This window comes from Scomber scombrus, chromosome 8 (genome assembly GCF_963691925.1).
Source record: "Scomber scombrus chromosome 8, fScoSco1.1, whole genome shotgun sequence".
NCBI classification, from domain to species: Eukaryota; Metazoa; Chordata; class Actinopteri; order Scombriformes; family Scombridae; genus Scomber; species Scomber scombrus.
This window is the reverse complement of record NC_084977.1, coordinates 8,375,657-8,476,703: the sequence shown is the minus strand read 5'-3', so window position 1 is coordinate 8,476,703 and position 101,047 is coordinate 8,375,657. Positions and strand designations below refer to the sequence as shown.

General features: G+C 41.7%; 6 protein-coding genes across 9 annotated transcripts; 1 reads left to right on the top strand and 5 right to left on the bottom strand.

Annotated features, from left to right (window-relative positions):
• Positions 1 to 1,005: 1,005 nt before the first annotated feature.
• On the bottom strand, positions 1,006 to 30,515 carry sh3rf1 (SH3 domain containing ring finger 1). Of its 2 annotated transcripts, none has more exons than XM_062424305.1 (12): positions 30,447 to 30,515; positions 28,810 to 29,311; positions 12,215 to 12,490; positions 11,589 to 11,684; positions 9,967 to 10,272; positions 7,458 to 7,568; positions 5,562 to 5,689; positions 4,607 to 4,777; positions 3,737 to 4,020; positions 3,342 to 3,655; positions 2,756 to 3,102; positions 1,006 to 2,589 (listed from the first exon to the last, which is right to left on the bottom strand). In XM_062424305.1, exons 2-12 carry the CDS (start codon positions 29,188 to 29,190, stop codon positions 2,421 to 2,423), a joined length of 2,583 nt encoding a protein of 860 aa, XP_062280289.1. In that variant the 5' UTR covers positions 29,191 to 29,311; positions 30,447 to 30,515; the 3' UTR covers positions 1,006 to 2,420. The 2 variants fall into 2 exon arrangements, with proteins under 2 accessions (XP_062280289.1, XP_062280287.1); XM_062424303.1 differs by having other exon boundaries at positions 30,252 to 30,501.
• A 4,320-nt stretch (positions 30,516 to 34,835) lies between these two features.
• nek1 (NIMA-related kinase 1) lies at positions 34,836 to 51,173 on the bottom strand. Its single transcript, XM_062424785.1, has 36 exons — positions 51,112 to 51,173; positions 50,874 to 50,943; positions 50,579 to 50,727; positions 50,382 to 50,478; positions 50,157 to 50,254; positions 49,827 to 49,910; positions 49,650 to 49,717; positions 49,463 to 49,549; positions 48,830 to 48,884; positions 48,431 to 48,631; positions 48,264 to 48,336; positions 46,344 to 46,495; positions 46,081 to 46,146; positions 45,699 to 45,758; positions 45,569 to 45,616; positions 45,405 to 45,485; positions 45,040 to 45,245; positions 44,838 to 44,957; positions 44,631 to 44,733; positions 42,458 to 42,541; positions 42,296 to 42,373; positions 41,861 to 41,956; positions 41,532 to 41,744; positions 41,390 to 41,443; positions 41,060 to 41,300; positions 40,689 to 40,814; positions 40,410 to 40,586; positions 39,558 to 39,758; positions 39,366 to 39,471; positions 39,084 to 39,160; positions 38,777 to 38,994; positions 37,970 to 38,127; positions 37,341 to 37,717; positions 36,978 to 37,111; positions 36,741 to 36,873; positions 34,836 to 35,694 (listed from the first exon to the last, which is right to left on the bottom strand). The coding sequence occupies exons 3-36, from the start codon at positions 50,693 to 50,695 to the stop codon at positions 35,681 to 35,683; spliced, it is 4,203 nt and encodes a 1,400-aa protein (XP_062280769.1). The 5' UTR covers positions 50,696 to 50,727; positions 50,874 to 50,943; positions 51,112 to 51,173; the 3' UTR covers positions 34,836 to 35,680.
• Positions 40,409 to 61,280, top strand: fbxl5 (F-box and leucine-rich repeat protein 5). Of its 3 annotated transcripts, XM_062424787.1 has the most exons (11): positions 53,003 to 53,398; positions 54,077 to 54,292; positions 55,271 to 55,366; positions 55,533 to 55,728; positions 56,768 to 56,953; positions 57,078 to 57,203; positions 57,966 to 58,120; positions 58,206 to 58,288; positions 58,452 to 59,186; positions 59,571 to 59,719; positions 60,146 to 61,280. In XM_062424787.1, the coding sequence occupies exons 1-11, from the start codon at positions 53,315 to 53,317 to the stop codon at positions 60,220 to 60,222; spliced, it is 2,103 nt and encodes a 700-aa protein (XP_062280771.1). In that variant the 5' UTR covers positions 53,003 to 53,314; the 3' UTR covers positions 60,223 to 61,280. The 3 variants fall into 3 exon arrangements, with proteins under 3 accessions (XP_062280772.1, XP_062280770.1, XP_062280771.1); XM_062424788.1 differs by lacking the exons at positions 53,003 to 53,398; positions 60,146 to 61,280 and adding an exon at positions 40,409 to 40,547 and having other exon boundaries at positions 59,571 to 60,139; XM_062424786.1 differs by lacking the exon at positions 60,146 to 61,280 and having other exon boundaries at positions 53,001 to 53,398; positions 59,571 to 60,139.
• A 206-nt stretch (positions 61,281 to 61,486) lies between these two features.
• cc2d2a (coiled-coil and C2 domain containing 2A) lies at positions 61,487 to 75,960 on the bottom strand. The gene is made up of 38 exons (XM_062424218.1): positions 75,930 to 75,960; positions 75,819 to 75,879; positions 75,609 to 75,690; positions 75,065 to 75,145; positions 74,823 to 74,973; positions 73,849 to 73,937; positions 73,594 to 73,695; positions 73,407 to 73,487; positions 73,102 to 73,317; positions 72,808 to 72,964; positions 72,565 to 72,701; positions 72,342 to 72,473; positions 71,220 to 71,429; positions 70,966 to 71,072; positions 70,726 to 70,866; positions 69,964 to 70,120; positions 69,499 to 69,770; positions 69,067 to 69,244; positions 68,778 to 68,931; positions 68,439 to 68,586; positions 67,635 to 67,764; positions 67,344 to 67,547; positions 67,155 to 67,247; positions 66,977 to 67,068; positions 65,614 to 65,781; positions 65,430 to 65,487; positions 65,231 to 65,340; positions 64,800 to 64,896; positions 64,621 to 64,719; positions 64,342 to 64,518; positions 63,523 to 63,726; positions 63,309 to 63,398; positions 63,119 to 63,232; positions 62,862 to 62,996; positions 62,595 to 62,717; positions 62,451 to 62,509; positions 62,171 to 62,348; positions 61,487 to 62,006 (listed from the first exon to the last, which is right to left on the bottom strand). Exons 1-38 carry the CDS (start codon positions 75,958 to 75,960, stop codon positions 61,821 to 61,823), a joined length of 5,004 nt encoding a protein of 1,667 aa, XP_062280202.1. The 3' UTR covers positions 61,487 to 61,820.
• Positions 75,961 to 76,362: 402 nt separating this feature from the next.
• Positions 76,363 to 81,082, bottom strand: LOC133984909 (complement C1q tumor necrosis factor-related protein 7). Its single transcript, XM_062424420.1, has 3 exons — positions 80,909 to 81,082; positions 78,738 to 78,974; positions 76,363 to 77,248 (listed from the first exon to the last, which is right to left on the bottom strand). The coding sequence occupies exons 1-3, from the start codon at positions 80,928 to 80,930 to the stop codon at positions 76,620 to 76,622; spliced, it is 888 nt and encodes a 295-aa protein (XP_062280404.1). The 5' UTR covers positions 80,931 to 81,082; the 3' UTR covers positions 76,363 to 76,619.
• A 4,643-nt stretch (positions 81,083 to 85,725) lies between these two features.
• Positions 85,726 to 98,737, bottom strand: cpeb2 (cytoplasmic polyadenylation element binding protein 2). Its single transcript, XM_062423949.1, has 11 exons — positions 97,628 to 98,737; positions 95,758 to 96,027; positions 92,646 to 92,736; positions 89,735 to 89,785; positions 88,607 to 88,630; positions 87,752 to 87,925; positions 87,539 to 87,628; positions 87,210 to 87,328; positions 86,980 to 87,094; positions 86,527 to 86,708; positions 85,726 to 86,213 (listed from the first exon to the last, which is right to left on the bottom strand). Exons 1-11 carry the CDS (start codon positions 98,585 to 98,587, stop codon positions 85,986 to 85,988), a joined length of 2,304 nt encoding a protein of 767 aa, XP_062279933.1. The 5' UTR covers positions 98,588 to 98,737; the 3' UTR covers positions 85,726 to 85,985.
• Positions 98,738 to 101,047: the final 2,310 nt, after the last annotated feature.

The window sequence follows — 101,047 nt, the reverse complement described above, 5'->3', positions numbered from 1 at the left end:
CTGTTAAGTTAAAATCAAGCGAGCTTAAATCGCCATGTGTTCTGATACATGAAATTCAATTAACTACCGAAAGAAATGCTTCATGTTGTTGAGTCTGAAACTGTGCAGCATATGCATGAAGTCAGTATGATTAGAGTCGTTATGATAGTGCATATGTCATGATAAAGTGTGTGTGTTGTAGTAAGTTCGATGTGTTTATTAAAGGCTTACCAGTGAAATGAAAAGACACTCAAGAGGAATATTTTAGCTTAGAGCCTGAGGTTGGTGTGGTGATTGCCAAGACAACGATGCAACATCAGGTTAGTTCTACATAAGTACCAATTCAGAAAAAACAAACAAAAAAAAAGGCCCTAACAGTGATTTGTACCATAATTTTTTTCCAACACGCTCTTCAAATTTTCAAACAATCTACAACATATTCCAGCAGTCAGTTACACAGTGGTCCCCCTCAATTAACAACAAAACACAATATAGAAAAAACAACTTGAAACTCTGGGTCCAATTCAGTCAGTAAAGTCATTATCTGAGCCAAATATCAAATTTGGCACGATTTAGTGATTGAGTTAAGTGTTTAAATACCCCCCCTTCAGACATCATGAGACTTGTTTAAGATCAGATGTACAAGTCACATTACATTAACTGTTGTAGGGTCCACCGAGGCAGGAGGGGTCAGTCTAAAATGTTACCTTATACTACCTTTACTCTGTAGAATTTCATTTCTTTACCCAAGTGTATTTTTGCGAACACATAAGGAAAAGAGGAGCTGTGTATTGACATATTTGATTTGACTACTTTTCATTCTCATTGTAAAACTGCTGTCTTTTTTTATGTTCAACAAGCACCAAAACAACCCCCCGAATCCCCTCCAATCACAAAGACATCTTACAGTAATTCAAGTCAATACAACACTTTACATTAAAAACTTTTTATAGACGTAATGTACAACAAAAAAAACCCAACCACAAAAATAAGGAAAATCAAGGGGGTCAAAGTGATTGATTTCTATTTAAAGAAAAAAAAAACTTTTTGAGATATCACAGAATTACACCACACGCCTCTTCTCAGGGAGTGACATGATGATAAGTTACATTCTGTGTTTTAGCTAGCTGTGTTTTATTGCCACGAGTCACATTAGGAATGAGTTTTAATATATAGAAAAGTTGAGAACCTGTTTGAAAGGGTGACTGTGTCCTGTGTGCCTTACTGCGTTAAGTTTATATGACAGACTCTTTAAGAGCAGCAGGTCTCAGCCTCTGTGGAATTTGTAACAAATATAAATATACACTGAAAAAAGAACCTGTTGCAATGCCGATACTGAAATGTTATGTCGCTCTTGTGATGTAGAGCTACGTCTGGGATTGGCTGTTGCCGAGGAGGGGGGGTAGGAGAGCAGCTACTCTTGGTCAGTAAATACAAAGAAGGTAAAAAGTAAGCGATATTTGACTGCAATGTCTATTCTGGAGTGTGTTTTTTTTTCTTTTGCATATTAAAAAAAAAGAGAAGGCAGAACCAAACAATCGTGCAACACATCTATCGCCACTTCGTCTCTCGTCCATGGCTTTGCTAATCACATGCAAATATTTGTTCGCCGCGGGTAACGAGTCCTTCGCACTTCAACTTCAGCCACGCCGGGAGAAAACAATCCGGAGGCCTGTGAGCGACCCCGCAGGAATATTCAGCGATGTGCAACGTTCATATGTGCAATACGGCAGATCTCTCAGGTTTAAGGTAATGCTTTAGGAGCTGGGGGGGGGGGGTAAGTGTCCTTTTTTCCTACTATACAGCACAAGTGATGATGACACTGCTAATTTGTTCTGCTCTGCTGAATCTGATATACCTTCTCTTATCTGCTGACAGTTTGAAATGATGAAAAAAAAAAAGAGAAAAATCAGCAGTCTAAGGTAAAAAAGTATATTTGATGTGGTAGAATATGGCATAAGGCGTGTGCCAGCTTAACCCATTAATGTGCTGCACTACAAAAAAAAAAAAGGCCAATCTATGAAATAAGTTAAAATGTGTAACATATCTATATCAACAGTTCATACTGGTTGTTTTAGGACTAATCATCTTTGTGTCCGTATGTACAATAAAGTGAGGAACAGTACAAGGCACACATTTAACAGTTGAATTGTTACAAAGATATAAATAACCAACAAAAAAGGAAAAGTTCATGAGTCGTGTGCTCTCGTCTAACTCTGTCCACTGTGCTTTCACTGACATGTCCTGTTCTTCTCTCTCTCTCATGTGCCACTGTTCTTTTTTCAGTTACAAGAGCTGCAGCCGGCTCTGAGAAACGTCCATCTGTCCCCAGCAACCTTGCCATTTGTGCTGATGTGTTTGGTTTTTACGGTGGCTAGCAGCAGTCAGCTGGGTCATGGTGGTGGTGGTGGTGATCGCTGTGCTGTGTGTTCGTGTGTGTGTTAAATGCTGTCTACAAAGCTGCCGGGGAACAGTCCGGTCCTGCCGTTCCTCTGCAGTGTGCCTTTGAACCAGCCGTCTTCCCTCTTCCTGTGAACAAACACAATGTCGCCCTCCTTGAGTTCCAGCTCAGCCTCGCTCTGGGGAGGATATGATACCACCACCCTGTACCTGGGGAGCACAGCCAGAGACAAAGTCAGTGAGTGATACACGCTGCAACAATGACAGCTGATAAGTCAGAATGTGTGTAATATAGTGTTAAACTTTTTGTGTAAAAGGTAGATAAGCAAGACGATCACAAACAATGCTGTGGAACTGCCGATTTACATCAATGTACCTTTCACATATGATGGGCCGTGCGTCATGCTGCTGAGATAAAAGAGAGGAGCACGGCTGGCGAGGAGGAGGAGCGATAGGAGCGCATCCGTCAAGTGGAGTGCTCTTACGATGGGAGGAGTCTGAGGCCGAGGAGGATGAAGAGGCAGAGGCGACAGCGGTAGCAGGTTCGGGCTCCACGCAGCTAACAGAGCCAGAGGGAGGGGAGGTGTCGGGGCCCACAGCGCCTTGTAGCGCCTCTCCAGCAGCAGCAGCCTGTTCCGCCTCAAGGGTGGGAGAGGAGGGGGGTGAAGGACGAGACTTCTTCTTATTGGAGGACAGAAGCTTGAGAAGGCTTTTCTTTTCTCTCTGCAGCAACAAGACAGCAGAACTTTATGTTAGAGAACTGCGCCGACTTCTCAAGGCAACCACCGTGAGGCATTTCAATAGTCTAGCAAGCTGGTAAAATATGCAAGAATATACGGACAAATTCCCCACCGTGATAAAACATGCAAACGTGATTATACAACTGCAAAAGCAAAGGTTGAATGGAAACAAAATCTAATTGTATTCATGGAAGCTCTGATATTATTTTTGACATTTCCAACCTTGACGTCCAGTCTGCAGGCGAGTGCTGCGTTGGTAGAGACGGGATTCAGAGCAGAGCTGTTTCCAGCACCAAGAGGCACAGTGAGGACAGTTACAGGTCTCAAAGCGTCACCGTCCAGGGATGCTGCGCTGACATTGGGCGGGGTCAGGGATGCAGCGGCACAGCCCATTGCCACACCACCCCGGGTACAGCCTTGGGCGGGACAGGAGGGGGGCTGTGGGCACACTGCAAGGTGTGGGAGATAGGTCACTGGTGTGGCAGACTGGATGGGTGTCACTGCTGCTGTGGGCCGGTCCTGATTGTGACATGCAGCTGTAAAAGAAATAAAACAATATTAGACATTATAAACCCTTTTCATACATCTAGTTACTGCTGTCCTCTCAGTGAACTTACCTGTCCTGACTGCATTGCGAGCCTGGTTCACAGTCATCTGTGAGCTGACGTGCAGTGGGACTTTTGGCTGCTGGCCCGTAGCTGTTTGAGCTGCTGTGACCACAGCTGCAGGTTGGGAGCTGGCAGATATAGAGCCGGAGCACACTGCGAGGGGTTTGTTGAAGTCGGGCCCTGCAACAATGGCCCCGAGTGGAGCAGAAGAGGGGCTGATGATGGTGACCCCCCTGCCAGCCTGAGTGCACAGACTCAAGGGCACTTTGGCCTGCGTGCTTCCTGACACTGTCCTGAGGGCAGAGGATGTGAGGCGGGGTGAGACATAGCAGTGTTATGTAATAGGAAAACATTACAGCACCAGAACTCATTTTATAGCTAAAAAAAAAAAGTCTACAGTCATACTGGAGGGTCTGTGGGGTTGTACTCAAGCTAAATGCTAACATGCTTCCAATGATCATGCTAGCATCTTGATGTTTAGCAGGTATTATGTTTTGTATTGCACATGTTAGCATACAAACATTTGCTGTTTACAACTGCACATAGCTGAGACTGATGTGAATGTCAAGAGTTTGGCACCAACGTACAGGACAACATGAAAATTTGACCAGATGATCTCACTAGATGAAGTCAAGAGGTCCGGTTTATTACAATTCTTCCTCTGGGTACAGTGGATGTGTGTACCAAACCTCTCAGCAATCTATTCAAATGTCGTTGAGATATTTCAATAAATAACTAAAAAGGTCAACCTCATGGTGGCACTAGAGGAAAAGTCGGAGGATCATCAAAGTCTTTAGAAAACATTGTCTGGGAATCATGAAAACAACCAATCCTGTGAATGTGTGACTGAGCGTATGTTGACAATAATAAATGACTGACCTGCTGACTGGACTCATGTAGTTCCCAGGGAAGACTCCAATCTTGCCAGTGTGCATGGAGGTGCCCTTGAACCAGCCATCCTGACAGCGTTCCAGCACCAAAAACATCTCTCCCTTCCTCAGCTCCAACTCATCCTCCTTACGGGGAGTATATGGGAACATCGCCACATAGCTGGATCCACAACAAACAGTAAACAAAGATGAACCATTTCACAAACATGCAGATGCTCCCCCCCCCCCTTCATGAAAATAAAAGCAGTATTTGTTTTGACATTTTGTGCGGCGTGCCGTTTGTTCTGGATTTCTCCCGCTGCCTAGCTGTACATCTGTCATCGTCTCCTCTGAGACCCTCCAGCAGAGACTGTGCCCTCTGACCCAGAGAAAATCAGCACTGGGGGGACAAAACAATTTGCGGGGTCATCTCTCTACAGCAGAGGAAGAACAGGCCTGGAATGGCAGCCAAGAAGATAGAGGAGTCTCAGCTGGGATGTTTTCAGTCTGATTTTAATGTTGTAAGGAGGGGGGTGGGGGGAAGGGCACATAAATGCCTCAGAGTCTGACGTGCATGCACAAGCTGACACAGATGACGGTGGGGAGCGCAGGCATGGGTGGATCTAATTCTTATCAGGTGTGTGGTGTCTTGGAGGAGTAATGAGGGGTGAGGGGTGAAGGGGGGGGTCAAAAGTCAAGGGTGACAGAGAGGATCTCCAATGGGACCCAGGGGACTGTCAGCCACAGGTTTTAACCCCCTCACCTGTGCGCAAGCTCACACTTTGCAGACTCGCACTGACAGCTGAGGCAGGGGGGTGGGGGTCACAGACAGGCGAGGGCTTCCCCTCTGAACCGAGCATGTGCGTTTAAAGCCCTCGGCCATCTGTGCGCAAACCGCTTCTGACATTTCACTGCACATTTAAGAAGACTGCATATTTTTGTGTGGGACTGTTTTTATAACTCACACTGTGGGTCTTTGTCTCCCACTTTGGTCGCTTATGCTGGGGGAGGGTCTCTGTCCGGCGGCCAATGAATACGCTGCTCCGCAGACAGAGGACTGCGGGGGAGGAGGAGGGGGTGGTGGGAGAGCATCCTGTAAAAAAAAAAAAGGGAAAAAAAGAAAAAAGAAGTAAATCATATCAGTAGCTGGAAAGGATAAAAAAATCTAATTAGAAGTTTACAACAATTTCATCATTTACTTCCTCTCAGTATGGAGCAGAAAGACAACAACAAGTAATGTGAGCCTTAAAAAAAACAAACCCAAATAACAGAGTATATGTTGCGTAAGAGGAGAAACTGGTTTGTTTACGAGCAACAAAGAGGGAAAGAGAATGAGAGATCATCTGTCATCTGGGTTATTCCCTTCAGTTTCGTCGACACCAGGGAAGAGAGTCAGGGCTTGGCAGATACTACGGTCTTGTCCCCGACTTCCCCCCTCATAACTAAGAATCTCCTCTTCTGCTTGTTTGTTTGTTGCTAGGAGACCACATTGCTAGATGTTAAATCCATTGCAGTATTTAATTGGGACCATATGCTATGAAAAACATGTCTGTGAGACGCACTTCAGAAGAACCTTCAAAAAAACCATGAGTGGATTCATCTTGACTCACTTGTTTTTTTTTGCCTTGTGGAACGTCTGTAATGTCAAAAGCGACCCGAGCTTTTGACAGGAGGTTAATGATCCCAACATACATTTAAAAAAAAAAAAACATTTTCTTTGTATCTTTTGTGAGCTTCTAGGTTGTTTCCCCTGTTATTTCACAGTGCAGGATTACAAATAAGACACAAACCTGCTATGTCAACATAAAACTTTTTTTTTTAAATTATGAAGTCAACTCCTCCACCTATAAGTAAGACAAGTATTCCCAAGCTCGACATTGCCGGCATTGAGCAGCAGAGTAATAGCTTCCATGACACAACGGGGGAGGAGAGTGGCACTCAGACAGCCCCTGCGGTATGTGTATAGGCCTATGTGTACGTGTAAGTGTCGATGTGCGTTTCAGCCCGCCGCTGACGCTTGAGCTGAGATAATTAGGTTGCCTGCAGGCTAGAGAAATCATCTGTACAAAAACATCATGTAGAGTTCCCAAGTGAAGCGGAGAGCTCAACCTTTTGTGTACACATTCCTGCTCATTCAGAAACTCCACATGCCAGAGCATACACATAGACAGACAGGAAGTGTGCGTGCTGTTTTGTGTAGACTGAAGGGATTTCTTGACTTTTTTTTTTTGTGGTTGTATTTATTTCCCCCCCCCCCCTCAGCATTAACTGGGAACATATTAACAGGTACACTTCAAAGATTACAATGTAGTTTATTGAGTTTTTGTTAGTAAAATGTGGAACAATAAAGCTACTGTATCTCATTTGAAATAGAGGCCAAATAAACAGTTTAACAACTTCTTATCTAAACCGCTTGATGTGACCATGTTACTTGGTAAGCAGTTAATGTAACATCATTGAGTGCATTAGTTCATTCAAGCCTTTATTCACAGTTTTCATGCGTAGTATAAAGTAGTGTGCTTTTATATGATTTTAGCCGTGTTATTATGCAACAAAGTTTTGCATTGATCACATAAAAGTGTATTAAACGAATGCTAACAATACTACCAAGTAACACAATACATGAATGTGAAATCGGTCTCAACTGTTGAAAAACTTACTTTGGAAACACAATTGTATTGTCTTTGGATCGAGCCACAGTAACAAGCCACATGGTTTGAATTGGGCTGTGTAATCTGTTTAGTATTCCAGATAAAGCAACATACTAACTTGAATCCACTACTGAGACAAATCTTCATTGTTTATTTGTTGTTTTGACCAATGGGTTTGTGAGATTTAGACCTGTAGAAGATTCCACCTACCACAGGGATGGGCGTGTAGCTCGTCTCCGAGGGAAATGTGAAGACCGTTGCTGTAGTAACAGGACTACTCGGGGGAGGGGTCACGATTAGTCCAGTTGTGCAAATGTGTACCTGTCAACAAAAAGGGGAAATGTGGACTGTCAAATAAACGCTGATGAATCCAGTGTAGCGGACAAGCTCTACTCACACATGAACAATATGAAATGTGCTGAGGTAAACATCATTCATGATCATATGGGAAGTCTGACCTTTAGTATTTTAGAAAAACAACACACCACCGTTTCATTTTAAAAACAGTACTCCACTCTCCTGTGTGAAAATGACTCTGACTGAACAGTGACGCACACATGTGGCTTTGTATCTAGGTGACTTAGCCATGACCACAATGGTCACCTAACGATCTGATTGGCAAACTTAAAATCAGGTGACTGTATGGCAGCACATTTCATTGGGCAAGTAAAGAGAGGTGGCTTCCACGACCAGTCATCCACGTGAGTCATGGTGGTGTCCTGGTAACAAGGCTACACTGTTGGACACACTATATCTCCCTGTAGCCTGTGGTCTCTCTCCATGCATGACTGCTCCAGACAGGAGCCGCCTCTTAAGGTGAACTGTTCAGAAAGCAGACCGACCTCAGACTGTCTTTACTGCTGCCTTATCTATTGTTCAATGTGGTGAGCCAAAGGAAAGCAGAATGTAACAGTGTGCTCAAAGGTGACACTGTTAGTGACATGTCTGTATACACCTACGTTGTATACACTGTTATAAATAACAGTACAGGACAAGTATGTTGCAGGAAAAGAGAGAAATTATTTTCTTTATCATCTGCAGACCTTTTTCTTTTGTCTGACAATTCTTCCTCATCTTGTCTCGTACATTGATGGATGGGAGGCGTGTTCATTTCCAAGACAGACTACTCAGCCCCCTAGGCAACTGGGGCTTACCTTTGTTGTCTTTTTGTCTGAGTGTTGGAAGGAGAGAAGATGAGTAGAGGTGAAAGGAGGAGGGGGCAGAGAGAAAAGGAAAGAGCCTGTGCATGCAGTGCCTTGTATTGTGTTTTTATTAAACAGTGATCTGTAAGTCAAACATATTGTTGTCAGCAGGGAGGATCACTTTACAGGCGTGAATACAAGTTTCTTTTATTCTAAAAACGTATCCTGATAATGATTGGTGGGAAAAGATGAAGTCTGGAGTCATTAAAAACATGAATACACCTTCCGCATGCCAGGAGGTCTTTGATATAAATCATATCTACATGAAAATGTTTTTAAAAAGACAGAGGCTACTAAGGATCAACACACACACACACACACACACACACACACACACACACACACACACACACACACACACACACACACACACACACACACACACACACACACACACACACACACACACACACACACACACACACACACACACACACACACACACACACACACACAGTCTCCTACTCACAAAAGAAACACATTATCATGTAGACTGTAAGAGGAAACATTAATGATTTAACTTAATTTAACTTAGGGAGTTTTGGAGCATAGCCAGACAGCACAGAAGGTACCTTCAAGAGAAAAAAATGAACAAAAAATAAAATAATAATACAAAAGCAGAGTTAGCTACAAGCTGAACCGTCAAATTGTTGTCAAACCACTTGTTCCACTGTCTTTATACTCTTCAGACAAGTGAATAGCCAATTTAGTCGATTTTTAACAACATGCCAACCTGAAAAGATCACCTTCACCTGATTATGTGATTTCATACACATTTACGATTATCCTTTGGCCATTTTGAATTTACTCAGACAAAGACAAATGACACTTGTCCTGTCCATCTGTATGGACCTCTGACAGTCCTCTGACTGTCTAGCACCAAGTCAAGGTTTCAGTCTCCAGTGGCTGGCAACTATAAAGCAGCTGTGAGCTGCTGTCATGTCGGGGGTTGGTGTGGAAACCTTGAGGGCTAAGCTGGAGTCGTTTTTGCGGAGAGTGGAGTCACGCATCCATGATTTCAAACGCTTGGATGGAGCAATGGCCTGTTTGGTATAATGGGGAAAAGGGAAGTCGGCCTAATTGCTGACAGAAGGAGAGCGGAGCCTTTGAAGAGCAACAAACATCTTGTGAAAACAAAAAGGAGCTGAATCTGGACTTTGTGTTCTCCATGATTTGTGTGTTACATTGTTCTTTTTTCCAGTTATGCAATTAAACACCACTGAAAAGGATACTGACAAGTCATATGGTTGAGAGAGTCATCTCGTCCAGTATGCTGGATTAAAGAATGCCTCACTAAACGGTGAATGAGCATCATAGTGAGGCTATGTAATACATTTGAACATATGAATGTGGCCCAGTTGAAAGTGTGAAAAAGGACACATGTTTTAAATGCCGCTTATTGACGTGTTTTACGCTTTTATAAATTAACTTTCTGATTTTAGTCACCATATCTAGAGGTGACCTCGAATGCAGCAGGTGCTCTCCTTCATTTCCTCCCTTCCTGTGGAGTATCTTACCTGTGAAGGTGCGCTGCAGGAAAGCCCCCCACTGATCTCCCCAATTCTAGCAGCCGCTGTGGGGTTGCTGGAGCTGATGAGGACCGGGCCGCTAATCTCCATGGAGTGGCGCTGGGGAGGAGGAGCTAGCACGGGTTTGTGGGACATGGTGAGAGAGGTGAAGGAATGTCGCTTCTTGCTGTTCTTCTTCTCCCCTGCCCGCTGGGCACCATTGCTCTGGGGCCCTGAGGAGGCCCCCTCGCCAGAGTCTCCGCTGGAGTCTGACGGCTTGTCCAACTCTATAAGCTGACGAGCTGCCAAGTTGAACTAGGAGAGAGAGAGAAAAGGGGCAGGGGGGCAATGGAGAGAGTAGTAAAGGGTGAAATAACAGATAGAGGGGAAGGAGTGATGGAACTGAGAGTATTAAAGTGATGATGAAAACTGTCACTCTGCATCTTTATCTATCTGTATCTCATCTGTAGAGATGATGAGCAGCAGAGTGACCCATCAGGTCTTCACATGGGACACATTACTCTGAAGTAGGCTATGAGAGTGCAGGCTTTGTGACCCTTTCAGGCACCATCATGTGTGACTCTAAGTAAAAATCAAAGGAGGAACACTAAACAGATTTCAGTTAATCACAGGGTGCTCTCACTCGCTGTCACACATCGCCCCCAAGCAGCTCCCTCTACTTAGGACATAAAAGCTAAGCGTTTGACTCCAATCCAGAGGAGAGCCTGTGCAAGTTCATCCCTGACATGTCAGCACATTAAGACAGTCATACAGGATTAAAAACTAAATATCAGGTGAAAAACCTCATTACATTTAAGACCACCTTTAACAGCACTTGTATATTACTATATATAAATAACCAGAAAAGGCAACAAAGGCTCCTCAGACAAAGACAAAACTATGACCTAGGAAAACTTTTTATGAGCTGCTCTATATGTTTGTGATGGTTGCTGCATGTGTTTATGAAACCCGAACACGACTGCTTACCATGTAGTCAGAGAACAAAATGTTCTATTCTGCTACAGTGTTTCCTGCTGTGTAATATCACAACAAAGGATAGCCTTAGAAATATTCTGTTAATGTAAAACACTCTCTCGGTGTACAGAAATATGAATATTTATTGCTCCTGGATAGAATACATATAAGAAGGAATAAAGAACATGAGGTAAGAAAGCAATGCTTCTACCCCCTACTTTATCCAAGACTGAAAAACTATTCTGAGATTTTTCCATTGTTCTAACTAAGTTTTGCAACATGATATTGTTTCTGCTTGTTTATGATTTTTATAATAATGGAGTGCACAGTGCCACTCACAGCTTTTAAGTAAAAAAGAAAAAGAAAAGAAAGAAATAATCTTTAAAAGGACAGATTTACTTCATTCTGTCTGGATTATCCCATAAGCTTTTAAGTGATACCTGTGAAGCTCACAGAGGGAGACACTGTCTAAATCTTCAAAGACATGTTTAGTGCTTCAATGAAACATATAAGCATTTCAAAAAAGGAAGAGAAGTATTGTACACATTTTGCAAGATGTGTTCAAAGCATCTTGGCGCTCTGCTGATCTCCACGAGGCGTTCGATCCACTAATGATCTGCAACATTTTGAAAAGTGAATGTAGTTTGTTTTCTTACCTCGACGTATGAGATGGGAAAAATTCCGATTTTATCTCCCAGCATTCCCTCTGCCCAGTTTTCATCCACTCGACGGATCACAGTCAGGATATCGTCCTGAAATAAAGAGACAGAGAGCGGCGCTGCATGAGAGAAAACTTAATTAAGGATGCTGCTAACTCAGAGTGTTTCTCCTCCATGAGGAACAAACACTAAACCGAAATAATGAGGAAGGGACAATGTTTTATTAAAGAGAACATGCCCAAGAATTAAAAATACTGGCGTCTGAGGCATGGCCTTTCTGCATGGAAAACTATTTAGTAAGCTTGTTTCTCTTTTGGTCATGCAGCACATAAACATCTGATAACAGAGTACAAAAGCATCTAAGTGTGATCCAAACAGCTGGGCAGATAGACCCACTTCATAACTGTAGTTAAGCCCTGCCTCCCTCTGTATGGCGTTCACTCTGTCCAGACTAATTACAGTTGTTCATCAAGAGGCCTGGCTCAGAATCTAAACCCTTACATTTTAACACACGCATAACTTGAGAAAATGAACGCTTAGTAGACAGTGCGTCACTGTAATGAGGCGTATTTGTGTTTTACAGCAGTGACCGCGTGGCAGAGCTGTGGGTGTCGCAGTCTCACCTTAGAGAAGGGCAGGCAGTCCTTGTCTGCCTCCTTGTCTTTCAGCTCAAAGTCATAGAGGGCTTTGCACTGAGGTGGCGGTTGTGGCAGCGGCTTGATAACATGGACGAAGTTGGTGGGGAAGAAGCCATGGACTCCGCCCATCTCGCCGTGGTACCAGTTCTCGTCCACTTGTCGGCGCAGGATGATGATATCGCCCTTGCTGAACTTGAGGTCTCCTGGTTCCTTGCCGTCGTAGTTGTAGAGCGCCTTTGCACACGGGAGCTGGGGTATGCCCTGGAAAGAGATTGACAATTTGAGATGTGAGAAAGACGGATGACAACAAGAAAAGACTGTAATGATTCTAATTATAGCCAGCAATGATGCTGGATTCACAAAATTAAGTATACATAGCAATGCTTGAATGCTTTCTATGGTCTTGATTTTCTGGTGTAGAACAGAAACGAAAGAGTTACTAGCAGCTTTCAAAAAGGGCAACACAAAACATTATGCTTTCTCTTTGTGAAGTTAGTTTTAGTATATGGTGTCGAATTGGGACACAAACTTCGTTCAAAGCTGTGGGATTCATGAAAAATTAACCACTAATCGAAAGTGCACTTTTCAGAAAGGTACTACAGCAGAGAACAGGGATTGAAAATATGCAAGTGAAGGCCCAGAGAGGCACTGTAACAAGCTTGACAACAGTCCATTTAAACATTTTTTTAAATCCATCAAAATTCAAAACAGTGTTCACAGTGCGCCTCGTCACTCCTGAATTAACTCGAAAGCAGACACTGAGGGAATTTAGTTTGTTTTTTAACACATGAAAAACATAAATCAGTAGTGTATGTGTGTGTTTCTGTAGAGACAGTACGTGTCCTGACAGTGACTCAGTCTATGTGCTGTGCTCAAAGTTTAAGTATGATGAGCCCGGCTGGTTGTGACTAGCCGACTAACGCCTTCAGAAGGCCCAGGGCTCTGTCCCTTTATCTTGCAGAGGAAGGTTTTGTATCTCAGCCTGCTAACCCGGAGTCCTGAAAGGCCCATTCAGGGAATGACAATCCAGGGAAAGAGGAACAGGGAGCGGGGGAGTGTGTGTTTGTGTGTGTCTGTGTGTGTGTGTGTGCGTTTGGGGGGGGTTAGCAGGATAGAGAATCATCAATGTTCTCCATTCAGGGTGGGTGTCCATGAGGAAGGCTTCAGTTCAAACCAACCCCCTACCATTTATCCCACTTGCTGTTAGACATCCTCAGCAGTGATCAGAATCACAAGCACTACAAACTGACTGCGACTCGACAACTGCGGAGTCGACGAAGAATATAGACAGAGATAAGAAAAAAGTGCTGGGACTCATGCAGATACTGACGGGGTGAGAAAGTTAGCCAGAGAGAGATGGGTTAAAGCAGAGTTTGGAAATGGCTCTGCAGTCTTGTTAAAGGCTAATGAACCGTTTAAAGGCTCAGAGGAGAATAAAAGTACAGAATGAGCCGTGATGGTGAGCCAGGGTGACATTACCCTGCTGCAGAGAATCACAGCCTGAAGCACAGAGCCAATCAGTCTCTGGCTCGGCTGGTCCAGCCTGTGGGGAGAGAGCAGCAGGAGGAGGGGTACTGCAGCCCCCCCCCCCCCCCCCCCCCCCCCCCTCCCCTGCACACTGCACTGGAACTGGGCCTCCTTTCAGGGGGGAGAAAAAAAAAACGGGCTTTTGAGCCCACCCAGGCCTGGCAGGGAGTTTCGTGATGAAAATGCAAATGAAAAGTGGAAGCTCTGCCATTTTTGTTTCAAATGACAGAACAGGTTCACGCTACACAAAACCAATGGGATCTAATTACATGGTAAGTATGAAATGCTTGTCCCCTTGAAACTGTGGAGTTTGTAAGAGCTTGTTTGTACACAGAGGCCAAGACTTAAAAAAACCTTTAGCAATAGCACAGTGTCCAAAGTCAGCACTCTTACATAATAGCTCTTGCACATGGCAAAAGCGACTGCACTCATAAAAAGATGTTGGTAAATAAAGTCCAACATGTAACACTGTACTAGAACAATGTGTCCTTTCTGTTAACCAGATTGGCCAGGTGAGACTTACGGAAAAGTCCACATTTCCCTGCCGATTTCAACCGGATGAAAGAGGTGTTTCTCTGATGGGAGTTCAGTATTGGTCAACACAGAGCACGCTCACTCCAGGGGTAGTAGGTTTTGTTTCCACACTACTTCTCAGCTGGTTCTTGATCTCCCTTGTCCTGGCCTCATAAAAAGAGGGCTTGTCAGCAGAGTTACATTTCCATGTTTCACTCGACTTAACATGGTGAGAAGGAGAGAGACTGACTGTAGGGGCCTCTGAAAGTAAGAGGTGGAGTCGGTGTGCAAGACAGAGGAATACTGAGGGGGTGGGGGTTAATATCCGGTTTGCATCCATGGAGACAGTGCTGTTGTGTCTGCAGTGGACCCGCATAGAGCTACGCAATCACTCCTGCCCAAACGTCCCCTCTGGAAAACAGAAAACAGTTGGGACTGTGCTTCTAACAGGAACGAACAGAAGAGAGATGAACACTTGCCACCACAGAGATGCTATAAAAAACAGCCTCATCTCAGCACACAGTCACACATTCAGACATACACATCCTCCTTGCTTTTATTGCTTTTAACCCGTCCCCAGGGGGAGGAAGACTGCATCACGGTACGTCTCTGCATGAATCACTGGCAAAGAAATGTGGGAAGTTCCGTTTCGAAATTCGCGGCACAGAAACACCAGAAAGCCACAAGAGAAGACGTCAACATCCGACAAAGGAGGGGCGACTCAAGTTTTTTTCTCACTCCACCTCTCCAATTGTTCTCAACATCTGCGGTGAAAGTTTATGGAAGTAATTATACAGCAGCATAAGCCACTGTTGGGTTGCTGTATCAGACTTTTTTGCTACTCTAATGAGAATCTGCAGGCAACATCTAATGACTACTAGCTTCTTTCAAGATTTAAAGGTACATGATTACACACAGCTGCAACACTCCACTTAGACCCCATGTAACTAATAAGCAGTCTGTGGGGCACAAAACGCTTGTGGTTCTTTATTTTGAGGCCTGATTATAATTTTTTTTTTTTTTTACAATAAGCAAATTATATGAACAAAACAACATCAAAAAAACAAATTCTTAGACTGCACCTTTACTTCTTCTTCGCATAGTACCGATAACATTTAAAATCACAAAAATGCCAGAATACCAGTATCCAGCAGTCCAGCCTTCTCAAACTGGGGACTGTACCTTCACTATCAAATAACACACGTGATTTGGTTTATTTTGGTTCGCAGGCTGCTTGACACAGTGGTGAATATGCTGATCAGTGAAGTACAAAACCAGTTCAATGGGTTGTTTTCAGCATTTAATGTGCTATTACCTGTATTAGCGGCGCTAACAAACGGTTAATGAAGTGGGCTACACCAGGCAGCTAATTTCACATCCCTCTGTCACTACATTTAAGAGTTGTTAATAGTTGGAGGGACTATAAAGCTAATAGTTTTTTGTTTTTTTTAACTGAGCGTTGTGTCATTTTGCCTTGGGTATCAATTTTACAGTTTTATTTACCACTGCAGTGCTAAAATATGAATTTTTGTCCACCGATATCCTTCAGTGCTTTGTTGGAAATCAATATATAAACATAAGATCTGGAGTGAAACTTTTCATACTTGCGCTAGGAGAGAGGGCTAACAATGCTAACTTAGCCATGTGTGTGAAGAGACAGACGGACAAGCGGACAAAGACGGAGACAGAGAGGGAGAGAGAGACAGACACAGAGAGGAAAAGAAAAGATTAGGCTCAATGTGCAGAGCATCAGCTGGTGTGTGCAATTACTCCTGTATAGCAGATAATGCAATTAGACCTGTGTGCTAAGGGGATTTGGCTGTTAAAGTGTTCTCTTCCACAGCACTGGATTATAACTGAATTACCAAAGTGTTCTGCTCTACAGCACAGCCAAATGTCAACAACCAGTGAGCAGAACCGGCACAAAAAGCACAGCCCCTGCATGTATGTAGCTCCACGGAGGTAAGGCTAGGTCAGATGGGGATAATTAAGCTAACAGCTTGCCTTTAGACAGTAATGTTTGCGAGAGACGGTTTAACAGCAACGAATTAGGCGTCCTGTCAACAAAATCACACAACCATTATGAGCCTGAAATGCATCAAACATAAAATGAAAACAGCTTTTTTACACTTGTATAATACAGCTGTGATACCTCAAGGTTACATGTAACTTTTGCACCGTCAGCAGTTCAAGAGTTGTGTGCAACCACAGTAGACAGAAACCTTTACCCCCTACGTCTAAGTGCCAGACATGACTACACACCCATATGGACACCTCCAGGAGCTCTGCGGGTGGGGGGGTTGCAGAGTGAGGAGAGGGTACTGCTGCCAAAAGAGTATGTGCGAGGGCGGGTTTAGTCTATCAGGTTTGCACTTCTACAAACATTACAGGGCCAAGATGTGTCAGACGTTTCGACCAGAGGGAGCGTGAGCGGCATCTGCCACGCCGACCAGGTGGTCACAGGACATTTGTTGTTCATTACCGGGTCACTGTTTACTGAAGATCTTGCAACTAACACTGTGGAACAAAAAAAAAGAAAAGAAAAAAAAAAAAGTGACACATGGTGGGAAGTGAGGAATTCAGAGTGCAGGGGCCATCTTGCTTCCATTAGCACTGCATTAGTTTAAATTGATTCCTAATGGCTTTTTTAATGACCGCTGTACAGCTGTCTTCCACCCACTCCCCGCTCTGCCTAAAAACCTGAGGAGTTATTGGTGTTAAATGCGGGAACTGGGCTACAGACGAAAAGCAGCGATATCAAGCTTATCAAAATAAGTGTTTTTTTTTTTTGATGTAACCAAAACTAACCAAGCACACAACTGGGTGATTGATTAGGTGCACAAAGTCAGGGTGGTTGAGAGCAGAGGCTGAACCTGTGTAATTATTTGTATTGTTGGGAATGAGTTTATCTTGTTTAAAGGGTTTTTCCCATATATGATTGTGTTAAAAGTTACCTCTGTTTCAATGCACTGATAATGGGTATGTTATGTGAATGAGCTGAACTAACTGTTCTACTTGCTTGGATCTCAAATTTTGAAAGTGTCCTGTCCAAAAAACATAAACATGAGTATCACCAAGAGTACTATTGAATTAACATAAAGGAAATTATACTGTAAACATGCCTCTCTTTTAATCACTGGCATTCAAATCAAGCTGTCACACGGGGACTTTCAGACGAGCAGCTCGTCACACCAGAACCTCATGACAGTTTACTCATCTTGAGCTGTTGTCTTTCTCTCAGTTTAAGACAAAAGAAAAACTTTCATTCTCTGGTTTCTATGGAAACTCCTCACAGCAGCACTTTTGGGTCTATTTATGGGTCTCTTGACAGCACCGTGAATCTTATGAAAGAGTGTCATTCAGATTCGAGCCAGCGTCCAGTCCTGGGAGAGGGTGCAGAGATGGGGGCCCGGGGCAGTGGTGAATTGGCCCTCACCTCAAAGAAATAAATACACATTTTGTGAAGGACGCTTGTTCGCTTTCTTGCTCTGAGACAGACGAAAAGATCAACAGTGATCTCATGTCTGTGCGCTATATATAAGACTAAAGCTAGGAGCTAATTTTATTAGCATGAGTACGGAAACTGGGGAAAACAACTAACCAGGCACAGGTACAACATTTTTTTTATGTGCTCAAGCAAAGTCATTCTGCTCAAAAATCGAAAGTGTTAGATCCAACTGTGAGCGTTCAACATGTGCATTACATACCCAACTATTCCAGTAATCATCCTGTAGTAACCACAGTGAGAAATACTGTAAATCAATGAAATTATAATTATTGTATGGCAGATTTACAGGATTTGTGCATCAATGTGATAAATTACCGTAATTTGTCAGATACTAATTTCTTTGGATTAACACAACTGGCATTTCCATTTGGTTATTAAGTCAGGATTAACTTCTGCCTGACAAGCTTGCATGTGTTTTGTACACTCAGTGCACCAACGCTTCTTTGAATTTAATGAGAAGGCTACATTCTTAATTCAGTGCAATTGTTGGGCTGAACTCGGGATGCCGTAGCGAGGAAGTTTTCCCAGCAGACACGGGGGCAAGCCAGAAGACGTTGCTTAGAACAAGTCGTCGAGACACACGCCAAGAGCAGGCTGAGCAGGTAGAGAGCGGGAGAGTTACTGCCAAAAACAAGCACTGAGAACTGGGGAGACATGAGAGCAGATGCTCCCTAACAGTTAAGCCTGATATATACTTCTGCGTTACGTCGAAGCGTAGCTACGCAGAGCTCTCTGCGTCGAAGCGGACCCCTACGCTGTAGCCTGACGTGCACCTCCAAAAAATCCTAACTACGCGTCACGGCAATGCGGACCGCAAGGGTTGTGATTGGTCCGCTCAAAACGTCAGTTCCTCCGACAGTTGCTTTTTCCGGTCTTTCTTCCTGCAACACCGCCATTATTATTAATAATGAACAAAAGGTATGTGTTTTCTGTTATTAGCGCACATAACGCACATAGCACAATGCTACATGCTACTGTGACCAACAAAAAACAAAAAAACCATGCTACTGTGACCGGAAGATAAACAAGGATACGGATATGACTCCTCTGAAACCACACACACCCCCTAGCGGCATGGCGGTGAATTGCAGAGCAACGCGTTCCCTCGACGCAGGGACTATAAATGGCCAACGACGACGTTAGGGCACTGGCGTAGCTACTCCGTCGACGTAACGCAGAAGTATAAATCAGGCTTTACACGTGTTTACAACTGAGAGCAGGAGGGAGGACAAATCTACTGCCGCTGCGGACCGTCACAGAGCAGACACTTTCGGTTTAGAATTGTTGCATCCATCATCCGACTAAGATAATAAGCTTAATATTTTACAAAAGAAGAGTTTTTTATTTGATAAATAAATGAATGATACATTTATAAAATCGCAATCAAGAAACTTGGATTTGGAAAATTAACTAAATCTGTTTTATTTCCCTTATAAAAAAACAAATGCCCGACCATCGTGTTACACCAACTAGCAAACCTAGACTGAACACGGTCTGAATCTTTTGAAAATATAGTTTGTTTTTGAGTTTTACTTCTTTCAGAAGATTTCCATAAACAAAAGCAACGAGCAGAGATCCAAACCCATAAAATCTAAGCAATGTTCAGCCTCAGTGTTGTGGGAACCATTTATCTACTTGACTGCAGACAGAGGCAATAATCCATTCAAGCTTTCCGAGGGGCTTTACTGTATGACAACTGTGCTTGTTTGTTTCCCCTCACTACATATTAGCAAATGAGGTTCCACATTAGCCTATAGGCATCGAAAAACACCCAGAGGAGTCTGGAGGCCAGATGGAAGCCCAGCTCACATGTGAGGAGGACAGGAAGTTTCCGAAAGCCCACGAAACTCTCCTCCTGTTCCTCCTCATGTTCATGCGTTTCTAAGGTCACTGACAGCATCTCTCAGTTAGTCTAATACTTCTATACCGAGAGAGATAATGTCTTCTACTCTCCTGAGTGCCAGTTACTAAACCACTCACTGACCCCAGCAATTTACAGTTTTACTGCCAGTTCCTGACCTTGAGCCATAGCCTGGGGGGCTCATGGGAATCTGGGTGCTAGATTATGATCAAAGCCAGTCAAGGTACAGGGCCCATAAGGCTGCCATGTGCAAAACCGGGAAGTACATTGAGATTTCTGCCTGAAGAGATAGGTGGAGTTGGTGGTGGGGTCTATAAAAACATTCAACACATGGATATATAATCAAGACAATTCTGCGCCAACTGCACTAAGTAAGCTAGAGATTAGTCATCAGAAAGAAAGCATTTTAGCAGGAAGGGAGTATGGATTTATGGGAGAGCGTTTGCACACACTGTAGAGCTGTCACACATACGGTTTTCATGAAGCTCGGGTGTATGCGTAGGCTCTACTGTGAAAATGCAATTACACAAAACCCCCTCAAACATGAACTGGCACATGATCCCTTTGTGCAGCCCAATGTCCATGTGCTGGTTTCTTTACCTGTCTGGCCTCACATGATGGCGAAGGGTTGTTCTGGGTGGCCTGGGGGATCACCCAGTCTGCTTGAACAGAACTCTTTAACTCTGTGCCAGTTCATACACTGGACTTAACAATTGTTCTAACAGGAACCCACTTGCATTTCAGAGCGGACAGAGCGAGCAAGGAAGCAAGATACAAGCTAGAAAGAGCATGGCAAAGGAACAGTTTGAGATCAAAAGACTGGAAAGAAAATTAAGCAGGCTGAAGACGCATGAAATCCTGGACCTATATCATGGTTCTGTGACACGGACATTGGGTAAATAGCCCTGACTAATTTAGTAAAACAACAATTGGGGCAGGGACTGGGATACACAGCTGATGAGCCAATGACAACTATCATTTGATATACATTCCAAATAGTTTTTAAGCATCAAGAAAACAGTCCAATAAATGCTAAATGTATCAGCATGATAGAGGACATATATTTATTTGTAACACTTTTTTTGTACAACCAGTGAAAACAAGTGGGTAGACACCTCACTACTCAATAAAATATTTGGTAAGAAGTATTATGTCAGTCTGCACTCAGCTGGTAACTACCTTGGTTTGTCAGATATTTCATTTGCTGGATTAGCACTAAGACATGCTGCTCATAAGAAGTTAGCTTGTATCCAAGCTACAGAGGGATTGGCTCACAAATGTCACAGTATCTGTGTATTGAGTACCGGTCAATATGAGCTGAATACTAAGCATTTCCTCACATTACTCTCCACTGTGCTGGTGAAAGCGTGCAGTGTCTGTGGCCTTTTGTTCCTCTAAGTCATTCAGTGCGAGCCACCTGCTCTGCTTAGGCTGACTTCGATTTACGCACAGTGTTCGAAGTCGAGGGGAAATTTGACAAGGAATTGGACGAGACTCTGTAGGCTGGTGAACCTCAAACAAAGCCTCTTGTAGCCACTACTACTATGTTGTCTCCCAGTTATCTTTATTAAGTGTCTGACTGTTTCTCATATGCCTGCGTATCTCTCAATTGTCCAGTGTTGCGTGTCAGAACAGTGGGCAAGTGAAGATCATTTGCTTGCATTGGCTGGTATTTCTACGCCTCAACAGTGGAAAAACAAAGCCTGGATATTGACATAGTGCTGGCTAAGGGCCAAGGGACAAACACTACATCTGTTCTCAGATTCAAGAAGCTGCACAGTACTGACCATTTTTCACTTTCTTAAGAAAGTGTGAGTGTGTTTGTCCATTCCACCCTCGACTCAACCCAGATGTAACATGTAGCTGCTAGCTTTTCTTTAACTCCACTGAATGCTAAGTGAGGCATCGCATAGAGGAGTGAGAGCGTCAAGGAGAAAATCAGAGGAACTCACAGTGTGGGGCACTCACTAGATTCGTGTTCTTCTGCAAAAGATTACACTATTAAACTTCTCAGATTTTCTTTACATTACTACATGTAATGTAAAATAGGCTAAATTATATTTTCAGTGATGTGAATATAAAAGAAAATGATTATTTGAAAGGAATCTATTAATTTCATGTCTATTGTGGTGATGAGTCACAAGTCACCAGTGGTAACTGGTCATGACTAAGACCAGAGACATTTGACAAGCAGACGATTCAGCTGGCAAATACTCACATTACAAAAATCCCAGGTTGCTGTGGTTACTGTGCTCCTCAGCCCACAATAATACCATTAAGAACAGGAAAGAAAGGAGAAACAGATGCTGGTGCCTCTAAAACAAATCAGGATGTCCATTAACATAGGAACTAATGAGCCTCTCCCTGATATTATCAGCATGAGATTACACCTTCCTGTCAATAGAAATACAAGCTAGTTGGCTCAAACCTGCATTGACATTTCAAGATAGTTTTGTCATAGGTCTGTTTGTGTACTGGCTACCCACCTGTGTTTTTGTGGGTGTGCACTATGTAATGGGTCCTCCTGATCTAAGATCAGTCTGTGACTCATTAAAACAAACATTGCCCTGGCTTCCTTGGGCCAAAGTCGCAGAGGGCTTGCTGCGTGTTTGTGTAAAACAACTCAGCTCAAAGTACATTTAGCTCTAATCTGAACAGTTATGATGTGGATACAAGGTGATGTTATTCTCTAGTCAGTTCTTCTGGTGAGATGTGTGTGCAGAAAGCATATTATCACTGAAAGTCCCCCCTCAAGCCTGGGTCTTTGTCAGTCAACGTCAATAATTAATCAAACACTGTCAGCCAGAGAGACCCCACACATGAGGAGTAACTGAGAAACACAGGAGTTCTGCAGCCTGCTTTTCAAGATGTTGTGCCGCTTTCTTCCAAAATGAAATACTGATTATTTCTGATTATTCCCAAACTGTATTGGAAGAGACCCTTCTAGTATTGGAATGAAGACATATGTACATAAAGATATTTCGACTAAGAATCTTAGTCTCTACCCTCAACTAAAAACATACGCTTTAAGGAGCAGTGTATAGTTTTCAAGTCTCTACTGATAATGACTACTGTTTTGCCTGATGCTGAAAATATTATGGTGAATCACATGTGGCTGGACAGTAACAGTCATACTTTTCTTATTAGGGAACATATACAAAATAATCCAGTCACTTTGAAGGATGGAGTGCAGCACTTCATCCTCTGGACTTAGTACTAGATACCCCACTGCCTTCTCAAAGCTGGAACGAAGATGTCATTCAGGGGACAAATGCAGATTAACTGCACCTTTGGGCCTCAAAAGAAAAACAGGAAACTTTTCAACACGTAACAGAACAGCAAACACATGCAGCTTACACAAGAAAGTCCTGAAATCTGAAGAAAACTTTGAATATTTGATAGTTGGTTCTTTTCCTCGATCTCACAAGGAGGTCTGGGACCACACATCTCTCATGCAGCAGCAAAGGTGAGCCAGAGGTAGTCGCTGCTGCTTGAAGATGCATCAAGAGCCAGTAATAGCTTCGGGGTCAGAGGTCAAACAACTGAAAACGAGAACTCCCAGCAAATCACGATTCTGCCTTAGGGATGGGAACTAAACACTTAACATGCCAGCAGTCAAACGGCCCATGGATGACCAATCCTGGCCCACCAATCACAACACAGGGTGAGGGGTCAAACTGCTCTGTTAAGGCCAGGCAGGTATTAGGGGCACCTTGGGAATAGGGGAAGGACACAATAGGAGACATGTTGTCAAACAGCTGACTAAACAGTCATAAAAATAATTTCCACTGAAAATATTTGGGCAACTATTTGGTGTCAGAGCACAACACCCACACTAGGACGCTATTTGACGTAAAATTACTGGTATAAATTACATTATTATACGATTACATGAATGCCAAAGTGGGAAACGAATTGTTGATAAGTCAACAAAGCATTTTTCTCAAGGAACCTCGTCCAGTGGACCACACACGTTAAACGAGCGCTAAAAAAAGTATTTTGTTGGCCTCAACAGGTGTGATAGGACTGTGGTAAGGAAGGTCATGGCTGCTTCCCTTACTATTGTTATGCTGACAGACTTGGCAGGAGTTGAGACATGGACGGAAGAAGCAAGAGGAGAGGGGGTGTAGGCAAATATGGCATTTTTTTGGTTCGTGGACCACCCAGAGTGTTAAAACCCCTGGAAATGACAACAAACATTCACCCACCTTTGTTACCAAACCCTACACAATGAAGCTAAATGTAATCACCGGTTCAAGAAAGGGAGCTAGACAGTTCAAACTGTCCAAAAAATGATGGTCAGGTGGTCTGTACTTTGTATTAATATAAAAAGATGTCTTGCAACCAGATACAACCTCTGGAGTGTAGCTTTGGGGCTTTCAGGTGCAGAAGCATGTCACTGCATGAATGATTATCACAACCACAGGCTTCATTTATGCATATGACAGACACAGACCTCTAATATCCTTTCAAATCACCACATTTACCTGTGAGCCAAAGAACAGCATGTCTTACAGAAAAGAACAGACAGAAAATACACATAAATACATGTTGATGCTTAAAGGAGGTTTACTGAGGGTGAATGTGAGCTGGCAAGTGGGACGAGACAAGACAAGCCCGATGTTTTGAGGAAAAACAGTGACCTGCAACTTCTCATGGCATTCCTCGGGGACACACACACACACACTAACGTATAACATCCTCCTCTCCCTCTGTCTGGGGAAAAGAGGTTAAAAGGAGAGGGAACAAAACAAGTCAAGTCTTTTCTCTTTGTGTTTGGGCTAGAAAATCTTGAAAGACAAAAAAGACAAAGACGCAAACACACCCTTCACCAAGAGAGCAGTGTCACCCTACAATGAGGAGGCAACCATGGCTGCACCTTAAAAAAAATCACATGATTTAGTCCTTTGAGCTTCTCCTTGGGAATTATATAAACCCATACATGGAGGACAGTAATTTCCCACAGCATGACCCACCTCTTACTCATCCACTGTGAGTTTTCCAAAACATGGCTGGGATGGTAGAGATGTGAGAATTGCAAATAGGTGTTAAAGTGATGATCTATGTATGTTAGCAGCACAATACAGTGCCAACCCGTCCAGATACCCCTCCTCTTGCCCAATGCATGATAGGATAGGTGCTACTCAACCATAAGCCTGAATAGAATGAGCGGTATGGGAAATGGATATAGTGTGAAAATTCTGTCCATTTTTTTAAACACAATCTATGCTATGCACTTTAAATGTAATTTACAAATCTGGCACAAAAAAAACCCGCACTTGTCAACATGAAACAAACTTTAGGCGTATTACATAAGTGTGTGAAATACATAGTGGCAACCACAGACAGAGGCGCACAAGCTGCAGTAAATAACAAGTGTTTTGTTTCCTCAGAATGAGAGTCAGCAGTCAGCAGTAAGGGGAGAACGGGGAGCTGTGCCGACTCACTGTCTAATAAACTCTAATCTCATTAGACCTTTAACAGGCTCCAGCCTGGATTTAGACAGCAGGGAGGGAGGAGGTACATGGCAGAATTATGGGAGAAAAACACAGCCTGTGTCTGTGTCTCATAAGGGAAAATTACAGGTGGCTCCAAAATCCCTGACGAGCACTGTCCAGAAAGGTCGTGGCTACTTGTGGCCCTCCGTGGGAAATACAGAGGAGGCGAAAGAAAAGTGTGAGTGTGTTGAGAGAGCAGGAATGAATAGACCAAAGCCCTCTTTAAAAAAATTCCCAGTGGAAAGCAGTAAGTATGTGTTTGCCAGTATGTGGGCAGTGTGAGGGTGTAATAACGGGGTTCTGTCACACAGGCAGAGGTCAGCCAGCCGGCCAAGAGGAAAAGCTTTAACAACAATATGATGTCATCAAAGAGGGCCAGCGTGACTCATCGACCTCAGACGAGGGAGGCGCGCAGGAATTTTAATGAGATACCTCTACATAAGGAAACCATAAACAACATTCTTTTTGTGTGAAGAAATAAATCCACTACAAAGTGATAGGACGAAACACGCTGCGACTTTACTATAAAAATAACTGGGAACAAAAACAATTTTGTTCAAGACAAGTAGGATCAATCAGGAGCAAATAATAGCAAATTAAAAGGCCGTGTTTGGCTTCCTGTTTGCCAAGAATCAATTCAGAGGATTTGAAGATAATGAGAAATAATGACACAAGGAAGGCGCTATCACATGTAAGAGGCCTATAAAAAGAAAAAGAAAACTTTCCTTGTATAAAAAGCTCTCATTACCCAAGAAGAGACAATGACCTAATTATATCCCCAAGAGCTTAGCAGAGAATAGTTTCTCATTTCCCATTACCTAAACAGACACTAAGAGACAGAAAAACTTAAGCAGATACATACCAACACGTTTGCAATCAATAGGTAGTTAGCTGAAGTTATAATTGTAAATTAAGGCCTCATTACAAAATAATTATATTACATATTAAGGCACTGAATGTAATCTATAATCTAAACTGTGGCTAATGCACATCAACATTAAAAATGAACACTAAAGCTTTTATGAAGAAGGCAGAAACAATCACATAAGCAGCTGTATTTGAAGTCTGTGGGAGTACAGGCTCAACTCTCCAGAGGATGATAACTGAAGACATCCACGGAAATCTCTCTCTAATTCTTCTCCCCTCTCCCCTCGTTGGCTCCGACCCCTGACTACCATGACTCCGTGAACCCTGACCTTTGACTTCCAGACAACTCCAACGGCTTTACTCTCTCACGCAGAAATATCACTGATCTGTCTGCTCTCAATCTGTGTGAACAAAATACTGTGTTATATGAGTCAATAAGGGCGAGAGGACGAAGAAAAAAAAACATCTATGTAACAGAGCACCATGGAGGTGAGTCATCAACCTGACTGTGAAGGGCCAGACAACCGCAGCTCGACATTCAAGACGAGTCCTTTTCATTCTCTGCCATCAAAAGAAAATGCCAGGGCAGAGAGTCAAACAACTGCTGCAACCCCGGAGATGGTAAGAGGAGGGGCGTAAAGCTGACTGAGCAAGGTTACATTGCTAAACATTTGTCCCTTTTGGTCTTGACACCTTCACTTAACACTTATCAGCTTCTGTTACTGGTAGCCATACACACACACACACACACAATCTCTCTTGGCCACTCCATGTGTGTCGGTCACTCTGTAAGATCAGAGGGGGACCCGAGACAAAACCCTGTTGTGCATCTGTCAGGCAATCCCCACCGCACTCCCCTCCCAGCCATTCTCCTACCATATAAGAAGTGGAGGTGGAGCTTTGCTTGAACAGGAGGAGAGGGGGAGGAGGGGGGCACAGCACCAGAGGAACTAGTTCAAACCTTGGGATACTCCAAATATCGAAGTGGGGGACAGACAACGGCGACAATAAAGAAGTGGGAGTGAGGGTGTCACCCAGGGGCAATGAAGCGTTCGGTCCCCGTGGAGCGCCGGCCAGGGATCACGCTGGGCCATCAGCGAGAGCTTTGATCTCTGCCTTTTATGTTCTGAAAATGTTACACCTGCACGACCGTGTCTTTTCTTGTTCTCTGTCATTAGCGGGATGCCTTGGGGTGGCAGAAAAGACTCGAAAGACACCATTAGTTTCTAACACGACTTTCTACAAAAATAGTAGGAATACAAGGAAAAGAAGCCTTTGAATTATACAGACACACACACATGGCATGTTTGCCCCCACATACACTGTATGTGGGGGCAAACTACCTTGCCCATACTGAGGGATGATAATTGACTGTCAATCTCAAAAACATAAGAGAGATGAAACCCTGCGCTAGTTTCAAGTGTCTACCTCTTTATCTCCACCCAACAGGCTTTTTGGAATCAGGTGGGGTGGTGGTGGTGGTGGTGGTGGTGGTGGTGGTGGTGGTGGTGGTGGTGGTGGGGGGGGGGGGGGGGATTCCGTGATGCACAAACAGCTTTGGAAATGAGCACAAATCTTCTGAAGTGATACTATGGCAAATGAGGCGGGTCCACCGGTAGCGATTTACAGCGAGGTCTCTGATCTTCATACCTGCATGGCTCGGCAGATACATTATCAGCGCCTTGGTATTCCGATAATTTTGCGCAGGACCTTGACATCTTTTCATCTATCCTGTCCTCCCTTCGTGGAGACCAGAGCTGCTCAAAGATGGGGCCCACGGGTCTTCCACATTTTTCGCTCTCAGATTTTTTACCTGCAATAATCCTAAAGCTATCCTATCCACTGTGATGTTAAGAGATGACAGTTTTTTTTTTTAATGTAGCTTAACATATTTTGAATATTTTTTAGTGTATTAGAATGAAATATTTTAATTCCCTACCAATTAGTCTGGGCAGCTTGGAGAAAGTGGCACATTCACACGCAATTGTGATTTTGGGTTTTATGACTTATAAAGAGCAGCAGTTAGTGTGTATACAACAGGCTGGAGAAAACAGAGTTAACCCAGATATCAATAAGTGTCAAAGTCAACCAGTCATAAAACATAATGTGTCCAATAAGGTCTTCCAAAAAGGGGTCTGGGGATTGACTTTCCCACAGAGGAATGTAAATAAAAATTCCATGTAACCATAAAGGAACAAGAATACTGCTGTATCACTATCAACCTGTGTTCCCATGGGCTTATAGAAAGGGTACACTAAGGTGTTTTTTATATTCCATTGTTTTTAAAAGCTCATCTCTCTCTCTCTCTCTCTCTGTTGAATTATTCTGCTGAAACAATGATTCTACGAACACTTTCCAACTCCTTTCAGTACTGCAGATAATACAATCACCCTGCAGTCCCACTCTGCATTTCTAAAGTACGCTGACAAGCAGCACCGTGGCAGGGATCTCAAAGTGCAAGAAAGACTTTGGCATATGACAATGTCAGCAATTATGAAAGAACAGAGAAACCTCCTTACGGGAAAAGTCCAGCTGCACTCGGCACAGAGAGAGCAGAATTATTTGCTGGCTCTACTATTAACTGCTCTCATTCACTGCCATTAGCAATGTTGGGCAGTTAGTCAACTGGCTGGCTTTTGGATCACCATGATAACAGTTAATCCGCAGCAAAGATTAGAGAGCCAGTAATGCAACATGCTGCTTTTAATCCACACAGATTTTCACTGTTTTGTTTCAGCTTGACCAACAATGGGAAACACAGATTCATGCTCACTGATCCATGCTCAGTCACAGTGAGTATACTAACCCGGACAAGGGTGCTCTTGGCCTGAGCTCGCTGGGGTTGTGCTCCTGGTGTGCTCTGGTCCCTGGTACCACTGCTGTGCGCTCGGGCCACTGCTCCAGACGTACCATTTGTGCAGACTCCTGCTCCAGGACCAGCCCTTCGAGGCCTTTGCTTGATCCCATCCAGCAGGCGCACAAGGAGGATGTTGCTGGGGAGCTCATCCACAGCACACTCCACCAACGTCCGGCACTCAGGGCATCGCAGCTCTCCGCGAGAGCCTAGGATGCCTTGGAGGCATCGGCGGCAGAAGGTGTGCTGACAGGGAAGAACCTTCGCCGAGGCATCAAGCCGCTCCAGACAAACAGGGCACTCGAGCAAATCCAACAATACTGATTCCTCCATTCTCTGTGCGTTCTGCCTCTAATTCAGCAGAAAAAACATGATGCTGGTAAGGTGTTTTTTTAGGATGCAGGACCAGCGCTGTCACGTCACTCCCATGCCTCGGCTATGGCCATGGCATCAGCTAGAAAAGAGGGTCAAGACATGTAAATTACTCAACTGTGCACAAAGGAAATAGGTCATGGTATGCATGCAACAGACATCACATATGGCAGAAGCTTTGTACTGTTGCTTCATCTGTTGAGCAGGGGGAAATGTTACAGTTCAGCTGCCACATATATTTTATGTTATAACATAAATAGCTACTATTTAATACTGAAGCTGAGTGATAAGCTGCCAACACTGGTAAAACACCAAACTAATACCTTATTGTCTGCCATTGGAATAACGAACGAGAGATTAATGGCCAAGATAATCTGATTTAATCGACAGCCGATAACTACACTTGTAAACTGCTATCCTATCAGTATCCGTGGATCTCAACTTTTTGCAGGTTCAGCAGCGATAGAAAACATAAAAAGGCAAGCTACAGCAATGGAGCAGGAGTGAAAGACTGTGATTTGTCTTTCTAGAGCGAAAACACGCTGAGGGCTTTACAAAGAATGTACTCAAACTTGCTCTAATTTAAGAATGATTCAAATAAATCAGCCTGACTTAATATGTCTTCTGCTGACACCACAGGACTCCCCAATAGTACTCACTATGGTTGAAGCTTGTAACAGCGTAGCGTTACAGCAGAAAAAATGTCAATATTACGTAACACGGCATGAAAAACGTGTACTGTTACTTCTGTGACTTTTTATTACACTACTCGGCGCAGTCGTGTTTTCACGGACAAGCAACACATTTAAACTCCCAATGTGTAAAATAAAGTACATTTGCTAGCAGGGATCAGTCGAGCGGGTTATGTTACTTTTAACGCTGCCAGCTTTTAACCGACTAACATTCAGAAGTTTTTTTACAGCATCCAAACTTGACAAAAATGATTCTCATAACTCCCCAGACAGAAAGTATTCTATTTCAAACTTCAAAAGCCTTCTCCCACTAAATACAGTCCAGCTTACCTCTTCCAAAACAGGACTCCTCCTCTTGTTGCCCCGTATCTCCCAATTCTTGCCTCCTTGCTAACGTTACTAACTAGTTAGCGAGCTACCTAGAAATCTACTAAGCACTTCTCTGGAGTATTCAGCAGACAAATACAGTTGTTGTAACTGGGTAGACTTTCACTAAAAAGCGTATAACGTATGGTAAAAACATACCTATGTCAGAGGCTCAGGGAAACCTAACATGAAAAGGACACCGGCGAGGGAACGGGACTGCACCGGGCGCCATGCTAGTTATTCTGTTCTGCGGAACTGCTGCTGGAAACAAGCGGAGAGGGGGAGGGAGTGCGTGGGCTTCAAGGGCAGTCGGGAAAGGAGTTTTTACATAGTGCAAAAAGTACACATGAATCAACTAACAAATTACTCAAGCTGGACCTTCTGCAAATACATAGTTTAGGGACAATATTAATAACTGATACCATACAATATTAAATAAATAACACAACTGTTAAGCAGAGAAATCAAAACAATAAAATGTCGACTTGTCCAGGCACTGCATTGCAGGATTTTCGTCTGTCATTATATCATTATGGTGAAAACTTACTACTAGAAACAATTACACAATATAATTATGGTGATTTATTTATAATATTACCTGCATAAAAGTGCTTGAAAGCCAGACAGTATGCCTACTGATGACACATACGGTGGGATTTCCGAGGCGCACCTGAAGTCTGCGTCTAGTGTTGTCAAAAGGGCGTGAACTGAATCGTGTAATGATGTGTCAAAGAGCAGCATCTTTTCCCGGTTGGAGTGGAAAATAACTTGGTTTTTACTGGCTTATATAGCTATCCACATGGATGGTTTTGATTTAGGGCCAATTCTCATGGTACTCCAGTAAATGGCATCAACTCAAATTATCACCACAATATTGGATTTGTGTATACCTCAAGAAGGAGGCTCATCTGTTGTGTTGCGGTTTTCAAAAACCTCAGATACAATCAAGAGAGGTGCTGACGTATTTCGCATGGGCATAAAGTAAGTATCAATTAGCGGCCTACGTTTTTAAAAACACTTTAATCCTCATTTTGCAATATAAATCAGCTCAACAAGTACCGGGGAGAGAATAGGGACATCTGGTGGTGACGTTTTCCAGCATTTTCTAGTGAAAACAAACTGATTTAAGACACCACTCACTTTTTCTTCACCCACATTAGCCTGTACTGCAATTAGTTCAGGGCACTGTGTCTCAAACTAGTGCAAAAGTCAATGATGCAGTAGTTTGAGTCCTAGGCCTGCTTTAGAAGAGTTGAGGTAATGGTTATAAATTAGTGTTTTATAAATTTATAACCAGTCTTATCTGGTTCAGTGTGATTTGAAACTGTAAAAGTGTCCTATATAAATAAAAACTAAACCCTGCTTTGGATTATACTATTCTGTATCCATTATTAAGGCAAAAGTAAATGGGTGGATTTGTCACTGCCTGATATGAAAACGGATATAAAATGGCCCAGAGAGATAGAGAGAGAGAGATGGAGCACTTTCCCACACGCAATGCTGCTTATTGTGGAGAAAATAAACATTTGAAATAGACCTTAGAGTCTTTATAACCTTTGCAGCAGAGGCACAACTACAAAACTACTTGAGGGAGAGGAAAACGAATGACACAGCTAGACAATAAACATGTGATTTATTTTTATCTCCTCCGGAGGACACTGCATATTGAGCAAGAGGCAGAGATGAAGGAGAGGAAGAAAAGAGCAATAAAGAAAGAGATTTATATGGAGGTGGCGCTCTTCTGTCACATGTGATCCCATGGGGGCTGGCAGGAGCCCTCAGGTCATATTTCCACACTGTGAGGAGGCAGCACTCCGCCTCTCCACCTCTGCTGGAACAATGGCCCCTGCCCTCTTTTTCTGCTTGACCCCTATGTATTACTACACACTGACACTCTGTACACATGCAGTGTTGTTCTGTGGGAAAGACTTCAGCAGTTTTAATATTTAATGCTATTCAGAAAGGCACCAGGAATGATTTGTAGGCTTTGAAAGGCAATAATCTCTCAGAATGGCAGCACCTGAGGGCAAAAACAAGATCGCTGCACACAGGCACACACATACACACACACACGTACGCTCGTATATGATGGAGGTGACAGCTGTGTTACTGCCTATAAATGGGGACGAGGAAAGCAGGAGAGGACATGACAAGACATATGTCCCTATTTCCATGAAGGCATGAACCTTGACAGAAATATTACCCTCTCTTGTACAGTTCATTACTGTAAATAGACCTTAAAAAAGTGCATTTATAGCATTGTTCACAATAACAAATAGACAGTACTAAATCATTTTTTAAAAATGATTGCTTAATTGAAATTACACTAATGTTAAGATCAGGACGCTCACATCCAGTGATCCCCATTTGTAAGGCTTTCAAATTTACTAACTCAGCCTGAGGCAACCTGCTTTCAAATTAGATTAAGGACCCAAGTTGAATGTCAATGAATGCTGCCTGTTAATGGTTGAGTGTGCATATTTCTCTGTGGGGTGATTTTTCCTCTGAGAGCTAGGATCAGGCCAAACACACGCAGGCTTTATGGAAGAGAATTTAATTTATTTTCATCTCAAGTATGATGTCAACCAGAGAAACTGGGTGGAAAAAGTATGAGGCTGCAGCCTACAGGTCATATTCTGATCTGTCTTGATGTCCTCAAAGCTTAATTTTAGCGCAGTAGTCAAATTTAACAAAACTCATGCACAAAGCTTTGAATAGATCTGATGCATTCTATGTATGTAATTGAGCTTGCCTTTATTTACAGTATACTGCAACTTCAAAAACAAGTCTACCAGTCAGCCAAACTCAAAGGGAAAAAATTTGACGTTGTAATGAAACAGACATGAACAAAACCAACAATGGCGCCATACTGTGACTCCAAACTGAGCCTATAATGTTCTTTCCTCATTAAACACTTCAAAGAAATCCACATGCATTTAGTCAGAACTCCCTCATGCTCTTATCTCAGTATTTGTACAGACAGTTGCCTACATTCAAGTACTGCATATTCCTCTTAACAAGTGAAATGCAAATGCACAAGTGAGATAAAAACGATCACCCATGCATAATACAAGTCACATAGTAGGACATAAAACAGAATTACTAAATTAGAAATGAAACAACAAACAAACATAATGCCACCCTGCAATATAAATATTGAATGAATTGCTGTTGTGCACAGCAACCTTAAGTGCTGAGGCAGATCCGAAATGTGTGTTTGTTCATGGCAAAACAAATTAATTTACATGTAATTACCACCTAAATTTTTAATAAAAAAGTTAAACTTATTTTACATTGATTTACAATGTAATTTAATACATAAACCTGAAACATGCAAGTGCTTGCCCATGGGTCCCTTTAAATTAAATTAATGAGTACGCTCTAGACCTGCTCTATGTGAAAAGTGCTTTGAGATAACTTTTGTTGTGCTTTGGCGCTATATAAATAAAATTAATAAATAAGTCAATAAAAAAAAGTGAAGTGTGAAATTAACTTTGCATTTGCATATTCTATTTGGCTCACAATGTGCAACCTCAGCTTGAAAAGGCACGCCAGACCTTTACATTTGAATTAAATAATGGCGTGATTTTAGCCAAGATGACAAAAATACATTTGCATTCATTTCAATTTGGCAGATATACGCCATGGTTGGTGTCTGAAATCAGTCAGCGTCATCCATCAAAGCTAGTTGACAAGATTGAAATTGGTTGCTCTGAATGCAAAACCCCATTGAGATCTAAATATTACTGCACCCATTTCTGTTCTAACCTCCACGCTAATGTTTGCTCCCCATTACGTCCACTGCCAGTTGTAATATCTAACAAATGTAATTATAATGATTACAGTTTCTTATCATTACTTTACAATGAAAACTACAGACTACAGTGCTGACTACATCATAACTGATGCAACTGCAACTACAACTAACAAAAATGAGCTGAATACATTTGGTTAGTGCAGCAGGAGAAGTGAATGCGTAGGAGCGTGATGGTTATTTGGTCATACATTCCCACACATGTATACATGTATGGAAAATCAATTTCAAATTGACTGAATGACTTCAGTGGAGCGATTACAGCTCTGTACTAATGGAGAATAGAGGTAAATGATTACTGCAGCACTAAAGTCAGGGTTGCAATATTACATGATCAGATTTGTTTGTGCATTGTTAAGACGGGATACTTCAGTCAATTACTTGATCATGCTCAACACATCCACTTCTCCTGCTGCACTAAATCAGACATGGTGTTAGAACACTGGAGGATCTTGTTATATTATTCCTGTGGGATTGCGGCTACTAATAAATCTTGCTAGCTGACAGAAGTGCGAGTGGTCTATTGAAGGGCTGTGGATGAAAATAGTCTGTGGCAGCGCACTGTAGTGACCTGTGAAAAACAAGACTGAGTTTCTTTTAAACCTTTTGAATCACTTTTCATTATAAGCTTATAAGCTAATGCAAGGCAGCTATTTGTGAGTCTACAGCACATGGTAGTCAAGGTTGAAAGAAATGGGGAAAAAAAAACATGCTCAGGTTCTTTAAAAAAAAAAGAAGGTGTTTATTCATATAAAGATTTACAATATTCATTTTATTATCAAACATGACTTATTGTTAACTTATCTGTACCATTGCTTACATCATAATTGCAACTCTCTGCACTGAACATAAGCCTGACCTGGCCCACTGCATCCCACCCACCACTCTAAAGCCACAGTCTTGCTACAGTATCTTGGCAACGTAAAGCAGCCTCACAAAAATCTTCCCTTTGGATGAACTGAAACAGTAAGAAATGTGGAAAATGTTATAGATAATATTTCACTTCCTGTTTGGTGTAAAGAGTTGTAAGAAAAAGGAGGTTCGACCGGTTAGGAGTACTCGTGGTACATTTGCTTTTGGGGTGACCTGGTTTATCTACTGAAGCTGTGTTTGAGGGTGTGACAGTTAGAAAGAGAGCACCTGAGAGGACCAGATCTTTTCCCACTGAAAATCAAATGCCACTGTGGAGTCTTAAGTGAACCACAACAGGGTTTATATGCTATTAATTAGCGAGACAACACATGGGTTTCCAATCATTTACAGACACTGACATGAACGTTGAACAGAACCTTGAAGTTAAACTTTTTCTTCTTTTTTTTTTTATAATAGCAACACATACTAGGTAATGCACTTTTGAATGAACACCGGTATGGAAACAGTGTCAGGTGCTGATAGTCAAAGTATGGAAAGCAGCCTCAAGTGTACTAGCTATTCATCATGCAAGTGTGCCTGAAACACTGTTAGATGCATGGCTGCGACACTTCATGCATAGATCCTTCTGCCGATGATGTGCGTCATGGGAAGACATCAGATAGCTAGCAGATTGTCATAGCTGCCAGCAGCTCCACTGCACGAAACATTATTCATCATTATCTACGAGAAAAAGAGAGAGAGAATCATGTTGAGACTCATTTATTACTGCAATTACAGATGCAGAGGTCACTGTTTAGACCATGTATTCTTATAAACAGAGACAGATGACCTCAAAACATCAGCAATAAGCAAAATGTACAATGTTTAATCTCATTGTAGTTAAAGTGGACTGTCATTCCAAATCTCTACCTAAATTTGACCATTTCTAAACACATTACAACATAACTATTTTACCCTTATAACTATACTTTAGGTTTGATAAAACAGTGACAGCACTTATGTCTAAACGTAGATGGGATTAGTACTTGTAACCCAGCTTTTAATGGGAAAAGAGAGCATCAGAACTGACCTAAAACCCAAAATCAAAATTTTTTCAAAATTTGGTCTGTTTACACTGAAATTACACTAGATTTTGTTTACATGATGGATAATTTGTTTATGCCGCAAAAATATTTCAATATGTACCCCAGTGCTCTTGCTGTATGATAGAAGGCGAGATACATCTTTTACACATTTTGAGATATGTCCCCGAGGGAGATATTTGACATTTAAGTCCCGCAATCCTTCAACTGGGGACAACCCAATTCTTTCTGTAGCTGCTGTGGCCCTGGTCTGACAGAGCAAGACGAAACAGTCAGACAGTGTTAAGGGTTTATTTCACATCTACTTCGTTCACTACTTTCACTACTTGGTAAAGCCACAGTGACATGAGGAAAGAGGATAAGTTATCAGAGATCAGATTAAACACTCTTGCTCTTGCCCAGTTCTGTGCTGTGGGAAAATCGCTGAGGACAATTCGACACTGTTGCTAACGGGGACAACTCAACGCAGTTGCTGACCACGACAATTAAAAAGAGATGCACATATACTGTATGTTGGCGGTTTTCACAAGTGACCTCAAAACTAAGGAGGATGGAGTGTTAGGGGAAAAACTGAGTTAAATTAAACAAAAAAGGAGGGGTAAAATGGCTGTCATGGTGTGATTTGAGACACAACAGAAAGGAGATAAAAAAAGATAAAATTAACATCAGAGTACTGTCACTAACCTTCTTGGTATGCGCCATCTGCCATCACTAGATGAAGGATGTTTGGATAGAGATGCTGGTGCTCAGTTCCCAAAATGCTCAAGACCAAACTGGAGCCCAGGTCAATATTCTCATCTTCATCTTCATGTATAGCCTGAAACACCAACAAAAAGAGTTTTATCACTCTTATGCTCAAACACTTAATTGTGATGTTTCACGCACCACCTAAACACTCAGATAGGAAACAACATTTCACACCTTAATTTTATTGTAGGCCTCAATGAACTTCTCAAAGCCCATCTGCTGCTCCAGGTTGAAGCGAAGCTCTTCCAGGCGACTGAAGATGCTATCATGATGCTCGGCCTCTTCCACCTGTTCTTCTCCACTGCCATCTAAATTGCAGCAGGATTACAGCTCTCATAATATATACTGCTTTATTTGCATTTAGTGTTAGTTTGCAAAAGTAATGAAATGCACAAATCACCTGCCATGAAATATTAATCCAGCATGGTTTTTTTTTTAAAGCTCAAGGTGTTTGCAAGCTTTCTTCAAAATTGTGTTTCTCCATGCATTAAAATAAATCATATTAACCGCATTATAATCCTTTAAACGGCCTCTTACCTGAATGCCACTCTTCATTGAGCTGGCTGTTATTACTGTGGTTCTCTTCTCCCACACCATTGCTAAGCAACTCCCCCGCTTCCTCATCACCAGGACTCCCATTAGAGTATTCTTCATCCTCATCCTCATCCTCCTCCTCGCCCTCTTCCTCCTCTTCGTCTTCGTCCTCGTCGTCATCGTCCACAGCCATCTGATTGTTTTCCTGCTCGATCTCAGCTGCGATCCTGTTGAAAAGCTCTTGATCTTCGCCCTCTGGAGGGTTCCCATTAAAGTCTCCAGCTCCGACCTCTGGAGGGCTCCTCATTAAGTCGCCCTCTTCTTGCAGCAATCTCTCCATGGAGGCTCTGATGTCCCGGAGGTCTTCATCCTCATATGCACTAGGAAACAGGGCATATTCTTAGCACACACAGTATGACAGCAACTCTTTTGCAAAATCAAAGCCAGTGTTGTGTCACTGACAGGTTGACAGAATGAGGGTAAGGCAAAATATCAGTCTCTATTAAAGGTGTCTCTTAGGGCTGCGCAAATGAGTTCATGTTATTTATATTTTACCATGAAACCCTGCAATTACAAACACAGTAAACACACGACAGCCTATGAGATTTCATCTGTGAGTGTGTCTGTCTTACTCCTCGGCCTCTGACTGGTCGTCATCTTTAGCTCCCTCGTCCAGGTCTTCGATTTCCAGGTTGTTGTCCGGGGCGACGTTAGCCTCCGCAGTCACAGCAGAGTCCTGCTGAGAGCTGAAGATACGGCTGAGGTCTGGAAGAGAGCATGTCCGCAGCATCTGACAGTACAACGTAAACACAGTTATATGAATGTTAAAACGGGCGTAGGATGGAAAGTCTTGATTAGAATCACTGTTGAAACAAAACAGAAAATGATGTGACTTAGAATAATTGAGGATAAATTATATTATTATAATTAAACTGCCTCTGGTATTATGGCCCATAAGAAATGTGGGGAATCAGCGAGGAACAACCAAAAGCACCCACCACATTCACGGTCTACTTAGCTCTTTGTGAGTATATGAAAAATGTTGAGCTAGGTTCTGAATTTTCAATGTCCTTGATGAAGGTTATGAAAGATATAGGTTGATGGATGCTCTTTCTGTCCTATCAGACCCACTGCAGGTTGTGACTATGTGATTAATGGCTCTGGCTCCTTTCCAGACCTCCTCATTAATAAAGGAGACTGAAATCCTACCTAAAAATACCACACGAGCCTCTACATTACACCGGGCGCAAGAATAAGTGAGTTTCCTCGACCCCTGCACCAGCTGTTCCCCTGATAGCTGTATCATCTAATAATGTCATGAATCCCACATGGTCATGTGATCCTTTAAGTAATTATAGTTTAAAATAAGACCTTTCCTTATTATTCTATGTCACTTCCAGTCATAAATTCTAAGTTGTCTTTTATTCCTGTTCAGCCACCTTGGGATTGTTGGAGTCAAACATGCCCGTGGAGAGACCAATGAGGAAGTCGTTGTGGTGTTTGGAGCGCAGAGGTGAGACAGAGCGGGAACGAGAGGTCAGAGAGGAGGATGATTCATCCATGGAGGACTGGGCTGAGAGAATGGCAAGGGCAGCAGCACGTCGGTGGGCCGGGGAACACAACTTCATAAACAGGGGCTCTTCGCACTGTGCTACACCTGGGAGAGTGAGGGAAAAGCACATTTCACTAACAGAATAATCGCACTGAAAAATAAAGTGGCTTTGAGTAACTAAACATTATTCTCACCAGATGATTCTGTTGGTTTCTCTGAACTCTTCTCAACCTCCTTGGTGCCTGATGGTCTTGTGATGCCCCCTGGTGGTCTGTAAGTGACATAAACTTCAGCATTAAAGAAACTGTTGGAAAAAAAACATTTTATGCTTCAGTTGGAGCTGTGAAAAAAAGTTCTACCTCTTATCAAGTAGTAAGAGAATTTTTGAAAGAAACAGAATTAGTAACACCTTTTTTGTGAAAGGAAATTGTCTTTCTTAATATAAATGGCTCATAAATATGAATATGAATAGTCACACTGGCGGTTGGGCTTCCTTCTCCCATGCCTGCTGCACACCAGTTGGTGGACGGGAAGCCTGTTTAAGGTTGTCTTCCAAAACCACTGACTCCATGTCTGCTGGATCTGAAAGAATTGATACCATAGGTTGCATATTCTTGAAATGAGAAGCTAAAATATCTGATGGATATGAGGTTGAGAGACATACTAACCCTGAGTCTCCGTAAGGTTGGATGGCAGTGTCACTCTTTCCGCTGTACTGACCACTGACATTTGCTGAACTGAGGCCTCTGTCGTAACTGCACTCTCCTTCTGAACCTCTGGACTCTGAAACACGGCAGACGGCCTCGGCTTAGAGGGAAGTTCTTCAGGCGTCCTCACCACCTCCGCTGTCAGCGTCTGGTCAGGCTTATCTGGGGAAAAAACATGGGTTCCTCGGTAAGTGAATACACTGCTAGTACAATCATTCATGCATTCTCTAAAACAGCACACAAGAAGTACAAATTTAACCAATTAACGAAGGTAACAATTAACTCCATACATAAAGTACCAATTTCATTTTAAAAACACCAGCTCTGTTCTACTTCATACAACACTTGGCCATTTCAGCTTAGGAGACAAACAGTGTTTTCAAAAGTTACCACTTAGTCATACCTACTAAGATTAGCTGCTGGAAAGCAGCATATTTCACTGAAGAAATAGTGACAAACAATTTGACAGACACATCAAAACTTTATCAACAAAAATTCAATGATTCATTATGTATATTTCTTTATTTGTACTCGGTTGTGTACATGACCTTTTTGATTCTGTGAACTTTTGAGCATAATTGACTGTGTACTCTCTAATCCCAAACATTTCCCCTTCCTTTATGTGGTCGCCTAGAGTTTGCCTCGGACAAAAACACTCTCTTCCGCCAAAAGCAGAGAGGAGTGACAAACACAGTGCAACAAAACTCAAAGTCCAGGTTAAAAATAGCTGAATAATGCTTTGAGGTTTGAATTGTTTGTACTCTTGAGTACTGCTTGTACTTAGCCTCGGTGGATAGTAAAAACATGACTAACCAAGGCTGGAAAACTCCTCCTCACAGATGCTGACATTCTCCAGCTGCTGAGTGAGAGGCTGAACTTCTGCCTCCTGAAGTACTCTCAGCACCTGAGAGTCTGGATTGATTCCCCACGCCTTCCTCGGAGCTTCGACCGGTAGGATGCCCATCTGTATAACTTCACCAACTGTTTGCTCTGAGTCATTAGAGAGAGAAAGAGAGAAAATGGGGCCTAAATGAATCCACACCGGGCACATAAAACTATCACGTGTTCTCTCTCAGGGGGAAGGTAACTCACCAATAGTCCTGATGCATGTGTCCTCTAGAGTTTGTTGGGCCTCAGAGAGGACAAGAGGAACTCCTGCCTCCCACTTCTTCCTGTCTCCACCAGATGATGGCCTTTCTTCTGGAGACACTGAGATGGCTGGAGAGAGAATTTTAGAGAAAAAAGCTAAACAAAACATCATGCAAAACCTTTCATATAAGACTTTTTAAACAGAAGCACTAAAGTCTGACTGGCATTATATAAAAAGGTTAGCAAAAACACAAATTAAAAACACACTTTGGAGACCACTGTAGCAGCTAATAAACTTTGTCAGTGTACAGCAAAAAATATTGATATACTCATATACCCTATTAAATCTATCCTCACATAAGACATCGACTCACTAGTTATGGTCGCACAAGTTTCCTCTAGTGTTTGCTGTGCCACAGGAAGTACAGGCAGTTCTGCTGCATCCCACTTCTTCCGGTCTCCGTTGGAAGAAGGTCGTTTATCTTTGTCAGACTGGGTCTGCTGGGGAGCAAGACTTGGTTCTGCAGTGGGTGGAGGTGACTCCTCCGCCTCCTCCACTGGGCTCTGGGCTTTTAGGTTCTGGTTAAGTCTGCGCAGAATCTGCTTTTTCTCACACTGACACACAAAGAGCATTAAGTAGTGTTATCTTCTTAATATTGAATCGGGGAAGATTGCTTGATTTAATGATAAACTCATAAACTGACCTGGATGCCGACAGCAGTCTCTGGCTCTGGTAGGTTCTCTTTTAGTGAAGAAATCTGTCAAATGCAAATTGAAAACAGCGATATAGGTAAGGGATACATTCTCAAATGGCACTGTGATATAGGATGTGACATGTATACTGACTGCTCCAACATTCTTCAGGGCAGCAGTCATGGATATAGCAGGGGTGGAGGGTTCGGATGCAGGCAGGGCCGGAGCTTTGGCAGCTGGGTCTGGCTTAGCGGGACTGGGCTGTGGAAGAGGACTGTCAGAGGTAGTTGATACTGCTACTGCTGCTGCCGCCGCCACAGCTATGTTTCCTGCTGCTATGCCAACCTTCACCCCTCGAGCTACAAGCTTTCACAATGCACAATACGCAAGATTAGACTATACTTCAACTAATGCACCAGTAAGGACAAGTGATTGTATTGATTAAGGAGTTTTAGGGAGAAACACAGGATGAAAATGCTTACATGATCCTCCCAAGCTCTCTTTTCTCTGTCGTGTGCTTCTCTCCTCTTCTTCTCCAGCTGCTCTTTCAGTACAGCAGCACGCGCATTTGCTTGGGCCTGACAGGTGCATTAATACACACAAAACAAAGAAGAATGAGTATTTTGCTTACAAAAAGGTGACCCTCTCTGTAATGTAATCTAATTTCTGGCCATTTTTATTCCTGTCTCACACAAAATTCACACTTTGCCTGCAGTCAAAGCAGCGGTTTTATTTTCTCTACAGTGGTTGCCAGATAATTGTAGGATTGATTGCAGCATTGCACAGCTCACTTTGAGGACTTTAATCCCGACAAAACAACCAAGAATACATGTCACCTCTTCTCATTTTTATCTTTGTACCAGTGTTTGGAGTAATGTTAGTATTCCAAACGTGTTTCTTAAAAGAGGTAGACTCACTTTTAAAGCCTCTATCTTCTTTCTCCTGAGCTCCGCCTCCTCGCTGGACTCCTGGCTGTCAGAACCATCGCTGTCATACTGAAACAGACACCGACAATAGCCAGGAGATGAAAACACTTTCATGCAGGCTGCGCTCAGATTCTAAGAGTTTGAAGGCAGTACCTTCTCTCCTCTGAGTCGGGCTTTGATCTGCTGACGCTCATTGAAGTTCTGCAAGCGAATCTGCCTCAGTCTTGCCAAGTACTCCTGAGAACAAATACAGAAATGTTAAAAAGACAGTATGATGAACACGCCTGCACACAGAGAAGAGTACAGCTTTGATATTTGCGACCTAAATTATACAAAAATATTAGCATACAAAAAAAGGTATTACATAAAAAAGGCAATATTTTACTTAGGACACATAATGATGTTAGCACCTGTACATGATAAAATCAGCCATTCAGCCAGAATAAAAATAACACATTAACACATAAAGTATAAATGTATGTATTCCATTCAAAGCACAAAAAAAGCTTTATTACACAACTCAAAAATAGGATGGTATGGTTATTCAAAATGGGACAAAATACACTGTAAACAATAAAAAAATACTATGGGATTTATTGTTGTGAATATTAACGGCCGTTACTGGGAGGGCAAATAAATGGTGGAACAGCTCACATTGGACAGTGGGACACCAAACATTGTGCAAGGAGTGGGTTTCGAGCTGCTGGGTTGAATTATGGGGAGTGCGTCACGGGGAGCTCTGTGCAGACAAATGAAGTAAGACGATGCCAAGCCGAGACGTGCTATGAGTGGGGTGGAGTGTGAGGCTGGGTGTTCAGGGCCTGGGCTCCTACCTCCTCCTCTTTGTTGGCTTTGTTGGGTCTCCTGCACCGAATCGTACCAGTCCGGCTTCCATAGATTGCTGTCAAGTTTTGCCGAGTACCCTGTTTACCGTTCAATTTAAGGACACTTTAGAAGGACGCCACCCCCGTACATCTAACTGCCACAACAGTCACGAGGTGTGGCCAGGAGATATTTAAAGCTTCACTGATCAGCATGTTTTATTACTTGACATTAAATAAACCACTTTTTAATATTAACACTGAATCAAATAACCACATGTAAGAAAAATAGGCCACTCATAGTGACAAACCTACAGAGCGTTATGACCCAAGTCTGCAGCACTGTGGAGCTTTTTAACCTAGTTTAGGATAGTTTTAGACACAACTGTATGTTCCTTTTTTCCAATCTTATCAATGCTGTTTCCAGAAGGCAGTTTTTTTTTTTAACAAACCACATGATAAACCTGCTGAGGACCATACAAAAAAGTTAGCAACTTGCTAGTGAAGAAAGTGAACTATCTACTGTAGCAAGCTGAAAACAGTTTATTAGTTTCCAGATGTGTTTTCTTCTGGTTCCTCAGGCTGTGTATGTTAGCTTTCTTCCTCACCCTCACCCTCCCTTGTGTGTGTGTGTGTGTGTGTGTGTGTGTGTGTGGCTTCTTGTCTCTCCTTCATCTGTGTGTATGTGAAAGATGGGGGCGAGTTTCCTTGTGTGTATGTGTGGTCTGTCCTCTTTCCAGGTCACGTGGCTCAATTCTTAGATGCCCAATGTCCTCCAAATTAGATTATTCATATACCGTATGTTATCAGTCCATCTATAATTTCATCTATGTCTTCCTGTTTGTTAATGCTGTATTTGTGTGCTTCCTTGGTTTGTTCTGTACACACAACAGGGATCCATCCTCGGTTGCTGTTCCTGATTTTTTTCTTTTCCCTCGTCAAAAGGTTTTTTAGGGAATTTATCATTAAAAAACAGGCTTTAACAATAGAGGATGTGATATTGCTATACAGGTTGTAAAGCCCCCTGAGGTAAAAATGTTGATATTGGACTATATAATTAAATTTGACATGTTTGATAACATATTAGGTATGACAACATTTTAAGCTGATAGTATATTAAGGCTTTGTCTGTTAGCTTTTTCTGGAGTGTTGTAGCACCCTAGAGTCCAGATTTTACACTATTTTTACCAAAATGAGGACAAAAAACTAAAATAACAGTGCCTTGATATGCTATGAACTGGTTTCTGGTAGATTTGACAGTAAGAGTAGTCCTTTCATAACACACAGGGCCATTAGATTCAGTTTTAATGTTAGAAATGGAGCTTTAAGAATTATAATATTTGAAAGAGATATATCAGTGTCACTTTTCATCTCTGTTCATACAAAACCATACCCAGTCTGCAAGGTGTCAAGATTGCTACAATGGAAAAAAAGGTTCACTGTTTCTCAACAGGGTCAACTCAACAATCTAACCTTAGAAATCCAGTGTAAGTCTCACTACGTACCAGCTGTCCCTCAGCACGCACTTTGTTGAGCATGGCTTCTCTCTTACGCTGTAAAAACTCCTCGACTTGAAAGGCCCGTCCACCACCCATGTGACTACGCTGCCTAAAAAAAACACATAATATGGTAATGAATACTCAGATCAAGGATGTGGAGTTTCAAATCCAGATGTGTCGTTTTACTGATTAAAGTGAGGCTGCCTGACTGACCTACTGATGTGGGCTTGTTTGGAAACGTGCTGCAGCCTCTGTAGCTCTCTCTTCATTGCATCAGAGTTCAGGACCCGGGAAGGGCCGTTAGGCAGCACTGGGCCAGCAGCAGCGGGTACACTTGTTGCGCAGAGGAAACAGCATTAAAACAATTATTTCAATACACAGAAAATAGCCAGACAAAGAAGAAATCCAAGCTTACCGCATGTGACTGTCTCCTCCTGCTGAGGGTCCCTCCCTGCTGACATCTTTAGAGTGTGGTTTAGAGATTTGGTCAAGAGCAGCATGGTAGTGTTCATATGGGCTTTTGCTTGGGACAAGGGCTGGGGAGAGACCCTGAATGGAGCTTGTGACAGGACAAGGGCCAGCACCTGCACCTGCACCCCTCTTTCCACCACCTACAAAACACTGAATTTGGAGGGCAAATATTTGTTGTGAGCCAGAAGGAGGAGCTGAAGGAGGAACTGTCTTGTTCTAACAATGCAAATCATAAAATGTGGAAATACTGTAAAATGGCATGAGAAATGCTTTTTAATCACAAAAAAAAAGGAAATTGGCGTTCAGTACCTTCCTCTCTGGGCTACTACCTCCACTAGAGCTCAAGACATGCTTCCAGCCTTGCTCTCTGGCTTGGTTTATTCGATTAATCTGGGAAGAAGAGGTTCATAATTCAGTTGAGTCTTAGATGATGTGTAGTGCGAATAATCGCTATGTGCAGATTTACCACCCACCTTTTCTTTTTCATATCTCTTCATTTGCTCTGCTTTCAACAGGATAACCTAAAAAGGAGATACAGAAAACCAAAGAAAGTATGAAAAAAATCATCCCAAACCTTACAGAGGTATTTAACAATGTGCTCACCTGCTCTTTCAGTTTCCTTTCTTTCTCAATCAGCTCCATCCTTTTCTTTCTGATGCCATCCTGCAGCATAAGGGAAAAAAGCATCTCAATTAAAGAAAGAGCCATCTGAATAAAAACCCGCTCTGAGGCAAGAGGCAGGAGGACTGCTCTGTCATGGTGCAGGTAGGCCACGAAGGAAAAGGCTGGTTAAAAAGAGAAAGCTAAGAAAAAGAAAAAAAAAAAACAGGCAGAACAATCCAAATGGCCCAGGATTGGAAGGCGGGTGACGATAGAATCAAAAATGAGCGGGAGGAAAAATAAAATTTTTTAGTAAAATGGGAAGAGAAAAAAGGTAGGAAGATCTAATAGTAAAGACAAGTCATGTCGGGGATCTCAGCTGTACCTCTTTTTTTTTCCACTCTTCCTCCACTTGACTCACTCTTCTCTGGGGGGCTGCTGGGAGAGGGGCCTGAGCAACATATGACACTGGGGTTCAGAGGTTGCCAACAAATTATGGTGTAAAAGCACACACACGTGAACACACACACACACACGCACACACACACACAGATGGAAGAGGCCTATGACAGACAAGACATACCAGACGAGGAGCTCTGTGACACCCTGAGTGAAAAATAGATGACTCAACAACAGCCTACTACTAACCGGTTTATGTTTGATGGCTGGTTTCCTCTCTGAGGGCTTTTTGGCTGCATCTGACACCTTCCTCCCAGTTAAAGGCACTCCATATTTGGTGGCTGGTTTTGTTATCTTCTGGGCAGGGGCGAGTGGTATGGAACCAGGGGCAGGACGCTTGGCTAGTCACACAAGGGGGAAAGAGAAAAAGAATGTGTTGTAATTTATTCATTTCTCCCTCATCGTCCACCTCCTGATCTAACCACGGAGGTTAGGGGTGTGTGGGTGGAGGCCAGCAGCAGTCATCTACAGCTCCAAATCTCTCTACAGCTTAATAAATATGTCATGTTTGTTATGCAGCAGCCACTTTAACAAAAATCCAATCAAATATTGATGATTTTGACCTGATTTTGTAACTGTACTCCGGCCATATAGTCTGATTCATTCGGAAAGACATTATGTTACATAAGTTAACTGTCATCCATGTTTATGATTTTAAAAATTCTGATTTGGTGACTCCTCGTGGTAGTATATAAAAAGACACCTCACTTTTAGATATATATAAAAAATACATCAAATAAGGGGTGATCATAAACATTGTTCACTAAATCACATTTAATAAATTACTAGTAAGTAACATTTTTATAGTTTTACATCATATATATTTTATTAAAAAAATTTAAAATGGAATATTCTGTTCCACTTAGGGCTGAAAAATAATCGCAACCGACATTTAGAAACTCTAATCGACTTAATCTTGCTCATGTCAATTAATCGTGGTGTTCACTGTTGCCATGACAGTAAAGGTTGCATATCTTTAAGGAATTTGAAAACTTGTCTCCAGTGATCATTTAACCCAAACCATGATCTTTTCATAGTTCTAAATAAGTAAACTAGACATTAACCACAGCTTCACACCTTAAAACATCATTATTTTCACTCCCTAAAGATACTCATGTGCAAAAATATCACAAAATATCGTGTGAGGGCAACAGTGTAAAATACAAAACAAAAGAAACTGTGAAAATACATAATTGTTCATCAAAGGGTGGAGATAATCGTTCATTAATCGTAATCAAGGTTAAAAGTTCAATTAATCGTGATTTTGATTTTTGCCATAATCGCCCAGCCCTAGTTCCACTCATTGTTACTTTTAGAAGCAACCCAATTAGTTGGGTGGTGACCAAAATTTTCCAAAGTAAGTAAAAGATCAAATTATAGCAAAGCAGATAGGAGGAGGAGGAGGAGGAGGAGGAATGCACAAAATGTTGTTTCAGTCTCTGAACCACATGGGTACAGTCCAACATATCATCAAGCAATAAAAGAAGCGTTATACAAGATATTGTCAAATCAGGCCGTACCTCTGATCTGTGCACACTAGGCAACAAAAACAACATGAATAATATTTTACTGGCTGCAACAAGAGAAAGAGTGCACGAGTCACATTTTCTGTTCCAGTGCTTCAATTCACTTTCCATGTATGTAATGCAAATATAAAAATCTGTCTATCAATGCTAGATTTGCAAAATCACACGGGAATCCTCATAGTACACTGATTGTGAGCTCAGTAATAAAGTTAACGTCTAAAACTACCAACAGTGGTTCATTTTGAAACAACATCAGTGATCATTTCTTTGCCTCTAAGCCTTACGATAAAATTATAATGATACATCATCAAATAAATTGAATCAACTGCACAGTAAAAACAACCAATTTGATGCAAAGTTCTTTATCAAAATATTCAGAAATTGAATTTGCTAATGTTTCAACATGCTTGCATTTTTCTGTGTCATCTTTTAAGGGGGGGTTAATATGAATTTTAATTGCCAATATGTAAGAAAAATCCCAAATAATCACATTAGAAAAAAAACTAACTCAAAAACACACACGTTATTACACATTAAATGTTAAAAGTCACCTACACATATTTCAAATTCAGACTTTGCTTACCTGGTGAACCCTGCACCACACCCACTTTAGGCTGCTTGTGAATAAAAGCATGGCGAAATTCCTGAGCAATGATCTGCAATGAGTAGAGAATAAATGTTTTATAAATGAACACAGTCTGCTTGATGTAAATTCAGACTGTGACTAAGAAAACTAACTGTGCTCTCCACCTGTGGCGAGAGGAACCTCTGTATCCTACAGGAAAGGAAGGATTTTTCCAGTACGCTGCTGACTGAGGGTCTCTCTCTGGGATTGCGCTTAAACAGCTGTGCCAGGAGAAAACGCAGGTCTTGGGAGTAGTGAACAGACACTGGAGGGTATGAGCCACGGATGATCTTCAGAACTAGGTTCTTCATATTGCCAGCCTCAAACTGAGAGGAAACACATTAAGAACACGGTTACAACCACTGCAGAAAAAATGAGGAGGGAAGGTGACCCATAATTGTTTGAAAGCCACTAGCTATACAAGGAAAACATCTAAATCAATATGCGAGAAAGCATTGCAATGCTGTGTAAGATACATTAAATGTTCATGAATTAGTAAAGACTTCAACACACAGAATACTTACTGCATGCTTAAGAGTGCACATTTCATAAAGGACACAGCCTAAGGCCCAAATATCACTGCAGAGGGAGGGAAAGTAGGGAAAGTCAGAGGAGAAAGCATACAAATACATAGGCTGGGATCAGTTCAGAGGGTAGGTTTACATTTATTCAATACAAGTATCAACAGTCACTTACAAGCTGGAGAAAAAAAACAGACTTTATTGCTATAAATTGAACATTGCAATTGAGAGGTTTTAGTTTATTGACACTCCAATGTATTTTAAAATACAATATATCAGACTTTATCAGTAATTGAGCAATAAAATCCTACATTTATTTCCGATGGTGTCTCTGAGATTCTGCTTAATTTAGTTCATTAAATCAACTAAAGTGGATTAGGTTACATGCATATTTAAAATAGTTAAAGAGGAAATCAATACTACAGCAGCTTCCTGTTGTAGATAAACACATGCAGGTTCACTCAATAAAGAGGAGACATGATACCTTGGCATCTCCTAGAAGCCACCACCTAATCCTGCATGGCTCACAGTCAGCTCAGTGGGGAGAGAACTTTTCCACCGGATAACTATTAAATGTTCACTTAGACTACAAATAAGACAAACACAATGTGTTGTTCAAGAGCATCAAGTCAGTACCTTTTGTTGTTGTATGGTTTATTTTCACAGATCTCTGGTGAAAGGTAATATGGCGTTCCTATGCATGTTCTTGCCAGTTCTACAGTGCTGGAAATGAGAAGAGCAGAATGTATTATGCTTTACCATTTCCATTTAAATCTTGGTTTTATAGAGATCTAAAGATTTTTTCAGATGATATTTTACACACCTGTTCAGCACCCTTGCAATTCCAAAGTCCCCAAGCTGTACAGTCCCATCTTTGGTCAAAAATATGTTCTATGCAGACATCATGAAGAGACATGTAATGTCATTATCATGAGGCAATGAAATACAAATAAAAATGTATCACCACTGAGGCAAGATCATGTGGTGCATGGAGCAATACCTGTGATTTGATGTCTCTGTGGAGGATTTTTCTGTCATGGACGTGCTTTAGTGCGAGGCAAATCTGCACAAACCAATCCAGGATCTAGGAAAGGCAAGGGAATGTTAAGCCACACTTAATAGTATCAACTTGCACTATACATACCATTTGTATGTACAATTCATATGACTAAGGAAATAACATAAAAATAATTTTAAAAAATACATTCAAAAGAAGGGTACAGCAAAGTAGAACAGCAAGTGTTGTATGATGAATACTATCAACATGTAAAGATTAACAAGCATCAGACATATCCTAAATATTGATTGTCATTATGAGTTAGTAGCTTACTTGCTCTTCTGAGAATAGTACTCCTTTCTGAGAGTTGATCTTCTTGAAGAGGTCTCCACCCTCACAGTAGTCCATCACAATATACAGACATCCCCCTTCTGAAAAGATTTTTTTATACAGCATAATGAACATGCATGTCAACGCGTGTCTGCATCAGGATATCATTGCAGTATATGACCTGTGTGATTCTTTGAGGTTACGGTTGAGATCTTGCATCATGTATACCTTCAAAAGACTCCTTATACTGCACAATGTTGGGATGACTCATGTTGGCAAGAACAGCAACTTCTTTCCGAGATTCCTGCCTCTCTTTACTTGACATCTGTCAAAGTGAGAGGGACAGATAATGTGAAAGAGCGAGGTAGTTAAGAGGAGTTTATATCAACACTGAAATTGTGGGATATTATCATAAAGGTGCTTACTCCAGATATGCCAATCTCCTTGATGACGTATTGGTGTCCATCCTGTTTGGATTTCACAAGGATGGCTTTTCCAAATGAACCTTCCCCTATTTTCTTCACCTTTTCGTACTTTTCCATGTTAGCAGATTGACTGCCACCTCATGCTGGTTCTGCAGACAGACGGAAGAAACATGCTGTAAAGCTATGGTCGAGCTCATCAGGCTTTGATAACAACTATTTAAGAGATTGCAAAAATCGTAATTTAACACACTGTTCATTTCAATTATTTGGACGGTGTGTCATCCCGTAAACATACAGTAACGTCAGCTCCATCAAGGGGTTGCTGCCAGACAGAAAAAGGAGCTGCTCCTAGACGGGCTGAGATGCTGAGACACAACACAGACGATAGCAAGAAAAGCTAATGTTACCGTTACATTGTAGCTAGACTAAAGTAGGACGACATACATACATTATTTACCCTCTAATCATGTAATTAACCTTACTCCCTATGTAACAGCATGTAAACACGGTCATTTAGCTGATACTTGGCTTACCATTAGCTAGTCTTTTGCGATGCTGTCTCACAGAGGGTCCAGTGTCTGCTGCTACCCTTGCGCCTTCTATCTAACTCCAGCCAAAATTTTCTGCATTCTCATTGGTCGCTGTCATATTTGGCGACAGTACATTGGTTCATACAGCCGTCCTTCAATTTTCGCAGGGATTGGCGGTGCTAATCTCCACCCCCAAAAAGGCTGTTGCTGTGGACGTTTTCCATAGCAACCAGAAGCCGTATGGTATTTTTTTGCCTACTGTATAAACTTTGAAATGTCCTAATTTTACTTAACTTGTACGATGGAGTATTAGGGCCACGCTGAGGGGAAAACAAGTCAGTTTCAAGAATACGATAATAATATCTTAAAGGGGAAAAAGTCGTAATTTTAAGAGAATAAAGTGTATTAAAAATGAAATGGCCTATTTAAGTGATAAATAACAGGAGCACTCTGCTGTCTGCATACGATAAAATGAGGAGCATTTTGCGAAATTATAACATTACTTTAGCATAGGTTTCACAAATAAAACACTTTTTACAACCAACATATGCATCCAACACACACCCATTCACACACACCCAAAGAGAGAAAGAGAGAGAGAGAGAGAGAGAGAGAGAGAGAGAGAGAGAGAGAGAGAGAGAGAGAGAGAGAGAGAGAGAGAGAGAGAAAGTCAGACAGAAAGAGACAGCTAGCCATAGGCCTGAGAGAACAGGTGGGTCTTCAGCTTGCTTTCACGAGATAACACAATTATTGTAAATCTCATATCATCAGAGTGGGCCCATAATGACTGAATGCACCTTGATCAGATTACTACTGATCAATGTGCATTTAGGAGAACAGTATCTGGTGGTCTGGAGGTTCTGGAGAGATAGTGAGCAAGTCAGAGATGTATTTGGGAGCTGGACCATTAAGTGTTCTGTAAACAGAAAGCAGTATTTTAAAGTCAAGTCTGTATTTTATCAGAAACCAGTCAAGTGATTAGGAGTAATATATTCAGTTTTTCTTGCCACAGTGAGAACTCTGGCTGCAACATTTTAGATGAGCAGGAGCTGAATGCATGATCCAGTTTTTCAGCATCTGACTGAGACTAGATGGATTTGACTTTGGAAACACTGTAAGCGGTAACATTTCTGAATCCAAGATAACACCTAGATTACACAATCACAATAATAATAGATACTGTAAATGCAGTATATATAGTACAGCAAAAAATGATCAGAATGAGAATCATCTTTATAGGCAAAGTATGTTTACACACAAAGGAATTTGACTCTGGTTTAGTGGCTCTCAATGTACTTACACAGAATAACAATAACTTAGGAGACAAGGAATGACTATTCTATGGACTTTAAACAGCATACAAATATTGCAAAGAAATGAAGAGTGTAAGGATTTTGCACTTCACCTATTAAAAATGTAATGTCCCCCTCCACTCAAAAATGTTTTCGTCTTATTCTTTCATTTTGATGTTTGAGCTTCACTGTACAGCATGATGCATGTGCAGATTTTTCACATACATCTGCTTAAAGTGGAAAGTTTCTCTGTGTTCATTGAAAGTCAGATCTTAAGGAGGGAGACCTAAGAGCAGGAGTTTTGACATCACAAATAGTTTGGAGACAACTCTGGTCCAGTATTCAACTTATACAAGTGTGATGTGGAAACTTGAACCCTTCAGTGCACAAACACTGATAATGGACTTTACAGTGTAGTTGGATACATCTATTGTCCAGCAGTTTAACTTCTGAAATGAAGTGCGACCAATTTACATAGCCTATTTAAAGGATTTTAACTAGATAATTGAAATTTTGTTGTGGGAAAAATTTTTCAGACACAATTATTATAATTCAACAGCTGTTATTATTAGGCTATATTATATTCAATAACTATTATTCAAGTAGTATATTCATCCTCACAAAAACTATGATGTAACTTCAGAAGACCTTACAGTTTCTAAACTGGTGTTTTTTATTCCCAGTTTTCAAAACGTATATTATAGCTTCTAAAATCACGCCTGCTGATCTGAGAAAGGATATTCCCTGGACTTACAGTAAAAGATATGAAAACTTTTATTTAAACACTGATCCAAGATCAGTACTGAGCGTTGTTGGCCTGTGTGATGCTACGTTAATTGGTAGTCACTGGGCGCACGCCTTCCTGTGTGATTGAATCGCTGCGCAGATGACGCACTGAGGTTCAGTGTGCGAAGATGGCTCCCTTTCCCGACGAGGTGGATGTTTTTACTGGCCCACACTGGCGAATGAAACAGTTAGTGGGCCTATATTGCGAGAAGGTGTGTATGATTTAATGTCGGTTATCCTTTTAGAGTTTTATAAAGGAATACCTGGCGGTTTTTGCCCAAATGACGAGAGAACGCCAGCTAGCACGCTAGCTAACTTGCTCCACATACAGCACCCAGTGTTGACTATCGGATGTTTGTCTCGAGGCTACATTGGGGTCGTGTGGTAGCTCCGTGGTTTTGAATGTTTGCTTTACATTGAACCATTTACTTTGTCAGCACTTTGAAGCACGTATTTGGTTGGTCTTAATGAACTCCTCAGTCCTCCACCCAGCTAAGGCTCGCTAACTGGTTTAGCTAGCTTAACTTATTTGCAAGATAGCTTGTTATGCAACACGCTTTAAGTATCACCACTCCGGTTCTAATGCCCCCCACAAGCCAAACTGGGAATAACATTAGAGTAGTTTCAGGCTGTCTGTGAAAATAATGTTAATTAGGGCTAACGGTACGTGTCAGATAAACCCATTTTGTGTCACAAGCTAACGGTTATACACTCACGTAAGCTGTGTTACTGTTGCACTGTTTCAACCCTGTGTCACAATGAGGCAGCTGTTGTGTTGGGTTACGCAGGAACTATTTTGACCTAACTTTACTTTTTCACATGGATTTCAGTATAATAACATAGCTATATTTAGTAGCACATGATTCCAAGTTTCTCTTTGTTTTTCACAGCTGTCTAAAACCAACTTCTCCAACAACAATGATTTCCGCTCATTTCTTCAGTCACTGTGCGCCACCTTCAAGGAGTTTAAGATGCATGAACAAATTGAGAATGAGTACATTATTGGTCTGTTGCAACAACGCTGCTGCACTGTGTACAATGTGCACTCTGACAACAAGCTCTCGGAGATGCTGTCCCTCTTTGAAAAGGGGCTGCACAACGTTAAGGTAAATATTCATAAATGTTTAAAAAATAATAATTTACTGTCATGCTGTGGCTCTTACTCTATTTTATTTTTTATTTTTTTTAATTTATTTTTTTTTTACGACAGTTTAAGATGGTACAGGCAGAGAAATGCTAGGCTGCACTTATAGGGAAGTCATACATTAGTTCTGCAGAGCTCAGCTGGTACTCGATGACCAGTGGTGGGGTAACACCATGTCATTAGGATAACTGTTATTATTATAACTTTTGTTGTGTTAGCCACACAATAATCAGTATACAAGCATAAACATCAGACATGTTATTTTCCATGAATAGATGCTGATTCTAAACAGGATACAATTATAACTTATCTCTTTTAAATGTCCTATTTAAGCCATTTGACATTTTGCAATGTCAGTTTTCAATATGAGTCACAACTGTACAAACTGAGATTTTGTTTCCTGGGAAAATGGCCAGACACAGAAATGAATGGAATGATTTATATAATCAAGGCAGGGTTGTTTTTGTGATCTGCTTAACAAGAGACAAGAGTCATTGTTCTCTCTGAAGCCATGGGCACACCAAAAATAGGCTTTCCAGAATGATGCAATTGTGTAAATCTTAACTTCCGCTCCTTGCCCCAGTCAGATTGTAAAACATAGAAGAACATTCTGTTGCTTTGGATTAAGATCCTGGACACTGTCCTTGGGGAAAGATGTTTCTACTGAGATAAATAATTCTGTTATGAGATAAAAAAAATTAAAAAAAAATGTCAGGAATGTATTTTGAATTTTCCTCAGTTTATAAAGAGGTTGTTCAAAATATGATGTCAGTCATTATTGCCATGTCTACTAATCCAGCTACTGCATAAAAAACGGATGACAACACATTTGATCATTAAGTTATGATAAAAAAAACTGAGCTGGTAGATGTTGCAGATGGGATCATAAATGTTTCCATAAATGAATAATTGTTGTGTGTGTGTTTTTTTCTTTTCTTAGAGTGAATATGAGCAGCTTAACTATGCCCAGCAGCTGAAGGAGAGACTGGAAGCTTTCACACAGGACTTTTTGCCCCACATGAAAGAAGAGGAAGAGGTATAAGATGTTCACGTCTTTTTGTTTTCAATATAAATGTCTTTTAACTGAATGATTTCCCAAAGAATTTCGAAGACAAAGTTGTGTTCATGAAGACTCATTTGTTCATACCCCAGTGAATTGCACTGGTGCAGATTGTTTTATAAACTAAAGAGATGCGTTACAGGTGTTTCAGCCTATGCTTATGCAGTACTTCACCTACGAGGAGCTCAAGGACATCAAGAAACAGGTGATAGCACAACACTGCAGCCAACAGCAATGGGACTGCGCCGCAGAAGTGCTGAAAGGATTCCGGTTGTGGAGCCAGGCAGAGGAGCTGCAAAAAGCCTTTAAATATGCTGATCATGAGAAGACAGATTATGGTTAGTGAGTGTATTCACAAATGTCAACACTGTTTATGTCTACATGCCATCCTTTTGTGGAGCAGTATCTCCAGTGCTCATTACTACTGCTGTGTGAAGTTGAGTTTGATATAGATATAGATCAAGTTATTTAGTTATTTTCATTATCAGACACTTAACAGTCTGAGCCTGTCAATGGCAAAAGACAATTTTAGTGTACATACTTTGATCTGCACAATTGCCCTAAGTATCACATTGCAATCCGTTTCACCACTGCCGGCTGAAGCGATCTCCCTCAAGACTGAACCAGTTCCAAAAATTGTTGTCCTCATTAATCACTTAAACCCCAAATGATGGGAAAATAGAGTCTAGGTTGAAAAATCCCAGAATTCCTCTTTAACTGGGATCTAAATAAACACTTGGCTTCAAATAAACATAATCTCCACAGGCTCTTGTTTTTATTATGATGGGCATTTCTAATGTTTTTGTTATTTCATAAACAAAACAAACAACTGCAAAAAGTTGATTAAAAATGAAAACATTGCTCACTTGCTGGACTTGTACCATTGGATTTATTTAAAAAGCCACTGAGGGGATCCCACTGTGAGATTTAGTAGTGAAGTTTGTGTCCAAGAAAATGCCCAGTTTGCCTCTTATCAAGAGTTTAGTTTTATCATAAAGCTGAGTATTGTCCATTGTTGCCTTTTACATGAAGTAGAACAAACTGTTCACTGAATTGTCAACACATAACTGGTCATAAACAAACTGGGGCACAGTGCGACACCTCAAGCTGATTAACCTTGACCTCCTTAAGTACAACTCTCAATCGTACCCAAACACGGAAGCTGTAAACATAAACAACACAAACGTATAACTGAAAATGGCTCCGACAGTGCTGTCATTGCAATCAGTGCAATGTTTAATTAAGCACTTATGTCATTAGTTTAATGAAAGGGTAGATTGTTTTGGACAGCGGACAGCTTTTTAAGAGATGCTTTTCAAATTATGAGCACTTGAGTCAGTAACCATCAAATTACCATGTTTTTGTCTTTTTCCTCAGAACTGGAACAGAATGGGAACTCTTCAACTCACATCTCCCAGCTTCCTACAGAAATCATGCTGAGGCTCTTCCACTATTTGAGCCCTGAAGATCTGTGTCGCTGTAGTCAAGTGTGCACCTCTTGGTCAGAGCTGGCTAAGACCGGCTCTCTTTGGAGGCACCTATACCCTGTGCACTGGGCCAGAGGTAGGCTAGTGATAGCTGATCATTTCCCTGAAGAGTAAAATTAATCTTTGCTTACAACTGAGAATCTCTTATATAGAACAACTGCTTTGTATTGGGCTAATAAATGTTTGTGTCTCTAATGTAGGTGATTATTATAATGGCCCACTTGGGGATCTGAACCAAGAGCCGGATGAGGATTGGGTGAAGAGTCGGCAGAATGAGGGCCGGGCCTACCAGGAATGGGATGAGGATGCTGATGTTGATGAGTCTGGTGAGGTTTTGTCTTCAATGATGTGCACACATAATTTAGTGACAAAAACTGTATTTCAGTGCACAACTAATGTTTATGTAGTACTTGTAGTATGTCATGGTCAATCAGAAACAAGCTGCAGCATTTCCCCTAAGCGGACTGCTTTGGGATGGTGATGGCAGCATCTGTTGAGTCTCTCAAAAACTCGGTAGAGACTCAGCAGCCACACATTTTTCTGTTCAGGAGTGGGTGAGATTAACACTAAAATGTGAATAGCTGGCCCATCTTGTTATTTTTGGCATTTAAAAATATATCTTTGGCCTGTAGGGAGTTCTTGTTGGCCTGATGGCCCACCAGGCCTGTTCAATTTGGGGGGAACAGAGCTGAATAAAAGGTATATTTGGGAATGTGCTATTGCTCGTTTTAAACCCATTCATCCTGCATTTGGCAAGCGATTGAATCACTAGCTTGTGCTCTTACATTCCCAACGACCACTACTTAAGCAGCTAAAATGAGCTTCATGTTATAGAAAATCATGTCTGGATAAGGCACGTAAAAAGTCTACAAACATGAATCTTTATTAACACCGAGTTAAAAAAACATGGTGGCTGATTTTAACATTTCTAATTTGAGTTTTTGTCCATGGAGTTAAAAATATCTTGTTGATATAACGTAACAAATGCATAGTGTGATTGAAAACTAAATGTGTTTGTTTTTAGTTTAATATACTTTAAAAGTGACGGACAGAGTAAATGATGTCATCTTTGCTATTGTTCATGTTAGATGTGTCGGGCCACACAGAGGGCTCTCTGGCAATTAACACTGCTCAACGGGAGAAGAGGCTGCTGAATGGGATCATCCAGAACCTTCTGCCAGCTGTGGGTCCATCTGTCAAGTCCGTTGTTCTGGCGTACAGTTCTACAGTCTCTAGTAAAATGGTATGCAGTGCAAAATTTCTGTTTGAACACTGTAATCAGAAAAGAAAGAGGAAGAATGTTGACTATACTTTTGTCCACTTCTCAGGTGCGCCAAATCCTCAGTCTCTGCCCCAATATTACTCATCTGGACCTGACCCAGACTGATGTTACAGATTCTGCATTTGACAGGTAACAAGTAAAAGGGACTACTGGAACGTTATTTCTGATTATGCACATCCAAAATGTATGTAATGGGTCCACACAGTGGATTACGATTAGGTTGCTGAGTTCTTTGCCAACCCTGGTTCACTCAGTACTCATCACTATGCTCTTGCTGTCCTTTGTCTTCCAGCTGGTCATCTCTCGGAGCATGTCTCTCTCTGGAGCACCTGGATCTGTCTGGGTGTGAGAAGATTACGGATCATACCCTGAAGAAACTGTCTGTTGGGCTGGGTGACCTTTCCTCTTCCACTTGCTTTGAAAAACGCTCAGACCGACGAGCCAAGCTTCTTAAAAGCTCCCCAATACCCATTACACTCATGGATGAGAGAAACCTACACCCAAGAGGGCGGAAGCGTCAGGCCATCATTTTCAAGCAAGGGACAGGCCGTTGGGGTGCTGCCGGCACCCCCACTCGAGTGTGGGTTCTGGACCCCTCAGACCTTGTTGATATTGAAGATGCTGCAGAATGGACCCGCCGCAGCGGGTTGTCTCTTCCTGAGGCAGAAAGCTTTGTAGGGACACAGCTTGTGGGAAGCTCATGCTGTTGCAGGAGGAGTAGGAGGCGCGGGCACAGGACTGGCTCAAATGTCTCCTTTTTGCATCAGCAGTATGCCATGTCTGGGGAAATGTTTTGTGGTCACTCCACCTGCTGCACTAACGACATGGCCCTCAGGACTATTAATGGGCCTCAGTGTGAGTCAGGCACCACCAGAAGCAACACTGCAGAATTTCGGACTAAATGCTCCTCATTTGGGGGGCTGCAGTGTCGGGAGCGCCAAAAAAGGACTGACCAGACAGAGGCAAAACGCTCCTTGAGACTTCTCAGTCTCTCTGGATGTTATCAAGTCACAGATTTGGGCTTAAGGTAAAGATCACTTATTGGTTTGATTCTAACTAGCTAAACTAACATTACTTTTGTAGTTATAACAGCATGATTTCCCAGATTAACCTGGATTTATTTGAGAGGTTAGGATCTTTATCTTTATCAGGTGAAAAATAACATTTTGTCAGGTTGCATTGATAAAATGTCTAAACATTGAGTGGTGAGTAGTGTCATTTATAGTGCTAGCTGAATACACAGGATGATGTAATAACACCTACTGTGGTAAACTCCTCCCTGCAACCTTTCTCATGTAGAAAGTTATTACCTTTTCAATGCTGTTTGTTTTACATCATATTATATAATAGTCAATAGTTTTACTTTTCATCATATTAAGAGGTGTCATCAGTGTTGGTGTCTGTGTTTCAGGGCTCTTTCTCAGCGTGGAGGACTTCCTGCCCTGGAGCATCTCAACTTGTCTGGCTGCCTGTTCATCACTGAGGTGGGGCTGCAGGAGCTGGTGTCAGCCTGTCCTTCCCTCAATGATGAGCACTTCTATTACTGCGACAACATCAACGGTAACACTCACATGTGGAAACACCAGGGGCTCCTATTTTCTCTGAAACACAGAATTATACATACTCATGCTCTTGTCTAGCTGAGCATTTGGCAAACAGTGTTATGTATAACTTGTCACAGTGAATGTAAATGTTTTGTGAGCAAACATGTTGCAATAAGTGGCAACTGTAACAAACATTACTAACCACCCACATAGCATGTGTCCTAGTGTAAGTAACCGATGCTGCTGAGGTGGAAGGTAAGTAGGCATTGTAGTAGCCAGTGTGATACCTTTACTGTCATTGTTTTATTTAAAGGTATTTTCTAATAATGACATTATCGAATATATCATAATTATTTTTCAAAATTGTTTAGTTTGTGGATTTGCACTTTCCTGTTGCATGCAGTTCATCAGATGACCACTGTGTGGTGGTGTTTCTTTTCAGGTCCTCACGCAGACACGGCCAGTGGATGTCAGAACCTGCAGTGTGGCTTCAGGGCCTGCTGTCGCTCTGGAGAGTGATCCCACCAAGCACCGCTCTCTATTGTCACGTCTCCTTTTATTGCACTTTATCCTGGAAATACCATTTGCTGTATTTTGTGTCACTTAAATGTTTCTGGATGAAACTGTAATTTTGCTCCTGTTACCATTTCCATCTGTATTTAATGGAAGTAATCCTTTAGAAAAGGAAAAGATTAAGGGGTAATGATGGATTTGAAGTGTCTGCAAATGTACATTTGGGTTCCTTTTCTGATTTTGAAGAAGTAAAAATCTAAAGAAACATGAACACCAAGTATTTAGTGTTTTCTGTAGTTAAACCATGTTACTTTTTCACTATAACTATACTGATTTACATAAGTCTGCTTCCCCCACTGATGTGTTTAGCTGACTCATTTATAATCAGCGTAGTGTAGACCTGACGGTAGCATCAAATTGATAAAATTTTACTTTATCATCTTTTACAAGCTTTTCATTTATTGGATGGTGACATGGAAAATGAAATAGAATTGTATGGACGCCTCCCTTTAGATTAACGCTGACAGTTTTGGACAGCTGTCATGTTATTGACGGTTAAGGTTCAGAATGATCTACATGCCGTATGTAGTCTTTCTATACACAGGATGTACTGGCCCCCACAGGCATGATTGTTACCATTCAGTCATTACTGGCACATCAACCATTAAACTAAATATGGGATGTACAGACATAGGAATTGGTACATGAGTGGCAGTCTGAAACATTTTGTCCAATGTTGTAATATCTAATATTCAGTCACCTTAAAAAATTTTGCTTTAATTTTTTGTTATGCACTCCAATGTCGTGGTCAATCGACCAATGGTCATATGAGAGGGATTACTTTGATAACACCTAACATGCTTTAGTCTGGCTAAAAGGGGATTTAGAAGAATTACCTTTTTAGATTGGGAGAAACCTACTGAGTACCTGGTCAACTTTCAGTAGGTTGTACTGCATCTTTAATCATTCTGCAGTAGGATTAATTTGCTTGTTCAAAAGTCTTGCATGGGGAGTTCAATTGGAAATGTTCAATTCATAAGCTAAACAATAAAAGTATCTTGGGATTAAAAAGCTCCTTTGTTGGTCCTCTTTTCCATTGTGCAAACAAAATTAAGAAAGAGTGACATAGTGTCTCAATACATTTGTAGAAAACATTTCAGCAGCACAGTCTGCTGAGCTTTAAGTTCATTACATTATACACATTCTAAGTCAATCTCATACAACAGCACTGAAATAAATATTTTTGTAGTGACTGCCAAAGGTGTTCCATTGTAAAAGTGTTTCTGTATATTTTAATGCTTCTGTTCTCCAAGTACGTAAGCGTAGGTAGACAAAACATTAGAACAGCATTGTAAAACCATCCATAATAACAGCAACACAAGCTATAACCTCAAAAATAGCTATTTGACAGTCAAGAAAAGCAAGATGGGATTTAATGCAGGGTTGTTGTATTTGATACTCAATGAGTATCCTCCTCCTATACATGATGAGATATACAATAGTGGCAGCAAATCTAAAAACATAAAGTCTTCAATTTAAATTACTGAAGGTCATTTATATACATACACAACAGCTGCAAAGCACTGTGGTAGAGAAGGGTCACGTCATGTCCGGACAAGTGAGGCCAGGTACACCCACACAGAAAGGACATTATTAGGGTAGGGGTGCACATACACAGCCAGGGCAAACTCCACATTTGATGCTTGAACATTGTGAACTCCTGTGCTGTACACTGCCTCTATGATAGGCCGAATCTCAGAGAATGGTAGATGCAGGGGGAATCCCGAAATCTAAAAAGAAAGGAACGCCTATTAGCTGTTATTTATGACAGGAACATATGGAAGTGACACCATGTGCTTTCTGTCGATCGACATTTTTCCAGAGCAGAGATAATTATTTTGAAGACTGATGATGTCATGTATTTTTTCCTCGCTCAGTTTCTTCTCAGACCTACCCTGTTGTCTCCCAGCAGGCTCTGCAACTCATGACGGTGCCCTTCAGTCACGTCCCGTCCCCCGCTCAGCTCCAATTTGGGCAGGAATTGTTTTAGGGTGGAGGTGCAGTAGCGGTTCCAGCGGGTTGGGTGACGAGGGCGCCACTCCATGATCTTCTCCTTCAGGATCTTCTCAATCCTATGAAGAGTGTGAAATGTATGAGTATGAGAGTTAGTAACTGCAGTGTAATAAATCAAAATGATACTGTTAGATATTAATACTTCAGCTGCCATAACTTGCCTGCTCTGAAGCTCTGCTGCAGCTGCTTTGTCTGAGCGGCGATATACCAGCTCCTCTGGCTAAAAATAATTTCATTGAGTAGAATATTAGATACAGCATTATCACTATACATAATAGGATTACACAGAAAGGTTGAACACTCACCTGTACACTCGACAACCCCGGGTGAGAGAACGATCGGGAGAAAAATGGTTTCCACAAGTTGTTTTTTGTGATGTCAAAACTCATCCTCATTGGTAAGGTGTACTCTTGAATGTTGAACCACATCTAAATGGCAAATCACAATCACAATTAAATTTTTAAAAATTAAATGATTGCTACAAACTAACAGCTTTCACTCAAGAAGAAGAATGAAAAATCACATTGTGAACTGTTGATTTGATGTCATATAGTTGCCTTCTCCTCACTCACATTATCAGCATTGACCAGGCATCCAACTGTTTGCAGTGGACAGAAGCTGTCATACTGGCTGTAGTGCTGACCGCTGCTGGGATTCCAGATCAGGTAGCGGCTCTGCTCATGGGTCAAGACATACGCCGTGGGTCCCTTTTAAATAAAGAGATCAAAAAGTTTAGTGCTGCCTAGGCCTTTACCTCATGTAGGGGTTATGTAATGACACATATACCTGTCAGGAACATCCTCAGGTATTAAAAATAAATGTCACCCACCTCTGGTATAGCAGTACCAATGATAAGCCAGGTTTTCTTGCCCATTGATAGGAAGTAGTTGCACAACAGTACAGCGTGTTCCTCTTCATCACCTGCCAGGAGGGTGAGGAATTGCTACAAAAGAGGATGAAGCACAAGGTCAGTTTGCCATTTCCATCTTATTACAATATATCAGGAAGGGTTCACTCACATCGCAGCTGCTCCACAGGTCACAGACACCAGAAAATGAAACTCTGTCAGGCAGAGATGGGATGAGTGAGACAAATCGAGCAACCAGGGCCTGCGTGGAGAAAGAGAAAGTGTGTCGGTTCAGTAAATCAAATCAGGAAACTCAAGCAATGATGACTGAAGAAGATGAGGAGCCTCTTTTGTTCACTTTAGGCCTGGGTGGTGATCAGACTGACCGTGGTCTCCTGGGTGTTATTGGGGAAGGCGTCCAGTAGCTCCTGTGGCGGGTTGAGTGGCCGGATATAACGTGTGATGAAGACCGTCTTCCCATTGAGATCTATGACCGTGCAAATACAGGGTCGGTCCGGGTAGCCCAGTGCAACATCTCTCTCAAATCTCTCTGCAGCCTGCAGTAAATGCTCCTCCTCTTGGCTGTCAAACTGTGTAAGAGGTCAAAGGTTACTGCGGAAGAATACAGGTCAATGCTATGTAAAAGAATTAAGATGTGGTCATGAATGGTTAAATGAGGCCAATAAAAAGTGTTCTGACTGGCATTTACCTTCACCTCCTTTATCTAGTACATGCAGCAGAGCAAAAGCAAATATGTGAAACAAAAGAATGACAATCATGAGAACAAATGAATACACTGATGCACACTTTTAAAAGCATGACCACCAGATTGTTTCAAAACAAGGGACCCTTTTCATTACAGGGTGAGTAAAGCTTTCAGGTTTGTTTCCCAGAATAGTGCTCTAATAACAGTATTATAAAACAGTAATATCTTTCTATTGTCCACCACTGGGCCTAACCCATATTGTTCTGTCTCTCGTGTTGACTTTCCCTTGTTCTGGTACAATATGGCAACTTTTATGAACACAATCTAATATGGACATCCAAAAAATATATAAAATATAAATTAATAAGCAAATGTGTTAAATATAAAACTTATGTAAGGACACATATGAAGTGAGATAAACTAGCAGACAGTGATGCAGAATGGGCACTAAAAAGCAGACAGAATCTAGCTTTGAGGTTTCCACTTGTACAAGAATCACCTTTTCCCTGATAGACTCTCCAGGCACCAGCTGAGGTTCGATAGTGATGAACATGGTGATGAATGCTCCCTCACTCAGACTTCTCAACGTGTCATAACCGCCATTATTTCCATGGAGCCGCTCCTTGCTGTACCCCAGCAGCACTGCAGGTGTGTTCACCTTGAATGTTCCATCGATCTGTGAGACGGAATTACAAAAATAAATAAAATCATTGAGAGGTTTTTCTGTTAAAGAGGCCACAGCGTCTGAACACAACAAATACACGACAAGGACTCTTACCCTGGACTGAGAATAAATGGTGCTGAAAGGAATCTTGACAGAGCCCAGCCAGTGCTTCTCCACCCAGGTGTGTGTCGACTTTCCTCTGTCTTTGTCATTCTGAGGAGCAGAAGGTGTTCAATTAAAAAAATAACTAATGCAATCCAAGGAACATCTGCTGACAGTAATACTTTACTCACCACTCCAGTTTCATAAACCACTTCATCAAATATGTTGATGAAGACTTCATCTTTGACTGACTGCAAGCTGGCAGTGCTGTAGTCACCATTTGGGGCACTGAAGATAAGAAATACAGTTTAACATTTCAGCCAGTTTTTTAGATTGTATCAGGAATTATAAAAAGGAGCTCGGAGCATATTTCAATGATGAGAGTTATTTCCAGCGGCACACTTCAAAAAGAGCCAACACCTGAATGTTGTCTCCAAGCCGTCTTTATGATGCTGTTACTAACACCTGTGAGCTATTTCATAAGCCAACTGTCATTCCATATTTCACATTAAAGTTGTCTCAAGCACAGACATTACAATCTCCTCCTGCTCCAAAAATGCAAGTACATTTATGTCATGCTATAAAAGACAAAAGTGAAGCCATATAATAAACAGTTGTTCACCTGAATGGCAGCTGCAGCTCCTCATTCCAGCAGGGGTTCGGTCCATCGGCTGTGGTTGTTTGAAGTACTGTGCGCTGGAAGGAAATCTCCACAAACGGTCTCACTTGTACCTACATCACACAGATAACAAGCGTATAATATAGATCATACCGTGCCACTCAAGAGTTTGCTCTTATGTAAGGTTGAGGGTGTATGGTACCTGACTGAGGAGCCAATCACTGCTCTGGAGGGCAGTCTGAGATGCTTGTCCTGGATTACTGAAATAATAACCAATTGAAACAAAGTTAAACATTCTGTCTGCTGTCTAAAAATCATGATAAATCATCATATTTCTGAGGGCACTGGAGATATTTTTTGTGTTCTGAACTATTCTAGTCACTCACTTGCTCTGAGGCCTGCGGGTGGGCACATTGTATGCCCGGATGATGTTGACCAGCACTTTAATGTCTCCGTCACAGAGATTCTGAGCTGTCACCTTCTTTCTTTCTTTCCTCTGAGGTTTCAGTGGCCGCTTAGGTTCGGCCAGCTTGAAAAGATTTAATCCCAGAATCCTGATTGTCACAACAAACAGCTGTTATCATTTTGTAAGCAACCTACAGGGGATTGCAATTGCTCACTCATAGCACTACTGGACGCAAATAAGTAGTAATCAACTGATTGGATGGGATCTTTACAAACGATATTCAGTCCCTCAAGGTATTTGCAATTTTACAATTACAATACAAATGTGTAATGTAAATATGTGATAATATTGTTACAGTAACTATTATACATGATAATTAGCCTAAAATATCCGTGGCAAAATATGTATGAAGCACATTTTTAGAATTAGTAATATTCTAGTAAAACTGTTGCAATTTTACAGCAATAAAACAACATAATTCATCTTGATATTTTTAGAAAACACCCTGGGACTGAATACTAAACAAAGTCTATGGTTGCTAATGTACTGGTACTCAGGGTTCAAACTACTAAGAGAAAAAGAGATACTGGGATCAGGAGAAAAAGAAAGTAAGTCTAAAAACATACCCAGGACCTGCACCACTGTTATACATGCAAAGCAGACGAATAGCAGAAAAATGGAATGGGAAAGATTTTAACATTCACTTTGAATTATGAATGAATAATGTGCTAAGTAACACCATACTGTGTAATTTGCCTTGACGTACATTACTGCGTGAACATCTGCAGAAGTGTCATCCAAGACACAAATTCATTTCTGATTTCAGATTTGATTTTCGTGTCCACGTGTTGTGAAAACCGTTCTAAAAACACAGATTCGAACGGTTCCAAGGGGAGAACGTTACTCAGCCAAGGGAATGCAGTGTTGAGTGTAAGATCAAATAGACCGAAGCAGACAGCAGGCCAAGAAACATACTTACATCAACCTGCGATTTATAAAGGCCCTGTCTCTCTGTCTGATTGGATGATTTGGATGTCGGTTCCACAGTGCAGGGTAATCCAAGTTATCTAACCTTTCCTCTACAACTGGCACGGGGAGTTCAGGCACTCTTTGTAATATTTCAAGCGTAAGATATACAGAAATGATGAATTACAACACAGAAAGTAGTGCTCACTGTACATGTTTGGATTAGTATTGCAGTAAATGGCAAGAAAGAAACATTTGTCCTGTGACACATAGCATGCATAACACAAGGAAGCACAAAGAAAGTCAGTTGTGACAGATGGGAGTTTGAAGTGAGACAGACTATTTAGTCAGTTAATAATGCCTGAAGGTGTGTTTACCCAATGCTCGGTATCTCCTCTTCTATGACCAAGTCAGATAGAAGATAGTGATGCTTGGCAAGAAGAAATCTGTTGATGACTGATTCTCGGATCTGTAGGAAAATGTGAAAAGCATAATAAGTTTTGTGCTATCAGGTGTTGATGTGAAAAAATATTTAAATGAGTTACGTCTACACACCTTTTGAAGATATTTGGCTACTAAGGCTCTGTGTGAATCCAGATGTTCTTTGGTGTCAATTATCTCTCCTTCTTTCAGCCTCTTCTCGTATTCCTGAAATAATTTTTAAACCAAAGAGATGAAAAACAATTTGCTTATAGAGTGAATCATCATTCTCTTATATCGACAGTAAATATACAAAAGGCTGACCTGGAACACTTTATCAGTGACCTCTCTTTCCAGAGCGGGAACACTCTTGTAATTCCGAAACTCTGCAACTTCCTGGTTCCTCAGCCTGAGCAGGCGGAATCTTTTGGACCTATCCAACTCTTCATCAGTCGCAAAGTTAAACTCTTCCTGCAGCTGCTCCAGACGGAAATACTCCGGAGCTGTCACCTCTCCACTGCTGGCCACCTGTGAGAAACACAGATAAAACTGTAAACTGCATGGCTCCTGGATTGTGAGACCTCTTGGTGTTATGCGAAATATTCCGGTACCCACTTTGAGCAGCTGCATGATAGAAGCATTTTTTGGATCGTTGGGGTCCAGTCGTGACTGTGTGGCCCACTCCCCGATTTTTTTCATGTCGTAAAGTCCAGATGCCCCGATAAAGGTGACAGCATCAAGATGACTGACAACACAGAGACAAAAAGTGATTAATACAAATGAAGGTTTGGGTAATTTGCCATTTTTTACCCCATAAACCACAGACTGCATGCACAACTCATTACTAACAACTTAGTTCCAAATAAACTCTATATGTTTTTAGATTGTTGACAGCTGTAGCCACGGGCTGAAACTTATTATAATATGACATAAGACTCAACTTATGCAACTTATTTATTCTTTCAGATAAATGCATAACATGATTGTTGGGAAAAAATATGAATATAAATATAAATATAAATATGTCATAATTCTGCAGTTTCCCGTGACTGCTTGAATGCATTAACATTAGAAATGTTTCCAGAAACTTCCCGAGTTCTCAACCGCATAACAATTTACGGATATAAACATCTGTGGTATGCTTTGGAAGACGGTCAACAGTGATGTAAATCATGCAGGATTTTGTAGATTTAGGGATAAAAACATATTAAACTGAGGCACCAGATGGTTTGTTTCACAGAACCATCTGAGAAGTCGTCCTTGGAAAGTATTTGGAAAAGGGCAGGGACTTTCCAAAAACTTGGCAGGCGATTGGATGAACCATCTGTCTATCACGGGCTAACTTCTCTCTGTTGTCACACCTAAACCCCGCCTGTAGCCACTAGTTCCTCATAGTAATAGAAGTAGTAGAGATACTACCTGTGTATGCCGCCAGGTTGTTGAGACACAGGAGGGGCGAGGGGTACATCATCCTCCCCGATCCCCCAAGAAACACAGCATGACACCTTCCCAGAGGTCAAAAGGGTCTGTTTGTTACTTCCATCAGCCTCGAAGGAGAGGGGCACATCTGAGAGGATGAAAGACAGGGAGGCAGACATAAGTGAAATGATAGGGCTATGCATAACATTGATGTAATACTGACATTTTCAGTTCATTTATATATTTCTCAATAATATATAAATTATTATTGAGTGGGACTAAATTTGCATGTTACATCATTTCAGATCTGAGCTTCTATCAAACGAAGAAGACATTTACCGCTTCCCACGCCCTCGTGGTCGAACATCACTCTCTGGTTGCTGCTGAACTCAAATTCCTCAAGAGGGACGTTGCCTGTCAAGACTGTGGGCTCTGGCACTGGAATGTACACTTGTGCGAGGAGGGAGCACGATGAGCCAATCTCCTCAAACACCTACCCATGCAAAGTGGACAAACACACACAAGAAATAGTGAGAAAAGAACTTTTAGCCACCGTAGTCATCCATGAAGCAAATGTGTGGATTAGACGGCGTACTGTAGCAGCAAACTAGTTGTTTCTATACTCTACCTGCAAATTAATGCTTTGGGGACAATTAACTATCTTGAGGTTGAAAATCTGGCCAAAGTGCACTCTGAAATCAGTGTTGAGGGGCCGGCTGTCCGTTCGGGAAACTTCTTTGTCGTTGTATAAGATCTTGATGAAAAGAGAGCGTCGTGTAACATCTTCTCTTCTAGCTACTTCAGCCCTAAAACAAGGAGTAAATGAAGGTGATGAAAAAGGTCCCTCTATGTTGTATTAAGTACTATCATCTTACTGATTTCAAAACAAGTGAATAAATATGACAGTGGGTGAGATCCTTTCACTAGTCTCAAAGCTGATTCAAAATATTCTTGACACTTATATGCTGAATTTCAACACAGTTTTTACTTGTTTACAAAAAACACTCAACACTCTGTCCTTACTGGCGTAGCAAGACTTTCTCAGAGTTTCTGCTCATACCTGGGGCAAAGTTCACTGGCAGTGATGTTTCCAGATGCAGACAGCTCAGGGACCAGGATGGGCTCTCCTGGTTTCCTGCGTATCTTGAAGGCTTTCTCTCTGACCTGCTGCTCTACTGAGTCAAAGTCTGGCTTCTCTGGAGGCTCTGGCTTTGGGGGGCCTTCTTCAACGGGCCCCTCCGATTCACTCAGTTCCTGAGTATCTTCCTCTTCTTCTGTCTCATCCTGTGACTGTCCTTTCTTCTTCTTTTTTCTCCTCTTCTTTTTGGCTTTCTGAAAAAGGTGAACATCCAATGTGTTTATCAATATACAGGATATACGTGTATGTACACATAAGGAAGAGAAATACAAAATAGAAGATAATTAGTGGGTGCTAATTCACAGATTTGTTTTTGTACAGTAATATGCATTATAATAATGGAACTGACAGACTAGACAGTCAGCTGGGCTGTAAAGATCTAAGCACCTGTTTCCCTCTCCAGAGTTTCCACTCCTCCAGCTGTTTCTTGTACTCAGACAGCTTTTTCTGGTAGTCCTCCTCGCTCTCTGCCTCCAACTCCACAACCTCTGCCAAGATTTCATCTTCGAATTCTCGCTCATCTGTCACACGATCAACAGTTTCCCTGGAACAACACAAAACAATCATGACGCAAGAATAGACACAGTATCCTCTTTGTAGGTTCACAAGCTTTAAGTCTGTGTTAAGCCAATACCTACATACTCTGAGATAGGTAATTATTTATCCTGTTCATACTGGCCATTTCTAATGGGCTTTCAGTGTAAGATTAAATGAGGCGTCAAATTAAGTGGCTATCTATCAAAGTTACTGTATCTTTGTTTCCCTGGACATCGTGTCTCTGTTGAGCTGCAGAGGAAGGATAGTAACAAAAATGTGAATTTTGTACAAGAAAAGACCGTAACTCAGGAACATATACACTTTATTTGACTAATTTAGATGACTGAGCCCTCATATCAGCCTGAAAGTTTGAATACACTTTTAAAAGGAAAAAAGGAACAAGGAGAGTGGATTTAGTCCAAACATGAGAACCAGACTATTCATGTAAGACAGACTTGAAAAATTATCATTCTGTCCTTTTATTAAACTCTGTGGAGCAGCACCAGACATGGACACTGTCTAACTACACAATGAACATGTTCTACTCTACAATCCAAGAACAAACTGTGAGAGATCACAGTAATAAGATTTGAGCTTGACTTCAGTGCTTACCTTCTGAGATAGAGCTTGTAGGGAGTGTTGGTGAACTTCTGAAACTCTCTCAGGGCCTTGAGCTCCTTCCATACTTTAACTACATTCTTCAGAAGAGTCCTGTCTTTCTCCTGCTCGCTGTCTCGCAGCTGCCGAGTGTTCCTAAGACATGAACGGGGAAGAACGTACAGTAGGGTAAAGGTTACAATCATGCATGTAATTGTGCAGATTGTATCCCATGGTACAACCTGCCAAACTCACCTAATTTCCAGACTGTACTCAGATATCCGCTGCTGCATGGCCTGAGTGAGGCTCTGCCCGCCGTGGATCTCAAGGATGTTTCTCAGTGCGTTCCTCAATCCGTTCAACTGCAGCAAACAAGAAACACAGAATACATTAAATACATGTGTGGCTTGTTTTAGTAATACAGAGAATTAAAGATTTTATTCAGAACTGTGGCTTCACACACAGTGATTCAGTACTTGGATGATAATTGTGATAGCTGTGTAGTTTACCTTGTCAGTGAGGTGTCCTGTGACGTTATTGTGCTGCCTGGTGAGGTGCTTGTCATACAGCTGGGCCAGACGGGCCCCCAGGACGTGTTCGCGACTGAAGAGTGGATGATGAGAGAAGATAAGTCCCGAGACATCAACATCAAGCTGGTAGTCTCCCTCAGGGTCTGCTGCACCAGCAATGTACAGATTTGCATACTTGGATTTGAGTGCCTGGGGGATAGAATAACATCATCCATCATGCAAGGTTCTGGAGGAATAATGATCCCTATGAAATATGACTCAGCACTTGTGTGAATCTAAGTGTGTGTGTGAAAGCTTAAAAGGAAGCATGAAATAGCTGGTGAGATTGATAGCATCCATCAGGGAGCGCTGTAATAAAAAGTCATGCATGACACACAATGTGCGATAAACACCCCAACTGAACTACAATGAACGCTCTGTTTTCTTCATGATCACATTTGACAGCTGTGCTTCTCTTCTGAATAAAAAAGAAAACAGGAACACGCTTCCTTTCCACACAGACACTCCCAACCGGTGAACCACATCTGAACACTGTTTTGGGTGCGTTTCAGAGTTTAAATGTTTTTGTCTCTACGGTCAGTCACACTATTGCCAAATTTGAGATGAATGAATATACACACACACACACACAAAATAGCACACATCGATGACTATGATTCTGGCTTTTCAATAGATGGTGTACATATGATTTAAACTATTCTGTGTCATTTCTAGCAGAGATAAAGGGTTGAGGCAATATATATTTTTTTAAATGATATTCAATATCTTCAATTCAATATATTCAATCTTCTTTAAAATTAATTTCACAGCTTTTATTTTTTTAATGCCCACAGTGCTGTGTTGGAATTTTAATGTATATTAAATTGTCTGTAGAGATGATACCACAAATGCCTCCGGCTCTGCCCTCATAACAAACACCCCTCCTTCCCTGTTCCTTTGTACCAAATGCCAAACTGCCCTTTTCTTTTTCAAATTGGCAAAGGGAATCAAAAACATTCGAATATGAGGGAGCCACAGTGCTCTCAGTGTATGAATGCACAAGGCGCTTTAGATATGGCGAATGAATGGAGTGATGGAATAGAGAGTGGGTGTGTGTCTGACCTTCCTGTGCACAGTGTGCAGTGCGGGGTCCAGGTCCTCCTCCATGTGAAAGAGAGGAGGTCTTGTGGATGATTCTTTTATTGGGTCAGGCAGAGCCATGATTCTGCCATCATCTCCAAACCACTTTTTTCCCTTGATAAATTAAAAAGAAGATATATTTTAAAGACTGCCTGGTTAACACCTGAGCACTAGTGATACTGATGAGCTATTCGGCTGACGTTACCTCCTCCATTTTCAAAATGCGGTTCTCCAGAATGTTCTCATTGGTCAGAGACACAGGGGGCCTCTCTCCTACGTACAGGCCCTCATCCTCCAGATAACGGGGCTTCATGTTTTCAGGCAGTTTAATGGAGGTTGGGACTGTGACAACGATATATAAATGATTTAAAAGATAGTTGACATCCTGGAGAATAGTGTGGCAGATATTACAATATTTGAAAGATGTGAATCATTCATTATAGAATACCTGTTTGAAAACTTGGCGTGTATAGGACTTCATTTTCTCTCTGAAAAAGTTTTCGGTACCCAGCATACTCTGCTTTCTTCACTTCCAAGAAGTCCTGGGATGATTGTTCAATGACGAATAGATCCTCTTTATCTTGCACAAGAGGAGCTTCTTCACCCTAAGGTGTGACAGAAAACAAGGGGCACATGGAACAATATTTAGACAATTATTGAAAAACTCTCATTACATAATCAGAAAAATCCATTAGTTCTTACAGGTGGCTCATTTCTTACAATATCAACATCAGTGTCTTACCTGATCTTCATTTTCATCTTGGTTATCTTCGTCGACTTCAGCATCTTCCTGCTGTTCAATTTCCTCTTCTCCTTCATTATCTCTGTCCTCTTCTGTTGTTCCTCTCTGCTTTTGTCTTTTCCTACTCGTCTTCTCAGTCTTATCTTCAGGATCTGGCTCAAAGCTGAATGTAAAGAAATTGTAGGCCTCCTCCGCAGTCGGCAGGCCTTTTTCTGCCTGCGTTTGCGATGAGTAAATAAATAAATAAACACAACGACATAAATCATTTGTACCTAAAAGGTTTGCTATCTTGTTACAGGCCTTACTCGTCTTGCTGATTCTCGGAACTTGACCCTGGTGCCAAGTGACAGAGGGACATCATGTCTGCCGTCCCTGTCTGAATCACCCTGTAAAATAGTGAGAGTTAAACCACCGGTCCTGCTGGATTGAATTACATGGGTACTGTCATGGTTAGAGGGATCCTACACCGCCACGGTTAAGGTAGCTGCTCACCTCTCTGTCAAACCTTGTTACGGTGTCTCTGTCTCTGAGGCTCTGCAGGCGACTGGGTGGCTCTAGAGAGGCCTCCTGTAGCTGGAGGCTCTCACCTTTAGACTGAAACACAGAGGCTATACATTATACATAAATGCTTTTCAGCTTGATACTTTCATCCTGAATTTGCAATTACACTTATTAAAAGTGAGTGGATTTTGGAATAGGATAACATTCAGGCTCTTATTAAAAAACAAACAAAAGTGAGGTGCTTACCCTGGCCGCTCTCAGCTTCTCCTCCAGGCGCCGTGTCACAAAGTCGTCTAATTGTTGAGAGCTGGAAGTGTGAATTATTGAAGAGTGACCTGGACAAACCAATCACAAAACAACAAAGGTATAGAGCTGAGTATCAAACCTCAGTGCTTACTGGCAAAATTAAGCTCTCATAATATATGTTGGAGCCTGTCCTCCCTAGAAAAACGCTAGTTACATTTGAATGACAGACACCATCTAGAGGCTGTAGTAATTATGCTCTAGGGAAGTTCAGACGATGCTAATATAAGGTGACCTACTTATAGATAGATAATAAGATGGCAAAAAGTGGCAAAAGCTGCAGGAAATCATTGTTTGCTTCCCATTTCCAGTGTCATCTCATTTTTTACAACCTCAATGTAGTGTTTACTGTTGACATGATGATGACAGTTGCCACGTTTAACCACGTTTCAAGTGATCCTTCTAACCCAAACCATGATCTTTTCCTGACCCTATCCAAGTGTTTTTTTGTGCCTAAACATAACCAGACCGTAACCACAGCGTTGTCACAACATAAAACATAATTATTTGTAAGATTTGTAAGTGATTTATAACTGTTTTGTAAAGCGGCATATTACACTCCAGAGGGTCGGGCAGGCACAAACGAATATTTTTAGAAGACATGTTGATTTGTTGGCATTGAGTGCTTGGTCAGCATCTAAATCTTGTCGACTCATTATTTGATAAAATATTTCTGGACTTACAGTTCCAGTCAAAAGTTTAGACACACTTTCTCATTCAAGGGAATAGGGAGGTGTGTCCAGCTGACTGCTACTGTAAATTACAATTTATTTTTTATTATTTTTACACTTCATTTGAAATATGAAAACAAAATGTTATTGGTACTAATACAACATTTTGAACAACACCCAACCATAGAACTGTATACACTATTAGCAAAAGTGACAGGCAGGTTTAGCAAGGACATGGAGGCCCACCTCTCTGAGAACCAGTTGGAGGTCTTGATGAAACCACTGAGTCAGCTGTCTTATCAGCTGATCCCTCATCTTCAGTGTGGTGCTGGATGGTGGAGATCTCCTCCACATCACCATCTTCATCATCATCCTGGGTTGTAGACTGTTCAAGCAGCTAATATAAGTCAAGAAAAAGAGCAGTGGTTAATAAACAGTTATCAATGTAATGGCAGGAATAGGATTGAGGGTGCCAGAGGAAGATTTACCCTTTTCTTCCGCCTCTGTCTTTGAGCTCTTAATGTGCGTTTCAGAGTCTCTCCTGGGTCTTCCTCGCTGCTTTGAGGGTCCTGGTACAACACAGCCATACAGTCAAAACAAACTGTACCCATCAACACTCATAGTTTGCACACTCACTGCTAAAGCTGTTAAAAAGGCTCATTGGCAGTTAAGTGGAAAGGAAAGAGAGAAGGAAATTGGTGTTGAGCAGCCAGCAGCACACACATGCGTGCAACTATACAGCCTACAGGCTCAACTACAAAACACACACACACACCAACCTTCAAGTTTTGTCGTCTCCTCTCACTCAACTTGGTAGATGGAACCAGAGCCTATCAAGTACAATTACATTTACTAAAGTGTTAGCAGCTCTTCTATCTGTGTGTTTGACTCTGAGCTGCTCCTCCAGGTCATGTTGAGTGAGTCTTGTTTAGTTTCTGCTGGATGAACTCTACAACAAGGCTAACGCTACTGCAACAAAAGCAATATATTATCATGTTTATCTGGACTAACATAACTCATGTATAACTTTACCTGGACGTCGTCTTCATTTCTGTTTTTTACCAAAGTGCCTTGCAAAGCTCGCCGCTTATTGCGCAGTTTTTCTCGGATATCACTACAACAGAGAGAGAGAGGGGCAGCTTCCGTTAGCTTAGCTACAAACCTAAAACAAAAAGTGACATTTCTGAGACGTATAGCTACATTAAAGTGGTTTAAAGTAGAAAACAAGAAGGCAATAACTACCTTGAAGAAGCCAGGGTGACGACTGTACTCCTCTGTGAAATAACAAATAGCAGAAAGCAGCCTGACTATCGCCGCAGTTGGTTTTGAATGTATTATAAACCAGTAACGTACTGCAATGTTTGTATTCCTGCTTGCGTATCATTTGCACTGTGGCTAATTCATTTATTAAAGCTAATTATTTTCTCTCGATACGTGCCAAACTAGCGCCGTTTCTGCTGCCTAGTAACGAGATAAACTACTTCTCCACCTACCTTGAAAGAAATCCAGTGTCAGCTGTTTTAGATTTTCATTCGTCCTTCAGGCTGTCAATCAAGCAACGTAATGACGTAATGACCCTGCTGGCCTGCTACGGAGTCCGGGAAGCAGTAATATGCGCAACACCAAGAAAGCTTTCACCGGGCTGCTCCCATTTGTGTGACACAGCCAAAAACAACACTTAACACTAATCTGAATTGACTTCATGTTAAAGCGTGCAACATATTTCTCTCACACATATTTATTTTCCTTGATGATAAGAAAAACTCCAAGCTCCATCTGTCAACAGTGTTTATTTAAGTTAGTATTGATCCAACTCCCATCTGCAACCCAAAACAAATAAATCAAAAATTCGTTCAAGCTTAATCAAATCCTGTTCTTTCACATCAGTAGATAGGTCTCTATAGTAGCAATATAACAAGCAGTACAAACATTTTCATATAAATATAGTTTGACATACCATATGTGTAATAACTAAAACTATCAAAACAACAGTGACTAGCAGTTTGTGATTTTATTTATTTTTGGGTGTGTGTATTCCAGGTTCTATGCGTAGTCCTCTGCCAGTGTGTCAAAATAGTTTGTGTCAGCATAGATAAGGAAGCCAGAGAACAAGCTGTCAGCCCAGCCCGGATCAGCAAATAAACCGTTCTGGTCTTTGTAGAAGATCTCCAACCACACCTCATCCTCAGGGTTCAGGTACATCACAGTGGACCCAGATGCCACGTCATGGTTCCCTGTGTTGGCGTCGAAGGTTTTGATGCGAAACTGGCCATTCTGCACCAGACCAATCGCCAGGTGTTTGTTGGCCAGTGTAATATCATAGGAGAAAAAATAAATGCCTGGGTACGCACAGATGAACTTGCCCGTCTGTGGGTTGTAATGTCCGCCCTCATCAAACAGGACCTTGTTGAACTTGATGGGGATCTTCTCTGTGGGGTAGCTGCTAGTGATTCCCACAGAGAAGGCAGATTTAGGCAGCAGGCTGCCACATTTGCAGGTTCCTGCAGTTCCCTGTGTCCCTTGTTTGCCCATGTCCCCCTTCTCTCCATCAGGTCCTGGAGGACCAGGTGGGCCCACACCTCCATTCTCTCCTTTAGGGCCTTGTTTCCCTGCAGGGCCACGGTCACCTCGGCCCCCAATCTTACCTGTCGGCCCGACCCTGCCCTTTAACCCTGAAACAAGAAATCATGTTGGCATCAACATTTCTGCTCAATTATTGACAAAAATGACATTTTTTAAAACATCCTGGCATATGAATGAGTCTCTGTGCTGCACTTGCTGAACCTATTTAAGGAAGGCAATGGAAAGCAACTCCCCACCCAATGTCACATATTAAGTCACCATTGGAACACAGCCACCTTGACATTTTGAAGAGCAGTTTTCAATTGATTCATCCAAATCCAGTAGACTATCCACACAGTAAACACCCTGGAGCTAGGAAACAATGTGAATCTCACACTCTCTCTGTTTGTGCAAGCATAGTGAACTATTCTGAATATGCAGCTTCCTGCTTAAGTGAAGGTGTGTGTCTGAATTCCTGTTTCCACACAGAATGGAAAACACAGGTGCATGACGTTCATTCATCGCTGACAGGTTTATTACAAACTGTGTAGACGATATCAGAAAAGCAGATCTGTTGAATGAGATTAACAGACGCGGGCCTCTCAAATATTTTCATTTTTATAACTTATGAAAGCTTCACCCACAGGAAAAGATACCTTCTCAATGAAATATGCAAAGAAATTCTATACCAATCTGTGGATAAGCACTGTTTGTATTGTTTGAAAACTGAGGTTACTATTAGCCGAATGAACAGTTTAGATATGTGTAACATCTCACAGTTTGGTAGGAGGGCTGTGATGCAACACCTAAAGTCACACACACACAGACACCAAAACCCCCACAACTGAAACCCTTCCTAATCCTAATGCTCAGCCAGCTCTGCTTCTCCTAATAATAACAATGAGCATGCAGTATAAATATGATGCAGCAGCAGCCAGATAGAAAGAAATTGAGTAACACTTGCACTGAAACACGGCACAGTATTGCCGTTAAAAGCATAATGGTTAAATGAAGAAATATCTCTCTGCAGGTTTTAGTGCATATCAGTGTCAGTCGGTGTCAGTCATTTTCTACTGAAGCTACAGATGCCACATTTTGGTTTGCCTCAGTGCTCAGCTGTAATGTCCTGTTCTGATAAAAGAATGAGTCCTAGGAGACTGATGTTATGATTGTTGCTATGTTCCATCTCTTTCCTGAGAAATTAGGAAAGCACAGATGTAGATTTAATCTAGCTTTGTGTTGCCTTCTACTGTTTGCTGTGATAATAAACGCTCAGCTCTGTACCAAATATAATAATCATGTTCTTTTGGTGTAGTCGGACACCTGAGGCCTATTTATTTAGATGTATTATTATAATTATCTTTAAGCCTGCACTGTGTGCTATATGTGCTATATTATACAACGAACACTTAATTTCATAATAATGTTATTAAAGATAATGAGTTCTTCTATGAAAGTCACCATCGTCTCCTTCATCTTCTCCCACTCAGGCCAGCTGTTAGATAAGCAAACTGTTCCACGCCTGATGTTTGCACAGACTGGTAGCGTCTATCGGCACACATAAACTGATTCTGTATCTGTTTATGTTTTATATTATACCTGTGTCTCCCTTTTCTCCCTTTTCACCCTTCCTGCCATCTCTGCCATCTCTTCCCGGGATACCCACATTCCCATCTGCTCCCGGGGGACCGCTGGGACCTGGCTTGCCAGGCAGGCCCGGTGACCCGGGGACACTGCAGATCAGACGCGACGCTCCTTTCAGCTTGGCTTCAAACAGCTGTCCAAAGACACAGTGGCACAGGCAGACTACTCCCATCAACGCCCACATCTTCAAATCTGTAAAATAAAGGAAGACATCATTTCCTCACAGGAAGAGCAAAAATAGTTTTGTGTTTTATTAGATATTTAGAGAAAAAAGGAAGGTTCTTAAACAGGTTCTGCCCAGAAGTGTTATCAGGTTTCACAATGCTATAAAACACAGTGGTGTCGTCATGGGTGCAGACAGAACAAAATAATTTTCTAATTTGTGATCAAGCACAGCATGAGGCCAGATGGCTCAGTCTCACATGCTGATGTTCTCATCCATCACAGAACTTCATGTTAGAGACCTCAAACGCAACCTTTGTCTCTGTTCCAAGTCCCCCCCCCCCTTAAAACATTCCCAACTTATGACATAACATCCAGCACAATTTCTGTCAAGGGAATGTAATCATGAAGCAATGGCACTTGAGGAGTCAGAAACATTATACATCAGATTACACAGAGTGAGAGAGACACAATCTCATCACGTATTGCTCTGTTTCACTGCCAGAAAAATCACCATGAATTCAAAAGCGATAACACTGATGATGATCCAGCTGTGGTGAATGAATGAATGACCTCATACATAAGCTTAAATCTACTTTGGCAACGGTTCAGATTCTGGACATTAAACAGATGTTATAAATGCATATATTATGGAATTTGACCAAATGCAGAGAAATTTAGAAGCCAGATGTGTGGATTTGATTCATTTACATGCTTGTTCTTTGCATATTGGCCAATGTGGGTGTGAGAATGTGAATTTTGCATCTGGCCTTGGCTGGCTTTCTCTGATTGGTGGGGGTGTAGGAACATGTGGGTCATCCCCTTGTCTGTCTTTAAAAATAAGTGTGTCTTTCTTCTATTGTAAGCCTTGCCAGAGCACATTTGGTTTATCTGTCAAAGACAAGTTATTATGTACTATGAGACAGGCAATAAACATGATGAGATAAACAAGAATAACAAACAAGAAGAGCACATAAACACTCCTGCGCATGTACACACACACACAACATGAACAAGCTTAGTTTGCTTACACATACACACACACACACACACACACAAATCCTCCATGCCATTAGCATAGCATGTTTTTGATTTGGGGGTAATGAAATGGTCACCGAGCCAGTGTGAGGTCCTGCGAGAGAGAAACCCCGCCCGCCCATTCCGCTCCGCAGCGATGATGTCAACATTAGTAAATGGCTATCATTAAAGAGAATGGCGTTCTTTTGTTACACACACAGGCACACGTGCTTGTGCATGAGGAGTTACTGTTAATGCGTGCAACACAGATGCGCACTCATTAATTGACAAGCCACCATTTATTTTATTTCTTTTTTTAAATTGCATTAATTTCAAAATATTGCCACTTTTGAAACTCTGACTACTTTTTGTTGATAATGTCAATATAAAGAAATGTATTTCCTGTTAGGAAGTCTACTAAAAACTCATAGTTCTCATGGCAACAGGTGAAGTGAGGCAGATTCTGCAGCGATAACTAAGAAATTCACTTTGGCTGTCTTTCACTGCAAACGTCTGTGTCCACTTTCAGCAATGGCAGCCTTCATAATATAGCCTCAGGGTCAGGGTCTCTGTAATTGATGTCAGATCCAACTCTCCCTATGAGTCCTGTGACGGTTTATGATTCCAGGTCATCCTGTCAAAACATTTCAAAATCAACAAAAAAAGAATCCCCCAATATCTGACTTCTCACGTCTAAAGTGGGAACATATGTATTTGAATGACTCTATTTACATATCATGCACACATGTGAATGCGGCTGACACACACAGACAGGTATTTGCAAAGTTATTCAAAGAATCTGCTCAGTGTGTTCCAATTAAAACATGAAATCCTAATGACAGCAGCCTCTCTGTTTTGTACATCATTTAATTAATATTCTGAATGAGACATGTTATGCAATATGCAGTCAGCAAACAGTACAATCAGGGGTATGTAATTAGCCTTACCCCACAGTTGGTAGCTGTTCATCACCAAAGCTGATCAGGTTCCTCAGTGTTGAGTGTCTTTGTCCTATCTGCTCTGATTCCAGTCTTTCTGATGATGACTTAAGTCCTCGGTTAACATGTTATTCGTATTCTCCTGCTGTGCCCTCAGACATCTGTGTGCAGAGTTCAGCTGCTTCGTTGCTGACAGCGTCTTGCAGTGTAACAGCAGCAGCAGTCTGGACTCACTCCTTCTAACCCTCCCTCCTTCACCCCCTTATCCACTCCCTTCTGTCTGCCTCATAAACTTCCCAAGGCAAACAACTATCATGCAGGCAAGAACAGCATGTACACACAGAACCAGCTCCATTATGTCATGGATGAAGAGGCAACAACTGCAGATTAAAGCAGTTTTTCTATGACAAGTCAAATAAATGCCAGGAGTCGTTTGTGCCTTTTTGACCTTACTGTTGATCTCAGTTGTATTTCTGACACTTACCTCTAGATGGCACCTCTAGGAGGTGGAGGACTTCATGGATTATTTTCATGTCACATATGGTTAGGTAGAAGTCATCTTTAAAGATACCATATGCAAAATATATCATCAATGTCATGATGATATATGAACAATACCAGCTATTTTATGTGGTTACTATTAAAGCTAATTTAATCCAGGCGTCACAAATTAGTCCTTTTATTTTCAACATTGCTTACTGGGGAGGGAGGTGGAGGGGTGGCCAAGTTATACAGGGACGGTGAAACACGTCTTAATATGTTGTTATATGTTTAGTTTCTTTATTTTTAAGTCATTCAAGAATAAAATTGGTTTATAAAACTGTTTGTTGTTGGTTGTACCTAAGGGTATTTGTCATAATTCCCATCAGGAAGTGAGGGCTAATAAAGTGACAGCTGCTCATGTTAATAGTCATCTGGAAAATTGACTAATAAATATGAATGTGTCCTCTGTGTAATGCTAAGAGAACAGAAATATTTTATGATGATTTTCTAAATCAGGTTTCATTATTACATTGTTATCTTATTGTTACTTTTTCCTATTACTGTGTGGAAGTGTGGGGAAATGCATATAAAACAAATTCAAACCTTCAGGCTTCAAAAGTGAGCCATAAGAACAAAACTACATATAAAGGACCATCTATCTCACTATTAATTACAGCTGGATTAGACAGAAAGACAGCTGTAGTGAGGAACTGTAAACAGGAATTGAATAAAAAATGATGTTAGGACATTTAATAAGTTTAAAAGTAATTGACTGAACAAATATAATACTGGATAATAAGCTGTAGCTGTAGAAATCTTAATATTGTGTTAGTGTGTTGTTTCTAGCTCTGGTATTTGACTACTTACCTTTTTATGTGTTTGCATATATAAATGAGTGCATGTGCATGCATGTATGTGTGTGTATGTACATACATTTATGACCTAATTGTCTGTGATTACAAACTTAAATTTGAAATGATGCTGCAGCCATGTTGTGTCCAAACAGAATGGGTCTTTATTCAGGAAGTGAAAGAAAAAAAAAGATTGTAATCAACACCCCATTTAAATACAAAACCAACAAAAATAAAAATAAACATGATATTCATTTTGCATACCAAAGAACAATTCAGTAATAATTACAATCCAAACACCTCATAGACCACTTTTGTGTGAACGTATACACAAATTCTGATTTAGAAATTAGTCACTTACAACAAATTACAAATATTTAGCTTTAAAATAAGTCAACTCAAAATAATATCCTAGCAATTAGCATCTTAAAATTATATATAGTGTATTTCCACATAAAAATACAAAATAATACCAATGACATTTAATATGAAAAATTATTCCAAGAATCCTGCTACTATTAAATGAAATAAAAACGCGGGATAAAACAAGATGAAATGAAATAGAAATATGCATGAAAAAGTCTCTCCTTTTGTTAGCAAAACACTATCCAAAATAACTACAATCATTTACATCAGTACAAAGATATCTGGATTTAAAAATAGTTGCAATGAAAAAACGGGGTTTCTTTTTTCTGACAGTAAAAAATGACACTGTGGATCAGAAATCTGCAAAATATGCAATGAAAAAAATAAATCTGCATTAAAAAGGTTTACACTGTAATTCTTACTTTTATACAAACATTAGAAACAGTATTGCACGTCACAACACAGATTCGAGGTTAGTCAGCCTTTCAAAATGTGTTATATTCAAGTTTCAGAGCATCTACGAGGACAGGCAGCTGCGGCCTCGATGCGACAGGGGAGAATCTCAAGTGTCTTCCAATATAGTAGTAAAACCTTCATCATGTTTCCTTCCTTCAAGTGAAATGTGTATGAAAATAAGAATCAATTCAACTGTATATCAAAAAACCGTTGATGTGTTTACCGATGACATGATTCTTTATCTTTGAACAGAACTTCGCTTTTGGACATAATTAGCACTGTGTGTGTGGAGGGGGGGGGGGCTGTGGGGGTGGGGTGAAAGGGGAATAAATTGTATAATAATCGCATTTAAATAGAAAAATACAATCAAAATCAAATAGTTTTTGTTTTTTTTTGTCTACAAAAATAGTGAAATAAATATGATTTTTACAAAAACAAAGACACGTACAGAACAAAGTAACAGTGTTCAACATAGAAAATAGAACCTCACAAAAAACAGCACGAGTCAAGTGTTACAGGTGACGATATTCAAACATGTTCGCATCGGACACCATGAGAACTAAAAAAAAAAGCCACGGGGGGGAGGTGGGGGTGGGGAACGATGGGGAGCCACCACACCTTTCTTTTAACTTCCGTGGCGTTACACCCCCTTTTCTGACTCCCGGTTAGGGTTAGCAACGTCCAGACTACATTAGAATATATTAGAAAATATTGGATTCCTGCTCTACAGAACATTGATAACTTAAGACCACTGCTTCACGCTACATCTTAAATAAGTAATCATGAAAAAATAAAAATTTAATAAAGCATCTGTAGAATTATAAATAGGTGGAGGTTTCAGGGAGTCCACATCTGCACTGAAATCACTTACAGTAAGGGGGGGTTCAATTGGAAATAAAATATGTGGGGGAGGGGAGTGGGGGCGGAGGGGGATATAGAAAAGTAGTGCATAATATATTATAAAAAACATTAGGGGATATTGAAGGGCCGGTGAAATAAACAAATTAAATTATATATATATATATATATATATATGAATAAGTAAATTAACTTAGAGTCTCAGTTCCATTAAGGTTTTTGTAACAGTACACACTTGACGCCTGAACACCGATACCAAGGAGCACACACACGCACACACACACACACTAGGGTATGGAACACCAAACCACGATGACACGAGAGCGACACACTTGTACAGTACCGAACGGACGGGACCAGGCCGCCGTCCTTTTTTTTTTTTACTCACAGAGAGATTGTCCCTAAACAGTTTTCAAGGGTCGAAATTAAAACAGACAAACGATACAAAGAGAGGAGAGTTTCATCTTTAGCGCGCCCGAAAAGACGGTCGTCCTATTAAAAGCTTGCTGAGGAGTTACTTTAACTGTGCCGGGAGCTGTGAAAGCCACACGGGGAAAATGAACGTGTTCCAAAAAAGGATGCTTAAATAACATGACCTTCAGCCTCGGACACTCCAGCTTATATCCAGTCTTTTGTTTGCGTTTGGTCTGCCAGGACGATGCTGTATCAGATTAACCTTTGGAACCATACAAAGTTACGGGATAGGAAGGGTGAAGGCAGAGTCATTTCATGTTTAATTCTCCTCTACATAATGTGTTGGTAACTAAACTAGAGCCTCAGTCTACACTAACAAGGAGTCACACGGCATAGGGACGACACAAACACAAACCACTGAACACCACTCTGCTTCTCCACAGGATTATTAGTAGTATTTTTTCTTTTTTTTTTGCCATACAAGCCACCGTGTCACAAAACGATGGCGTCCACTAAATCTACAGTAGAAGCAATATCATTTTTTTTTTGTATCGTTAAGTATGTAAACGGATCAAACAACAGATAAACATCAATGCATGCAAGTTTAAATATGTTTTTTTTAACGTATTTAGCTTTATCTGATTTTTTTTCCCTCTTAGGCATCTGTAGTATCATGCTACTCACTATAGAATTTATTACTCATTAATCATGATTTCAGTGGTTTGTTTTTTGCTCTTTTTTTTTTGCAAAGTGTTTTTTTCCCCTCACTTCCATCCTGCATGCTATTTGTGTAGCTAAGCCTATTGTCATGCACGTTAACTCTTTCCATGGCAATGGGGGCCATAAGTGTTTGAGTGCGTACTGCATTTAATTTTACATGATTCTGGTTTATAAATGGCATTAGATATAATACCTACACATCTACTCGTATATAAGTATATATAGCAGCAAAGCTTCTAAAATAGCTCATTAAGTATAAATGTTGAATACAATTAGCAGAAACCAGATTTGAGTATTTTGAGGTATCACTCTATGGGTTTATGAGCGCAGAAATAACCCTATCGTCTTTCTTTTTTATAAACTCTCTAACAAGAAGAAAGAGTCCATGGCGACATTAAAAAACAACCGTTTGCTTTGCGGCAGAAATGTGTCAATTGTATGCTTCCTATCATTTTGCTACCTTTGGTTAATGACCTGGGGCAGGCGTCAACATTAGAGAATCAAGGTTTTCCCAGAAACAAGTGTGCGCTGCACGCACTGTGGGGTGGCTAGCAGCAGACAAACAGACAGGCGAGCTGCCCCCATGCAAAAACATTCCCAAATCTACTTTGAATCTCACATACAAAAATAATAATAATAAAAAAACCTACAAAAATCAATCTCTTTTTAAATCTCCTCTTAGAAAAGATGAAAGTACCACAAAAGAGTTGTAGAGTTGTCAGAGCCTGAGATGTGAGGGGGGTTTTGGTGAAAAACTGAGGCTTGTGGTGTTTGGCTGCTACAAAAGATATATAGATATATATAGTATATAGTGTTACGTACTCGAATATACTGATAGCTTAGGAGAGCAGGAGAGGCAGAGCATTGCTCTTTTTCCTTTTAGCCAGCGTTTCATTTCCCTTCCCCCTGACTGTGTCACCATGGCTGCGGTCGCATCTCTAGTTCCAGCGGAAGTGAATCTGGCGCGGGCGGTCGGCACCCTCTTTTACCAGGGGCTTGTGAAACTCTCGTCCGGCGCGGGAGTGGATGTTGGCCCAGCAGAACTCACAGTAGTACTGCAGACAGGTGACATTAGCGCAGAAAAACGGAGCAAATTTCCCTCCGCAGCGTGCACCCTGGCATTCATCACACAGCTGATCATCCAGGACGTAGGGCTTCACCTCCACCTGCATACACACATTAGAAGTGCATAAATACATAAAGTAAAAGAGTAAAATGTGTATATTCATGAAGGGCTGAGGCTTATAGCAACAAAGAGGGAAGGAAGCTGAATGAATCATCCCTAATAAGCTTTTGTTCACCATAGCAACAAGCTCCCACTTGTCTGTAGTCAGACACACACAAACACACACACACACACACACACACACACACACACACACACTCACAAACTGTGTGAATAACACGTCCTAATGATGACTGAGTCACACACATGAAAACAAGAGTATTGGGGAATTGTAAATGAAGTGGACACTGTACCCGCTTGTCAATGTCTCCATGCTGCAGCTGGACAAATCTTGCGCTGATGGCTGCGATGTAACTCTGCTGATTGGAGAAGGCCACTCGCCCCGCCCCTTTGGGATACTTGAGCTCTGGATCGGTGTCAATTCCTGCGTAGCAGACTCCACCGTAGAGGCGATCCATTATCATGGCCAACTCAACTAGTCAGAGTGGAAAGGAAGCAGGGAAAAAATAATTGATGTAGATAAATGAAAGGATAAGGAAAAAGGTGTGGGAGGAGGCGAGGAAGTTATAAAACAGGAGGTGAGACAGAATGGGTGAGAAGCTGTCAGACAGATGCTCATGTCACGCTCATCATACATTCAGCTCATCATCTGTTTCAATGTATTACTGTTTGGAGAGGCTGAAGAAGAATGTAACACATTTCCCAAACAGAAAAAAGGGATATGACAAAAAACTGGGTGTAATTACTTGCTCTCAGAGGACGAGGGACGCCTCCCACAAAGATGGTCTTGCGGGGATCCAGAGGCTGAGATCCGTCCATAACAAAATCGCTGTCGCTCAGGTTCCAAGGCCGAATTTGCACCTGGAGTCAGAATCAAACTCAAGATTAAATCCACTCTCTCATTACTCTGTGAAATAACCCCCATTGATGTAAAGCAGAGTGTCTGTTCAGCTCCAGCTGGGGCTGCTGCACTTACAGGTTTGTCTTTGATGGTGGGGCTGGAGACACACAGGTAGAGCTTCCCATCCTCCTCCATGCAGGCTTCAATCAGAGCCTGCACTGAGCTCTCCTCCTGGAACAGCAGGAAGGCGTATCCTAGGAAACACACACACACGATGAACCTCAGTGTTTGCATTTAACACACAGAAACAACGACTGGATGCCATATGTTCCCATTTCGGTTTATTAGTATTGAAATGACACCTTATTTATTAGCGTCATAGCTTCACACCATCCAAATGCAAATCATGCAAATACTGTTGGTTTTAGAGGCCATAAATGTGCGTTGGAGGCTTTTGTCAATACCTTTAGGTGGAAAGTAGGATTTGCTCTCCGCTTTGTGCGGCCAGTCCACCACCAGGTGACCAAAGCGGCGGAAGCTTGAGGTTATTTCATCTGTGAGGGGGGAGAGGAATAAGGAACAATGGATGAGCGCAGAAAGAAAAAGTGGGTCATAACAGAAAAACACAAAGTGAGATCAAAGTCCAGATGTATCGTGCATCGTGGCTGTCCTCTCACCTTCGTCTATGTCGGGAGGCAAACCTCCCACGAACACCTTACGGGAGAAACGCTCGATGCGTTCCCCGTTTTGGTGGGGGTAACAGTTGGGGGAGCCGAGGACTCCTGGGACACCCTGGTTGCCGTGGCCATCGTCAAGGAGATTGTCATCAATTGGGAAGAGGGAGGAGCGGCCTGGTGGAGGGAAAAAAAACATAAGGTAAGACCAAAAGCAAACGTTAAGCATTCATAATAAAAACACTCACAAGCAGCAACACTCACAAACATGTATCCACACACACACACAGTCATATGACCTGCCTCTCCTTTATAGCGCTCTATATCTCTGCTATCACAGGGTCACATTCAAAGGAGAGGCAGTCTATAAAATAATGTGACCGTTGTGGTTGTGTGACACAGGGCCAGCTTAAAGGGAGGATTATGTACAATTTAGTTTTTGCGGGTCTGTGACCGAGACACGCTATCGTGTGTGTGTGTGTGTGTGTGTGTGTGTGTGTGTGTGTGTGTGTGTGTGTGTGTGCGCGCTCTACTTTGAGTATGGTGGCAGATAAAGCGTGTGTGGAAAGGCAGGCTGTGTGGAACCAAGCTGTTATCAACATAGCTGAGCAGAGACACAACTGCCACACTGGTTCAGGTAAACCAAACCTGAAACCCTTGACATCATGTCTGTCTGGATACTTTTTTTAAAAATACAATAATAAAGCCGTTTTGTTCTTTTTTTAATCGCCAATGATAATTATTTCAAATCTGAATCCAGACTTCAGGCCTCAGTTTGGCCTCCGTTCAAGTAAGTAAAGCATGCCACAAGAGAATAAGCCACAAGAACACAGACGTGCTGTAGAAAGCTGAGTTTACCTCGACGTCTCCCATAGCTCCTGGCTGCATGTAGAGAAGTACAGAGTGCAAAGTTTCAGCTGTGCAGACATTTCTCAAAAAAAGGATATTTGTAACCTCTAAAGACCTAAAGCTGCAGTTATCTCATGACCTCTGTATTCAAACACATATCAATTCAGTCAGTATCAAATAAGCTGCCACTTTAAGAAAAAATAAACTAAATAGATTTTTCCTCCTGAGACCAAGAACAAGATTTTAAATGTCTGTTTTTGTACAATAAACACAACATGATAAACATAATATCAAGTTATTTTCACTGCTATGAAATCCTAGCTTTACCCGAAGAAATGTCTCTTTAAATGTGATAGAAGCCATTTGGAAAACCAGGAAAATAAACTCCTCATATGTTACATCATAGAAAAGCTCTGGACGACCTCTGTCAGGGACAACGAGGCTCATCGCAGAAGCACATTTGTCCAGAGACGAGCTAAAAAAACGGTCTCCTCGTCTCCAAATAAAAACAAAAAAAATGAATTGCTCGGTGTCGGGAGGAAACAGCGAACACCAGAAACATTCAAAAAACGACAACGTAGGCTTGTAACTTGTTTTAGCAAATGCCCTCTGACCTAGATTTGTGTGCTGTGCTGCTTAAACTGTTATAAAACACGATTTGATTTTTGACGGCCACGGGTGCGTCCACATGTGAAGTGAAATAAAGCCTCTGCAGGGCTACAATTAATCTGAGTGGTGCTGAAAATGTACATCTTAATGAGAGGATGGAACTGAATGTTTGCGGTGCGTTTAAAGCCCTCGCGTGACAAAGGAAACACTCGTCGGTGTGTGAACACCTTCGCAAAGCAAACATTGGGTTTTGGATTATGCAAATTTGGTTTAAACTCATGAAAGTCATCGGTGGCAGTTGGGAGCTTTATGCAAATACACTGTATGGATTTGTTAAAAAAAATAGAAAAAGACGATAAGCACCCTTATGACAAATATTCTCATCTCTACGGCAGATTTATCACCTAGTGTGACCCCCGTTCTATACTGCTGAGTCTGGTGAGTGTGTCTAATGAGGCTAAAGAGTAACAGTAGAAGCATCATGAGAGTTGCACACACAGGAGGGAGATGGTGCTAAGAGATAATTACCATTGAGCATGAGTAGGCCGTCAGCCCCGGGGTTAGGGCATCCCACACGGCCTGACATGAGAAACAGACACACATATGTCGTAAGCACACGCACACACACCAATAAGAATGAGACACAGAGCAGATGGAGAGGACAGGGTGAGGCCAATGTGTGTACATGGGAACAAGCACACACACACACACACACACGCACACACGCACACACACACACACACACACACACACACACACACAACTACAGCGGCTCTGTCACATGTCACATGAGAAGAATGAGACACTGAAACATGAGGCACTGGTAAAACCGTTAGATGGGAGTCTTTACACTTCCTGTTCAGTGGCGAGAAAGGAACTCTTTAAAGGCTACAATGTCATTTTTCTTCTCTTTCCTCTTCTTTTAAATTATTCTGATGGTAAGATTATGTTTATAGAAAAGTGAGACAACATATTTGATGCTGATGCTGGATGGCACCAATGTAAGACATGTTCAAAGTCTAGATATTGGCTTAAAATATGGATGTCAACATATCCTTAAATTGAAAGAACAGGTTTATTTCCAAAGACTCTCAAAATGACATATATGGAGTGTTTTCAGTGCCCTCTATAGGACAGATAGGAACCAGAACTCATAGGTCAATGGTACCTGCACTCCAGAACCATCCATAGGAGTATAATATGCTGCTTTCCAAAACTGTTACAAATCACTGTTCAAAAATAATGATGTTTTATGGTGTTTTGACCAAAACACTGTGGTTAAGGTCTGGTTAGGGTTAGAGAAAGCTCATGATTTGGATTAAAATGTAGTATAGTATAAACAGTTTATACTTCCTTAAAGCCCCACTCCAGCCAGTGATACTTCCTGTTTAATGGTTAATGTTCTTTCTCAAACAGAGAATGGGGGTGTGATTAATTGTCAGATGAAATACATTATCACAGCAACCAGATAGCCATTGTAGCACACTGGCAATGTGTCATAATGGTAGTGATATTATAGTGTAATCTATCCAACATAGGTTACATGTCAGTAATAGAGATATGTGAAATCCAAAGGTGAAATCAGACAATGACTGATTATCTATTCTAATCAATGACATTTTTCTTTATTTTATAGTAAATGTCCTTAAATATTCCTCCATAGAGGCCAGGCCTGATTCGACAAGGGTGCAAAAGCATGCATTGCACCCTCACTTTAATATTTTGGACCCTCAGTTGAAATCTGAATAATAAATTCCAAGTGCAGTCTGGTATGTCTTCGATGCCACAGACTGCGTGGACGTCTCCATGCACACCTGCTATTTTGGTTCATGTATGTGAAGCAGTGAAATGTGCAGAGGGGCTGAGTGAAGGTGAATATACATCAGCAGGTGTGGTCATTAATAAATGCTCTCTCAGCTGTCACATCCCAGCCGTCGTAGCTCTGAAACAGCCGAGCCAATCAGAGTTAAACGTGTTAACCACAGCTCAGCAAACAGAAAGCTTTTCTTTAAGAAATGTTTGCAGAGTGTCATAACGTGAACAAACATCACCACAAACACAGGGGTGGTGCTGGTGATACTGTATCAGTAGCCTGTGTGGCGCTTACACAAACAAAGGTTTTTCTTTTATGAGGATGGCGTATGCCTGCAGCGTGCTACTATAATTATACGTCATCATCTTTTTTTTTTACGTTGAGCGCAAACTTAAGTTATTTATTAAAAAATATATGGCAAACAGTGTGGAACATTTTTAAAATGCACTGGAGGAGGGCTTTAAAGTTATGTAGCCTTTGCCGTCATGGCAACAGTAAATGCCACAATGTTATGGTTTTTGGGTTTTTTTTTCCTTCACCTTATACTGACGTCACTTCTCCTGGTCATACTTACTATGATCGCTAGATAGTGTGAATGTAACGATTTTTCACTATTTTCTGACATATTATAAACCAAACAACAAATGGATTCATTGACAAAATAACCAGCAGATTCATCAGGAATAATATAATCATTCCACATTGGTTTAGCGTTCTATATTTTGGAGCTGCTAGCCAGAATACACTGCTGCGTTAGCCATGGCAATGCTATAAATGGCAGACCCCTCTTCTCCTCTCTTGGCTGTCACACACAGTGTGTGAAAGTGTGATCAGGTCTAAAATTAGTCTAGATCCCCCCTCTCTATGCTCTGCACACTGGTGCATGTCCTCTCCATCTGCTCCTGCAGGAAATACAACAAACTCACCCACACAAGGAGGGCACAGGTTGTTGGAGCCCTGATTTTCATTGAGACTGCAAATGATCAAATTGGTGCTCTATGTATATGCAAACAAATAACAAGTATATGGCTGTTTTTGGCTTTCTGGGTCATGATATGAAGTGAAAGTGTAGCCTGGCGTGTGAGGCTGTAAATGAGCTACAAGCAGCCGTCTGTAAGAGAGAAGAGGGTTACGAACTGTGCAGTTATTTGACACTGCTCCTCTGATGTCCAGCAGCTGAGCCAAGGAGGCCGGGTCAGTGTCACACTACATTCTCTGCTGGTTACTGCCAAACCGCAAGAAATAATTCAAAAGAAACCGGGACTACTTTATATTTTTTAATCCAAGTTATGCACATCTGTAAATAATTAAGAGATATTCATTCATAGCACAGGAAAGTCTCCTCTCTCGCCCCACACTATACTCTGCTGTGTGCTGCCCAGGTTAAGTAGCAACAGGATCAGAGCTGGAAGGTCATGTAAATGTGCAGCTGGTGGCAGAAGTATTAAGCTCTCAGCAGGGAGAAAATAAGCTGGTGCGTGGAAAAACAACAAAGCTCTGGGAGCAAACCGGCCTGTCAGTTCCCTGTGCTGAGTCACTTTGCAAAATGTAAGGTTTCCTCTCTGAATAACATCAACTTGCTTCAACTCCACCTAAATACAGACAGAAAGGTAAATTCAGTCCTACCTTTCATTGGATCCTGCTCAGCTCGCATGATGTCAATCAGGGAGCTCTCCAGCGAGTGCATGTTCAGACTCTCGTACATCCTGGAGCGATCCTGAAAAAACAGACAAATAAATAAACAAAACAAAAAAAACACAGGTGTGAATTAGAGCTGACAAAACAAACACATTTCAAGATGTTAATTCCTCATGTTTCTAACACACTTTCATGGTTTGGCTTATGAATAATAAAGCCTCTCAAGCACGAGTGTTTGGCTTAACATGTAAGACATTTAAGAGTGTGAGTAGCTCACGTTTGGATTAACATTCTTTCCGTATTTATTCACTTTAGGAGTCTGAAGGTATGTTTGCAAGCGGCCTACACGCTGGATCCTCCTGGATCTCTGGACCTGTTCCCAGATAGACAGAATGGAAACCAAAACCAGGAGTGGCATTTAGCCGTAGAGCTGAGATGGAGGTTATGAGCTCATCACCCGGCCAGAGATACGTCCTTAATGACCAACTAGGACACACTCATATAGTAATATCCTGGTGACCTACTTTACCACACCCAACATAATAGCAGGTTAAAGATCAATTCTTCATCCTTTGATAGTGAAGGGTTTTAAGAAGTTAAATATGCCTTACCTTTGCTTTCCAGTGTGGTAGTTTAGCACAACAGTGTTTGTAAAGGTCATTTAGAAAAGGGAGAATGAAAAGTTGGATGACGTAGAATGGAATTATAGGAAAAATATTCCTTTAATGAAGAGTTTGCTAGTCAAGGATGATAATCCGGTAAATCAAAAAGATGATTGTTTTATTGTGAGCAGATAAATCTCAAGATTTTTATAATGCGATCCTCTTAAACATGTTGCCAGATATTGAGATTAGCTTTACATCCACTGCTAACCAGTGAGACAGAATTGCAATCTTTCAATAGTCTGTTCATAAATTTACATATGAAAAACAGCCATATATCATAATATGCCTTTAGAGATTATTTAGCCGTGCAGATAATCTTTTATTTTATTTAATCTGTCTTTGAGATTCCTGCCACCAGACTAATAAAACTGAGGTGAATTTAACAGAAACATCTCCTTCCAAAGAGATAGGAATGGCTTTGTGCTGAACTGTTGGATTACCTCTTCAGTGGAAAGTACTTCCAATGAAAACGGTGCACGGTGAAAAGGACTGTGGATTATCTAGAGTCATGGCAACACCATTTCTTTTTTTATTTTATTTAATGTTTAAGTGCTGTGAGCACCTCCATTGTAAATGAGGTAGCAGTAAAAATCTCAAAGGCTGGTATCTTAAAAACTCAGAAAAACACAACCTAAGATAGACCCACTTATATAAACCACTAGAGACAAATGAGAGTGTTTATTGAGCTGTAATTTGAGTGAAGTGACCCTTTAAACCAAAAGAGATTTCCAGTAGTCTATAAGTCTATGAGTAATTTTCATGACGGGTCAAAAAGAGTTAAACATGGCTGACTTATGGTGTCAGGTGGATATTATGTTTTTAAATACAATGTAATAGTGTGACGGTACAGTCAACTGTACAATATGAAGAAATATCAAGTCACGAGGCTTCACTAAAAGCCTTCTACTCTCACCGAAAGTAGAAGTGACGCTCTTCTATCTCCCTGTGTTTACCTCAGCGGAGACGTGTCACTGACTGCCAAACATTAAACAGAAAGGAAGGAAGGAAAAGGACTTGGAATCCGAAAAATTCCGGGTCCGACACTGTTTATGGAAATTAACAATCCGTGGAATCGGGCCTGTTTCCTGGAATAGGAAGCGCTGAACTCCTTTGGCACTGATATCACTAATAATTTGAGCTCATAGCAACAGTAATCCCATTTGATGACACCATGATTTTAGATGAGTCACTGTGATTAATACCTTTCCTACAGGGAGTCATTACGCTTAGAATTAAATTGCGTTTTTTTTAATAAGAGTTAGGAATATGACTGCATATGGAGCAAAGTAATATATTATCCACTTTGCTGATTCATTCTTGTCACTTTTTTGGTACACTTTTATGAGGGGATAAAAACTGTACAGTGCACAAAAAGATAATGAGTGCAGTTTTTGAAGGGCTCTTATTATAAAACCTCATATTATACAGACTCACCAGTCTGTTACTGACTGTTTTACTACTGACAATGACACTTGACTATCAGGAAGAATTTAGCCTCATATAAAATATAAATATAACTCTTCAATCCAGTGGATGATAATACAATAGTAAAATACACTTCCTTGCACCTACCATCATTATAAGTACTAGTAGTCTCTATTTAATACAGTATAATGGTGGTAAATGTTGATTTTGTGACCAATTTGAAACATGTCAAACTACTACTGATTTGTTACTGAAGCCAAACATCAAATAAATCCCAAAGAGACAAAAAGTGGATTTATATCATTGAAAAAAATTACAATCTTATTTTGAAAACTGATGCAGATTTTGCCATTGCCGTTAAGATACGTGACCAAATGGGAACCATATAGATCCCACTGCAGCCTTGACAGTGGAGAGTAAGAGGCACTAATTACAGTTACGTCATGGGGAATACAACCCATTAGATGACTAGTGATAAACCTCTGTGGCAGACATGTTCGCCTCTGGCATTCGTGTGAGATACTAAACAACTGAGTGGACATAACACAGAATCAGATTAACTTCTGGTTCCTTTTCGTGTGGCAACTGGCCGCTGAAATTCTGAAGACGTTCCTGAGCCTAACCAGTACCTTGATACACCTTCAGTAAAAAAAAAAACCTGCAAAGCAAATCAGTTCAAACTCCTCCCATCTGATTGAAATGCTAATCAGGCTCTTTAAAAAAAAGCTATTTACATTTTCTCACTGCTAGACAAGTCTCAGTTTCTCTTACCTTAATCATGTCTCCATTGATAAAAGCAAGACTCATCCCCTTTTAGTTTCTGATGGCTCTAAATTGAAACTCTATCACACACACATCCATTATTCATTTTATCCAATCTCTAAATCTAATGCATCTGTTACTGGTTCTTACTCTCCATTAAATCCAATAATCCTCACACTGTGACACAAAAACTAAACCACCCACACACACACACACCAGCAGATGTGGGAACGACCCAAAACACATACCTGCAGGGGCAACAAGGTGTTGCTGTTGCTGTCTGTGCGAAACATGTTCTCCTCTATCCAGGACTTAGGCCCCAGCGATCCACCGGAGCGAGGGAACTTGGGAGGGGCGATGACATTGCTGGAGAAGGGCTTCTTCAGGGGCGAGACGTGACTGACGGAGCCATGTACGCCCATGCCGCTCCCTCTGCGGTGGTCCCGGCCCCAGGACATCCCCCCGGAGCCCCAGCCGTTCCCCTGATGACTGCCCCAGGGAGACGGCTTCACCATGGGCTGTACGCGCCATCAGGGAGAGAAAGCACAGAAGATTAGAAATTTAGAAAAGAGAGCGTAAAGTCGTGCATTTTTAAACACCAATGCAATATTTCCACCCTGTCTTTCTATCCTCCCTTTTTTCTCCCTGTCAGCCACAACCCAGCTTGATCTGCTCCTGTAATGGGTGGGTAGATAAGAAGATTTAGAGCTTTAAGACTAATACTAAGTATCCCGTGCACGGCGACACCACCAGTGTAAGTTACACACACATACACACACACACTCTCTCTCCCTATACCTGGACCTTGTGTCTATTCTTAAGCATATCATACATCGAATCGCATCGTGCTTAATCTTGCGTGCTTTCACATGAAAATCTCACACAGAGCACAATCATCTTTGTGTTTCCACTCAACATGTAACAACAAGCAAACATCGATAGTGGCGCGGCTTAAGAATAATCTTTATTATATATAAACAGACAGGGAAATGGAGTGAAGCCTACAGAAAACTTGCAATGTGTGAGAAGTAGCTGCTTTATTCTGGCACACATTGGCCATTTATAAACAATAAACAAAGGAATAAGTTTTTTCTTCTAGTCGTGTGATGATTCTAACCTCTATGGGACTTTTTGGATATGGTGACACCCAAAGCTGATTGGTTGTCTTTAGTGGTTTCATGAAAATATATTTGCTGTGCTGTGCAATAAAAGCTAAAATGGTGAAAGGTCAGTGACCCAGCAACATAACAGAAGCCCTTGAAACGCACACACACACACACACACACACACACACACACACACACACACACACACACACACACACACACACACACACACACACACACACACACACACAATTTGCTAGTCACATGAGAAACCTGAAGCCGGAGGCCACTAACACAAGACTACTGCATAATCTGTAGCCTCTAGTAAGCCTGTGCTATTGCTGGTGTTTCCTCAGGGCTCACTAACTGTTTGCACACACACACACACACCACCATCAGCAAGATACTAAATGTCTTCATCCTCCCCCTAAATAAGCATCCATTTAGGACACCAAACCCTGCGAGCCTTTGTGTTCCCACTGAGTGAAGCACAAGACAGGGATGGTTCAGTGCCATGTGACTGCATCCCACTGCCAGCTTCCAGGAGAGAACAACAGCTAGATTCAGTGATGCCACCTTGTTCTCCTCTGTGTTCACCCCCCTCCCCTCCCTCTGCATCATGAGTAGTGACTTCAGCCTTTACAGAGGACATGACAAATGCATTATTTAGGAGGAAGAAAAAAAAGAAGACTTTTTGTACTTCAAAGACTGCAGATTGTATACACACACACACACACACACACACACACACACACACACACACACACACACACACACACACACACACACACACACACACACACACACACACACACACACACACACACATAGAGACATCTGTTGGGGTTATGCTTTATCTCTGCAATGTCACAAGATTGCTCCCTAATCTAAATACATCACAGTGTTGGCCTTGACAGCTACATTGAATGAAGTCCTATAGGATTGAGGCCTATTGATAATTATAGATGAATGTGGACTGATTGTCACCTGCATGTGTACTCTTGCAACTCACCTGATGTTGGTTGTAGTTGTTCCTCTGCTGCAGGAAGGCACCCTGCTGGGGATGCATCTGGGGACTGACTGGAGACCTGCGACTCTGTGGCTGCTGAGGGACGTTTATCTGGGGCGAGAAAGGACCGCTGAAGCCCTGCACATTAATCCCGGCGCACGGATTAGCTGACACCGGCGAAAAACTCTGGAAGAAGGCCGGGTTGATGGAGGAGGGGATACCTGGGTAGAAGCTGTTGTCTGAGTCTGTGTTGGGTATGTGGTTAATGGCGTTCGCGTGGATGGGGTTGATGGAGTTGATGGAGTTGGGTGCGGGAGGGGGCGATGAGCTGGTCTGGACGGACCATGGGGTGCCGAACCCGGGTAGGGAAGGTGAAGACGAACCCCCGCTGGCGCTCTGCATCTCCTGGGTGGGGAGGTTGGGGAAAGCGGCGCTGAGACCTCCGGACAACATGTTGCCGGTGCTGCTGCTGCTGCCATTGCCGTTATTTATATGGTGGGCGATGGGGGAGTCCATTTGGATCTTGTTTGGATTTACGGAAGTGGGCGATGGCGACGCAGCATCGGCTTCAGCCTCTTCCGCTGGAGAGCCGCAGGGGTCAGCAGCGGCGGCGTCGGCAGCAGCAGGAGCGCTGTAGCCGGGCTTGGAGAAGGGCTGTCTCTGCGGCAGGTGACTGAAATGTCCCTGGGGTGGGTGCGACTCAGCGGGGCTAAACTCAGTGTGCTGACTTAACCGCTGATGTATTTTTCGGCTGTGCTGAAGGTCACAGATAGACTGCGTCGGGCGAAAACGACCTCGATCGAAATCGGGAAAAGCTGTCGTGTTGTAATCCGGTGTGAATGAGTTCCTGTCGTGGTTGTCGCCGGTATGGTTCGGTTTGCTGACCGTGCTGCTGTTGCTGTCCTTTTCCTCGGTTGACGGGGGGGACTGCGTGCTTGTCACCCCCACAGGCTCATCCTGCATGTTTTTGCTGATGCTGAAGGGCGAACCGGGGCGCAGCCGGCAGGACGAAGCGTATAGGATCCGTCACACGGCAACAACAAAAAAAGACACCGAATTCGGCTGTTAAATGAAACAGATGGATTGAGAATCTATTTCAAGCAGCGTCTCTGAATGAGGTCTCTTTAATAGTCAAATGTCTGTGAATAGGCTGCCGGCAGAGACAGGAGGAGGGGGTCTGGCCTATACGCAGAGAGTCGGCTCGTTCTAGTAGTGATCTCGGTTTTACTCGGTGACTTTTATCATCTATATCTAAAGACCGAGCTGTTTCGGCCTTGTAGTAGGCTAGCCTAGCCTGTGTGGTCCATTCCTATCTGACCGTGCTACCCCCTCCTCTGGTTACCGGCTGCGCTGCTGCGGCAGAGGATTAAAGATCCCCGACTGAACCTACGTCACGACCGCATCACGCCTCGGTGCGCCCGCCTCGAGCGTCGAGCACGAGCCGCAAAGAGGACCGCATTGTTTACGTCATTTTTTTCATTATTCATAAAGTGCAGTAGGCCTACACCCTCCACTAAGCACCGGAAATAAACCTACAGGACTGACACTTTGTGCCTAACTTGTATTTAAAAAAAAGTCGCATTAATATTCCTGTAGGGATTTGTAATGAGTCTCTAATGATGACCCCGTCATGTGTAGAGTATAGGCTATACTAGTTTAGTCACATTTATACTGTATCATTCATATAGTTAGATATAAAGTTATATATTCCATATTATTTTGAATTTGCCTTGGCATGTCTAATTCTAATGCAGGAAATATTGATTAGTAAATCTTGAACAGAAGCACAAAGGGACGTCAAAGTCCTACATCCATGTTACATAATGAGGATGATCTGAAATTCAGGGCTGTGCATTTTAAATGTCTCGTTAAAATGTTTTTTTAAGGCTTAAACATGACCAGAATCACATAAGGTGGCACAGTTAGCTTCATCTTGTGCCGATCAGTATTCAGTCCACAACCACTGTGCGTGCGTCTGCGCCGGCGTCACTTTACGCACGGACGCCAAAAGCTAAATATAGTTTTGTATGCGAACGCCTGTCAGGGGAGATGAATCTTCATCCCCTGTGCTGAACTCGGAGCTGACAAGCAACTCTACCATATGATCTGCTTCATAAATGGCCACCACCAGCACTGTGGTTATTGGCAAATAATATTTCAATGTGGATGGGTAAACTGTGTGTGTGTGTGTGTGTGTGTGTGTGTGTGTGTGTGTGTGTGTGTGTGTGTGTGTGTGTGTGTGTGTGTGTGTGTGTGTGTGTGTGTGTGTGTGTGTGTGTGTGTGTGTGTGTGTGTGTGAGTCATGAGAATGTCACCATCTGACTGTGTTCATTTGTGTTTGAGGGCTTAAGAGTAAAACAGCAGAAGGCTGCAGGGTGTTTTCCCCCAGCACATGAAAAGTAAATGTCTATAATTCACTTTAAGATACAAAACAAGTATTGGCTGGGAATTGTGGAGATGCAAATTAGTGACACTTCAGTTTCTTGTTCTTGGTACAAAAAGGCCTAGTTAAAGCTGCAGTCACAGACTATATTGTTCCAGTCCAGCGCCTTTGGTGTGAACACAAGGCCTTATTTGTTTTATAGCATAAACAGACAAGGGTCATTTCTCTTTCTCAAGATTTTTGCTGAATAAATCATTACAGTCTATGTGTGAACATAGGTTCTAATGAGGATACCAAAGTTGCAAAGCAATGTGCATGATCAACCTACCATCTGGTCCCTGCTAATGATGATGGCTTATCTCAGCACAAACTACACACAGCTTTCCGCCCTGCATTGTCTCCTATACAATGCTTTTAAAACCACAAGCACCTGATTACAAAAGCCTTTGGCAATTTCATAACCTAACCCAAACCTCAGAGCCTAAATTTAGACTAAATGTTATAAAGTTTGTTGTTATAACTCCTGGGGGGGTCTGCCAAATGTTTACATAGGAAAGTTTCTCTTTTGGATTGCATACAGTATTAATACCATTGTTACATTGTTATTCACTGTTGCTACAACACATTTCCTGGAATGTTTGGTCGGTAAAAGTTTTGGCGACATTACATTCCCACAGTTATGGTACAACATGAAACAAATCAATTTGCAGATTTTTCCTCTAATCATTGATGATTTGATTTTCCTTTTTCTCTCTTCTTGCCCTCTCTTCCTGCACCTTGAGCTGTTTCAGGAAGTAAGAAGACTCCTCCCAGAGATTCCCCATCATAAGGTCCCAGATGGGACAGTTCCACCAGCGAGGGGGCAGGTGTAGTTGGTGCTGAGCACCAATGATTAGCCTGGACCAGTAAGTGCTGGAGGGAGTCAAATGGGGCAGGCTGCCAGCTGCTGGTCTGATGATGATGGGCTGGGGGAGGGGGGTCAGCCGGGGTGGGTGGGGTGTAGGCGGGGGTGGTGTTAAGGGAAGAGATTCCCAGCTGCC

Coding starts and splice junctions, on each gene's coding strand:
- cpeb2 (XM_062423949.1), bottom strand. CDS start 98,587: ATGCAGGATGAGCCTGTGGGGGTGACAAGCACGCAGTCCCCCCCGTCA. Junction 96,028..97,627: donor ACAACTACAACCAACATCAG/GTGAGTTGCAAG, acceptor TGGCGCGTACAG/CCCATGGTGAAGCCGTCTCC. Junction 87,926..88,606: donor GAGCTATGGGAGACGTCGAG/GTAAACTCAGCT, acceptor TCCCTCCACCAG/GCCGCTCCTCCCTCTTCCCA.
- cc2d2a (XM_062424218.1), bottom strand. CDS start 75,960: ATGATACGCAAGCAGGAATACAAACATTGCA. Junction 69,771..69,963: donor AACTCTGGAGAGGGAAACAG/GTGCTTAGATCT, acceptor CACCTTTTTCAG/AAAGCCAAAAAGAAGAGGAG. Junction 62,510..62,594: donor CGGGGTTGTCGAGTGTACAG/GTGAGTGTTCAA, acceptor AATTATTTTTAG/CCAGAGGAGCTGGTATATCG.
- LOC133984909 (XM_062424420.1), bottom strand. CDS start 80,930: ATGAACAGCTACCAACTGTGGG. Junction 78,975..80,908: donor GAACAGCTACCAACTGTGGG/GTAAGGCTAATT, acceptor TTTATTTTACAG/ATTTGAAGATGTGGGCGTTG. Junction 77,249..78,737: donor GGGAGAAAAGGGAGACACAG/GTATAATATAAA, acceptor TTCTTGTTTCAG/GGTTAAAGGGCAGGGTCGGG.
- fbxl5 (XM_062424786.1), top strand. CDS start 53,315: ATGGCTCCCTTTCCCGACGAGGTGGATGTTTTTACTGGCCCACACTGG. Junction 56,954..57,077: donor CCCTGTGCACTGGGCCAGAG/GTAGGCTAGTGA, acceptor TCTCTAATGTAG/GTGATTATTATAATGGCCCA. Junction 57,204..57,965: donor TGCTGATGTTGATGAGTCTG/GTGAGGTTTTGT, acceptor TGTTCATGTTAG/ATGTGTCGGGCCACACAGAG.
- sh3rf1 (XM_062424305.1), bottom strand. CDS start 29,190: ATGGAGGAATCAGTATTGTTGGATTTGCTCGAGTGCCCTGTTTGTCTG. Junction 11,685..12,214: donor ACTGCCTGCCCTTCTCTAAG/GTGAGACTGCGA, acceptor TCTTTATTTCAG/GACGATATCCTGACTGTGAT. Junction 4,778..5,561: donor GGGAGACAAAGACCCACAGT/GTGAGTTATAAA, acceptor TTGTGGATCCAG/CTATGTGGCGATGTTCCCAT.
- nek1 (XM_062424785.1), bottom strand. CDS start 50,695: ATGGAAAAGTACGAAAAGGTGAAGAAAATAGGGGAAGGTTCATTTGGA. Junction 42,374..42,457: donor CCCGACTCAGAGGAGAGAAG/GTACTGCCTTCA, acceptor TGTCTGTTTCAG/TATGACAGCGATGGTTCTGA. Junction 38,128..38,776: donor TTGACTCCAACAATCCCAAG/GTGGCTGAACAG, acceptor TTGTACTGTCAG/ATGCTGCGGACATGCTCTCT.